We start from the raw sequence: 135,930 nt of genomic DNA, 5'->3' as shown, positions 1-135,930 counted from the left end.
TGCTTAAAACAGGCTGCACATTTCAAATATTTTTCTTCAATCATGAAAGTTAGATTCAAAGTCTGATAGAAACTAGTTCATCCTGTCAAAAGTTTGGTATTTCTGTTCCATATGATTACGTAAATACAAATCGGAGAGATGACAGAGTTCATTCCTGTCACAGTACAACACTGTTGGCAAGACTTGAAGAACCAGGTTTGGGACAATGTATCATGGAGAAAATTTATCCTTGCCATTGCTGAGAGTCAGCATCAACTTGGTGGCACCTAATTAAAAGCAAGAATAAGGCAGTAATTCAATACTGTAGCTGAGGATAATACAAACACATACAAAAGGGCTGTTTGAGTTTAGTTCCATCAATCTCTTGAAGCCCAATAGGCTACCATAGGTTTGTGGTCAGGATAAAATGAAGGGAAATTCATACGTTTTGTAATTTTAATTTCTCAAGAGAAAAGACTGGATAGAAAGAATAAATAAATTATGCCAGTACTCTCCTCCTCCTCCTTTCCTAGTATCACGGTGGGACTTGCTGGCTCTGACGCAGTTCCTGAACCTGGTTTCCAAGCACTAAGGTGATTGCGACATAGATCACACATGTCACTAAACCATTATATGGTTTTTGTTGGTTTTTGGCTTAGGATGTTGTGCAGTCATCAGCCTCTTACAATATATTCAATAAAGAATACACCATGATGAGTTGAGGTGATGCAGGAACCAGGCTTAGGGATTACTGAGATTTGAAGCAGACACTGAAAATGATTCATCTAGCTAACACATCTCAGGATTTTTCATCCTTTGTGTATTATTGCAGCTGGTAGCATCTCCCGCATTCTGTCACCAAGACAGATAGACCGAAAGAGAGAGAGGAGAGAGAAACTGAGAACTAACCTGTTGCCCTCTCAGTATGTTTGGTCTGACTGGAATTTCTGGGAATTATCATCCCAATCCATCAAGAAGGCCCTAATTAGAGAAATTTTTGGGAATCTTAGGAGTTCTCAATAAGACAAAATTGTTGTACCGCATTAAGTGCTTGAAGTACTGATTAAACGCCCTGCGTGCTCTCTCATTATGTGCCTCCTTATTACTGCGTTTAAAATTATGATCCACTGATTTTGCCTTCAGAATTTGCTTCAGCTCTGCTTTTCTTTTGCAGCACCTTATCTGCAAAGGACACTAAATCAAACCAATTGATGTTCTCCTCAAGCCACCCCCCCCACTCCCAGCATCCTTCCAGTGCTGCTGTTTTGCTTTTGGTAGAAGCTCTAACATTAATTTTCTTCTTCTCTTCCAGAGTTCCCGCTGGGGTCCCATCCCCCATTCTTGAACAAGTCAGTGAATTATAGCACTCCTGGCCAAAAATTTCTGCAGGGCATGCAGGAAGTAGAATCCTTTTTTTTTTTTTTTTGCCTTTTCCTTTTTCTCTAGTAGGGGGCCATAGGGATGTTAGGACTGGCCCCTCCCCTCCCCTCCCCACCACCTCCCCTCCCCTCCCCACCACCTCCCCCTCACAGCCAGCTGTAGCATAGAGTAATTTAAAACCAACTTGCTATAATAGCTGCCATATGCGTGAGGTTTCTCCATTCATCTCCCCTTTCTCAGGGTGTGAGTCATCCAATTCCAAGCTAAAGATGACACAAAATAAAGATTTTCTGAAAATAATAGTAAATAGCCAGGATTTTTCTCTTAAGAAGGATGGCAAATGTAACCTGACTGAAGGAGGGTAGAACATTATCTAGATGGATAGGGGGAAAATATCAAGTTCCTAGGCATGTCAGCATCAGAATCTGAGGATTTAGAAAACAGCAGTTCTTATGTAAATGTTGGAAGAATCAATATCTAGCTCTCAATCTGTGTTTTTTTTAGTCTCTTGGTATTAGTTAGAGCAGGAATAAGCCAGTATTCTAGGTTCAGATCAGTGGTGGGTTGCCCCCGGCTTCAGACTGGTTCGCAAGAACTGGTAGTAAAACTGGCGGGAGGCCCCGCCCACCACCCCGGATGTCATCATCGGTGATCTGTGCATGCGCAGAAGCAAGGTGCGCACGCGATCCCGTTGCAAACCGGTAGTAAAGGTAAGTAGAACCCACCCCTGGTTCAGATATGGTTAGTATAAATAGGTTTTGTGAGTTTTTTAAAAAAAATCATTTTTCCTTGGGTTTTGGAGCTAAGCCCAAACCCAGCAAGTTACATCACTTTATGTTATGTATAAATTTTGCAGTTAGCAGTATGGTATACAGTTGCTCCCTCAATAATCGTCTTATAGAAACAGTTAAATCAGCAGTTCAAAATCACTGTAATTCATTGTGATGATATTTCTGCAAGAGAATTTTCAAGTTTCCATGGTCATATCCTCTACTTGATGGTAGAGACATTTACCCTGCTATGACTTATTTCATAGAAGACCTTCCAGTCAGTAGTGTTTGAGTGATTAATTGATAGACAATCTGTGACTACTTTCCCACTAGATGGCGCTCCGGGTGGCTTACAATAACAACCATAAGCGCATGTGTAAAAAAAAATACTACTAAAAGCATCATCAACAAATCAACCTAGACCAGCCTTTCCTAATCAGAACTCTTTAAAATAAATCTAATCTAATCTATCCAGAGAATAATAGATAAGGGAAGGTTGCTACAAATGGTCCTTATTCCCAGTCAGTGGAAAACAAAGTGTCGCGGAAACAGTACAAACAGGATCTCCAATTTATAATTCAATTATAATAAACTATACCTTATCTATAAATTGGAGGTGCCATTTGCATTTTTACCCAGCATTTTTTCCACTGCTTGCACTGTTTGTCAAGGCTTATGAGAAGTGCAAGGAGGAGGAGAAGGAGGAGGGTTAAGCTATAAAATTGTCTTCCTTTAGTTTAGTACCATCCACATGTGAAACACTTCAGTGCCACCCCTTGCCTGCTCTGCTTTTGTCTCAGTCCCTTTAACAGCTAATGTAAAATACTGGTTAGAGCCTTTAACATCTACCAGGCTTCCTACTGCCATTTTTTTTCAAAAGGGGGGAAAAAAAACCCTGATATTTTGCAAAGCAAGGTTGTAGGCTCCCAATGCTCTGCCCAGGGAAGGGAAAACAATAAGCAGGCATCAGAATGTCTCCTGGAGGGAAGCATTAAGAAGGAATTGTGTATAATCTATAAAATTCCAACTTTCCCATACCGGGAGTCGAACCCGGGCCGCCTGGGTGAAAACCAGGAATCCTAACCACTAGACCATATGGGAGAGTCTTTTGATAAACTGTGTGACTCTGTGCTTTGTAGTTGGCTTGGTCTCTCAAAACTAGAGGGACCAGATATTTGAATAAGGAAAGGAAGATGTCAACTATTGGAAAGGACAGGGGAGGGGGGAAGACAACACACTGATTGCTTAGCTTTCTTAGTGTTTATGACAAAAAATTACAGCCAAAAACATGTACATAGGCTTACATTTATATGAAATTACTTTTTCCAACATCAGTAAGATTAGTTTTTCAGTTGCAGTATTTTTCCACCTAATCTTTATTTTCGAGAACCTACATTAGCAATAATAGAGAGTCAACAATGGCATAATTTTCAAATTTCACCATACGATGAGTCATGTGATCGAAGCCGATTGCTGGAATCGGGAAATAAGGTAAATTTAGTTTGTTGAATCTGTCACTGGATGAAGAAAAAAGACGAAGCAGACAATGTACAGGATCACAGAACATGAAAATGTGAACGGCAAGTTTATTTATTTATTTATTTATTATTGCGATTTATATGCCGTCTTTCTCCCTGGGGACTCAAGGCGGCTTACAAAATGACAAATTCCAATACAAATCACAATGAAATAAAATTAAAATCAGCAACCCTATTAAAAACAGTTTAAAATTATGACAGTGTACCCCCAAACGGATCAGTTGAGTTGACGAAAGAGCCACGTCTTCAGCTCGCGACCAAAGGAAAGAAGGTCGGCAGCTGTCCTGAGCTCAGTGGGCAATCCATTCCAGAGGGTCGGGGCTCCCACAGAGAATGCTCTCCTCCTGGGGGCCATCAGCTGACATTGTTTGGCCGACGGCACCCTGAGGAGGCCGACTCTGTGAGAGTGCACAGGATGGTGGGGGAGCGGCTGGAGATGGTCCTGCAAGTATCCCGGGCCTAAGCCATGAAGAGCTTTATAGGTGAGCACCAGCACCTTGAAATGTATCCGGAGCGCTACCAGCAGCCAGTGCAGCTCACGCAGGAGAGGTGTTACACGGGAGTATCTAGACGCCCCCGTAACTACCCACGCGGCTGCGTTCTGGACTAGCTGGAGCCTCCGGAAGCATCCCAAGGGCAGCCCCATGTAGAGGGTGTTACAGTAGTCCAACCTAGAGGTAACGAGGGCGTGAGTGACCGTGGCGAGGGCATCCCGGTCTAGAAAAGGGCGCAACTGGCGCACAAGACGCACCTATGCGAAGGCCCCCCTGGTTACGGCAGTCAGATGGTCCTCTAAGGACAGCCGAGAATCCAGGAGGACACTCAAGTTGCGGACCCTATCGGAGGGAGCGACAATTTCTGAAAACAGCCCAAAATAAAACAAAATTTAAAAAGACATTTAAAAAGCTGGACAATATTTGATTTTAAGACTGTTGTCCTCCTTTTGCGGGATGTCTGGTAACCTTATCTATGACACCTTTTGTAAATGGATAAGTTCCCTGTAGCCATTGTTTGCAAATGGCTTAATATGGTCTCCAAATTCCTATCTAGCCAAAAAGCTTAAGGGTATTTTTACTGAACAGGTAGTCCTCGATTTATGACCACAAATGAGCCCAAAATTTCTTTTGCTAAGTGAGACAGTCATGAAGTGAGTTTTGCCCCATTTTACGACCTTTCTTGCCATAGTTGTTAAATGAATCACTGCAGTTGTTAAATTAGCAACATGGTTGTTAAATGAATCTGACTTCCCCATTGACTTTGCTCATCAGAAGGTGGCAAAAGGGGATCACAGCAGTGGTGGGTTTCAAAAATTTTTACTACTGGTTCTGTGGGCGTGGCTTGGGCGTGGCATGGTAGGCGTGGCAGGGGAAGGATACTATAAAATCTCCATTCTCACACCACTCCAAGGGAAGGATACTGTAAAATCTCCATTCCCTCCCCAATCCAGGGGAAGGTTACTGCAAAATCCCCATTTCCTCCCGATCAGCTGGGACTTGAGAGGCAGACAATAGATGGGGGTGGGGCCAGTCAAAATTTTTACTACCGGTTCTCCGAACTACTCAAAATTTCTGCTACCGGTTCTCCAGAACTGGTCAGAACCTGCTGAAACCCACCTCTGGATCACATGACCTTGGGATATTGCAACCGTCCTAAAAATGAATCAGTTGCTAAGTGTCTGAATTTTGATCATGTGATCACAAGGATGCTGCAATAGTTGTAAGTGGGAAAAATGATTGTAAGTCGCTTTTTTCAGTGTCATAACTTTAAACGGTCACTAAGCAAATAGTTGTAGAGGATTACCTGTACTTTTACAGAGATATGGGAAATTTAAGTTCAAATTTTTGATCTATCTCTAATAGCTTTTAGCTCTTATCTATCTTACAAGCTGATTCTGAGGATAATAGAAGGAACAGAGAGACCAATGGACGTTGTTTTAAGCTCCTAGAAAACATGTGAGATTTGATTGTAATCAATAGGCACCAGAGCTTCTAGGAGGAACTAGACTAGTCTGGGGAGATTTGCGTCCTCTGGGGAATCTTATATTTATTGAAGCGAGAGGTTATGAGTTAAGGGCTGGTGAAATGAAAAAAATTCTGCATGTCATCTAGTAAGACTAATATAATTTAGGTCACAGGCACAATGTGAATGTTCATTTTCATTCCCCTTGTTTCTTTTGATCTTGGCTTACTTTTTTGGCACCTAAGATAATGCTTAGTTTACCTCAACAAGCGTTGACCTCGATGCCTTCCTGCTGCGGCCAAGGAGCAAGGCAAACATCCATAACAATATTCAGTCTCCAGAGCGTCGCAGGCTATTATTTTGCCCAAACTTGCTACTATCTTAAAACCGTAGAGATCATGAGCCTCCTTATTTGTTTGTTTGTTTATATATTATATATTGAGCAACTTATCTTACTAATTTAGTATTGGGGGGGGGGAAGCAAGCTGTAAACTAAGTAAACCAATAAATGCTTACAGTATCATAGAACAAAGGAAAAGCATGAATGAAAAGCTAAATCTTCAGCAAAAATAATCAGTGGTGGGATTCAACCGGTATAACAACTGGTTCGCTGAGCGTGCGCTTCACACATGCATGGTTAATTTCCAAACCGGTCTAAAATTTACCTTCGACTGCAGCCCCAGTGAGTAAAACAGCTGAGACAGCAATCCGCTCTGCCGCGCCTATCAGCTGGGCTTCAAAAAAAGAAAATAAAGGCCAGTATAGCACAGAGGCGGGCGGGCGGGCCCACATGATTGTCGAAGCGAACCAGTTCCCTCTCAGCTGATCGTCGGAGCAACCAGCTCGCCTGAACCGGTCCAATTAGGCTGAATCCCACCCCAGAAAATAACATGGTAACACATAATAAAGCCATTATGATGAAGAACGATCACAACAACATCCCATACAATACATATTGGCAAATACATTCACCCATTTTATTGGAAAGTATAAGCACAAAGGTGTTCTTCAACCACCACTATGAGATGTGGTGCAGAGATTTTCGTCTGGCCAAAGGCAGGGTGTTCCTGACAGGATGGGACAATACTGGAACAGCTTGGTTTCTGTTTTGTTTTGTATGGTATAGTTCTATGGTCACAGATGAGGATTCTGAAGATTAACAAATGATTTCTATTTCAAGTGAATATGTTTTACAAACATACCATTATGACTACGTTGTAACGCTATGTAGATCTGACCTTGACAATGGAGATGGGATAAATGAACTCTTGAGGTGGAGTTTGAGCAAAGATTACTTAGTACCGGGAAAGAAAGAAAAAAGAATGAGAAAGAATTTCAAAATAACCCCACCTTAATTTTGTTTTGGCATAATGTGATAGGGAAAGAAAAAACTCTTGACAGACTTTCTTCTGCTACAATGCTCTAAAACAACAAAGAACACCCAAAAGTGTCTGCTGACTCTGTTTCTTGACCTCACCTACTTTTATAAACAGGCAATCATTGAGCAAACAAAGCATGTGGAGTTTCACAGATGATGCAACTATTTTTTTTGCCATATTGAATGAAACGAAACTGTATAGTACTGGTTTGACCAGAATGATTGTATATAAAATAAGTCAAGAGTTATCTGGGTATTCCAATAGATGTGAAGGTAGGCACTTTTGACCATATGGAAAGTACAACATAACAAACACGGGCTGGTGACTCAATCATCACAATGGCAGGATCTTAGCTTGTTAGAATCGCTTTCCAGAACCGCTGTTACAGGGCATTAAAACTTGCTAATATGAATGTGCTTCTGCATTTGAGAACAGTCATTTGATTTAAATGTTTTGGGCAGTCTAATAAAGATGGCTTGACTACTCAAAAATACAGTCCTAGATAGTCCAATCTGACTTTCCAGTTGGATCAATTGCACACCGTGTTCATTGCTTGATCATCCATCATGTTTCTTTTTGTGTTTCAGCATTGACAGTTTGCAGAATATGACGCCACTGATAAATTCTCTCCTGTGTAGACTTTGTAGGAGGAGAGCTCTGCAAAAATTGCAGGAACCTGGTAGCACCTTTTTCAACTGAGAAATTTTATTCAGGTTTTATGAGATGCGGCTCACTTCATCAGATGCATGGAGCAGCTAGAATGATACAGGATTTAAATTGAGGTGGAGCAGGGGTACATTGAGGGGAGGATAGGTTGAATATACGGACAACTGTACTAGTGATCTAAGGAAAGGCAGTCTTTCATCAGGGGTGGGTTCTAAATTTTTTTTACTACTGGTTCTGTGGGCGTGGCTTATTTTGTGGGCGTGGCTTGGAGGTCATGTGACTAGGTGGGCGTGGCTAGCTGGTCAGAGTCATTTCTGGAAGGTCCTTGCACTTACGACCAGTCCTCGCACTTACGACCCGACTCATTTGTTTTCTTTTAACACTGATCAGCTGTAGGACGGCCCTTTGAAGCCCCGCGGCAAGAGTTTAAACAGTTTTTTCCCCTCTAGTCATCAGCTGGGACTCAGGAGGCAGCAATAGATTGGGGGTGGGACCAAATAAAAGGTAAGAATAACATGGGGGGGAGTGGGGGAGTGGGGGGGTGGGAGGGCAGGGTGGAGAACCGGTTCGGTGACGTCATATCGTCACCGCTACCGGCTCGACCGGACCGAACTGGGAGGAACCCACCACTGTCTTTCATGTATTTAATCCCAAACTGAAATATTTTGTATGTTAATTAACAATTGGTGCTAAAATCTCTTGTCTCCTTTTCTTAGTGGATCTGCACTCTAGTTGAGAAGAGAAGTCCATTCTCTGCACTGTTTTCTGTTGTCAAACTATTTAATGGATTTCCCTCTCCCCTTCATTGTTTACATTACTGGTGAGGAGACAGTTATGATGTTAAGTAGCTACTTATGGTATTTGGAAGGCTATACAGTAATCATATTTAGCTAAAATTGGGAGACTTAGGGGAGAGTTAACATTTTCTGAAAAATGAAAATAGTAATAGCAGTTAGACTTATATACTACTTTACAGCCCTCTCTAAGCGGTTTACAGAGACAGCATTTTGCCCCCAATAATCTGGGTCCTGATTTTATCGACCTCAGAAGGATGGAAGGCTGAATCATTCTCGAGCTTTGGCAGAATCGAATGCTGGCAGTCAGCAGCCTGCAATAGCTCATTCTAACCACTGTGCCACAATGGCTTATAAAATGAAAACAAAAAATTGGAAACTTTACCCCTGATAATTTTAGCTTTACCTGTACTGAAAAACAGAATGTGATGGTCTTGAACTTTTGCAGTTTTACTACTTCTTACAATTAACTATGAAGATTTTGGGATATTCTGCAAATAATTGACTGGAATTGTAATCTACACACATTTAGTTTGAAGATCATCATTCTAGTCGATCATGTATATAAACCTAACTTGCAGTTGAAAAGTAAGATTAGATTGCATCAAAATGTGATCATCTCTAAGGATTCTGTAAATTTTAAAAAGTAACCATGAATTCTTGCTATAGTAATTGGGATTTGTTTGAATAGACCCTGTTCTCCACTCTGGATTGCTGATTGTATGCACATCTTTCTAAGAGTTAATCCTTCTTGTTTCACTGGAACTTGAGGTGCATTTTGAAGAGCTGTTTTGTTTTTCTTCTTCTTGAGGGCCGTGTTTACCTCCTTCTCCAAAACTCATTCAAATTCATAAAGCACAGCTTGTTTTCACCTCTTGAATAATTCCTGTAGCTCTTTGTCTACAGGATATACTCTTGAAGATTTTGTGACAGGTTTATAAGAATATGAAAAATTGCCCTGTTGGGTCAAGTTGATTTCCTACTGCCTTTGGGCGTTTAAGAAGATGGTTTGTTCAGTTCTGGCTTAGTATGTTGGGTAAACTCTGCAGTTTGTAAGCTGTGGTATAATATGGCTTTAACACAACTAATTTCTGTATAAGCAATGATAAGCAGATGGAGACCGAGCTAATACACTTTCAAGCTGTCTTCCCAAACCTTGTACACTGCAGATACATTGGCCTATAATTGCCAGCAGGGTCACAGTTTATCACATCGGCAAGTCAGAAGTTTAGTGACAAAAAGGTTCTGTAAACTGCAGTAGATTATTGCAATGTCTCACAATCAGCCAGAGAGTTAGATTGGAAGTGGCATTTTTATCTACCTATTGAGTCCTTCCCAAGGATCTGGGCTAGGCAGAGGTTGTTGTTTAATAGTGTTAAAAGCATTGTTACAGGATGCAAGTTGTTCCAAGTAAAACTATCTTTTGCAATTGATTGATGATGATTTTGTCAGTGCCAGTGGCGTTCAATTACTGCTCCAGATGTTTTGAATTTGCACCCAAAATGTCTTTTACTATTGGTGTTATCTTTGTTTTCTTTTGTCCCAGTTATTCTCCTTCTATTTGCAGGTTTTTTAATTTTGTGATTTTCTTCAGTTCTTTTAATTATTATATACACAACAATGTGAAATCACAACGGCCAGTTTTTTAGCTAGTTTTGGCTTTCATTCACATTGAGTTCTCCCCAAGAACCTAGGACTGTGATGGCGAACCAATGGCACGAATGCCAGAGGTGGCACGCAGCGCCTTCTCTATGGGCATGCGAGCTGTCGCCCCAGTTCAGCTCCACTGTGTGCCTCCCGCCAGCCAGCTGGTCTTCGGGTCTCTGCTGCGCATGCGAGGTGGGCAGGTCATGTGCAGGGGGCTGTGCTTGCATGCAGGGGACACATGCATGGGGCACGTGCACATGCGCGGGGCCCACATATGCATTGGTGGGGGGTGTGATGCATGCACGGGGGCCCAACATGCATTACATTTTGGGGGTTTGGGCAGGTGCGCACATGCTTAGGCACTCGGTTCAGAAAAGGTTAGCCATCACTGACCTAGGGTGTCATAAAGTATTGGGGTATATATGTGCGGATCCAACCAGTGTGGTATGGCCTTTTGCAATTGACATGGACATTTTGTCAAAGAGCAGATTATCCAGGTTCTAGGTCCAAGGTTTTTTTGTATGCTACCCAGTGTGCCAATAATCACGGTGACCACCACAGCCAGTTTTTGCCATAATATTTCAGCTTTGATTTCAGAGCTTGATACTTTGTGATCTTCTGCAATTCTTCATCTTCTATTTGACTATTTTCTGGTATTGCCAGATCACTTACTCACACTTCCTTTTTTTCAACCACAGCTAAATCTGATGTGTTAGGCACCAAGGCTTTATCAATTTGCATTCGGAAATACCACAGTATTGTAACCTGCTCATTTTCAACTACTTTTAAGCTATATGTTTCCACCAATTTTTCCTTATAGACACAAGAACATTTTTAGCTGATAACTCCAGTGAATCATTTTGGCAACTGTCATTGTTTATAATCAGTTTATGCAATCTCCTTGCACAGGCTGAGTGTATGAGCTACTGTTTTTTCTCTCCTTTGCACAATATGCACTTTGAATCATTTGATGATTTTTCAATTTTGGCCTTGATTGCATTAGTTCATATAACTTCCTTTTGGGCAACCAAAATCAAGCTTTCAGTTTCTTTCTGCTTTTAATGTTTCACTGGTAAATCATTGCCAAGTTTTGTTTATCTACTTTCCTCTCAATCTTTTGTAGAAATTGACCATCTATTTTTTTCTTGGTAGTTTTCTATTCATGTTTTTATTGCATTATTTTGATATTCATGTTTTGTTTCTTGTACATACAATAAGCTCCCATTTTTAACGTGCATCAGTGCTTGTTCTTGACTTTTACATAATCAGCCAATGTTTTTCTTGTTTGATAGTTTGTTTAACTTGAAGTACACCTCTGTCTTCAATTCTGTAGGGTAGGTATAATCTATCAACACCACTATAAGGATGCAATGCACATTGAATAGTTATCAATTTTCTTTTTTTCAGTCCAGTTCAGTTTACATCCAGTTTACATCCAGATTAATAATCCCAGCAATGTATCGTGTAGCAGATATGACTCAGGTATTGATGGCTTTGGTGGTGTTTCCACCATTCAATTTTGGCTTTAGCAATTTTCTCACTTTTTGGATATATTATTTATTAATCATATTTTAACCTGGCCATGCTTGATATTATCCAACTGTCAATGCTCAGATACATATAGAAGTCATATCTGCCAGGGTTCTAGTCTCCCTTTGTGGAATACAGAATAACTATTAATTCATTGATTTATAGATTTATATGGCAAGAGCCTTTTCTGGAAAAATTTAAAACACACCAAAGCATTTTCTTACATAGATTTTGACAACACAGTTTTTCAACAACCTGTTAAAAATGTTTCAGAATTATTCTCACTATAACTCTGGCTACCCAGATCTGTTGTCTCTGGCCAAAATCAGATATTGTCAATGTCAACCAAAAATTACTTTTGGCCAGTCACTGTTCGGTTTTAGTGAATTAATCCTAATTCATAAAGTCTTCTATTAAGTAGTCCTGTTTAAGATGAGACATGGAACTTATCTATCTATATATCTATGGAACTCCATACAGTGAGCATTGATTGGCATTGAGAGGCCATTTTCCCTTGCATTGGCTTGAGTGTGAGATGTCTAAATTTATGTCTCCTCTGGGGAGATATGAGCCATACCATCTCAATCCATTGAGAACATACAAATTCTTTGCACTAAGATATACATTCCCAGAGGCTCTTTTTTCTCTTTTTGTTGTCTATATTTCTAGAGGCTTTTTGACATTCTGAATGGAATGTTTTATCTTGTCAGCTGTTAAGAAGACACTTTTCATTTCAAAGGAGATTATTGTGTTTTGGCCCTAAATGACTACAGGCGTGGCCACATCACCTTTCTTCTGTGAGCCAAATCTGATCCCAATTATCTGGAAAAATTATATGGTTCTGTTTTGTCTACTTTTTGGGGGGGAAACCCTCTTTAGTTAGTTGCACCTAACTTGTAGGATTTTCTGCATTGTGGTATACTGAAAAAGAACTAAAATATTCCTTGGTGTGTATAGGTGATATTTGTCAGATTTTGATTTAGGATGTTTTTGTGAACTAGTCATCTAAGAATTCTGAGGTGCATTATGCTCTTAGAAGCACATTATATACATCATGTGCAAAAGTGGCAAATAGAACAGACTTCTTTAAAAATGAAAAACAGTCCAGGGAAATTAATTCTGAATGAATGAATGGTAGAAATGTAGAGGTTTTCAACTGTTCCCCTATAATAGATTGTTTTCCGATTCCAAATTACCTCCATCATCTCTGCCTTGTGGGTATCTGGCACAGGGAGCGATCATTTGTAAAAATTGTTCGGAATTAGTTAAAGGTTGTATAGATTGAGGAGTCAATAGTAACTCCTCTCACAAAAACAAGTCCATAATCAACCCTCAATAAAAGGGAGTCTGTGTCTGAGAAATAACCAGGAACTTGTCTTATCATCAAGTCAATAAGAGGCCTCCTGAAAGCCTTGCAGCTGGAGAAATCTTGATTGGAACTCCAGCTGAGTTAAATGTGCTGACCTCTGGTGGAATTAGAACTCAGTGCAATCCCACTGAGCCCAGTGCTGCTTTAGTGACCAGCTGAGCTATCGGTGAATTTGTAACACAAAAGCAGGCGCCTCCGATCTGCAGGGAGGCAGGGGGAAATAAGGCCCCATGTCTGTGGTTGTGTGCCCTTTGTCCTATTTTGACCTGCTCTTCACCAAATAGCAACTGGCATAATTCTTACAAACAGTAGGAAACAACGTGACCCACAGATTTCTTAAATATATCACGTTAGGGACAAACTGTGTGTGATGTTTTTGCAGGGTGTGTTTTTAATATTTAATGTTGATTTAAAAAATGCAAATTGCCTCAGTTTACAAGGCTGAAAATTCATGAGGAGACTGTTTTCTCACTCAGCTTCTGATAATCAGGTGGTTTGAAGTGTCATCTAAATTCTTTTTTAATCTAGGCTTCCAGCCAACATCCTCCCCACACATACCCCCATAGGTGTCATGCTTCAGAGAAAGTCACAGCCCACATGCTCTCTTCCGGTTACTCTTGTTATGCTTATAAATTGATTGCAGAGGCGCATAAGAGGAGGAAACCTCTCCAGTACATTAGTAGTACTGAAATGATCAAGCCATGACAGAAAAGGAAGCCTTTAAACTACACAGAAATGCAAAAAAAGAAACACCTCAAAGCAATTGCCACTTTTGCACCTGCATCCAGACATTGCACACATTTACATAGAGCTTATGGCATGTGTTTTTTTGGGGGACAATCACACTGGATTCTGCAGGATCAAGGTGAAACCAAATCTCATCTAATTTATAATACATTAGGTAACAAGGAATCAAAAAATGAAAGCCAAAAGCCTGAATTGCTACGTGAAACCAGGACAAAAGTAGCTTGGATATTTTGCATTCAGCAAGCAAGGAGAACAACAAGAACATATAACATTTCTTCCTTATAGCATATAATAATAGAGGGGGGAACCACCTCATCCAGTACTTGAGAGTTCAGAAAACATAGTTGAGCATTTTAAAGCTTGGCAGGAGGTGACCACGTGAGCAAGAAGTTTTTCAATTACCTTAATGGCCAGGCTGGGAAATATTGTACTTGGAAAGCTGTGCAAGATGGGACAGGATGGACAAGCTTGAAAGTAGGCTCTTCCATCAGTGACACAGTTGGATCCAGGAAAACCTGCATCTATATACATGCTTCTTCAAGGAGAGGGCAAATCCATTGTGACACTTTCTGAATTTCTAGTAATGCCCCCAAAGAGTCTGGTAAATTGAATGCATGGCTTTTGTTTCCCTCCCAAAAACTCTCCTTTGTAAGGCCATTTATGTAGATAGATAGAACCAGCAGATTCAAGACTGTACCATTATAATTTCATGCTATAATCTGAGGACGTTGAGTTCAGCTTTGGAGAATTTGGTTTGTTGGCTCTAGCCAAGACACCCAAGATGGAGGTTTGCCATCGATTGAGGAACAAGCCAGTCTCTTGAAAGAGGTTTGCTTTCACTTATCTCTTGCATTTTAAAAAGCCAAGGTCAAATGTTCAGAAGAAGAAATGAAGTGAAAAAGGGAGAAAAAAAGAGCTGTCTTTAGACAGCCAAACAATAGCTCTGGATCTCTCTCCAATCATATTCTCTGCAATGATCAGGTTATAAAACTTGTATTCAAAAACCTAATATATAGCTAATTAGCAAAGCTGACTGTATTGATTTAAACTGAAATTCTCTCTGTGATGTCTTCCCTTGGGTTCAATCAATTTTTATTGAATTGTTAATTGTTATATGTGAAAATATGTATATGTTTCATAATCAGTGGAAGGAAGGGCCTTTTTACAGTTCAGCATTATTATTTTGGAATGAACAGAGAAGACTGTAAATAAATATTTTTTGAAGAATATCTGTGGTTGATATGTGGGATTTCAAAGTAATTGGCTTGCTGCTAGCAGTTGCTGGATTGTTTTGTTTTGTTTCTGTCTTGTATCCTAGCAGTTGGGTAGTAGGATATCTTCATACAATAGTTAGGGGAATATGCAAATGAGCTTAAAGTCAAAGCCCATCTGTATATACTATTAACTAGGTTATGAAAATGCTCCTTTTACCATTTCTGCAGAACATGTCCTCATAATGCAGCCTTTCCTTCATACCTAGCCTATGGAGGCAACTTAAATTCATTCCTATATGTTCCAGTTTTAAGGTTGCATTTTCCTTCTTCTCTGAATGCAAATCTTAGCATAGGAACAATTTATTGGAACATAAGAATAGAGCCACGGTGGCTCAGTGATCAGAATGCATTACTACAGGCTGATTCTGCTCCCCCCTAGGAATTCGATCCTGACCAGTTCAAGGTTGACTTAGCCTTCCATCTTTCTGAAGTCAGTAAAATGAGAACCCAGATTATTGGGAGTAATATGCTGATGTTGCAAACTGCCTAGAGAATGCTGTAAAGCACTATGAGGTGATACATAAATCTAAGTGCTATTGCTATTGCTATTATGATACCCGGTCAAGGTCTTGGTGATAGACTGGCATTGGCTGAGTTCCTTATAGTTGGTTGAGCTGTTAAAGGAGACAGCTCCATTTTGACTATTCTAAGACAATTGTGCATATTCCATGGGTTATTTCTAGGTGCTGCCAACTGTGGCCACTCCAATATTGCTATCCCTCAGCAGTGCTTATTTATGTGGGATATTGGGAATTGGTTGAAATTAACAGATTTCTGTCAGATCCCCTTTCAAACTCAAGTGACATCAATGAACCTCTTTATCAATTTTTTGGAAAAAACTGTGTCCAAACTTCTGACAGTTTGATAGGCTGGAAGTGTAATGTTATGTAGGAAAGATCTTGGAAGACAAAGGGAAGAACCACAGCAGGGGCATGGAGGGATGAAGACAGTTTAAAACACAAAGGAAATGGGGCATAGCAAGCATATCAGAAGGGACCCTCTCTATTTCTTTGGACTGTAAAGGAAATGGAGTAGAAATGTACCTTCAGACTTGCAAGATTTTATCAATGTAACCTTACAATCAGAATTAGTTCATCTTGGTTTGCTTCCTGTCTCGACTATCTTGCAAGGCTGACAAGAGGTTAATCAGGAGATCAGGGAGGGAGGGAGGGAGGAAGGAAGGGAATTCTGATGCTGCTTGCGAGCTTTGCACAAAGAAACTCAATGGGGAAGTTGGTAGGAAATCGAAATTCACTCCTACACCCCACTGCTTTTTTTGGCCCACCCACGTTAGAATAGAATAACAGAGTTGGAAGGGACCTTGGAGGTCTTCTAGTCCAACCCCCTGCTTAGGCAGGAAACCCTACACCACTTCAGACAAATGGTTATCCAACATCTTCTTAAAAATTTCCAGTGTTGGAGCATTCATAACTTCTGGAGGCAAGTTGTTCCACTGATTAATTGTTCTGTCAGGAAATTTCTCCTTAGTTCTAAGTTGCTTCTCTCCTTGATTAGTTTCCACCTATTGCTTCTTGTCCTGCCCTCAGGTGCTTTGGAGAATAGTTGGACTCCTCCTTCTTTGTGGCAACATTAATTCAGTTTCTCTGTTTAGGTACGGAAATATTTTTGAAACAATGACACAATGGGGCATGGGTTATCTAATAAAAGATAATCATCAGATCTTACCATCAATTTGGCCAAAATGTCTGACAACCCCTTGACTACTCAGCAGGGGAGTTCCTAGTTCTTCTAGCCAGAACGTCTCCCTTCAGAGACCAGCTGTAGGAAAGCTGAAGTTTAGCAAGGAGTATCATTGGTCAGTTGAGTAATCAGTATTAGTTCCACATCAGAGAAGTGGCTGAATGTAGTGAATGCCCGGACAGTAATAAAAAGTGTGAATTAGCTCAGATGTGTGTCTTACTAAGACAACTGAAGCTTTGATAACAGCAGGAGCTGGCTAGAAATGTTTTTATGTTAAATGTGCTTGAGGATCTTGCCCAATAACTCCATAGACAGATGTTCATTAGATCAATTATCTTTTATTGATTAAGCATCTTATCATTACAGGTACAAGTCTGGAACTGCTGCAGGACCGCATGGCGGGCCCTTAAGTACCCCCCTGGGCGTGGCTAAGGTAAGGAGGGGTTATTGGGTTAGGGTGGACCTTGGGGGCTGGCTTGTCCAGCCCCCCTGCCTCTAGTTCTGAGCCAGAGGCAAGGCATTTATTCATGACAAAACCCCCTCTAAATGCCTGGCCGAGGTGCTCTTGTGTGGTGCATACCTGAGGTGCCTTTTTCAGGAGGACACCTAATTTTGATGTGAGGTACATGTGCTGTTTATTTTGCAAAGGCTTCGTTAGGATGTCCGCTGTTTGCTCTTCTGTGTCGCAATGTATAACTTTTATGAATCCTATGCTCGCGAACTGTCTAACGTGTTTATATTTTATGTCGATATGCCTCGACCTTTGACCCACTGCTTCAGCCTTAGATATTTCCATCGCTGCCTTATTGTCCTCATGCATAATGATGGGGTAGTTCGGTTCGGCCCATATGTCAGTGAGCAGGTCATCAAACCAGACTAGGTTGTTGGCGGCTTTGGACAGACAAATATACTCAGCCTCAGTGGTGGATGTGGCCACCAGGTCCTGTTTGCCTGTGTACCAATGGACTGGGCTGTTGTTTAAAAAGAATACGTAACCCGAAGTGCTCTTTCTGCACTTCACATCCCCAGCCCAGTCAGCGTCTGCATAGCACGTGAGTGTGGGTGTCGTGATATTCTCGGGCTCTAGTGATAGGCAAGCCTCGGAGGTTTGCTTTAAGTACCTCAATATCCTTTTGATGGCTTCCCAGTGGTACACGGTAGGCTTACCCACGTGTCGTGACAGCAAGTTGACCGGTAGGGCGATGTCTGGCCTGGTCCAGTTAGCGATGTACAGTAGGGAGCCTATGGTGGATCTGTATAATGTGTTGTCCTTAAACGCCTCGGCCTCATTATACATGTCCTTTAAGAAATCTGGTTGCATTGGTGTGTCACACCCCTTGGCGCTTGCCATGTTGCATTTGTGTATCAGTTCCAAAATTTTGTCCTTCTGTGACAATTGGAAACCTTTGCTTGTTTTTGTGATTTGCACCCCCAGGTATTTATCTACCTTACCTAATATCTTCAGTGTAAAATGTTTCCCCAGCTCATTTGCGAATTTATTACATTTGTTAGGTTGATCACCGATATACAATATATCGTCTACGTATATCAAAACGTATTCGATTGAACTGTCTGACTTCTTGGTGAAGAAGCAGTTATCAGCCGAGGTGGCTGAGAATCCCATGGACCTCAATGTTTTGGATAGGCACTCGTACCAACGCTTGCCAGATTGTTTGAGTCCATACAAGCTTCGGTTCAGGATCCAGGTTTCTCCTTTCCTGGTGTTCTGGCTAGGTGGCGCTCTTACGTATATCTCTTTATCGAGTTCAGCGTGCAGGTAAGCGGTCTGCACGTCGAATTGGTGCACTTCTAACCCCAGTAGTGACGCAATCACCAGCGCACACTTCACGCTCTCAGCCCTGACTGTGGGTGAGTATGTTTCCGTGTAATCATCAGGGTATTTCTGGGCAAACCCCTGTGCCACCAGCCTTGCTTTGTAGAGCGCTCTGTTTCCCTCTAGTGTTTTAACTTTGTAGACCCACCTAGTGCCTATGGTTGTCTTCCCTATTGGGACTTTAGATGGAGTGTATACATTTAGTTCCCTCAGGCTGTCCATTTCCCTTTCCATGGCCTGTTCCCACTTCTCTCTCTCCCTATCCGGTAACTTTAGTACGTCCTCATATGTGTTGGGGGTTAGTTGATTAGTGTGGAGAGATAGCACGTAGTCTCCTAACCTTTCTGGCTTCTTGCCCCTGTTTACCCTGACTGGCCTGTCGGGGGGTGTCTCTGTGTCATGCATATATCTAGCTTCTCTCTCGGTGAGTGAGTCCACTTTGATGCATGGGTGGTTTTCCTTCCATCCCTTCACTGTTATTTCCTGTCCTTTGGGTTTGCTCTTTCCCTGTTCTGCGTCCCTTCCTGCTTGGTTCTTTATTCCCCTTTGGTCATCCCTTGGTCCGTCCTTGCTAAGGGACACCTCGTTGAGGTGTATCTTGGACCAGTTGGCGTTTTCGTGAAAGACAGCTGTTCGTGATATCACGAAGTTATTGTTGCTGTCTATGAACCTGTATCCCTTCGTTCCTGGTTCATATCCCATGAACCTCAGCCTTCTGGACACCCTGTCCCCCTTGTGCCTTAGTTGTTTGGGGATGTGCACATCTGCTGTGACCCCGAATATGTGTAAGTGTGACACCTGTGGTTTCCTTTGGTACATTAACTCGTATGGAGTTTTATTCAGTACGCTGGACCATAGCCTGTTCAAAGTATAATTCGAATAAATGAGTGCTTCGGACCAGAAATGCTGCCCTAGGCCGGCATCCTCTAGCGCGCACCTCATCATGGTTTGTAGTGTTCCGTTTTTTCGTTCCGCCACTCCATTCTGGAAGGCCGAAAACGGAGAAGACGTGTAATGGACCATCCCGCGTGCCTTTAGCCATTGCGAGAAGTCGCTTGATAAAAACTCTGACCCCCGGTCTGTCATTATTTGCCTGATTTTGGTATTATGTTGTGTTTCTACCCTTGCATAGAATTCCTTAAATTTTTGGAATACCTCATTCTTGCGTTTTAGTGTGTACACGAAGCCATAGCGGCTGAAATCATCCACTATGGTCAGGAAGTACCTCTTCCTGTACTTAATGGAGGGCCTTAGTGGTCCCACTAGGTCCATATGCACTAGTTGAAAGATCGAATTGGTTGTGCGCACTGATTTTTTTGGTCTTGGTTTGGTTTTTAGTTTGGAGCTCTTACAAATAGAGCACTCGAGATAGTTCTCACAATTCTTTATTTTTATACCTTCAGAGCATTCCAACATTTTCTGTACCACAGGGAAGCTAATGTGTCCTAGCTTCCTGTGCAGCAGGTGGGCGCAGTTGTCGTGCATCAGCTTTCCTATCGCTGGTTTCCCCTCCCTGGGTGTCCCCTGCTTACTGGGGCCATTAGTGGTGTGTGCGTGCATGACCCCCTCTACTTCCCCATTCGTGTTGTCTGGGTCATTGGGTCTAACCTCTCGGTGATTGTTTACCTCTGGCTGTTTGTCTCTGGCTGGGTGGAAGAATGGTAATTCTCCACTGACTACTACTTTCCCTATCTTTTTACCCCCTCTGGTTACCTGTGCCTTTCCTTCTTTGAAAATCACCTCGACATCGTTATCCTTGCTCAATTTTAGGGTGGCAAGGATGTTATATGGTATATTTGGTACTAATAGTACTCCCTTTATTACACCTATCCCTGGCACGTATGCGTTACCTTTGCCTGTTACTTGTACGTTGTTCTGGTTGGCCACTTTTATTACAAAGCTCTCTCCTGTAAAAGAGGTTAGTAAGTTGCGGTCATGTGTGGTATGGTTAGTGGCCCCTGAGTCCAGCAGCCATGTGCCTTCCTCCCTGTCCTGACCTATGTGTCGTTCCTGATCTCCTATGCCATACAGTGATCCAGAGTGGCTCTCCCTGGAGCTGTCTCTGTGATCTCTCCTGTCCCTGGGGCTAGGGGAATCCCTGCGCCTGTATCTGACCTCTGGTGAGCGTCCGCTGGTATGTCTTGCTCTTTGCTCTGGTCTGTCCCTTCTATGTGCCCTGTCCCCTGCGTTTCTAGGACAGTCCCTTTTGTAGTGGTTTCTTGACCCACATATATAGCATTCTGTGTGGCTGTGGTTCTTATCCTGTGGCTCAACCTTCCTGCTGGGTCTTTGCTCCCTGCGGCTTAGTGAGCGGTCCTTTCTGATGCTATCCTCAGCTATAAGTTTGCTTGTTAGTAAATCCAGTGAGAGCCTCCCTGTCCCTAGGTTGTCTATCTGTGTAATGAAGGTGTCCCAACTGGGGTCTAGGGAATTTACTATGATGCTTATCATGGTCCTCTCACTTATGACCTCCCCCCTTTGTGTCAGCTGGGCCCTGGTGTTGTTTAGAGATAACAGATGCTCGCTCATTGGGGTCCCTGCCTTAAGTTTGGTGGCATAAAACTCTCTGGATAGCCTGGTGGTGCTGGCTACGCTTTGGCAGTAGAATAGTTTGTGCATTCTCTGTATTATCTCTAGGGCCGTCAGGTGGTGACTAATGCTGGGGTAAATGCTGGGGGTAATGCTGGCAATGACAATACAGTATGCTTTGTGGTGAATGCAATCTAGTTCAAAAGTCCAGGGTTTTTCTGGGGGGTCTGTAACCATGGACAATAGGTCTTCCTTTAGCAGGGTGGCCTGGAGCTGTTGGTTCCAGTCCAGGAAATTCTCCCCATCTAGTTTTAGTTTGGGAAAGTCACTTGGTAAATTCCCTGAATTGTAAGTTAGATTACTTACATTATGTCGCTGTCCATGGTTCCTTACATAAGGATACTCACAATAAGGCAGAGGAACGACTGTGGCGAGTCTGAACTGACTTGTCTCTATGTGCTTGCGTCGGTGTAGCTCTATGTCTTGTTCCGTTTCTCTTGCAGGGGCGTGCTGCGCATGCGCGAAGTTCATTTCTCCCCAGTCGCCGTGGAGTGAGGAGCTCGTCCATGCTGCTCCCGGGTGGAGGCCCCAATCCTCCGGATGGGCCTTCAGTTCCTTTGCGGTCGGCCTCGCTTGCTCGGGATCGTCGCGGATCGCCGTCTGGAGCCTTGGGAAGCGGTGAGGATCGTCGGTGGATGTTGGAAGTCCCGTTGGAGTCGCGAGCGGTTCCGGATGGCCCGGTCTCGTGCGGATGTCGTCTGTGAGTGTCGGGCCGATCCCCCTGCCCGCCGATGGCCTTGTGGTCCATGGATCTGGTCCCGGTCGCCGGTCCGGTGAGTAGTCCCATCGCCCTTGGTGTCCCCTCTTTGTGGGTAGGCTCTTCAGGGGATTTGGGTGGCCCTGGGTCCATGCGATGGCGGTCATTTCCCCGGGGTGGGCGTCGGTGCCGGCCCCCTTCGTGCTAGGGTACCCCTTGCGTTTTGGCCTGGCACCGGTGTGCGTAGTCGGTATTTTCACCTTGTCCCCTAGGGCCGCAGCGATTAGCTCGACGGCCTTATTGACTTCGGGCTCGGTAGGTGAGTCAGTAGGTTTCGGCTTGGGGTTTTTTTGTCTTTTTCGGTAGTTTTGATCGGTTGTTTTTGGGTAGGCCCCGATTCCCGCCATTGGATTTGAATCCCGGGAGTCCATTGGTGGGTGGTCGGCCATCTTTGATGACGCTGCCTCCCAAGATGGCCGCCGCGGAAAGGGCGCGAAGTCTCCTTCGGCCTTTTCGGAGGGTTTTTTGTGGGGGAAATCTTCCCTTACCGGATCTTCGTCGCTGTAATCGGATTCGTCTTCATCTTCCTCACTCGCTGCTTCGCAGCCTTTGATCAGGCTTCGGAGTTCCGCGATGAGGTCGGTGTTGCTTTGTGACGAATCTATCAGCTCCAGGAGTTTTCCTTTTAGGTCGTGCATCTCTTCTTTAGAGGTTTCATGCTTCGTCCACCCCTCGTTGCTTCTGGCCGGGGTGGATGGGTGTTGGAGTAGGCCGCTCGTCTGTGGTGCCTCTCCTTGCGTGGTTTCGGGTTGGGCAGATCGTTCTGCCATCTTCTTGGTGAATGCTCTGGTGTTCACCCTATCTGTCGTGGTCCTTTGCATGCTGTGGAGTATTAGGATTGGGCTATCCAACCATCCTCTGCTACCATATTGTTAAATGTGCTTGAGGATCTTGCCCAATAACTCCATAGACAGATGTTCATTAGATCAATTATCTTTTATTGATTAAGCATCTTATCATTACAGGTACAAGTCTGGAACTGCTGCAGGACCGCATGGCGGGCCCTTAAGTACCCCCCTGGGCGTGGCTAAGGTAAGGAGGGGTTATTGGGTTAGGGTGGACCTTGGGGGCTGGCTTGTCCAGCCCCCCTGCCTCTAGTTCTGAGCCAGAGGCAAGGCATTTATTCATGACATTTTAGGTATGACGTTTTAATTTACTATAAGCCATTTCAAGTTTATAGAAAATGGAAAAGGATAATATTAAACAAAACGCTTTTTCTTCAAGTGATCCAAATTACTGGAAGAATTCAGTTAACAACTACAACTCCTCTAAAGTAACAACAACAACAGAGAAGTCATTGATCCCAGACAACTGGAAACACAACTTATGCAATACTCTGGTATTGAGTAGGAAAAACGGTGGCATTCTTGTGGGTGATGCCAACTTTTATCAAACATTTCCGAAAAGATGGCAATAATGTCTCTTTGCAAAGCAGGCCATTTTTCTCTCAGGGCAAATTTTACTTGATAAGCCAGACAAATTACACCCAATGTTAAACCAGATCAACAAATCAAACACAGAACTACCTGAAAGGCATTGTTGAATACCCTGGGTTGGCAATTGTTCTGTCATTTCTGCCCCAGATTCAGAAAACGCCCTTGGCTGACTCTTGCTTTAGTGAAAACAAGCAGAGAACATGCCAAGAAGCAGATTTGGAACAGATCAAGCTCAACATCATTCTCAACCAGCTGTTTGTGGTCACCCCCTGCTCTATCATTTATTTTAAAAAAAGAACTTGCAAAGCTGCAATTCTGGCTTTGCTTAGACAGCAGGTTTTAGATTGTTAGCAACAAGAGCCCTGGAGATGGGCTAGCTTCATTGACTACAAATGCAAATGAATGTACCTTTCTCTGTACACGGCTGATTAATGAATCCAGGTTGTTGTTGATTTGTTTCTTACTACCAAGCAGTAGAGAATGTTGTTTGTCACAGAGAAAGGTAGAATTGCTCAGAAAAAAGAAGAAGAAAAGTAGAGCAGATGATTTGCAAGTAGAATTAAAGTTTTCTCAAAAGAGCCAATCTATTCATTTTTAATGTTCATTTCAATGTTCCCTCCAAAAGGGGAGATGGAGGAAAAGCTATATACAAAGAGGTGACAAACTCAGTATGATAGATGAGACACTTTTGCAAATTCATTATATATAAGTTGGGATTGTAAGAATCCAATAAATGTCACTAAAGGGGTTTCTGAATTTGGTTACAGATAGCTAAAGAGCATAATCTAGTGAGGCATAAATCACAGATTGTTGGGCCAGCATTGAATGAAAACTCTTGAGTAGGTTGACTGGTGAATCAAGTCATTCGTAGACCATTGACAGTGTTCAGAAGTTCTTCTATTTGAAAATTTTTATTAAGTTATAGAGTATTATAAAATACAAAATACAAAAGTAGATAGAAGAACAATGGGGGGAGGGGGAAGTGAAGTGAGGAAAGATGGGGGGGGAGAAAAAGAAGCATTGATTTCCTACTCTCTCTGTTACAGTAAAATAAGGCATTAACATCAAATCACCGCCTTTTGCTTTTCCATAGTAGTATGAACAAGTCATTTCTATAAGGATCTATCAGTCTAATTGGTAAAACCCAAAGTCAAACTTACATTCTTTTCCACATCAAGCACGAAGTTCAGAAGCGGTTTCCATGTGGAAACAAAAGTACTTATGTTCTTTTCTTTAATCAAAGTAGTTTTTCCATTTCTGCCAATCAACTTCTGCAAACCAGTTCTTCTATATAAGGAATACAATTTCAACGCAGATCTACTGGATTTACAATTTGCGGCATTGTTCCACACACTGAAAATAATTTTTAAAACCACAGTTATATAAAAGGTTTGGATGGAAGCTGTAATTTTTACAGATCAATTATTGGGTGATAATAATGAGTTTTTCAACATTTCCTATGTTGGATAAATATCATTTGTCAATTGCCACCAATTTGTAGTGTTTACAACATCTGCCGATATCTTGATTTAGATCAACATTTTCAGTTCAGAGATACTTAAAATTATTAGAAATGATTACAATTACTTTTGAAAACAAAAAAAGCCCACAATTAATCTTGTTATTGATCATTGTTTGATATGTAAATTTTAAACACTAAATGGAATAAGAAATTGGAAATCACCATTTTGTCAAAAAAAAAAAAAAGGAACCATCAATGTCTTTCAAAACATTCAATTTAGACCATGCAAGAAAACATCAGACTTATTGGCCAATTGAATTTGTAGGGAAAGCAACAAGTAAATCATCATATTCTTAGAGAAGCAATGAAAACAGCACTTCATTAAAACTACTTTTTGCAATGTGTAAAATTGTTATATTCGAAGAAATCATTACATATATTAATCTGACTTTGAGACAGGGTGCAATATACTTGATATCTATAAAAAAAACCTATGCACCTGTACATGGAAATTGATTGCAGGTGAATAGAAGTAGATTCTCTATGCCATTCTTATTCTAAAAGATTTATCCTTCCATGCTGGAAAAATAAATTTACGACCCCAGTTACTCAGTGGATTAAAGACCGGATGTTACTTAGACATATGAGAAAATTGCTTGCAGACATACTTTTTGTTTTGAAGTTTATGATGAAATATGGTAATTCTTTATCAAAACAGTTACCTGAAACTTTAGATGCACATATACAGTACACGAATGAGAAGCATGTACGTTTGTTTGTGTGTGTGTGCGTTTTATGCTTTGCTTTTTCTTCTATTTTTTCTTCTTCTATTTTTATTTTTATTATTATTTATTCAATTTATATACCGCCCTTCTCCTATTGGACTCAGGGCGGTCCACAGCCAAGGATAAAAAACATACCAATACAAAATTTAAAATCAATTAAAAGAATTATACAGCTTTGGCCCACAATTTAAAACAATCCAATTAAAACCCAATTTACAGTTAAAAAGCTAAAAAACTAAAAAGAGCTAAAAAAAGGGTGGGGGGGTTTCACGCCAGCCCTGCTTGATGGAAAAGTTTTTAGGGCACGGGGAAAGGCCCGGAGATCTGGTATCCTTCGTATCTCCGGGGGCAAATCATTCCAGAGGGCAGGTGCTGCCACAGAGAAGGCCCTCCTCCTGGGGGTCGCCAGCCAACATTGCCTGGCTGACGGCACCCTGAGGAGTCCCTCTCTGTGGGAGCGTACTGGTCGGTGGGAGGCTATCGACGGTAGAAGGCGGTCTCACAAATACACAGGTCTGATGCCATGGAGCGCTTTAAAGGTGGTAACCAACACCTTGAAGTGCCTTGATAGTACAGTGGTTTAATGCACCCTGTTATTAACACAGCTGCCTGCAATTTCTGCTGGTTCGAATCTCTCCAAGGCTCAAGGTTGACTCAGCCTTCCATCCTTTCTAAGGTAGGTGAAATGAGGACCCAGTTTGTGGGGGCAATAAGCTGACTTTGTATAAAATATACAAAAGAATGAAGGCTATTGCTTAACGAATTGTAAGCCGCCCTGAGTCTCCGGAGAAGGGCGGCATATAAATCAAATTAAAAACAAAAACAAAAACCGGAAGACAACTGGAAGCCAATGCAGCTCATGCAGGAGAGGCATCACATGGGAGCGCCTTCTTGCTCCCATAATCCCCTGCGTGGCCGCATTCTGCACCAGTTGGAGCCTCCGGGTGCTCCTCAAGGGGGGCCCCATGTAGAGAGCATTGCAGTAGTCCAGGCGGGAAGTGACGAGCGCCTGAGTGACTGTGCGTAAGGAGTCCCGATCCAGAAAGGGCCGCAACTGGCAAATCAGGCGGACCTGATGAAAAGCCCCCCTGGCCACCGCCATCATATGCTCTTCCAAAGACAGCCGTATATCCAGGAGGACGCCCAAGTTGCGAGCCCTCTCTGTGGGGGCCAATGATTCACCCCCAATAGCCAGCGTTGGCACCAGCTGTCTATATCGGGACGCCGGAAGCCACAGCCACTCAGTCTTGGAAGGGTTGAGTCGAAGCCTGTTATTCCCCATCCAGATCTGCACGGCCTCCAGGCACCGGGACATCACTTCAAGGACATCGTTGGGATGGCCTGGAGTGGAGATGTACAGCTGCGTATTATCAGCGTACTGATGGAACTCCACCCCAAAGCCACGGATCTCACCCAGCGGCTTCACATAAATGTTTAACAGAAGGGGCGAGAGGACCGACCCTTGCGGCACCCCACAAACGAGGCGCCTCGGGGTTGACCTCTGCCCCCCTGCCAACACCGACTGCGACCGGTCAGAGAGATAGGAGGAGAGCCACTGCAAAATGGTGCCCCCCACTCCCAACCCCTCCATTTCATTGAATAAAGACTAAAATGAAATGAAATGAAACTAAACAGTTTGAAGGATGGAAGAGAAAGAATGAGAGCAAAACAGGTATAAAGGGAGGTAAAGAGAGAACAAGCTGACATCAGGAGCAAAGGTAGAAGTCAAACATGCAAATTTGCTATTACTGCCTCTCTGAGAGCAATAAGGAACTGCTGGTTTTAAACACACCCACCGAGAACCAGTCTGCTGTATCAGTTCAGGTTTTGGATCAAAATCTAGTCCAGAGGTCTTCAAACTTGGCAGCTTTAAGACTTGTGGACTTCAACTCCCAGCTGGCTGGAGAATTCTGGGAGTTGAAGTCCACAAGTTTTAAAGCTGCCAAGTTTGAAGACCTCTGATCTAGCCCATCCTTTGGGCCAATGACACTCTCTGCCCAATCTACCTCACGGAACCATTGTTGGGAAAAAGAAGGAGAGGAAACACTGCTTTGAGCTGCTGTTACCTGTGATTAATTACCTGTGTTTGGGGATTATGTGTGTGGGACCTGGTCTTTGGGTGTCAAGTAAATTTCGTTGTATGTGTATACTGTGTATACACATACAATGACAATAATGTATTATTAATGTAATGAATAAATAATCAATATAACAATAGCAATAGCACTTAAACTTATAAATATACCGCTTCACAGTGCTTTACAACCCTCTCTAAGCGGTTTACAGTGTCAGCTTATTGCCCCCAACAATCTTGGTCCTCATTTAATTGACCTCGGAAGGATGGAAGGCTAAGTCAATCTTGAGCCTAGTGAGATTTGAACTGCCAAATTGCACGCAGCCAGCAGGCAGTAGAAATAGCCTGCAGTACTACATTCTAATCACTGTGCCAATAATATACAGGTTATCCTTGACTTACAACTACAATTGGGATCACAAGTTTGGTTGTTAAGTAATTTTATGACCATTTTTACTATGGTCATTAAGCAAATCATCATGGTTACTAAATGAATACATGAATTACATTGTCATTAAGCAATCCAGCTTCCCCAATTTACTCTGCTTGTCCGAAGCTGATAAGGAAGGTCGCAAATTGTGATCGTGTTGACTGCAAGGCACGCTGTAATCGTAAATGTCAGCCAGTTGCCAGACACCTGAATTGTGATTATGTGATCGCAGGGGTGGTATAATGGTTGTTACTTCAAGATTGGGTGATAAATCAAACCATTGTTAAACAAATTGTCGTTAAAGTCAAGGATTACTTGTACAAGATTCCTTCTGCCTTGTATGCCACACAGGTTTTTTTCCCTGAATTGAGCCTCACTGTATTTGTTTAATATCTTATTATGTAATTCACCCTTGGAGAGTTTGTATTTAATTGAAGGGTGGCATCTAACTGCTGTAATTACACTCTTACACGCTTGTAGGAGGAGATGAGAACCAATACATAATGAAACAAGGAAACTGGGAAGAAAAATACCTCAGTGGAGATGACAGCAATTCTCACAGTACTGTCTTATGTCTAAGTATATTTATCCGTGTTGTATGGCTAGTATTATTAACTTTCCCATCTTCTTTACTACACACTTATTGGTATCATTATATTATTATTACTCTGTTGTTTTGCATGTACATTGAGAGCTGCTGTACTGGAGACAAATTACTGGTGTGTCTAATCACACTTGGCCAAATAAAGCTCTCCTCTCCTCTCCTCTCCTCTCCTCTCCTCTCCTCTCCTCTCCTCTCCTCTCCAAAAAGTGTTATCAAACTATCTCTTCCCTTTTCCAGGTTGAAAACTTCACATTTCAATTCGAGACAACACAAGTTCAGTGCAAATTCAACACTAGTATGTTTTATGAGTGGTAGCCCCAGTGTTGAACTCTTACTGCAATTGTTAAGTGATTATTTTGGAGTAACTCTGTCAATAAAATCATGGTCTACTCTACAAACTCTTCTACTCGATTTTCAGGCAGGGCTGTACTTCTCAAGAAATTCCAAAATCTTACCTTTGGACATGAATTTCATTTTCCAAGGAATATTCCAGTCTCTGGCTATGATAATTAAGCCTGACACCTAGAGAACTTTATTTTTAATTTAAAAAGCCAAACAAAAATACAAAAATAACTGATCTTCAGAACGTCAAAGTGTTCTGTTTCTGTAGGATCCAGCCATTTTCTGCACATTAATTTTCCAAATCAGGGGTGGTTGATAGTATTCTGGATGAAATAGGTCATGTGAAGGCTGGACTGCTAAATGTTAATCTTACATTCGCACATCTGGCTAGCAGAAGACCAGCAAAGCTTGTCTGTTTCTTTTTACTCCACAAACTATAAGCATTCCACATCTTCTAACTGGTCAATACAAAAGCATTAGATAACTGAAAAAGTGTTTAACGAGTTATTCACATTACAGAATGCATTCAACAAACATGCACTGTAAGTTGATGATAGCATCTTGTAAGAACACCAGATCTTCAAACGGTTCATTCCTAAATGATGTCTTCTGAAATGGTGCAAAAGTGGTGGTTGTCTCAACATTTCCTCCACATCTTCTTGTAGCTGCACTGCATGTTGCTGGGTGATTATGATTCCCCCATCGCCTGTATTATCCATAAAGAAACATCTCCCAAAACAAGATAGAAAATTAAAATTGTATTGGAGGCACTGTGGGTCATTAGAATAATGGGAAACCTATGGAACCAGCACTTTTCATTTTGCATTATTTATCCAGCAGCAATAATTGACTTTTTTATCTGGTGAGAATTCTCAGCCATACTAGTTGCCGCTTCCACAACTGTAGTACATTCCAGTCTTAGAGCAAAAACGTGTTTATGACTATGAATTGATAACCACTCCTTGGAACTTACTTTTTAAAGCCAGATATATTCCACCAACTTTTTAGTCCATCCTTACCTCTGTTCTATATGGCCCTTAGGCTTCCCATTATTTCTGGCTACAAGCCTATGCTAAAAAAGAGGCCTGGGGACCTTCATGGGCCATTGCTTCTAAAGCCTTGTTCTTTAGAAGATAACTTTGAAGCTAGAGTGGATGTCCTGGTTGACTGGAACCAGGAACATCTGGACATCCTCGTGTTTTGTCAGGAGCAGAACAGTATTTATGCTTTTGCTCTTCAGCAGAAGGTCCCCAACAAACTTTTTTCTTTCCAGACATTAAGCAGAAAGGCCTCTTAAATGACTTTTTCAGACACTGCAGGCATCTGACATTAAACCTGATAGAGAAGTGGAGGGAAAGCTGCTTTTCCAAGACATAATTCTTGCCAAAAGGGGGAAAAAAGCATGTGGAGTCTGGTTCCTCCAATTGTTTCCTTTCTTGCCTCATGAAATAAGAAGCCTCCAACTCACTGGGCCTCAGCCAAATCCTAAATGATTTGGAACATTACGGGGCTGCACAAATTTGTTTGGAGAAGGCAATTTCTGTCTATTTTTTGTTTTTACTGACTATAGGAAATCTTTCTTGGTAGAAAAGATCTGGGCTTTTGCAAACTTTACCTCAAGATGACTTCTGTCTCTGACATATTATTTAGAGTCAAATCTTCTCCTTTCAACTTGCCCGACACTAGATGAACAAAAATGCAATGAATACATTAAATTATACTCCAGGATACAAACAGAGAGAGTAGAAACCTCTATCTTGGAAGATATTATTGGCTCTATCATGGCAGTCTTCTTTTTTGAGACAGGTGTCCAGCTATATTTTCTGACCTTCAATGGGGAAATAGCAGGGAGGAGGCAATATATGCAAAGATACTAGCAGAAAACCATCTCGGTCTTTCTAGGAAATTGTACATCACAATTCTGATTTTTTTCCCTTTCATCTATCCATTCGGAACCCGATATTAAACTTTTAAAAAACAATTTATATATTTAACACATGTATATGGCTGCCTGCCCCATGTCACATACATGATTGGGTGGCTGACAAACTGTTGAAACAATTTTTGTCTAGCTCAGATGCAACTTCCTAAGGATAAGGAGAGTACTAGTAATAGAATGCTAAAAATGTTACTTCAGATTTTGTGAATTGGAACAAAAATCTCTGAACTGCAAATCTGTCAAGAATAACAGATTGGGACTTGGCACTCTGATGCATTGGCTTTAACTCCTTGCTCCCCGGCTATGGCCCCAACAACAAAATCAACCTTTCCAAAAAAGAGGAATTGGTCAGGAAAGAATTATTACTTAAACGATTGCTGGGCCTTTGCATCTCCTAACCACAGCACAAATATCTTTTGGCAACATGGTTCTTTGGTGTCCTAATGATCTAATGTTTACCTCATCTCCAACTAATGGGAGGCTTAAATTGTGGAATACCAGTGTTAAAGTTGTATTTTCTTTCTTTTTCCAATGGTGTCCCAAAGCCACTTCAAACTATTTAAATGCTATTAGTTTTGTTACACATTATCTTGGAGAAAAGCCAGTGCCTGTGGTGATTTAAAATGGATAAATGGAGGCAATGGAAGCAAGTACAGATCTGTAATAGGGATAGCACATATCATGCTTCTATAGTTTTCTGACAATCCATCTCAGCAGAGATGCAAGGTTATATGATGATTTATGGAGACAGATCCATGTTTGTTCTATTTGAAGTGAGAAACTGCCTAGATCAGCATCCCCTAAATTGGTTTGAATGGAGCCAAAAGATCTGTTGAAGTACAATTTCCAGCATCCCTTTATTATCAAACATGATAGGGTTTGATGATACTATTACCAAACATGATAGGGGTGATGGTGACTGCATTTTGAAAGCAAAACAACTTCCTTGCCAAATAAAATAAATTAGAGAAGTCTATACTGAATTTTCTCTTTGATCTGCTAGTTATCCCTACAAAAAATCCACACTCCATGAATCAACCAATGCCCTACGTTCAGTGACAACTCTTTTGAGCATGGGATAAGGAAGGTTTTTATCAGATGTTCTTGAGTGGCTCCACATTCAGATGAAAGAAACAAATGCAAATGAAAGTAACAAAAGTGGAGAACCAGATCCAGAGAGCTGCTTACAGTGTGTTGTTAAGATCTGGACCTTGAACAGCAACAGAAGGCTTCTTGCCAGAAATATTTGTTTGGATGTGGTCATAAACGAAGTATTATTTTGTAGAATAAATATATCAAGGCCAATGGGGAGCACTCCTTGAAATATAATAAGGAAGGAAGGTAGGTAAATTTGAATCTACAAATTACAGGGTTTTAACAAGCCTTAGAAAATGTTTACCATGTTGGTTCTCTGAGGGTAATGCATAAAATCTGTGAACCTTGGGTACCTCTATTGATTATTTAATGTTTTAACATTCTCTGTTATCAGCCCTTCAAAGTAGGCAAAGGCATGAAGAAAGCTTGGCAGAAGAGGTTTCTGAAACGCTCTTCATTGTTATAGAATAGAATTACAGAATCTTGAAAGCCTCTCAGTTTTTCTCTGCTACATCTTATACCAAACAAAATCAAGGCAGGATTATTTTGAGTTTCTTTCAAATGCTGGCCTCTTTTTCTGGATGGAGTGGTCTTTTCTGAAAGTCCTCCTTTTATTATTTGCTCATTCCTTTCCCATTCCCATTGCCAGATCCCTATTTCATCACATCTAAATGGCAGGGTTTTTTTTTGACATACAGGTATCAATTTTATTCAAATTCTGCCTCCCTTTGCTTAGGCAATGAATTTATTTTTTATTCCACCTTTATTATTTTTATAAATAACTCAAAGCAGTAAACGTACCTAATACTCCTTCCTCTTCCTATTTTCCCCACAACAACCATCTTGTGAGGTGGGTTAAGAGAGAGGGATTGGCCCAAACTCATCCAGCTGCCTTTCGTGGCTAAGGTGAGACTAGAGCTCAGTCTCCTGATTTCTAGCCTGATGCCTTTTTGTTTGTTTCACTGCATCTTAAACAATACAAACACACTTTCCTGGTATTTTGATCAGTTTTAGCAAAGGCATTGTCCAATTTGCTTTGTACATCTTCTGTTCCTAAAGTACCCTGGAAAATAACTAGAAATGGGTGGTAGTACTGCACCAACTTCAGATTTTGGGAAAGCCATCTGCTCATCAATGAGCAGATACATTAAAATTCTGAATATAACCATATTGTGAGGATTCCTGTACAGCTAAATTTGGGATTTTAACTGTTCAGAGACTACAAGTTATTTCAGATTAGATCAGTGGTGGGTTGCCCCCGATTCGGACGGTTCGCAAGAACCGGTAGTAAAACCAGCGGGAGGCCCCGCCCACCACCCCGGATGTTATCATCGGCAATCTGCATATGCGCAGAAGCTTCTGCACATTACGCAGAAGCAAGGCACATGCGGGATCCCATTGCGAACCAGTAGTAAAGGTAAGTAGAACCCATACCTGGATTAGATATAATGTCAGCTGTAGCTACAGGCAATAGTAATTCTTGGAATATAATAAATGAATGCTGTATCTTCTGTCCAGCCACATATACAGATGAGCTTGCTGACATTTTCTTTTGAAACAGGATAAAAATGGTTTACCTGATAACATCTTGTCTTCTGCATGTTTATTAAAAGCTTTGCCTCAGTTATTCTATAACAACAAATGGCTGCAATGATGGTTAGCCTTAAACAGAGAGACTGCTGTATTGTGTTACAGAAATCCCACCTGTTGCTTTAAACATTGATTTAAAGACACAGTGGGCTGTACAAGATGTGGCTTCCAATCTACAAGTAAGTGAATGTTGCTTCTACTTCCAGTCAGTTGATGGTGCGGCTGAGTCTTTTAATTGTACTGGATCCCAGCTTCCTTCTGTTGTGATGGCAAGGATGCTGCCAACTGGTTGGCAGGAATCACCTTGGGGTTAGGGGAGAATTCAGTTTGTTTCCCCTAAGGATCGAAATCATATCTGGCGATGCCCAAGTTCTTCAGCAAATGTGTTCCAACACTCTCTAGTTAAAACATGTAATAGAAAGTTGGGAAATTACAAAATGCATACTTTCTACCTAAATTGGATTATTTTCTCCATGCCAAAGAAGACTAATGTTTTGCTCATTGCAGAAAGGCTGCTTCATTGCCAGACAGAATGAATAATCGCAAACAGAAGAGGTCCCTGGAGTATCTTTAACATACTTTTTTCCAGTGTGTATCCAATCTCTGTATAATAGGGAGGCCTACCAAGGCAGAGAAAATGACTACAAAGGGAGCTTAAGCCTTTCAGAAATTAAGCACTAGAGAGATGGAGAAATGTAAACAAAAATGGAAGAATTACCTTTAAAAGCAACAAAGTGCTTCTTACCTTGAAAGAAAAGCCAAGTGCTGATTATACTTGATTATACACTAACATGGCTTCTGTTTTTCAATTTTTTAAGATGCTTTCCTATCTACTGCATATGATACAGGCTCCAATTACACTGATTAGGAAAGGAAAGCTTTCCAAGGCTATATGACAGCTTCTGTAAGTTTCTTTAAAGTATACAGTGACACTAATCTTTTTAAAAGATAGATGAAATTGGCAGTTTGTGCACTGTGCAGTAAAGGAACAAACTACAATAGATGCTATTCTTCCCTTCCAGCTAAGTTTGAATGAGAAAGAAGCCAGGAGTGAATATTGATTGGAAATTCAAATAGACAACAAAGCTGAAAGGAGGCAGACTGCTCAAACTATGACTCCAAATACCTACTGAATCTCTTTTTCATATCGATGAGACTGGCAGTGCTACAGCTGTGGCTGTATAATCAACATGTTTGTCCTTGAAACACAGAGATGGGTAGCAAAAACTTGTTCTCTAAAAAAGCAGAGGAACTGGGGAAGGCAATAGAAGCAGATTTTAAAAGTGCCACCAAGCTATTCTCGTAGAGCAGCAATCTTTTGCAAACAAGGTTTTCTGGCAGATAGTGTTACACAGTTAGACATTCACTTTCTCATCTCTAGTAGTGCCCCAAAGATGTCTCTCATTCAAATGAACAACTGGGAAAGTTCTAATTTTGCTTTAGGGAAAATTGCTGGTGCTCAGAAGAATATATTGAAATTTGGAACAAAGTAGCCTGTAGTATACAGAAAGGTGTATATCCCTAAAACAAGTCTAAATATATATCTTATTTTTTAAAAAAACCAAAGAAGGTCATGTCTAGGGGGAAAGAATGAAAACAGAACCGTTAGCCTTCCATTTTGGGACTAAAGCCCCTAGGCCAGGGGTGGGCAAATGTGGCTCTTTTACAACCTGTGAACTTCAACTCCCAGAATTCCTGAGCCAGCTTGGCTGTCTCAGGAATTCTGGGGGTTGAAGTCCACAGGTTGTAAAAGAGCCCACCCCTGCCCTAGGCCAATCTAAGACTGATGTATAAGATTGGATCTGTCAATATCACATTCCTCTTTCAAAGCAAACAACAAACTGCCCAGCTTTCTGAGGGCCCAGTTTAACTCTTCTGGTCTTCCCTACAATTCACACAATACAACTCAGAGAGACTGACCAGAGGAAAATATACAAAGTTCTCACTTCTTCAGCTGGCAATGCAGGAAGTAAGAGCATTTTGGTTCTCATCCACAGAGGATCAGCCTTTCTACAGCACACCTCCTTTATTGAAAGGAGAAATGGATCCAGGTGAAAGGCTACTCAGGTAGTTTTAGCAGGACAGGATGCTATGGGAACAGGCACTAATTCTTTGTGAATCATGGAGGGACCAACAACCAATCAGAACTTGCCATGTGTCAGCCAGTCATTGGACCTGCTGATTAGAAACCATTCTTACTCATCCAGGTGGGCACAAAAAATACTGTAAAGCATGATCTCCAGTGTAGCACAAATGACTAAATGGCCTAGGGAGGAGGGTAAAGAATTTTGAGGCACAGGTAGGGATTACTTTTGGTTGAAGCAAAAGTCTAGTAAGAGGGAAAAAAAACCTTCCCTGATTTTCAAGTCAAATCAGGGAAGAGTTAGGCCAATTTTAATAAACTAAGAGAAATAATAAGGAAGTTGCCATTAGCAAGAAGGTAACAATGAATGAAAAAAATGTAACAAATGGCTAAGAAAAAGCAGAAGAATTCTTTGCCTCTGTCTTCGCAGAGTGATTTGAAGCTAAAAATGAATACAATAGAAGAGGATACAGGTCAGTAAGGGTGTAATAAAGGAACCTTTAGCTATTCTAAATTATTTTAAGCACCAAGGTCCTGATGAACTACATCCTAGAATTCTGATAGAATTGTCAGAAAACTGTCAGGATCCCTGTCAATTATCTTTGAAGACTCCAGGAAAACTGGGGAGATATCAGATGAGTAGAAAAGAGCAAATATAATCCCTCTCTTCAGGAAAGAAAAAAAAAAAAGGAGCCCAATAATTATCAACCACGGAGTTGAACACAACATCCTAGAAAGATGTTAGAACATGTAATAAAGTTGGCCATATGTTAGAACTTTTGAAGACAATTCTAAGATTGCTAAGAGCCAGTCTGTCAAAAATAAATCATGTAAGGCAAATTTTATCTCCTTCTTTGACAGGTAACTACTCTGATGTACAAGAGGAATGCTGTGGAAACAATCTACTTTGATTTCAGCAAAGCTTTTGACAAGGTTCCACATCTCACTATTCTCACTATCAAGCTTCAAAAATATAGTCGGCATACAATAAGGTAGGTCCACAAACTGGCTGGTTAATCACATTAGTCACATTCAAAGAATCACTGTAAATGGTGTGACATCCTCTTGGAGAACCACATCGATCGAGAGGTCTGACCATTATACAGGACAACAAAACAACATCAAGTCTAATCTGGACTAACTGGAAGACTGATCTGGGAGGATCAAGATGTACTTTAATGGGGGAAAATGTAATGTCATGCATTTAGGGCACTTTGAAAAAATGTATTAGGCATATCCAGATACTTGTATCACTTTTGCTGCTCTCCTCTGAACCCCCGTCTAACCTGTCCCTTTACCGAGTTTTGAAGTCCAGCTTTCACACTGCAATAGCAAGAGCAGGGAGGCAACATCTCCTTGAAATTGAGGGAAGTCACCCCTCCTAGAAGAATGATATATTTTGAGAAATATTTAAAAAGGCAGAATATTATATTTCCCCTAAAAGATAAATTGAAATCTTAAGGGAGACAGAAACTCAGCCCCAGCTCCCTGCCCCCAGCAGTTCTTTGGTGCCCATGAAGAAAGACTGGGCCATCTTATCTACAAGACAAAAGACTTTCAGCTCCAGGGCAATGGGATTAAGACATGACCCTCCAGGACATAATAGGGTCATCTAGCAACAGAGCTCACCATGTGGCACAATCTCCTAAGAACATTGCATCACCCAGCAAACTTTAACCAAGCCTGGGAGCTCAGACAAATATGACCCCATAGGAATCTGATAACAGCCAATAAAATACATGTTCTTGCACAGGAACAGTAAATTCAAGTTCAAAGCCCAAGAGAAGGTATAAAAAACCCCCACTCTCAACTCCATGTGGTCAGCTGCACTAAGACCATGTGCTTGGTGGTTCTGTTCACCATTAAACCCTCTTTCCAATCAGCCTCCATGTTTTCAGTGTCTTTCTCCCAGCTTGGAACTGAACCAGATAGATATTTCTTCCAACAAAATGTAATGGCAGCTTAGATCACACAGTTAAGCATGTGATGCCTGAATGTTACTTCTGCAGCAGTGGTGGGTTGTCCCTGGTCCGGTCCAGTTCTATAGAACCAGTAGTAAAACCGGCAGGAGGCTCCGCCCACCAGCCACAACATCATGGGTGATCTGCGCATGCACGTGTGCTCCCATTGCAAACTGGTAGTAAAGGTAAGTAGAACCCACCCCTGTTCTGCATTGATATTTGCCATCTGCAAATAACAGTACTCCTCTTGATAAAAACTGTAGCAGGAGAAAGCTAAGACCATGTGCAGTGAGGGTCCAGCAGTAGTAATTTATGATCATCTGGGGAAAGGAGCATAAACTTACTCTGTGTCTCGATCTGCAGCCCCAGCTGAAAGTAGTCTAAATATCTTTTGTTTTAATGCTTGAAATAAAACACATCTCTGTAGAACTGCATGGGCTCTGGTCCACGGCTGTTTCTTTCAGACCCCAGGCTGCAAGGTTGGGCTAAATGTTTTTGTTTTGCCTAATAGTCAGTGGGAGGAAGCAAATACTTGTCTATTCTCCCCCATCCCATACAAGTTAGGAAAGCTGGGTTGCGGGTTCGTGACCCTGACATAAGAAATATGTTAGTTTACTTATCTGAGATTCTGCCATTTCTTCAAAAAAACAGGATGGAACTTAAAGAAACCTAACACCAATGGTATTTGAAATTCCCAGCAGCAGAACTCCGCCTGCTGGGAAGTTAGCTGGGATGCTGGTGAAGACTGATTCTGAATTATTTGTGCATAACATGCACTCATCGTACCAGAGGAGAATCTTAGTATTGTTTAAATATACATAATGCTAACGACAACACAATCTGCATAAACTTCACAGTCATACACTTTTCTTTCAGCAGAGGAAGGAAATGCATATGTTATTTGGGTTAAATATTACTTGGGGGTTTGTATGCCAGGAATAGAGAGCTGGATCTGTGTACAAGGACAATATTCTTGATATATTCAAGAATGCACAACAGGAAATCAGAAGAGTGGGGTGGTGGCAAATGAGCAACACTAAATATTAATTTATCAGAAGGGTAGGAAATGAAAAAAATGAGCAACCACGTGACCTTTCCTTTATTTCTTTCCAGATAATCATCCATTTATAATGGCTAAGAAGACATTTGTAACATTTTTTTCTGACTAGGTTTTAAAGCCAGCGAATATGATACCTTATTTGCCCCAAAATAAGACATCCCCTGATAATAAGCCCAATCGGGCTTTTGAGCACATGGCAATAAGGCCAAACACTTATTTCAGGGTTCAAAAAAATATAAAACAGGGTCTTATTTTCGGGGAAACACGGTATATTTATTTATTTATTTAGAAAATTTATATGGCCACCCATGTTAAACAAATAACTCTGGGTGGGTAACAAGTAGTCCATAGGGGAATATATATATATATATATATATATATATATATATATATATATATATATATATATATATATATATATATATATATATATATAATAAAAACCCTTGTAAAAAAATAAAAAGCACAATTTTTTTAAAAAAAAATCATAATGCAATACCAAGGCTTATATTGGTCATATAACAAACTCACAAAACACACACATTGGGCTCCTCTAACATCTTGGCCCCAACATATGGGGCAGGAGCCAGGTCTTCATAGCCTTCTTAAAGTCCAAGATAGCCATCGCTATCTCTGGGGAAAGAACTTTCCCATCAGACAGGTGCCACCACAGCTGACCTGAGAAATTCTAATACAGAAATCTCTAACTGTATCCCATCCTCTGGCTTTACAGGTTTTAGACTCTAAAACTTAGAGTATTGGTGAGTCATCTACACTTATTAAATGACTCATTGGCCTCCAATTGTGACTTTGTCTTGATGTGCTCTATGAACTTAGTGATTTTAATCCTAGGATGTTGTGGCTTTTTCAACCAATCATGTTTAAGAACAATGTGTGAACCAAATGAATGTGTTAAATTCAAACTTATGGTCAACCAAGTGCTAACAGATTCCTCAGTATTCTGGTATTTCTTAATTTGTATATTTGGCTGCTGTATCTACCAATAGACAAAATAATATATGCCCATTTAGAGGTGCTGTTATGCACATTTAGTTTTGCGGGTATATGTTGACAGAGACTGAAGACACACTGGGAGAAAACAAATGCTTTGAACAATGCTTCCCACATTGACTTTGGAGTCTCATGAGGGGTGGGGGGTTGACAGAAAGCCCCAAGGGCCCCGGGGGGAGAGCAATCAGTCTTCTGATTCTTTGGAAAACCTTCTGCCCCTCCCACAAGAGACTTTGCTGTTAAACAAGTCCGGCTCCAGTGGGGATAGGTCATGACCGTAGATGGTGGCAATGAGTTCTGGCCAAACAAAACCTTGGAGAATGATCTCTTTGAACTGTGTTTTGCAGCATTTTATGGAAATAGGTGGAGGTGATCCATTAACTAAAACAAAATTGCTTAACGCATTGTAAGCCGCCCTGAGTCTCCGGAGAAGGGCGGCATATAAATCAAATTTAAAAAAAAAATTGATTTGCTTTTGCTGGGATGGTTGGTCTCAATATCTCCTAGAACTGAAATGGCAAACCTATGCCATGTGTGCCAGAAGTGGCATGCAGAACCATCTCTCTGGGCATGCGAACCATTGCCCGTTGTTCTTCTGGGTTCCGGCACACCGGCCAGCTGGTCTTCACATGTGCAGGAGGGCCAGAAACTGGAAGAGCAGCTGCCTGGTGCGCATGCGCACGCTGGGAAGATGATCTTCTGGTTTCTGGTGCACACATGCATGCCAGCCACCTGGTCTTCCGGTTTCTGGCGTGCATGCATGTACAAAGACCAACTGGCCAGTGCTCATGGGCCGGAACCCAGAGGAGAAAGGGGAGCAGAGCTGCCAGCCAGGAGAGGCGGGCCAGGGCTTCTCTCGCTCCCCGCCCGAGCATGCTTCTTGCAGGGCCCCAGCCCTCCAGCCTGTGGCACCAATGCATGTCCGTGGTCTGGAGCACCTGGCTGGCTAAGGTGCATGGGGCAGCAGGGCAGTGTTTGCTGGCCGGGCATACGTCCACCCCACCCGCTACTCCTGCCACCGGTAGGGGTGAGGGGGCAGCAGTGGTTCTCGCACTGCTGCTTCTGGCCAGGATGCTGGAACAGCCAGGAGGAGGAGGAGGAGGAGGAGGAGGAGGAGGAGACACCAGCAGAGGAGAGGCTGTGGGGGCCCGCCAGTCGCTCCTGCCCTTCGCCCTGCGGCTGCTGCTCTTATGGTGCAGTGGGGCTGCAGAGGAGCTGAGTCTGCGTGTGAGGAACATCTGTCTGGTGCCGGGGTAAGAGGCACGGTGGCCGGGAAGCAGTCACACTCTCTTAGCAAAAATGGCGGGGTGGGTGTGTGGGCTGTGCTGGCTTATTCTTGGTAGCAGGCTGGGAGGTGATTCATCCTGGCCAGAGTTATGGCGAAGTTCTCCCACCTGCTGGCTCCCCAACTCGAGCCCCGGGAACACCGAGCCCCCTTCCCTCCGAGACCAGGAAGGGGCTCTGGCTTTCCAGGGGAGGTAGGCAGCATTCCCCACCCAACTTTCTCTCCCTGTCCAGGGCTGTGGAACCAGGTTGTTGGTGAGGATGTCCCACAACCCTGACAGGGACCAGGGGGGAGGGCAGGGGGGCAGGCAGGGAGGCACGAGGTCTCCCGAAAGACCAGGCAGAGCCGGCTCATGCGCTCTGGACAGCTGGTCTTCACGCACGCATGTGCGCCAGAAACCGGAAGACCAAAATAATTCTATAAAATCTTGACCCATATGTAGATTTAAAAAGAGAAAAAAAAATCTATCACTTATCTAGTAGACTAGAGTAAAAAAACACTAAACTAGATAAAAATGTTTTGTTTATATCTCATTGTCCATTTTTCTGTTAACTTAAAAACCATATTCAGACATGAAGAAAAAAACCTTACATAAAAATAATCAAGTTTTTTGTAATTATTTTCCTTACCCATAATCCAATTTGGATGAATACACAAATCTTAATTAAACAGTCTTTTAGAATATTTATGGATCTAGAGGAATCGGCAAACACATGCACACTGTGTCCACTGTTTATAGGCCCAAGTAACAATGAGATTAAAAGAAAATGTAGAAGCAGCTGGGATACCATCTCACAGCTAATAAGAATTATTTATGGAAGATGTATAAACAAATAAGGAAAAAATGTGTTTCCAATGTAAATTATGCAAAATAGTACAGAGGAAGAGGGTGTCACTGAAGAAATGGGGTTTTATATGTAGTTTCAAGAAAAAAATTTAAATTTACAACAAAAATGAAAAAAATACAAGAGAAAATCTATGTGGTGTCTGTAAAAGACCAAGTGCTCTTAAACTGATAGCAGAAAAAAACTGACATTCGCACAGACTTCAAATAAAAATTGATCATAGCTCAAACCACAGAGATAGAACGTATATGATAAATTTCTAGTCTTTTTAAAGTTGTACTCTTCCCTAAAGAAGTTGCAGTGAAACATTGTAAAATATACAACAAGAAGATTTATCAATGGCAAAAAGAACTTGAAGAGGGAGACACTTGAATTGAATAATAGTTGAAAAACACTGTGTTGCCTGACAGAACAACCCTTAAGTCAATAAAAAGTCTCTACTCAAAAGCCCAGCCAAAGGAGGGGAAGGAATCTAGAGATTTTTGACAAATTGACTTTTTGAAACTCTCAAGAAAACAAACAAACAACAAAAAGTTAAATATTTGTTCCTTCTAGTTAATACCTGTTCAGGATAAATAAACTGTCAGAACCAACCCCAGTCTGTGAGAGGAGAGGCTGCCTGTAAATTAAATAGTATTTGAGTTGCTGGTGCCCAGTCCCTTTAAGACCTCTCCCCAGCTAGTCCAATGATATATAAGTATACATGTTGAACAGAAAAGCAACAGAATGATGTTGGAATAAACATGTTAGAGTATGAATGAACCAAAGCAGTTTTGTTTGTTTAAAGTAACATGCCTTTAGAAATACAACAAAATAAGTAATAAGAGCCCTACTTAAGGAAATCATTTCTGAATAATGAAATTTTGCAAACTAAAATCTAATCCAATAACAACCCACATTTTGTGGCTAAAATTGTAAGTTTTAAGAATAAAGTCAAAATTGTATTTGTTCTGTTACCTTTTTTTTTTTTGCAGTCAAGTAGAAAGAGCTAAAGAGCCCATTAAAATCACTTAACTAAAATAACTCAAGAACCCTACTTAATTACTTGCAGACACAGCCACTTGCACAATTGCATGTAAAGACACTCTAAGCAAAAGATTGGGGGGAGAGTCCTTTGAGACCTGTGTGAGAAGCCATACCTTATAGTGCAAATGCCTGCTGTCCTCAACTAGAAGGATTAATACAGTACCTGTTGCAGCTTTCTGCTGCTTTACCTTCTCCTTCCAAAGATGTCCAAACACCAACCAGTAGGATTGGACCAACCCGTTCATCCACACAGAAATGAGTTCTGCTAAAATCCTGGAATGATGAATCTCTTCAGTTGAAGTAGAAAAGACCCTCCCAGCTTTTCCTGACCTTTATCTCTCTCAAGTTCTGTAGAGTCAACTCCTAAGTTCATCATACATATGAAAAAGAGCGTTCTACTCCTAGAAAAAGTCACCACGTGAAAGGCAGAACTACTTGAAAGACTAAAGACTCTGTTTAGATGACTACCTCTAGAAGAAAAAATTCTTCATACTTTCACGAGTCAAGAAAGCAAGCCGCCACCACCTAGGAAGTTTTCTCCACAATGATACTCATAGACAATTGCTTGTTAAACAAACTTTTCTCCTAAGGAGTAATCCAAGTGCCCCCCCCACCATAAATGACACAATTACCTGGAGCAGGTTACTCAGATCCATCTCAGACCAAAATTGTGGTACCTGTTTTCCTGCTATAGCCAACTGAAGCCTGACTCAGATCAACCATACACCTACGACAGGGGTGAAATCTAAAAAATTTTGCTACTGGTTCTGTGGGTGTGGCTTAATTAGTGGGCAGGGCTTGGTAAGATGACTGGGAGGGTGTGGCTTGGTAAGGTGGGCGTGGCCAAGTCAATGTCACTTCTTTGCCCTTTTTTAACCTACAAAACACAACACAACACAACTGGCTCACCCACAATATAAAAGTAACTGTGCTAGAGCCAAAATGCCCCCTGCAACAAGCAGGAACCTCACACAGCCACAAAAAGCTGGTTTGGACCGGCTCAGGTGAGTAGATAGCGATGGCAGCGGGCAGTTCAGAGAACCGGTAGTAAATGCCCTGCCCCCCATGCCCAGCTGAGCCGCTGGGCATTTTCCTTTTAAATGGTTCTGATGAGCCAAGCTCTGATGATCCCAGCTGAGTTGCCTCCTAATCAGGCAACTCAGCTGGGATCATCAGAGCCATTTAAAAGAAAAAAAGTTTTTTCTTTTAAATGGTTCTGACGATCCAAGCTCTGACGATCCCAGCTGAGTTGCCTGCTAATCGGTAGCAAAAATCCCTCCCCCTCCCCCCCTCAGCTTGCTTACCTTAGCTGCTGGTCTCAATGCCTTGTTGTAATCCCTGCAATCCATTGCATCAGCAAGCAACTGAATCTCCCTGCCTGCAATCAGGCAGGGAGTTGTGGACTTCAACTCCCAGAATTCCTCAACCAGCAAAGAAAAGCTGGCTGAGGAATTCTGGGAGTTGAAGTCTACAAATCTTAAAGTTGCCAAGGTTGGAGACCCCTGTTCTATTGGGTAAGTTTTTTTCCCCTTTGGGAGCTTTAAAAAAAATAGTTAATTGAGGTCTTTTTTTACACCTAGCCATTTAAAGTTTAGGAAGTTTTAAATTTAGCTGCTTTTATATAAAAATAAAAATAAATTAAAATAAAATAATATTTGTGCAGCTTTCTGAGATTTAGTGTGTTTCTGTAGTGTCTCACTCTAACTACACAAACACACAAAATCTCACAAAGCTATGTGTGGAATTTTGTGTGTGTAAAGTGTGAAAGTTGTTTTTTTGGGCTTTTTGTGGCTGTGTGAGGTTCCTGCTTGTTGCAGGGACCATTTTGGCTCTAGCACAGCTGCTTTTATATTGTGGGTGAGCCTGTTGTGTTGTGTTGTGTTGTGTTGTATAGGTTCAAAAAGGGCAAAGAAGTGACATTGACTTGGCCACGCCCATCTGACCAACAAGCCACGCCCTCCCAGTCACCTTACCACCAAGCCCCGCCCACTAATTAAGCCCCGCCCACAGAACCAGTAGCAAAAATTTTTAGATTTCACCTCTGCTATATACATAGATGTAGGATACAAGAAAGAGAGAATACCCCTAGGATGAAATTTCCCAAGTGACTCATTAATGAGGTTTGATACTTACTGAAGTATCTCAGAAGTGTCAAAAAGTAGGGAGTGAAGGCCTGGGATCCCAAACATCATCTCTGGGATCCCAAACGTCATCTGTTCAAACATCCTCTTTTTAAACTTCATCTTTAAAAACACCCATTTTACAGAAGCCTCTGTTTTTCTGTCCACACCGCTCTTGCTTCATTGTACCCTGTCTGCACAGAAGCATAAAACAGAAAACTGCAAAATGCTTTGCTAAACCAAAGCAAGAAATTATATTTACCTCTGCAGGATGCAGTTAGAACAGTAGCTAGAAGCTTGTTGCAAGAAGACCCTTTGCTGGAAAAGTAAGGCAATGTGATATTTATTAGCTTGGGCTGGGAGGCAGGCAGTGGTCTAGTAGTATAGGTCATGCTAAAAATAGCCGAACAGCATCACCTGTACATGTGCTATTCCAACCTGAACACCATTACTTGTACACATGCTGTTTTAATGATGGTAAGAAATTTGTAGCCAATCATTGTATTGCTGTTTTGAAATTTCTGCATCTGAAATTCAGAAATAAAGTGACAAATTTCCACTTTCCTTGACTCTGAATGATTGATTAATCTTCGTGCCTGATAAACAAACCCCAGATTGACTCTTAACCATCATCCTCACTTAGCGATTGTTGAAAGTCATGACAGACACCTCCTCCAGGTACTTACTACCCCGTTTTGAAATTATGGTTGCTATAGCACCCCTGCAGTCGTTTGCCCTTACAGCTGACTGCACGGATGCTGTAGCAGCCTCTCCACCTCCACTCCCCCCTGTATCCTTCCCCGCTGGTGCCCCACAGGCCTGCATCCTACTCACCTGTCATCCATCACCCATTTGCCTTTTAAAGATCTCCAAACCTCATGTTTGGCACAGAGGGCAGGCCATTTATCCCTGAACTATGTGGCTGCCTCCTGGAAGTAGCTGCCATTTTCAGCACGTCCAAAATTCCTTGTGGTCCTGCTGAAATGGCAGCCACTTCCAGGAGGCAGCCACACGGCTCAGGAATGAATTGCTGCATTCTGCTTCCCTAATGCAAGCTGCGCAGCACTGGAAAGCTCCAGAGTTTTCCTCAGTGCTGTGTAAGCCACTTTAAGGCAGAAAAAGTGACTGCTATTTTCAGCATGGCCACTATTCCTTGCCTTTACCCAGTGGTGGAATTCAAATTTTTTTACTACTGGTTCTGTGGGCGTGGCTTGGTGGGCTTGGTGTGGCTTGGTGGGTGTGGCTTGGTGGGCGTGGCAGGGGAAGGATACTGCAAAATCTCCATTCCCTCCCCACTCTGGGGCTAGCCAGAGGTGGTATTTGCCGGTTCTCCAAACTACTCAAAATTTCTGCTACCGGTTCTCCAGAACCTGTCAGAACCTGCTGAATTTCACCCCTGCCTTTACCCCAAAATGGCGTCTGCTTCTGGAAGAAGGGACGGACTGCTCTGCTCTACTTCCTCAAGGCAGTTTGCGCAGCACTGAGAAAATCACCAGAGCTGCAGAGAACTTCCATAGGTACATGCACAAATGGGGATAGGATGGAGGAGGCCCAAGCCCTGTGTGGGCCCAATGGGAGGGTGAAAAGGCCAGAGGGGACCTAGTAGGAGGAAAGCAGGGAAGTGGAGACCAGGGTATCTCTGCAGGTGGGGGAAGCCTTGGGAGACCAGGTCAGTTGGACCTGGGCTTGTGCTCCCAGGGCCTCCCCCACAGAAGGCATCCTACGCTCTGCTTAATCACCCACACGTTAAAAACGACTGCATCAGGGAGTGGGTGGCGATCATTAAGCAAGGCCATCTTGCTTAATGACTATCAGCACTTGCAACTGTAATGGACAGACTCCATTATGGTGTGGGTTGAAGATTACCTATTCTGCCTGCAGATTTTTCCAATCCTTTCTGAATTGATAATCAGGTGGTTCCCCCTTCATTTGCAAAAAGAGCAACAAACACATTTATAATGGTTTCCCGACAACTTGCACACATTCTGAACATGTGTTAATTGGCATGCACTGATACACATTTGCCTAGTGATTTGCAAAATATTATTTAGACTAGGTTGTTACAGGATGGTCATAAGAAAAAATTGATTCTTGGAACTATTAACGGACTTATTGAGAAGCTTCAAAAGCCATTAGTTCATCAGAGGAAGACTTCACTATTGCAGGGCAAATTCTATGAATGGGGCATTTGAGCATCTCTACGAGAGAAGTTTGCCAGCAAAATTACATAGGTACATACGTATTTCAGTGCATATACATAGAATCAGAAGTTTCTATTAGTGGCAGATGCCCCATAATGATCAGGCAGACATCTGTTATTGATATGGGAGCTAAGGCCGCCATGGCTTCCTCAATCTGTCCTCTTACCAACTCTTACAATTTTCATACAGTGTTGTAAACATTATACCTAAACATTATGTTTAGGTATAAACGGTTTGTGGTTTGTAAACCATGATTTTGGCCTTAGCATCATGTGTAAACCAAGCATTAGAGCTTCCTAATCAAATCAAGATTAAAACACACCAGAGTATTTAATGCACTGTGTGAACTCAACCAATTATGCTCAACCAATTTTGTTATACAAAAAGTGAGAAGAGATGGTTGATGGAATTTAAGAAATATATGTAGAGGGAAGTTGCCTGTAAAAATTCATGCCTAATGTCCTACTGGCAACTCTACACAAAGAGAACCTTATAGGTGTTAACATGTTCATAAGAAAATATTCCAGCAACGTCACATCAACCATCTACCTGCCCTGGCCCATCTCCTTATCCAGGCAGCCTCTACAAGAAACATACATTGCCTTCTTATATACACTCATTCATACTTTCCTCCTAATATTAGTTCTCAGTAGAGAACTACTACACTGTTTAGCCAATACTATTTTTAGACCATTCTGTACAAATGGATAATAAAAAGCGCAGATACATACAATTAATACAGAACTCAGCTTCCCAAAAATAAATTTCATTTTTTAAAACAAGTACTGTACATTTCCAGGATTGATAATGGATAAACATGTTGTTGCTCAGAAGCTAGAGAAATGACATTTCAAGATTTTGAAAGGGGGGAGGGGGGTTTGGTTTGCACAATTTACATAGAATTTATCTTTCTTTAGTGATCATTTTGATAACTTTAAACTTTCTGGATATACTGTATGCCGTTTTTCTGATAGTAATCGGATCAAAATTTCCATCATGTGGTTTCAACACAGTCACATTATCCTTGTCAAACATAAGCCTGAATGCTCATACCATGTATTAACATACTATACAATATGGCCACTGGGAACAGGCATACCAGTTATTTCCAAGGCTCTGTCCATTTCTGCAAAATTCCCACCACTTTCCCTAGGAATGTTTTGCTGCTCCACAGTGCCTTTGCAGTAATACTCCCTGTTTCAAAGCCTGCTTCACAGGGTTTACAGTTTCTAGTATCTCAGCTGCTCAGTTCTACTTCACCCCTTTCTTCGGGAACAGTCATATAAATACCTCCTTCCTCTTAGACTTAGCCAGGGCTGCTTTGTTTGCTCTCCAAATACACTAGAGAGCCCTGATGTTTTGAGATGTATGCATTTCAGAATATCTCCAAGAATTGAGATTTTAGTCCTTTGTCCAGTTCATTTCCCAAGCAATATTTTAGCTTGGGATTCAGTCTTATTTTCTACCAGTGCATCCAGAGGCTTTTCCTGGAGAGCTGCCCCAAGCTGAGCTTGATAATAATCTTCTGTTCCATTTTGAGCCTGCAGCTTGGAAACAATCCTAGCAGTTTCTGGTGTGATTGAAAAATGTTTACGCTTTCCAGAGATATCAGGTGAGGCACTGCGTCTACTTGGACTTGTCTCCAACCGGCTACTGATTGCCTCTGAATTAGACAAAACAGCAGCCAGCAGGGGCAGACTGGAAACTTTGGGGATAATGGTACGAGGATGTTTTACTGGCATCCGGTTGAAGCGTCCTCTGGATTGCGGGTTGAGAGTAACTTCTGGATCAAGTATAAAGTCTTGCAGTTCTGTGTCATTTGTTCTGTTCAGCTCTGAATGGGAAGAAAAAAGCATTTGATAAAGAATGAGGAAAGGCAATTTGTTCCATGTATCACCCAGCAGACCATGAGTTTAAAGGCACATAGTGTTTTTCTAAAAGCAATGAAAGATTAGCTGGATTCTTTGAGGAAGCACTTTACTGTCTAACCTTCACACATTTTGACTGGTATAAGATAATACAGATCTCTTACAATCAGGGCAGCAGCAGGTTTTTTGCATATGCCACAAACTCTGTTATAGGTATTTCATAAAAGGACCAAATCCATCAACCATCTATGTTTTATAGCCTTTTTATTTTTTTATTGATGTATCTGCATCTCAGACTCATATATCATTTAATGCTATTTACTATCCTAAAATGTAAGAGACTAGCTGAACCTGCCCCAAAGTTCCATCCTCAACATCTTCCTTTACATAATAGTTAATCAGACACTTCTGGAAAACATGCAATGGTTTTACTTTGAAGAATGTCAGATAGAAAGAATCAGGACTATTAGAAAAGTTGCAGTATAGAACAGGGGTCCCCAACCTTTTGGACCTCAGGGACCACTAAATTCATAATTTTAAATCCCGCAGACCACTAATATGATCTGCCTAATGACCAGCTGGTGGGCGTAGCTAGATGGGCATGTGACTGGGTGGGCATGGCCAAATCGATGTCACTCGTGTCGAGGGGCACCTCGCAGGCCTCTACCTGCCCCTCCCCTCCCAGCCACTCCTCGCCTGCCCACCTGGGCTCCTTAGGACCCCAACAGGAAGCAGTTGTTGGTGCTAAGCAGCCACCATGAGAAAGAGTTGGCAAAACAGCTCAGTTCAGATTGGATCTGGCTGAGAAGGAGGCTCAGCAGAAGCACCTCACTGAGGACTATGAGCGTAGGCTTTCCAAGCAGAAGGAAGACCTACGGGAGTGCAAGGCCAGGTACCGGCACCTGCAGGCTCAGCGGGCTGAGATAGTCAGCCAATTCTAGGCCATGATGCAGTCCACTGGAACAAGGCCCTCTGGCTCTTCACCACCAGCGGCACTTCCCTCCAGCCTTTGTTCAAAGCCCCACACCAGGAGACTGAAGCAGACCCTGAGTCAGAATTTCGGCCCCCTTTCCACCCGCACAAAAAGACCCTGAAGGGTGAGACTCTGCAGCAACACAAACATTCATTGCACGTATCCAGCCCAGGGGCCGTAGTTTGAAGACCCCTGATTTAGTGCAATATATAAAATGAAAATAATTTTTCTGCGGACCACCAAAATTTTCTCATGGACCACCAGTGGTTCACAGACCACCAATTGGTGACCACCGGTATAGAAGATTTATTCAAGCTGATACACAAGAATCTGGTCAACTGAATTGTTGCCAGATAAAAATCAACAGAATTCAGGAAGGATTGGACTTCGATCACTTGTGGGAACACAAGGACTCTAAACTGATGATGCACTTAACTCTGCCTCCTAGCTCCACCTGCTTTTCTCCTACAAAGAATTTGGGGGGGCTATAGTTGGTGGAAACATGAAAATCCATGGCCTTACCTACATAGAATTGTTTTAAATTAAACCAAATCAGCTTGCAACCAGGTATGTAAATATGATCATTTTCCATTTTGTACCTATACATGATTTTCATATAACATAGTTTAAATCTTTATAAATTTCAGCATTAAGATATTCCGTGCTGTGCATCCTTTAGGAGAATGCTGTCACTTTTCAAAACTGTCTTGGACTGGGGAAGACAAAGTCATCCTAATTAACTCAGTTTAGATGGCATAATTAATTAGAATTTCAGAACTGCCTTATGCTGCCGTTTCTCATTCTGAAGAACATGGTATTTTAGATAATTAATCATTTGGGGTAGAATGAAGATTTCTCAACATTATATTTTTTTAAAAAAATGGTTTGCTATAGAAGAAAAATTACCTACGGGGTTGACAGTTTGCTCCATGGTGTCTTTCCGCTTGACCTCAGTGAAGGAACTGTCCTCACTTCCACAATCATCTTCACCCAAACATAGCTTGGAGGCAGAGCTCTGTTTGGAAAAAAAAATATTGCTATGAATCTGGTTGAGTTCCTCCACCAATTTTACCTAATTGCAGCAAGAAAGCTGTGTGAGAGTTTAGTAGGGTGATATATTTTTTTTATTTATTTTATTAGTCATATTTCTATGCCGCCCACTCTCTGAGGACTCTGGGCGGCTTACACCAAAGACAGTATACTAATTAGCATATTGCACCCAACAATCCGGGTTCTTATTTTACCCACCTTGGAAGGATGGAAGGCTGAGTCAACCCTGAGGCAATGAGATTTGATCTGCTGAACTAGCAGTCAGCTGAAGTAGCTGTAGTTCTGCACTCTAACCACTGCGCCACCTTGGCTCATTGGACATTTTTATTTTCTAAAATAAATTCTGTGCTACTTTTTGAAAAAAAATTAGTGTTATAGGTTTTCTAAAGAGAAACATCCCTTGTATTTCAAATTTTTATTTTTATTTATGATAATAATTTTAACGGTACCCTGAAATATCAAAATAAAGATGTACTTTGAGAAAACAAAAATGGCAGACTATCCACTCAACCCTTTAGTTCTGCTAACACTGAGAATCTACAGTATATTTTAGAATTTAGAATAACAGAATTGGAAGGGACCTTGGAGGTCTTCTAGTCCAATGCCCTGCTCAGGCAGGAAACCCTGTACCATTTCAGACAACTGGTTGTCCAATCTCTTCTTAAAAACTTCCAATGTTGGTGAATTCACAACTTCTGGAGGCAAGTTTTTCCCCTGGTTAATTGATCTGTCAGGAAATTTCTTCTTAGTTCTAGGTTGCTTCACTTACATATTTGAATGTCATATTTGGTGTAATGGTTATGGGGTTAGATCAGGGACTTAGCCAAGGAAACTCATTCTTACTCCAACCTAGGTTACAGGATTATTGTCTGGGTAAAATGAAGTGCAATTCCTATATAGGTTCCCTTTATTTCCTCTAACTATGATATTACTAATACTAATAACAACAGCTGATTATTATTATTCTTAAATTATGCAGCCTTTTATAGCCTCTTTGGAATATATCACAGAGGGCCACCTTAGAGAGACACGCATGGAATGGCTGGCTGTGTGCGTTAGGCAGAATGAAAAAAGTGGCAGTGTTTTAAAAAATATGTATATAGCCCTGCTCCATCTTATAAGAAACCCATGATGGCTCCCAATGAAAAATTAAAACAAGATAAATACCACGTCAAAACTATAAAAGCCAATCACATTGAAAACAAAAAGTTGGTGCCAAGATATGCAATCACCTTATCCCAGTACTTGGGGAGAAAGCCAGATCTTCAGTGTTTTAGAGAAGGCTAAGAGGGCATGGGCCTCTTGAGCTTCAGGGGACAGAGTGTCCCATAGGGCAGGGGCTGCCATAGAAAATGCATACTTTCTAGCTCCTATCAAATGACAAAATCTAAAGGAAGGGACTAGGAACATGCCCACCCTATCTGATCTGGTAGGATGGGTAAATGTTCTTAGGGAAAGGTGGCCCCTAAGTAATGTGGCCCTATGTCATACAGGACTTTAAAGATGCTTTGAATTACTCCTGGAAAGAAACTGGAAGTCAGTACAGCTCAAGCAACAGAGGCAGTGGTGGGTTGCCCCCAGTTCGGACCGGTTCGCAAGAACCGGTAGTAAAACCGGTGGGAGGCCCCGCCTACCACCCCTGATGTCGTCATTGGTGATCTGTGCATACGCAGAAGCATATTTTGTGGGCATGGCTTGATCGTCATGTAACAATTATTTAGGATTTAGCAGAGGTACTGGTCTACCAGGCTTTTAACTGCTTGCAGAGCTGTACTGATCTACTCATGTATTTTTGCAGGCACTGGTCTACCCGTTTATTTTGGCAGGCACTGATCTACTCATGTATTTTGGCAGGCACTGATCTACTCATGTATTTTTGCAGGCACCAGTCTACTCATTTGTTTTCTTTTAACACTGATCAGCTGTAGGGCGGCCCTTTGAAGCCCCACGGCAAGAGTTTAAACAGTTTTTTTTCCTCTAGCCATCAGCTGGGACTCAGGAGGCAGCAACAGACTGGGGGTGGGGCCAAATAAAAGGTAAGAATAACGCAGGGGGTGGGTGGGGGGGGGCGGAGGGGCCAGAAACTGTTTGGTTATGTCATATCATCACCGCTACCAGCTTGGGAGAACTGGGCTGAACCAGGAGGAACCCACCACTGGTGCAAACCCAGAGGCACCCATTACCATGCGTGCTGCTATGTTCTGGACCAGTTGAAGTTTCCAGGTGGTCTTGAAGGGCAGTCCCATTAGGAGTGCATTGCAGTAATTCAAACAGGAGATGACCAAGGCATGGGTAATCATGTGCAAGACCTTCTGGTCCAGAAAGAGGTGCAATTGTCATACTGGACCAATCTGGGCAAAGAGCAGGAGCTGTGAGTCCAGGAGATCCCAAATTGCACACCAGCTCCGTCTGGGGGAGTGCCAGCCCGTCCAAAGTCAGATGAAATATCATCTGGACCCAGAGGACTAAAAGCCCATAGCCACCAAGGTTGGGTAGCTTGAATCCACTTTTCCATTTATCTCAGTCTATTGCTCAAAGAGGCTCATTTATTTCACTTAAGGCCAGGCCATCCCTGATTCCTACCTCTAAAGATGCATTGGAAAGTCTTTGATTGCTTGAAAGAACTTCATTAGTATTTGCCTGTTTCAAAGAGTTTTCACAGTCACAAAGTCCAGCTGAAGGCAGGTCATCCATCCCAAATATCTTTTCATAGTTCAGGATAAGAAATTCAACCAGCTGGGACTGGTATCCTGAATCCACCAGGCATGACATGGACACATCATTATTACAGGGAGGGCGGATCAGAGTAGGGCCAAAGATGATGCCCAGGTTGTTGGGGGACATCTTGTTCTCCTGATATCTTTCAGCCACCCTTGAAAAGAAAAATACAGGGTTAGAAAAGGTTAGAAAGTTTGGGCACAATAGTTTTTCATGAATGGAGAACATAATGGCGTGTAGATTCTAAACTGTGTTTCCAGCTGGTTTTGCAGTTGCCATGCCAGTCACTTACCAGAGATCTTATCCCAAAGTGTGTGTCTGTATGTATACATACACACATATACACATACATACATATACACATACAAACACACGCACACCTTCTTACTTACACATTAACTAATACTCATTTTACAACTTTACATCAATAATTGTGCAGGGGCAGAAATTATCAGAAATAAAATGTAGCAACATAAACAACAACCAATACAGTATCTTTGCAAATTGTCATCTTGAAGGAAGAATGTTTCCCCTATATAATAAATAAGGAACAACTCACTTCATCGTATCAGTGTGAAAACAATTGTGCTAACATATAGTTGTGGAGTCTCTTCTTTCCTCCTGGTTCTTGCTATGTATTTCAGCAATCCCGTCCTCTATTCTACAAACGTCTTCTTCATACCAGGAGTTTATACCAGACTATGAGAACTTTCACCATGGTTTTTGTGTAACTCCAGAATCAATTCTGTGTTCCCTTGCTATTATCTGCATCGGGCAGTTAAATCCATTAATTTCTACCTCTGTTGTAATGTATCCAAAATAACAACAACAAAAAAATTGTTTTGTTTTGTTTTCAATTATGACTAGGTCATATCCTCAGAAAAGCTCATGTTTTGATGTGGTCTTCATCTTGTCCTGAATGATCATGTCATTTTTCGCTGTACTGCAAATCTTTCTCCATATTCCAAGGGCAGTCTCAAAACATCAAAAATCTGTTAGGTTTTATCACTTTAGAGGAAAATTAGGTGATCGACAATAACTGGGAACAGACCCAAAGGTGCTTTTTCAAGAGGCAACTGAAGTTTCTTGTTTTACTTTGAAGACGTTTCACTTCTCATCCAAGAAGCTTCTTCAGAGCTGAAGAAGCTTCTTGGATGAGAAGCGAAACATCTTCAAAGAAAAACACGAAAGTCCTGTTGCCTCTTGAAAAAGCACCTTTGGGACAACCATGATCTGGATGACTGAGAATCTCCATAGACAACTGGGAGCAGAGATGAGAGAGAGGCAGCATGTGGACTGGCAAAAGGGACAGCAAATTTCATGCTAATTTAGTTTTCTGAAGACTCAAAGATGGGTGGATGTCACTGTAATTCAAAGCTCTTGCACACACAGAAACATCACCGTGTTTTCCTCTCACTCCTGAGATTTCTGTCTAACCCTGAAAATAGTTCTTTGATTGCACCTTTGCAGCAAGACAGGCAAATTGCTGGCTGCACACAATAGAATACACATTATCTTCTTGCAACTCTTGGTTGTTTTGGGCTGGATAGAAACAGCATGTGCAGCCGGAAGGAAAATGGCTTCTAACATTTCCCTCTGCTTTCTTGGTTTTGCACCTTCCAGAAAAATTGCTTCTTTCAAAAGACTGCCAAGAATCCATCATGGGTTGCGGTGTCCCAGTTTCAAAGCATTCTGTCCCAAAGGCAAGCCTACTGCCATTTCTATTGTCACTGACGACACTTCATACTCTCTCCCACCTTCTCCTCTTCTGCCGTGGCAAGTTGTCACAGGAGGAGGCAGAACATTCCAGAAGTATGCACACATACAGGGATACATAGTTGAAATATGATGTCCAAGTAATCAGCATTCTTCTTCCTTTGTGAATTCCAAATCTATTGCCAGCCTGAGTTGGAAACTCATACACAGGGAAATATCAACATCCAGGAAGCCTCTCTTCCTTGACATCTACACTGTCCCATTTCTGAAGCTTTCTTCCCAAAGAAAGCATTCCATTTATGCAAGTCTACCCGTTTGCTAACTTTCCTTTTTTACAAGGGAATTAAAGCAGGGGTGAAATCCAGCAGGTTCTGAGAGGTTCTGGAGAACCGATAGCAGGCATTTTGAGTAGTTCGGAGAACCAGCAAATACCACCTCTGGCTGGCCCCAGAGTGGGGTGGGAATGGGGATTTTGCAATATCCTTCCCCCAGAAGTGGGGAGGGAATGGGGTTTTTGCAGTATCCTTCCCCTGCCACGCCCACCAAGCCACATCCTGCCCACCAAGCCATGCCCACAGAACCGGTAGTAAAAAAAATTGGATTTCATCACTGAATTAAAGTATAGTATTCTTCCAGTTCTTAGGCACAGACGTAGCCTTCATACAATTTGCACAATTAATTACGTTAATATTTTAATATCTCTCAAATATACTATCTAAACCTAGATAGCCAGTTTGGTCTAGCAGTTAAGGTACCAGGCTAGAAACCAGGAGACTGTGAGTTGTAGTTTCACTTTAGGCCTGAAAGCTGGCTGGTTGATTTTGGGCCAACCCTTCTCTCTCAGCCCACCTCACCTCACTGGGTGGTTGTGGAAAATAGGAGGAGGAAGGAATATTAGTTATGTCCATTCCCTTAAGTTATTTATAAAATGTGGGATAAAAATATCTAAAGAAAAAATACCTGCTGCTATTTTCATTATTCTCAAAATATTTCTGACTTTCCTTTCTAATTTTTTTCCTGGACACTAACATAATATTTATTGCAGTCCCACCCTATGACATTTCATTATCCTTCTTTGCAGCAACGTATTATTAAATATCTAAAAGATTCCGGTTTCAATTTCATTGAAAATAATTCCATTGTTTTTATTCTTAATTCCATTCGCCATGCTAGAGGCTTCTTAAGCTGTTTTTCTCCACTTCCAAACCAACTTTATGTTTCTATCAAAACTGCATTGCATTTTGTGTTCCTCTTCTAATTTTAACCATTCCTTGCTCTGTTTGTTTTAAGCTACTTGTCTCCTGTGCAGAGACCAGCTAAAAATGAAACTGGCTTAAGAAATTGTTTTCCATTTCTTCAGTTTTGGAAATGATGCTGCCAGGTGTCCTGTCCTGTCCAGCCCTGATTGATAGATTCCCCTAGTTCTTTACTCTTCTCACCCGTGCTAGGGAAACAACCACTGGGCATTTTCTTTCTTTGGGTGGGTTTGAGAATGTGGATTTTCATTGATAGACATTTGTATTAGCCCCTTAGTTGATTTCCCTTTGTATTCAGAATCTTCCAGTGGTGGGTTGCTACTAGTTCGCACTGGATCGGGTGAACCGGTATCGGCGGGAGGCTCCGCCCACCCATCCGGACGCTTCTGCGTATGCACAGAAGCACTGCGTGCACACACGCACTAGCAAACCGGTAGTGATGGGATTTGGAACCTGCCCCTGGAACCTTCCCATTTAGCACATCCAGCTGTCGACCAGTGGGGAGGAAAAAGGAAAAGAGAAAGGAAAAGTGTATTTTTTATCATTCTTCCTATGACTCCAACTAAAGGGGAAACTGGCAGGACAAAAATGCAGTGTGTAGGAAGAAATATCCTTCTGGGTTCAGCTCCAAGTGGGGAAAAAAGACACTGGAAACACGGAGACTGCTTGGAAAGATGGTTTAATGGTGGACAGGATCACATAGTTTGACTTCCTGAACAGAAAAAGGGCCGAGATACAGCGAGTCCCCAGGTTTTATGCTTTCTCTGGCTTTGAACTTCCTGGGGCCCAGAAAGAGTATCCTGATTGGTTGTCAGACTCCCAGGGGGTGGAGGTCTTAGCTAGCCTTGCCGGCTGATGTAATCTTCCCAAGTGCCATGTGGTGAGTTTCTGTCCTCGATGGGTCCCATTGTGTTAGTTTCTGTTGCTATTGTGTTGCAGATGATGGTCCATTGACAAAGATTGAGTTTCTGCCTCTGTCCCATTGACAAAAAGGGGGGAGGCAGGAAGGTGGGAGCTGCTTTGTCTTTAAAACATGCTTCTCCATTTCTCATGCAAGGAAACATAATATTCTGCCTTTTTAATATTTCTTAAAATATTTCATTCTTCCAGGAAAGGGGTGGGTGCTAACTTTCTACAAGTGTTTCACCCATTTATGACAGCAAAGTCCCTTCAAAAGGAAGTGGATAGCCTAGCAGCCAAGAACAAAGGGCTTGGTGCAATGACTGACTAAAGAAGAGGAGGCAATACCACTACAATAGAAGATTAGGTGGAAATTGCCAATTAGAGGTTGAAAGTGAACTCATGCATTCTTATACTTGTAAAAGAGTTTAAATACTTTCTACAGGATGTCTTCCTTTTATTCTTACTTCTGCAGCAATCATGCTTAAGCATTTTTTTCACCCTTAATCTCTTTCACCTCATCATTCTATCAAATGTCCTTTTTCATACTTTCCATTAATGTAATTTCATATACTTCTGTACCACTTAAAATAATGTTTTTTGCTCTGTTCCAAGTCACTGCCCCATTCTCTTAACTTACATTCATTTTTAAAAAAGGGTATGATTAGAATTCACTGATAAAAGTTACAGTCAATTTGCTGGCAATAAAAATGATATCCAGATCAGATTAATTTAACAGAGCTAATTTGCCCTACATGACAAAAGCTGCATATTCAATGCTATTTCTTTCATTACCTGTACAGATGAGCAATAAGATGCCTTATAGTATTATAATTTGTTGCTGGTAATTTGCTCAGCAAATCCTTGGTGGTCTTGATGGGATCTGTCTCAGAATTATCCCCACTTTTCTGCAAATTTCTTGAGAAAGCCATGAAATCTTCATAAAGTTTAAACGGAAGCACAGGGCTGGAAAGCTGTAGCAAAAAAAATGCAAAATATGCATCATAATATTTTACTGGTGCAGATTTCTTGGGTTTAAATTTGATCACAAGTATTACTGGATCCTGCCATGTTATCCCAGTTTCAGAGAATAGTTCTATCTCAGTTTCTCACATCACATACATATTTCAAAACAAGTGTTCAAATTTTGAGAATGTCAGATAAACTGAGCTGTTGAACTTTAATGATCCCCATTAAGGAAGATGTGCCCATACCATGAGCTATCTCCTATGCAGCAATGGAATTCTGTGCATTTCAGAAAATTCTAGAATTTTACATCTTTCCTTTATGAACTCAGAACTCCTGTTACGCACATGTACAAAATGAGGAGGAACAGCTAACCTTTACAAAGAAAATAATAATAATAAAAAAATCTAGACAGGTTACAGCATAACTGAGCTGAAATAAACAATATGAAATTTAACAGTGGGCTGAAATACAGTAAATATAATGAAAATTAACAGGGTGAAATGTAAAGTCTACATGTGGGAAGAAGAAATGAAACATATAAGAATCAAAATGGGAGACGTAATTTGATGGTACTACTAGTAGTCCTTGACTTACAAATTGAACCCAAAATTTATGTTAAGTGAGAAATTTGTTAAGTGAGTTTAGCCCCATTTTACGACTTTTCTTGACACAGTTGTTAAGTGAATCACTGCAGTTGTTAAGTTAGTAACATGGTTGTTAAGTGAATCTGGCTTCCCCGTTGACTTTGCTTGTCAGAAGGTCACAAAAGGGGATTGCATGACCCCAAGACACTGCAACCATCATAAATATGAATCAGTTGCCAAACATCTGAATTTTGATCACGCGAACATGGGGATGCTGCAAAGGTCATAATGTGAAAAACGGTCATTAAGTCACATTTTTCAGTGCTGTTGTAACTTTGAACAGTCACTAAACAAACTGTTATAAGTCGAGGAGTACCTGTACATGTCAAAAGAAACTGAATGTTCTAGTTAGTCACCAGTAGAACATGAAACAACAGTATGATGCAGCTGCTAAAAAATTGAATCAAATTTGAGGATATATTTTTGTGAGCTGCACAGATTTGTGCACTCAAATGGACAGCTATATAGATACTGTAAATGTATGAACATGTCCAGATCACAGGAGGTTATTGTCCCACTTTACTCTGCCTTAGCCAGGTCCACATGGAATGAGTTCAGAGAATGGCTACCAAAATGGTAAGAAACCAAGTCCTATCCAAAATGGTTAAAGGAACAGAGTGTGTTTAATCTGCAGAAGAGAACACTGAGGAGCGAATCCTAAGCAGACATCTTACAGTGCAGTGAATGGACTTTGTTCTCTGGAGGCCAAGATCAGAACCTTATTTTTGAAAATATCTTGTAAAATGAGAATGGAAGTAGAAAGTAGTAAGTAGTTGCCAATGAAGATCCTTCTCTGATGCAAACCACATAAGAGATTGTGCTTTTAAAAAACCAAGGACAATAAGAATAGATGCAAAAATATAAGAGCACATCTGGAAAATAGTAGGCAAACTGCAATTTATATGATGTCTATAAGTCAATCAATCAGTCAATCAAATTAGCCATAGACCAGCATATACGAGTCTGTTAGATTGTGAAAGCTGGGGGCAATGCAAGATGTTTATTATAAGGGAAGGAATAACTGTGAGCTGTCTTTTAATATCAATGTGTTTCTGGAAAAATGTTCCTTGCGAACTCCCACAGCTAAAGAGACACATCTCAGAAAACCACTTTCAGCTGTAGGGAAATGGGGTGCTAAGGATGCTCTCCGTTTTCATTCCTTACCTCCTTAAGGAAATGTTTAAGGACTCCAGTGATGTCATGGGGTGAGTGTTCTGACAGCTCCACCAACCTTCGCCCATTCTCAAAGGCTTGGCACAATCTCTCCATGCGTGCTTTCGCCCCACTAATGCGGTATATTCCCTGCATTGAGGAGAGGCAAAGGGAGACCAAATCAGAGGAAGCCAGTTTGATGAACAACACATATAGATAGGTGCCCAAATGACAACCAGAACATCGATCTGATTCAGAAATGCTAAGATGCAGGTGGAGGAGAGACTGAAATGCTAGAACACCGAACTCTAGTTAATTTAGTATAGAAAATATACTTCTGCCAGCTCAGAAACCTGGAGATATATTTTGTTCAGTCTGAAATTCAGAGCTAACAGCAGGATGAAAAACCAGCATGTAACAATAACAATACATGTAAGGATCCTGAAATTACAATATATGTAAAATTCTGATCTATATGCAGACAAAGGTATAGTCAGACATGTTTGCTCCAGCTGTTAAACAGCTTGCCATTCTCATTTATGAAGAATTGTATGCTTCCACAGAAGTGGACTAATATAAAGCATGCATAGGTGACTTAATTAATTCCATCTTTGTATTAGGAATGGGAATGAAAATTTTGTTCCTGCTCTTACCTTGAAACAGGAATAAAACTTGGAATGTATGCATAGAAGAATGAGTTACCTGAACTCCCAAGGCACGAGCTTCTATCTCTGATGTACATTTCATCACAATAAATGGCACCTCCTCTGGGAAATCCCTTGGCACATCGCTGAAGTCAATTCCAAATAGCGATGCCCGGGCTGGCAGTTTTTGATGACCACAATTGATAAGAAGAGTCTCCAGACATTTTTTATGGCAGGTCAATAGGCACTGTGAAAAAAATCCCCAAAGTATTGGATCAGTCTTATCAAATAGCTATTTCTTAAACCACACTATTTTGAGCTTTTGTAATAGGCCACCATTTTGTGCACTTATGTAACACATTTTCTTGCTTTACTATATAGAAACATGAAGTCTATTCCTCCCAGTACTGAACTTAGATGTCTGAAGAGGTGGATCAAAAATTCAAATTGATGCTTAATGTCTGCTGAGTTTTTAGTACTTTCAATGAACACAGAACAAAAATTGGACCTCTTCAAAATTCTAGCCTACTTGTCTATTTTTCATAACGGGCCAAAGCAGTGGTGGGTTCCTCCCGGTTCGGTCCGGTTCGGCCGAGCAGTGACGATATGATGTCACCGAACCGGTTCTCCCCCGCCCCACCCTCCCACCCACCCACGTTATTCTTACCTTTTATTTGGTCCCACCCCCAATCTATTGCTGCCTCCTGAGTCCCAGCTGATGACTAGAGGGATAAAAAACTGTTTAAACTCTTGCCGTGGGGCTTCAAAAGGCCGTCGTACAGCTGATCAGTGTTAAAAGCAAACAAATGAGTCTGGTCGTAAGTGCAAGGACTGGCCGTAAGTGCGAGGACCTTCCAGAAATGACTCTGACCAGCTAGCCACGCCCATCTAGTCACATGACCTCCAAGCCACACCCACAAAATAAGCCACACCCACAGAACCGGTAGTAAAAAAATTTAGAACCCACCCCTGGGCCAAAGATATGTTAACTAATTCAAATTATGTCATTCAGGAACATACTGATTGAAACTAAAGCTTCAAGTTTTTTCAGCTCTTACTATGCTTCAATAATATAAATATAATGTTTCAAAAATGTATTGTATCTTACAGAATTGAAAATTCTCCCAGATTACTTACTACTCTTGACAATCTCTGCAATCATCTTGAATGACCACAGCTTAAACACTGGATCTGCAGAGATGCTTGTCATAAGGCCAGAAATGAACAAACAACAAACCATGATCCAGACCTGATCCCAATTGGAATGGGACTGGCCTCCTTTATTCCTGCACCCACCAGGCACATTACAAGTCAGAACACATAGTGAATCTTTCCTATGCCTGTTATTCTTACATTTCCAAGATATGTAACTACTAGAGGGTTAATATGGGTTGGGGATATGATTTCATGCTTAGCGGATTGCATCTCACGGCAGGGTATTGAATTAATTTAATAGATTTAGATGTATACCTATTTATTTAAAAGTTAGCTTTCTTGTGCTTACCTCCATATATGTAAGTGTACCATTGAAGCCTAAATAGCAATTACTTTCACACCTTTTTTTGACTACCAATGTTTTTATCATATGTTGCACTGATGAGAGTGGGAGGCTGTTTGACCATTTTGCAGCAAAACAATTTCCTTTATGTTCACTTACTTCTTCACATTCGATACCATTGACCATGAAGTTCTCACACTCTCTGCATTTTGAAGGGCCCCTCAGTTTTCTCAGCCGATGAGTCTGAGCAGCACTTGACAGGATTATTTTTTTAAACTGATAATGGGACAAGCCATTTTCAGATGCAACATCATTTAGATCTGAAAAGAGGATGAGGTCCATTATTCTCTATTAGATGTGATCATTTCCCCCCTAAAGAACAATGAATATTTGTTGAAAAGCAACATACAGATAAAAAAAACCCTGATGAAAAATGAATATGGAAATATTTAAGATATGTCCCAAACTCAAAGTCAGAGGAATTCCAAAATCACAAGACAGATTTTGAACGAGGAAGCACACAACACAATAAAGTAAATTGCAAATAGGTTCAACATAATATTAAAACAGATTAAATCAAATTAAAATATCTCACCTCCACTAGTAAATAAGAGAAATCCTGCCCATGGTCAAATATGTGATGTGACTCCTTCCATTTTGTACTTACTAGGTCAAATGTTAAAGTGCAAACCCCGACCACTACAACTTTCCTATTTTGTGATCTAAAAATGTAGCATACATACTCCAAGAAAAAATATTCTTTCAATAATTCAGCTTCCCAAAGGGGAGGGGTTGTTTCATGGCTGAATCTCCCAGTGGATAAAATAAAATATTAGATATGGTAGAGAAGTGTTACATCCTACAATGTTCACAAGAGCAATCTCCAAATACAGTGTGAAAAATCACACAATTGAAAACCTGTCAAGCAACAGTAGTAATTAATTTGTTTAGATTTACAATTATGTCAATTACTTTCATAGTGGATTGGGGAACCCCAGGGGAAAAAAAGGATAGGCAGTGATAGATGTGGGAGGAAATATTTCCTCACTGGTTCTTAGATGATGATATATTATGATTGATTAGAAATTCTAGCTAGAGGAAATAAAAGATCAAGCACTACACTGTGAATGACAGTTGATATCAGAGTATGAAGTCAATAATGGTTAGTGCCCAGAAGAAAAAGGAAAAGAAGATGATCTGAAAGTTGAAAGGTCAGAACGGACAACAGCGCGACATCTAGCATAGCCTGACCACAGGAAGAAGAGTGATAAAAAGGGAAGATCTTCTAGGGGAATAAAATTCCAGAGGTACTTTGACAGGAAAGTTTGAGGCAGTTGATTTCAAAAAGCTGTAAGTCTTTAAAAGAGGGACAATGGAAAGCTCCAAGTAGTGTTATTGGTAATTAAAAACATTCATGTGTGGTATAATTGTGTAAAGTGGGAACCCCAACATGAAGAATCCTTGGCATGTTTTCATTAAAAACCAAGAAAATACGGAGTATGCATTTGTAAGTTGTGGAGCTCTCTAACTATAGTCCTTTTCTCATCTCTTTTTCCTTTCCCAGGCTATGAAGAGTTCTGATTTTCTTCTTATTCTGTAAAACCATAGAATTCTTTTGCTTCTCACCATTGTCATAGGCTTGTATCAAATCTTTGTCTTCACAGTCTTCTGAAGAGGATACTGTTCCAGTGGATGAAGCTTTCAGCAACTTCTTGTGGCCTGAATATCAAATAAATAATCTTTTAAACAATCATGGAAGCTGCTTAAAATAACCCCAAACAGTTAAATTTGACAGCACACTGAGTTCTGCAAAATTAATTTGTTATGTGAAAAAACATAATGTACTTTCCTAAAGCTAGCATTCATGAAAGATTCATTTTTTTATTGTCAATATAATGCAACTCAAGAATCTCCAAACTGTGGAGACATGCCATTTTAACTATCAAATCAGTTCAGACATATTCAACTGTTTAAACTGACTGCCATTTTAAAAAATAAGTTTGAAAATAATAAGGACCAACTGTTGTCTGAGCCCCAGCCTTCCAGAATTGATAGGCAGGTCTGAAATTTTAAGACATTTATTGTAGATAATTTCTCGTAGGAATGGGGATTCTGCAATACCACAATAGCTGTCACAGTGGCTAGGAACAGCTATTTAAAAAAAAAAAAAATCACCAAAGAGCAAACTGGTTTGGAAGCTTCCTGTCCCACCCCAATTTTCTATACCTCTGAAGCTATAACTTGTTTTATTTGCACAGATAGGCACATTTTCAAGCAACCACAAGAGGTAGTCCCCTGACCCTTTTTATTTTTTGAAATGTTCACAGGGCCCATGAGGGACCTCAAAATAACTCTGATAATAAAGATGATGCAAAGGCTGCCCCTTTGTTTTACAGTTGGTCAGTTTCTAATTTCTTTTCTTTTTTTTAATTAAAACATTATTTTTAAAAGGTCAGGACCTTTCTACCAGTACCCTAATACCCACCACATCAGGAACACCAAGTTTATTATAATTTAATTTGCTGCAATCGACATATTTTGTTTTATCACCTGATAACAAGACTTACATCTGTGATTTGATTAGATATAGGCTATGGCTGGGTTCACACATCAGAGAAGCATACTCATAATAATCATGATTACAATAACAATCATGATACATAATGATACCTAATACACAATTTCATAAAGTCCTAATTAAACAAACCACATTATGGCTGCGTGAATACAGCTGCCTAATAGTTCATTCACAGCCCTTCTCCAGCATTCTGGCATTACATTTCCAAAATTTGGTAGCAGCATCTCGGACCACCTGGGAGGATAAGAGGACTCACTAAAGTGGAAACTGGAGCAGGGTTTCAATTCCAGTGGTTTAAAATCCTCACAAGCAGGTTGAAAAAAATCAGCTCTGCCACTTTCTGTGACATCATAAACTCTTCTGGTGACTTTGTATGAAGCCATCCAGCCATTGGTGCAGCAACATTCCCACAAAAGTTCATAATTCTGATCTCTGACTCAGTACAATGCACAAATTCAGTCATTAGTATTGCAGAATTGAAATCTAAGCTCAGGTACAATTTCTGGTTTCTCCTCTCTTTCACTTTAGGATAGCTCCCCCTCTCCCTCTAGTTTTCTGATTAGGTAAACAATTCATCTAGCTGCAACAAGAAGTGTGTCATGTGTCCCTAGATCAGGAATCTCCAAACTTGGCGACTTTAAGACTTGTGGACTTCAACTCCCAGAATTCCCCAGCCAGCCATACTGTCAAGTGTGGGGACCCTTGCCCTAGCCTAGATCATTCACAGGGCTTCCAATACAGAACTGGTATATTCTTTCGCATTAATTTCATGATCTCAGGGCATTTAAAATGATACTGCCACTATATTTTTTTTTAAAAAAAATTCTTTTGTAGGATAAATTTGACTCAAGATGCCTAAAATGATTTTTGTCAGCTTTAATAGAGAAACAAAATTGCAATTTAAAATGTATTTTTAAAAAACAGGATTTATATATATTCATTTAAAAGACAATCGCGTTCTATCTTCAAAATGTCCTATCTATTAAAAAGCAGTATCTGACGAAAACAAGGCTATAGATTAGGAAAAAATGCCACAGTCTGTTTGCAATGTAACTAATTTATAAAGTTTTCAGCTAATATTTTAATAAAGCTTCCCTGTCCCATCTCTTCTTTATGAACTTACTTAATTTTCTAGGCAAAAAGGGAATATATCTTCTCACCTGGGCTAGATGTGGGTGAATCCAAGCACTGGCATTCAGTGCTCCCTCCCAAGCTCTCTGTGTCACTGTAGAAAGATTGGTTGGCACCTGGCAATGGAAGGAAGATGGTTTTGTATATAACTAAAGCTTTCTAGTAAAATATGAGAAGTGGGTTGAGTGGCAAAATATTGGCTCTTGGAAAATGGAGAGGCCTTTGATAATGCAGAAATCTGATCTGAGCAAAAGCAATAACATTTGCCTCAGTTACTGAAGGAGTTATGTGGGGTTATTCTTTTGTTGAGATGTGCTTGCTTTTCCCCCTTTCACTCTCCACTCAAGAACTACACATTAAAGTTACAGTCTTAAACTGCAAAGAAATCCAATCACGGATGGTAGCAAGGATACCCCCAATTTTTTAAAAAAATTCTTTAATCCTGCCTCCTGTGCTTGGAGTGATCACTAGAGTTCTCATTCCAAGCACAAATGACCAGGCTCAAATTAATCTACTTTAGTCAGATTATTCAAAGGTCTAGTTCTCTAAAGAAGGTTCAGTGCTGGGAAGGATGGAAGGAAAGAGAAGAAGAGAATGTCCATCAATAAGGTGGATAAACTCAGTTGCAGTGGTGATGGGTGCACCATTAGAAGACCTGATAAAGCAAGTTAGGGACACACTATGATGGAGAAATATATGTGGTCGTCAGGAGTCGACAATGATTTGATGGCACATCATTCAAGTACAGGTAGTCTTCGACTTACAACCACAACTGAGCCCAAAATTTCTGTTGTGAAGTGAGACATTGGTTAAGTGAGTTTAGCCCCATTTTACGACCTTTCTTGCTACAGTTGTTAAATGAATCGCTGCAGTTATTAGGTTAGTAACATGGTTGTTAAGTGAATCTGGCTTCTCCAGATTGCTTGCCAGAATGTTGCAAAAGGTGATCACATGACCCTGGGACCCTGTAATTGTCCTAAATATGAGTCAGTTGCTGAGTGTCTAAATTTTGATCACGTGGCCATGGGGATGCCACAATGGTTGTTAAGTATGAAAAATTGTCGTGTCACTTTTTTTAGTGCCTTTGTAACTTTGAATGGTCACAAAATGAACTGTTGTAAATTGAGGACTACCTGCAGGGAAGTAATTTTTTGTAACCAGATCTAGACATCATATCTTGATCTAGCCAGACCATGGCAAGGATTATAAAATGACACCAGAGAAGAAGGTAGAAGTGTATTGTAATGGAATTGCCTGTACTTTGCTCACTGCTTGAGGAAGATGGCTTTCCAAAAGTGTCTTCTGATGAGTTGTTGAGGTCAGCAGCTGATGAATAAATTCGAGAACAAGGTGCAATATTTTTTCTTCTACCAGAAGAAGGTGACCTGAAAAAGCAAAGGCCCATCAACTACTATCAACTAGTAGTTGACTACTATTTCCCCAAAAAACTAGTAGTAGTCAACTATTTCCCCAAAAAACAGTTACAGGTAATTGCTTATTAGTAGACATTTGGTTCCAAAAAAGTTTCACAAATGATTGTTGTCTTAAAGAACATTGCCACACCCTAGTACACACTTGTGTTAACAGTAATAGTTAATGATACCCCCAAATTAAATTAAAAACTCAGCAAAAAGCAGAGAAATATTCTAAGTGCATTTTCCAAGAGGCAACTGGACATTCCAAGTACAGTAAGATACATAAATTATATGTTAAATTCCTCATTTGGATCCAGTATTTGCCTCATGCATTTTTTTTCTTTAATCCCACCAATCTTTGCTTTAAAACTGAATATTTTTCTTTCTCACACTTCAATATATGGTGTTACACAATCACTAATCATTTTGTTTAAAACAACATTCAACAAAACCAGAAACTTTATATAACAAAGAATAGTTAGATGCAGTACGAAGTGAATTTTCCTTCATCAAAATTGCTTTGTCTCTTTCTATTGGAATCCTGGAGGTCTATGCATGTGGTTGCTAGTCGTCAACCTGTCCTGATACCTCATAATAAATCAATAATCAGTTGTGACTATAGTGCAACATTCATGAAAGGAAGGAAGCCTCCTCCCTCAACAGCCATACTATTTTGATGCAAAATGGCATCCAGAGCCCCAGATGAAGCCCAAATGTTCTTTGTGCTTGTTTTATTTTAAACACAATACATTTACAAAGGAGGAATAATCATGCCTAGAGGCTTCTATGCACAGCTTTGACTATGTGTCTTAATGCTCACTCTACAGGGGGAATTATATGGAGGGGAAGGGAGTGGTGGGTTGAGAAAGAAGATGGTTCTGTGATAGTTATCTCAATGGGGCTGCACCAGAAGAGAGCACTAAAAGTAACTTACAGCCTGCCAGAGATTTGTGTACTGCAGCATTTCAAGAGAAGTTAATTTCAGGCAAAAAGATTTCTTTTCTTCCTTCCTTTCCGATGGAATGAATGTGCCTATCTTTAAATTAATCCCAGATGTCAGGAATTATACAAAAGTAAATAAGCTCAACCTTTTCATTAAATGGATGATTGTAAATTTTATTGAGGGGAATGTGTGAGGGGGGTTGTTGGTTTGTTTTATTTCCAATGAAATAGTTTTAAATGTCTGTCATTTGATATGTAAATTAAAATGCAATGCTTCAAATTAAGTGGCAAATCTATTTTTGTCTCAAATGAATAAATGGTTTTATCTGTAGGTATCATACAAGTTCACTATAGGTATCACGACATCCTAAAACTTGAGAATCACTAGTGTAGTATGCATGGTTATGTTAAGAATTTATAGTCGTTTTTAATATTACATGGTTTTGATCCTTCAAAGTATTGCACTGGAATCATGCTGGCTTAAGAGGCAGGTAATCTGGGAAGAATGCTTTTTTTTCCCCTTCAAGGTTTTATTACTGGGACAGCATTTCTTAGGGATTGGCCTTCCTGTCTCTTATTGAGACTGGCACTAATTAAGAACTTTCCTCACAAGTTGTTTACAAAGCCCCTTGAATAACCTGCCACCTCCAGTGCCATCCCCTTTTCCCACAATGCTGGCCTTCTCTCATCCCAAGAGTGATTTATGTAACTTTATCTTGCTGATTCTGCTACTGTAAAACACAAAGGACAGTGAACAAAGTCAGAACAATTCATCATTATTCCAGCAGCATTTTCCCTTGTCAAAACAAGGGATGCTGGTGAGGAAAGGCTCAAGTGCAATTCTTCCACTGTCATGTCCTGTGACTGTAGAAGCAGACAGTTGGTAGTTCTTCCCAATGACTTTTTCCCCGAAGTTGCACCCTTATTCCATGAATTCATCTACTGATGAATCATTTTTCAGAGCCCAATTATACAAACTCTCTCTCCCCCCCCCCCAACTATGGCATTTCCATCTACCAAACTTTCCTTCAAACATCCAATTCTTCCCAGATCCTTTGAAAGGACAATAACTACTCCAATTTACATTCTTTGTCCAGATAATTTGTTTTACTATAAATATAATTTTCCCTCTAGAAAAATATCTGAAGTTCAAATTATACTATATAGCACAGAGGACTCAAATCAAACATCTATCTTTCAGGGTTAACTTTAGTACAAGCCTATAATAATCCCACAGAGGTGTTTCATCCTTCAAATAGGACACTTGCTCAGAAAAAAAAAAAATCAAACATGTACTCTGTAGTGCTGTGGGTCTCTCAAAAATTATAGTTAAGAAAAAGAATATTTGGCTCATTAGAAACAGGTGGGATAGATTTGGACTCTTCTGATTTTCAAAAGATTTTTTGGAGACTTCCTTGTGGAGGAAAAACAGAATAACCGAGTTGGGAGGGACCTTGGAGGTCTTCTAGTCCAACCCCCTGCTCAAGCAGGAAACCTTATACCATTCCAGACAAAAGGTTGTTCAATCTCTTCTTAAAAACCTCCAGTATTGGAGCACCCACAACTTCTGGAGGCAAATCATTCCACTGATTAACAGTTCTACTATCAGGAAAGTTGTCCTTGGTTCTAAGTTGGTTCTCTCCTTGATTAGTTTCCATCCATTGCTTCTTGTTTTGTCTTCAATGCTTGTTATTCATTCCCTTGCTTTCCATTTTGTGATGGTTGGAGGAGAGATTTATAACTTCAGGACCTTCTCTTTCTCTCTCTTTCTCCCTCTTTCCTCAGCATGCTGTTCACAATTCCTATCTCTAGGTATTATTTAAAATGTCTTTTCTGCCCCCTGCTGGAAATAGTGCCACATCTTGGTGACCTAGCATTTTTTAAGAATTTACCATAGCTCTTATTTAGATGGAAGCTTTACATTAGTGCATCAGTTTTCAGTCGGACAGTTGAGCTCACCAATGGGATCAAGTATAGTGTAAGGGTGTGAGGGAGTGGCAAACCATTATGGCATTATCACCACATGAATATATGATCAAGACTTTAAGAAGCTTCTTCTAAAATGTGTATGTTGATCAAAGAACTGGGTCTAAAAAGGTTAAGTACAAGAAATAATTGATGCTATTACTAAAATAACTTGGAAGACTTTTTGTTTCTTGTCTCCTGAAAACACTTAATCTGAACTTTCAATATGCCAGTCACTGATAGAGATTACCATCAAAGGAATCCTGCAATATGCATGTTTCGTATGCTAAAACTATAGGCATTTGGGATGGGAAGCCTGTAGCTCTTGGACGTTGTGGAACCTGTAATTTCTAGCATTCTTCACAACTGGCTACAGTGGATAGGACTGCTGAGAGCTACAGTATAATTCATCAACATCTGGAGAGACACATGTTTTCCCATGGCTGCAAATCTTCAGGGCCATGTAATAAGAAATTTTGATCAGGCTGATAAGAGGATGGGAATGTCCATGGATGGATGGGTCAGAGGACAGAAGAAAAAGGGCTATGCTTCCTTACCTGTGCCCTGCTGGTACAAATTCTTCAAATCTGTACACCTCAATGGGAAGCTCTTTTTTTGGCAGTTTTTGAATAAATTCCAGATATTTTTCGCCAATCTTGTAGGGCTTGCAGAATTCAGTCAAGTTCTGGTATCCTACAGGGATCCGTTCTGCTTGAGCTTGCTGGAGCTTGAACATCCTCAAGGACACCTGAAGATATAAAATACAAAATGAATACATTTCCTTGAATTAAGAATTATTGTTCAAATTTGTAGAACCTGTTACAATATTTCCCTACTTACCTTTCAGTAGTAAGAGTCTGAAAATTCAACCAGTCTCCGTTATGAGTGCATTAAATTGACTTAAATAGGCTATTCTGTTCACCCCTATTTAATAACTGTTGAAGTGAGAGAACCTTCCCATTTCTCACCCTGTCTTTGACAAATGAAGTTGGGAAGTGAAGGAGGAAATCAAGAGAAACATCTAATCATAAATCATAAAAACTTACCCTCACCAGCATTTCATCTCCTTGATACATTAGCTTGCGAATGTGAGAGATAATTCTCTCTCTGACTTTTTTCAGTTCGAGACGACGATTGTTGGATTCAGAAACACAGCTTCTATATGTGACTTCTGATTCCTGAACCTGTGTGCATGAAATAAAAACTGATGAAAGCAATGGAAAAGCTGACTTGGTTATACCAATAGTTGAAGTAATTCACAGTGGGGATGTCAGTAAGAACTGATATGGATGCTAGTTATGCACCCAAAATAAGAAGCTTCTATATTGTATAATTTATTTTAGGGAATCAACTGAAAAACCATTTGTGCAATTCATTCTGACATAAAATAAAATTTGCAGTATTTGTGGCAGTTTTCCTGCCTTTGAGTACTTTCTGTCTTATTTCTGAATAGAAAACACTACAGTAGGACTAATCCACTCTGGCATTAAGAATCCCTGTCCTCCGTTTCTTCAAAGATTTGATGATTCACCTCAGTTGTTTCCAGGACTTAGTTACTAGTCTCCATTATCATTACATTCTAATAGCTTCTTCAAGATCATCATAGTGCTTGTTCCTTCAGTCTAAACCATAGGACCAGGGTCAGCAGAATCATATTCTTCCTCAGTGCAGACAAGCATTATATTCCTTACCTGAAGGGGAACAATTTTAGCTCCCAGGAACAAATTTGGATTTGGGAATCACCTGCTAAAAAGTCATTTCCATAACCACCATATTGCTCTTTTCAATCTGTTCATTTCCTCACTATATTCCTCCAGTTTGGGACTATGGAATTGCAGCAAATATATTGAGCCAGAGTCCAAATCTTCTCACTGGTGGACAGCTGAGCAATTGTCCCTTGAACAATTAATCCCAGTGTCTGCAACTATTGCTAAATCATCATCTCCTTCTATTATAAATATAAATCTGTCCCATATGCTTTGGAATTAACAGGCCAAGATAAGATGCAAGATACTGAAAATTAACTTCTAAAGCTTTACTGGTGGCAACAAAGACTGTTACATGTTCCTACATCCACCTCCAATTCAACTATAATTGACTCTTCTCAGGGCACTTATAGAATTAAAGGGTTGGAAGAGACCTGGGAGATCTAGTCCAACCCCCTTGCCATGGGCAGGAATCCTCACAAGCAAATGGCTATTTAGCATTTTTTAAAAACTTCAAATCATGGAGGACTCATGACTCCAAGGAAGCAGGCCGTTCCACTGTTTAATAGCTTTCTCCATCAAGAAATTCTTCTTTATTTCAAGTTTGGTTCTTCTTCTGTAAGGCTTCCACCCAATGCTACTTTTGCTACCCATGGGTGCTATGGAGAATAAATTCACACCCACTTCCTGGGACAGACCTTCAGGTTTTTGGAGACTGCAACCATCTCTCCACTAGACTTCTCTTCTTTAAGAAAAACATACCCAGTTCCTTCAATCACTCTTCATTGGATTTAACCTCCAAGCCACATACTATTCTCATTGTTGTTCTCTACATTCTTTTTAGTCTCTCTCCTTCTTATATTGTAATAACTAGAACTGGACCCAGTATTCTCAGTAGGGTTTGACCAGTGTAGCACAAAATGGAACTATCACTTATGATTGTGACAGCATGCCTCTGTGGATGCAGTCCAAGATTACATTGGCTCTCCTGGCAACTGCAGTACACTGCTGATTGATGCTTAATCTGGATCTACCAGGACACTCAGATCTTTCTCACAAATGTTACAGGTAATCTCCTCGTCTGACCACTTGTTCAGCAACCATTCAAAGTTGCAATAGCATTGAACATATGGACCGCTCCTTCAAGGTCCAGTTGTCCAGCCATCACAGATTGCAATTTGGGTGCTTTACAGCCAGATAACACTTGCGACATTCCATGGTCACATGATCACCATTTGCAATCTTCTTTGACAACTTCTCCCAGGCCAAATCAATGCGGTAGCTGGGAGGGAAGATCACAAGTTGCTCTAGTAATTCCCTCCCTCCTCTAAGAGCAACATTTTTTTTCAGTTGCATGAAATCTGCTCAACTTTCATTCTGTGCTATACAAGACCTGCACAGTATTCTTAAAGACAATTAACATAGTTGTGATGGGCTGTATGCTAAAATAAAGCCAGGTCATGACACACACTTGAAAGTAAATCAGGAAGCCTGTAATTGCAGAGTATGTCTGGCAAGAACAAAGAATATTTATCTACAGGAAATATGCATGTGTAAATCTTGTAACAATTCTGGGTAGAATTAGAAAACTGATAAAAATAACAACAGTTAGACAATTTGCAGGCCTCAGCTAAAAATTAGGAATACAGATGGCCTGCAGCCAATTAAATGTGTATTAGATAACTCCTGGGGCATTCATTAGCCAAGGCTTAGGAATAGGGACAGCTAGAGACCAATAGAACAAATTGTAGAATTATTACTAAAATGTTTATTAGATGATATTTCTTATTATCTCACATTGTCCCGCCTTCTCTCTTAGCGAAAATTTATAATGTTTTCTTAATCCTTTGTTCTAGCTTCTTGGCATTTTGGCCAGGAGCCCTTTTCCTTGGAGTACTCTAATAAAAAGCAAACAGAAAACTTGCATCTCGTATCTGGCGTCCATCATTGGCTTCGGCACCAGGCTCAGACCCAAATTGGGGAAAATAATCGGGGGGGGGGATATTTTGTGTGATTTAATGAGCCAGCTCCATTACTAATAATATGAAATATTCTCTATGAGTTAGTAATCTTCTCAGATGCTTTGGGGGAAATTCAATGATCAATCTCCTCATATCATGCCATAATCAACAGTGTCTTTTCTTCTTCACCTAAGCCACTTCCTTTTGTCACCATTCATGATCTTGCCAAGATCTGCTTCCTTGGCAGTCTTGGCAACCTTGACAACTTGATTTGTTCCACATTACACCTCATTCAGGGAACTATCACTGGTTTTTAAGCCACACAAGTTTATTGTCCCTCCATTAGAGAAAAGTCTAGAATCCAGAGTTTGATTCCTTCCAACTTTCCTTTGATCACATACATTTCCCCCAGCATCCAAAAAAACATCAACAAGAAAAATGTTCACCACAAAGTAAATGATGTGCTAGCTAAACAAACAAACAGCTTGATCTCACATAATGTGGATTTCATTGTTTTCTACTGGATTAAAAGCAGCATGTTCTCTTTCTTGAAAGTATACCTTGTGAGCAATTCAGTGCTTTGTCTACCATTTATTTATTTAACTATTCTAATAGCTCATCCAACGCAAAAGACTCTGAGCAGGTTACAACACATTCACATTATAAAAACAACAATAAAAAGAAAATCAATGTTGCTAAAAACAACTGTAATTGGAAAGTAATCCTAAAATGGGTGCCAATAAAACTTGAGCTGGGGTTTGAAAACCCAGTAAAATAAAAAACTGATTTAAAAAGGAGCTTTACAGACCTCTAGGAATGAAGAGAAATGTTTGCTATCAAAGGATTAGAAAGGGCTCTATAGAGGCCCCAAATCCATTTGAATTCCCAAATGGCCATTCACAATTACTAATTAAGTGGCCAGTTCCTTTCACATCAATTTTAACAGGTTCATAAGTGGGGAGAAACTTCAGTGAAGGAGGCAAAATACTGCTCTGATAGTATCTATGGAGACTTTCAGTCATCCAGGTCATGGTTGTCTCAAAGGTGCTTTTTCAAAACACAACTGGACTATGTTTTTTCCTTTTCTAGAAGAAGATATTTCACTTCTCATCCAAGAGGTTTCATCTGTTCTGAACCAATGAAACCTCCTGGATGAGAAGCAAAACATTTTCTTCCTCAATGAAAAAACAGTCCAGTTGCCTTTTGAAAAAGCACCTTTCAGACTACTGGCCTGACAAAACTGTGGCAGGTCAAATGACTTGAGCAGTATCTGCGGAAGTCAAGAATCAGAACAATTAATGGTATGACTCTTTATGTTCAGGAGCTGTCATTTTTTATTTCATCTCAAAAATCACTTCTGATGAGTTAACAAACTTTTACTACATGCCACTTTCCCATATCTGTACCTGTGGCATCCAGATAAATATGTGGTCAGCAATAGCAAAAGTCCATAGCAAGCTTACAAAAAACTGTAATTCATTTCTGTGTCTTCCCCATACATTTCTATATCATTTCCTTGCTGTCACGAGGACCTGAATTCTCAAACTCAACAGAGACCAGATTGAAGAGGCAAAGCATTTAACTTTTAAGTCCCAAGACCAATACCTTTGACTGAGCCTCATCTCGATAACGCCGCCGTTTTTCCAATTGCTTGTTTCCACTACTTGTGATAGCCTGGAACTCTTCTTCTGCTTTGGCACTTTGCACTTTGGCTTTTTCCAAATCCTCACAGCGCTGGAGGTAATGGAGGCGAGATTTGCGCATCGAAGACAAGGAATCATTCTGCAATTAGAGGAGGCAAACTGTTGTTGGGCAGTAGCTCTACTGTAGGCTTTGTTTTTTAATGGCTTTTTGAATGTATTTGTATTATTTGTATTACAGGTAGTCTTACAGCAGTTCATTTAGTGACCATTCAAAGTTACAATGCCACTGAAAAAAGTGACATGATTGTTTTTTCACATTTACGACCATTGCAGCATACCCATGGTTCCCATCCAGTTTTATGTCACATGGCCATCTGCAGCTGGCATAAATTTCTCCAAAAAAAACCTAAAGGGTAGTCTTTCCCAGCACTCAGTAATAATGTTAATAATAAATGCCCTAAGTTATTCTATTTTTTGAGGCTTAAAGAGTAATTCTTGTAGCACAGGGGTGCTTAGATCTGGCCTGCGGGGCCACCCTGGACACAGTGGGGGACTGGCCCACGGTGCCTCTGCCAGGGAAAACGGAGCTCGGGGGGGGGTGTCACACATGAGACATGAGTGACATCGAGCTGGCCACGCCCACCATAGCCTTCTGATAACCCTGATGCAGCCCTCAATGAAATCAAGTTTGAAGCCCCTTTTGTAGCAAGATCCAGTCTGGTTCTGGTGACCGACCCAGATTGGATCCTGCAACAATATCCTGGGACACGTGCATTCACCTTCATTAGTCACTAATTTTTGTAGCCCAACCTTCCAAATGCAGCTTAAAAATAATCACAATCCTGAATTGCTTTTAAATGATGATGGAGCACCAGATTTTGCTATGTTGTCAGAGATGGAGGTTGTTTATCTATCTCTGTACTTACTTTCAAAGCATTACAGAATCTTAACCAGCTATGATACATGTGCTCACACAGGACGACAACTGAATATTTTGACATCTAGAAATCACAAGCGACTTCTTTGCAAGATACAGATAATCCTTGACTTACGACGGTTCATTTAGTGACTGTTCAAAGTTACAACAGCACGAAAAAAGTGACTTATGACTGTTTTTCACTCATGACCATTGCAGCATCTCCATAGTCACATGATCAAAATTCAAATGCTTGGCAACTGACTCATATTTATGACTGTTACATGATCACCTTTAGAGACCTTCTGACAAGCAAAGTCAATGGGAAGCCAGATTCACTTAACAACCGTATTACTAACTTAACCACTGCAGTGATTCACTTAACAACTGTGACAAGAAAGATCATAAAATGGGGCAAAACTCGCTTAAGAAATGCCTCACTTATCAATAGAAATTTGGGGCTCAATTATGGTCATAAGTCAAGGACTACCTGTATTCTAAGTGGACTTCAAAATACAAATGAGTTTGTTAAAAAAGAGTAGTTTCCTCATTTTGGGCGTCATACCTGATTCAGCCTCCCAATGTCAATCTATGCTTGATCCTTTTTCATTTTTAAAATCATGTTTAATATTTTTAGAAACCATAAATTTGCAGATCTTGACAAACCCATACAAGAGAATTGCAGTTTAGCAAACAAAAAACTAAAACAAGTATCTAAATCAACTTTTGTCAATCATGTAAGTTTCTTTACATTAGCTGTCATAACCTAGATATGAACATTGATGTAAAAGCCATATTCTAACCTAGATTTGGAAAGTTCATTTTGGCATCAGCCACTTACACTTGCCATGGATGGATAAGTAGAATTTGGTAGTTTATCATCTATGTGTTTTCATCTATACCTTCATAAGTAGAAGGAAAAGTAAAATTTATTTATGAAGTAATGTTCCTGAGAACAGACTCCTTGGAAAAATAATAGAGCACTTTCTTTCAATGTGAAGATCTGGTCTACTCAGGTTATAAGAAATATGATTTAGCATGCAAGACATTGATGTGATCCTTTGTCCATTCTTCTCCATCCTGGTACTTTCTAGGATAAAAACTCCCAGTCTCCCTAAAGAAGGTTTTCCTAATCTATCTCCCAACCTGAACTTCCAGTGTCCAGAAATTTATTTAAAATCCTGAATGTATAGCAGCATTTATAGCACTTTCACACCTTTGGCCCATGCATATCCGTCAAAAGACCAACCCTGATTGCAACCTCATCCCCTCATCTGTTCTTACCATCCTTTTCTGTTCTTTCTGCCACTGATCTTTGAATTCCTTCCGCCATTTCTCAATTTCATTCCTTTTGGCCCAAAGAGGCTACAACAGAAAGAGGACCGTTAGGGGGTAGATAGCAGGAGAGAATGTAGTATTAAGCAGGAATTAAAAAACAAAACAAAACACCACCATATGCTGAATTAACATGGGTGCTTGAAGAAAATTGATCAAACCAATGCCCTCAGTTTTAACATTACATTTCTATTTCCCAGCCCCATCTTCTTCAAATGCAGTTGTTCCAGCCACAATCTCTTTAGGAGCAAGATTCTAGTCTCATAGACTCAAGGGGCATTTGAAATTGTTGCTCTTGCATAGGGGTGCTTTTATCTAAATCAGAAAAATGATGTACCTCATAATATTCTTTCATATGCAACGTTCCAGCTGTTTCAATGGCTACGTTCCCTGCCTTTATGTCATGCTCCATGACCATGGTATAGAGGCCCTGGAGAGGCATACCATTCTGGGGAGACAAAAGTATCGATTAACATGCTAGAACAGTCACGTTCTAGCTGACAGGAGGTAGTCATTCCCAGCTTCTCTGTCAGATCCAGCATTCAAAGTAATAACACACATCCCTTTTCATTTTTTATAGTATAGTGCTTTCATTCTGCACTCAATGCCATTGCCACAGTACCAGGCTTCACACCTGGGATTAGTATAGATTAGAATTCATATTGGAGACAAGAACGAAGACACACACACACACACACACACACACACACACACACACACACAATAGCTACTTCTCACTGCAGTACAAAGGTGAAAGGAACATGTACACATTCTCAATAGTTTAAACTTGAGGCTTTTGATCCTTGGCATGAGTCTTGGGTAATGTTGTGGCCTGCCAGCAGCCTGCGGAACTGGCAGCAGAGCGATGAGGCTGAGGAAGAACATGGGCCAATCCTGGAGGCTGGGGAAGGCCCAGATGAGGGGTCTGCATCAGAGGCAAAGATGGGGCCAAGGCCATTGGGGAGTGAGGTGCGGACTCCAGAGCCTCCAGAGGAACAGGAGGAGCCTGTTCCTAATGCATGCATGAGAAGAGCTGTCAGAAGGCAAGAGCAGCTCAAGCAAAGAGGACAACTCGGGAGTAGGGCCAAGAGATTATTGGCCCCTCCCATAAGGCTTAAAACAGGCCAGCAATGGCGTTTGGGCTTTGTTGGAAAACAACGTTGGTAGCTTCGTCTTCTTCGTCTACGTCTTGTATTTATTTTTGTATCTGTGACTTCTGAACGTTTGCCTAGAAAGGCCTTTAGCAGTTTGCCTAATTGGACCAAGATTTGCGATAGGACTGAGGAATTTGTGTTGGGAGGAATTTGCTTTAATTTAGTTGAACGACGCTGGGAATGAAGTAATTCTCAGCTGTTCGAATAAAGTTTGTTTGTTTTTTCACTGACTGATTTTCCTACTACTTACTTGGGCCTGGGTCACAAGAGGTAGTTGAGGCATGTTTCCATAGCAGTCTTTTGTTAGCCTGGGAAACTCACTAGGCCAGAGTTCTCCAACTTTTCTGGCTTTGCGGACTGGCGGGAGGGAGGAGAGTGGATGGTTCTGCGTGAGCAGCAGGCAAGCACAAATGTGTGCACAGATCCATTTGCACAAGCGGTGCGCATGCATACCCGCCATTCATGCAAATAGAGTGTGTGTGCATGCGCTCTCCCGCTGCTTCGGGCAGTCCAGTTTTGAACAGCTCATGGTTCAGTAGAGAGCCATGGCCTGGGCATTGGGGACCCCTGCATTAGACTCAGTGCTTATGCATAAAACATAGCTTATTCTGATATCTTAATATGCGGAACAAGAATATCTTGATTAAAATTTCTGTGTATCACTAACACTGGTGCTTCCAAGAGATTGAATTTCTTTTGTTAAGACTACCAACCACATAACAATGGTTGACAGCAACTGCCATATAACGAAGTAAACCTGACAGTATGAAGTTTTATGAAACCTGGACCACTTCCAAACTACCCAATGTTTGTAAAGTCGAGGAGTATTGATCTCTTTGGGAAACTGTGATAGAACATGGTTGAATGTTACTTAGCTTTCTTAGTTTCATGAGTTAAACTCTTACTGTTAAATGTAAATAATACTTAAAACATCATTGGTATAAGGATTTTGCTTTATCAAGAGCACATACATTTATTTAAAATATTTCATCCAATGTTTTGGTCACATGTTGTCTTTTTATGAGGGTAAAGTGTGTTTTGCCCCAACAACTACAATGGGACATTTTAATGCATGCTATTTCAGTGGTGGGTTGCCCCCGGTTCAGACCGGTTCTATAGAACCAGTAGTATAACCAGTGGGAGGCTCCGCCCACCGACCCAACGTCATCAGAACACTTCTGCGCATGCAGAAGCTTCTGCACATGAGCAGAATAGTGCGACCCTGTTGCGAACCGGTAGTAAAGGTAAGTAGAACCCACCCCTGTGCTATTTCTATATAAATGTTGCCTATGCTTCTGTGATTAGGGATAAATTCATTGTTAAGATTGTTATTAAAGTGGAGCCTGAAAATGAGATGTCTACATTCTTGCCCATAAATATAAAGGATGATTTAAAAAGAAAATGTTTGTGTTTGCGTACAAACTCTATGACATTTGCACGAAAGTAACTTGATATGGATTGCAAAATGAACACACAGAAGACAAAACCTGGAACCATTACCTGAGAAAAAACGATATTTCTTCCAGCTTCGGCTATCTTCAGAATGTTCTTTGCAAATTCAATTTCTGCAAATAACCAACACATGAGGGGATTGAATCTCCATCAGAAATCCATGATAAGAGCAGGAAGCTTATTTCTGCTGAGCTGGATAAAACCTCAAAATTTTGGAAATCTTTGTGGCTAAGTTTGTAAGTAGTGCACCCACTCTAATGCAAAATTCTGCTTCCTTAATCTCATGATGGCCTGGGGGACAGTCCCATTACTGAAGAAATCTGGAATTATATTATCTGAATAGGTAATCTATGAGGGGAAGAATGACGGGGTCAAAGTCATCTGCCAAGTTTCTATAAAGCATAGATGTTGACAAAAAAAATATACTTACCATAAGTAATACGTTTGTCTATCCAGTTCAAGAGCTCCTTGATGTATTTGCACCACATTTTGGCATACCTTAGGGCTGCTTCTACACCACCTTCACATTTGATCAGCATCTCATCAGCTTCTTCAACTGAGAAAATTAACAGGTTGATTTTAGAACAGAGCCAATGAAATCAGTATTTTCATTAACAAAGGGCTGGCCTATTAACAGTTTCAGAATTTCTTATTGCCCAAACAGAAAACCTGTGCCCTTCTAGCTGTTGCTGAACTATAACTTGCAAATCTCTCACCATTACATATATTGGCTGAAGCTGTTTACTGCAGTTCAGCAGTCTCTGGAAGGCCAAAGATCTCACAATCTGTGTAAGTTTCTTGTGTCAGGGATATTCAAGACAAACATATTTGAATCCTAGACATGAACGCAGAACTACTCTGGGTAGATTCACACACTGAAGCAAGCCTTCATATGGTTTACATGATTTAGCATCTGTGAACACATTTGTTATGGTTTGTAAACTAGTTTATGTCTTAATACACTGTGTAAACCCAGACAATGCTTTTATGGAAAACTGTAAGCCTTCTGGGGTTAACTGTAAGCTTTCTATAGCAACCTTTCTCTGCCCTCATTTTCCTCAGAGACTCATTACTTCCCCTTTCCATCTTTGTAATTTCTTCTATTTTACATGGTCAATGTGACAATACACCTCCATCCTTTTCCACTGCTTGATCTTGCTTTCCTCTCCATCAATCCTTTTATTTCTAGAAGCCTTGTTATCTTCTGCACAGGCCTCCTGATCTGTATAAATTATAACTGCCATCAATTCACCGCTCCAAAATACAGTTTCTTCCTGCCTTTCAATCTGGCTTTCTAGCTGAAAAATCTTGTCTGAACCTAATATGTGACTGAAACAGAGACAATTCATAATGAAAGCCTCCTTTGCAAACACTCTTCTTGGCCCTGATCAGAAGTTCTAATTTGGTCCCCAACTTGGTGCTTTGGGGAGATATATAAGACTACACTTTTAGTAACCACAGAAAAAAACAGAATTATCCTAATGTAAATAATTTATTTACAAATCATATTCACAAAAGCTGCCCAACTCATAACAACTCTGGACGAGCAGGCTGCCATTTTGTAGTAGGCTATTGGTAAAAATAGTATACAGCTTTATTTTTTAAATGACAATCAAGATACTTTATAATTTCTTTGACAACATCTTTAGTCATCAAACTAAGACCTGTTGCTGATCAGACTAAAGCTTCGATTACTCCAGTCTCTAGCTTTCCAAAATAGTTAGTCAATATGTGACCTGGAATCCAAATATAGGATTTGAGGGCAATGGACTGTAACACTTTTATTCCACCATCTTCATTGCAAAGTACTAGCAAAAACCAATACATGGTTTTTGAAATGAAATCATGGAAATCAAAATTCATGCCAAATATTTCAATTAAATTCTTCCATAGATACCTGACATATTTCCTGGATCTGCTGCTTCCAAATTTCTTTCATATTTACAGAAAAGTTCATCTGTCTGCAAAATAAAAATATGTTGATTTTTTATAGCAAGAAAGGTCCCAAATGAAACACACTTTCGATAGACGATATGACTGAGTATGTATTAATTAGATAAATAAATAAAATGATATTCTTCCCATCTAATCCCAATCAAATTAGTCACATAAATCTCCCATTTTATATTTTAGGCATTTTATGGAATTCTGGATAATAACTAATTTTTCCTGCTTAATTAATCATATTCCCAAAGTTTGAATATATGAGCGAGTCATGTTATTACAGGCCAAATGCCAACTCAGTATATCAATATGAAAACACTATTCCAGATGTGCAATTTATAAATTATTCTGCTTCTCCTTCCGACCAACTTGGATGATGTTTTTTAAAATAACTGACCCAATCTTGATCAGTCATTGATAGAATTCCAGGGAGAAGATTTTCGTATCCTAGGTGGAGGGTGAAAAATACTTAACTTTTGTGACTTATTAGTCCGAAAGCATTTTATGGGCTTTTAAAGTTAAAAAAAAGCAAATCAACATATTTTAAATAAAATGAATCTGTATGTACTAGCCACCAATGAGGATGATACATTTTGAAGTACCCCATGTTATCAGCCTTCCCATTTGACAGCCCTTCTATGCATTTTGTTCATTGTCTGAAAATATGCTTAACGTATTTGCTTGGTCCATGCACTTGGAAATCCACAGGTGCTTGGATTGCATTCAGCCAATCACTGCTCAGTCTGAGCAAGCTAACGGCTGAGCAGAAAATGATGACCAACTAGAGCTCTTTTTGTTTTATGGTTGACTACAGGTAGTCCTCGACTTACGACCACAATTGAGCCCAAAATTTCTGTTGCTAAGTAAGACATTTGTTAAGTGAGTTTTGCCCATTTCACAACTTTTCTTGCCACAGATGTTAAGCGAATCACTGCAGTTGATAAATTAGTAATCGTTAAATGAATTGTAATCGTTAAAGTAATTGTTAAATGAATCTGGCTTCCCTATTGACTTTGCTTGTCAGAATGTCACAAAAGATGATCATGTGCTCCTGGGACACTGCAACTATCATAAATATTAATTAGTTGTCAAGCATCTGAATGTAAATCACATGACCAAAGGGAAGCTGCAATGGTCATAAGTGTGAAAAATGGTCATAAATCACTTTTTTTCAGTTGTAATTTTGAACGATCACTAAATGAACTGTTACAAGTTGAGGACTACCTGTACTCACAAGCACAGGAATGAACTCACTGGACCAGGGGTGTCAAACTTGGCAGCCCATGGGCCGGATGCGTCACATGCAGGCCACGCCCATCCCAGCTCTGTGAATGGGAAAAATGTTGCAAAATGTCATGTGACGGCAACTTGACGCAGCAAGTATGACACCCGTGCACCTGTGCACTAGACTAATTCAAAAGCAATTTGAAAAAAAAGAGGGAAAGTGTATCTGACCATTTCTAATTCTACAAATAAGAAAGCTACTGAGGTTACATATGTGTTCCATCCCTTAGGTACTGGTAGAAAAAAAAAGAAAGGAAGTCATATGATCATTCATAATTTAGGATCTGAATCTTTTCTGATTGCTAGCAAAATCAAAACGTCATGATATAAATGAGAAAGAAAGAAAGAAAGAAAGAAAGAAAGAAAGAAAGAAAGAAAGAAGGAAGGAAAAGAGAAAGAGAGGGAGGGAAAGAGGGAGGAAGGAAAAACAGAGAGAGACAGACATGCAAAAATACTATGCAGTGCCCAACTTTTCCATCTTCTATCAACTAAGGACTCCCAAGAGCAGTTGAATACTTCCAGATTTCATCACTTCAATACATAAATACATGTGACACAGTCCTATTAGCATATTGTTAATATTATTAGTCAGAATTAAGATAACTTTTATTTCTACCTGTACTATTTCAGGCTGTGGGTTGGAAGATTCATTCGTGTTGTCATCAGCATCATCACTAAACATTTCAATTGCCCTAGAAATTGGAAAAAATCAATAGGACAAATTACTTAAAAGGCAAAATGCACTGTTCTTCATTAGTACAAAACAGCACTGAATGGCTCATACCATTGTGCAAAGCTGGGAGACAGAATTGAGCCCTAATATAGGACAGCAAGTCCTTCTCTACTTATTATTATATTTATTATCATCTAGGATTCTTTTCATCTCAATTCACCTCAGCCACAGCACCATATATGTTACCGTTGAGGCTTTTCTGTAGGACATCATGTTTTGCAATGGATAGCGAGCCTCTGAACATATATTGACACAACTCATTCCAGTTCAGGTACCTCTTTGCTTGTGGGAATTAGGTTTAGCTTGAGCAGTTTGGTTTGGACTTTCATTTTCTTTTTCCAGCTTGTCTTAGGGATGTAGTCCTGATGGTGGTTGTCAGCATTTCAGTGTGTTTGGGGAACATGGTTTGTTCCAGTTGGTTCTTCAGGTTATCTAGGCAACGTTGGTATTTATTTAATCAGAGGTGAGCATTCATGATCATTCTCCTCCTCCTCCTCCGCCTCAACTATGACATAGATGATGCTAATCAGTTATTCTTGGTAGCCTTAGAAGCAGCATTTTCTAAGGGCTTTCCATAGAGACCCAAGAAAACATAAGGCATACAATTGTACCACAAACCAGAATAATACAGAATCTGAACCAACTCAAAGCAGAGGACAGAACCTAAAGCTATCATTATCCTCCCAGCAGAAAAAAGCCACACTACAGGTATCCTCATTTGCGATCTTATTCAGGAGGGGGGAGCGGACCTGGCAGGTATTACGGAGACCTGGTTGGGCCATGAGGGGGGGGGGTTTCCCCTCGTGGATATGTGCCCACCAGGTTTCTGAGCATTCCATCAGCCGAGAGCTCAGGGCAGGGGCGGGGGGGTGGCGGTTATTATAAAGGAAAGTCTTGATCCGAGGGAGACCACTGTTCCACAGATAGCCGGATGTGAGTCCCTTTTTGTGAAGTGGGGTCGTGGAGTACAGATGGGCTTGTTGATCACGTACCTGGCTCCTTGCCGCGTGGCAATGGCCCTGCTCGAGCTGCTCAACGTCATAGCTGAGGTGGCGGTTGGTACCCCCAGACTTCTAGTCATGGGGGATTTCAACCTGCCATCTGTCGACGAAACGTCTGAGGTGGCTCGAGAGTTCATGGCTTCCATGACGGCCATGGACCTTACTCAGTTAATTCATGACCCCACTCACATGGGTGGACACACTCTGGACTTAGTTTTTGTCTCTGGTCAGTGGTCAAGTGGCCTTGATACAGGGGATATAGTCATCGAACCCTTGTCATGGTCTGACCACTCGCTCCTTCGACTGGACTTTCTAACCGCTGCACCCCGCCGCAGGGAGGCGGGACCGACCAGGTGGTTCCGCCCCAGGCACCTGATGGACCCTGATAGGTTCCAGATGGAGCTTGGGCCATTTTCTGAGACTCTGACTCATGACTCGGCTGAGGACCTGGTGGCCGCCTGGGATAATGCGGCTGCCGGGGCCTTGGACCGTGTCGTGCCTTTGCGGCCTCTGACCCGGCACCGAACTCACCTAGCTCCTTGGTTCTCCGAGGAGCTCAGGGAGATGAAGCGCCGAAAAGATGCCTGGAGAGTAGTTGGAGGACCAGCCACTCCAAATCCGACCGAACACTGGTGAGGTCTCATATTAAGACCTACCTAGTGGCGATAAAAGCAGCGAAATCTAGCTATTTTGCCGCTCTTATCGCGTCATCAGATAATCGCCCGGCCGCCCTGTTTAGGGTGACCCGCTCCCTCCTCCATCTGGAAGCGCGGGATGACCCCTTGCAGGGCCGAGCTGAGGAATTTGTGCAGTATCTGTATGACAAAATCGCTCAGATTCGGGAAGGGCTGGCCTCTGACTGGGTATGTCCGGACGGGATGACTGAGGCAGGTCTTGAGAGTGTTATCTGGGGGGAGTTCGATCCTGTGGCTCCCGAGGACATGGACAGGGTCCTGGGACAGCTGAACGCGACCACATGTTTATTGGACCCGTGTCCCTCCTGGTTGGTACTGGCTTCCCAGGAGGTGACACGAGGCTGGCTCCAGAAGATTGTTAACGCTTCTTTGAGTGAGGGGGTCCTGCCGGCTGCTTTGAAAGAAGCGGTTGTGAGGCCCCTCCTCAAGAAGCCCTCTCTGGATCCGGCTGTTTTGGCTAACTATCGTCCAGTCTCCAACCTTCGCTTCATTGCGAAGGTTGTTGAGAGTGTGGTAGCGCAACAGCTTCCCCGGTACCTGGATGAAGCTGTCTATCTAGACCCGCTCCAATCCGGCTTCCGGCCTGGGCACAGCACGGAAACGGCATTGGTCGCGTTGGTGGATGATCTCTGGAGGGCTCGGGATAGGGGTTGCTCCTCTATCCTGGTCCTGTTAGACCTCCCGGTTGGCGGGGTTGGGGGTAGGGGGCACCGTTCTGCGGTGGTTCTCCTCCTACCTCTCTGACCGGTCGCAATCTGTGTTGACGGGGGAGCAGCGGTCGACCCCGAGGCACCTTGCTTGTGGGGTGCCACAAGGGTTGGTCCTCTCGCCCCTTCTGTTCAACATTTATGTAAAGCCGCTGGGTGAGATCATCCGTGGCTTCGGGGTGGAGTTCCATCAGTACGCTGATGACACCCAGCTGTACATCTCCACCCCAGGCCACCCCAACGATGCCCTTGAAGTGATGTCCCAGTGCCTGGAGGCCGTGCGGGCCTGGATGGGGAGAAACAGGCTCCGACTCAACCCCTCCAAGACCGAGTGGCTGTGGCTTCCAGAGTCCCGATATAGCCAGCTGATGCCATCACTGGCTATTGGGGTCGAATCACTCGCCCCCACGGAGAGGGCTCGTAACTTGGGCGTCCTCCTGGATGCACGGCTGTCTTTAGAAGACCATTTGACGGCTGTGGCCAGGGGGGCTTTTTATCAGGTTCGCCTGATACGCCAGTTGCGTCCCTTTCTAGATCGGGACTCTCTACGCACAGTCACTCAGGCACTAGTCACTTCCCACCTGGACTACTGCAACGCTGTCTACATGGGGCTCCTCCTGGGGTGCACCCGGAGGCTCCAGCTGGTCCAGAACGCGGCCGCGCGGGGGATTATGGGGGCGACGAGGCGCTCCCATGTGACACCTCTCCTGCGCGAGCTGCCCTGGCTCCCGGTGGTCTTCCGGGTGCGCTTCAAGGTGTTGGTGACCACCTTTAAAGCGCTCCATGGCTTAGGGCCGGGGTACTTATGAGACCGCCTTCTGCCACCAATAGCCTCCCACCGGCCAGTACGCTCGCACAGAGTGAGCACTCTTTATATCCATAAACCTGGAACTATTGAAAAATTTATGGCAACAGTACTACACACACACACACCACCTAACCAAATACACTAAGATCCAACTACTTAAAATGATAAGACCTCACCAATCTCTGCCTCACTATTTTCAGTTTCCTGGACAAATATACCAGCAAATGAACACCAGTGTGATTACCATTCTTAGGATATACAACAGTAACTGTATGAATCTGGTATATGGATGACACTTTTGTTATAATAAAAAGACAGGAACAACCAGAGAAGACATCTTCTTCAAAGGAATAACATTCATAATGGAAGAAGAAAACAGCACGCTACCCTTTCCAAGTATTCTTATCAGCAGAGGAAACAGCAGCAAACAAAAGTCTATTGTAAAACTACTCATACCAACCAAGTGCTCCACTACAAAACTAACAACCTAACCTTCCACAAGAGGAGCTGTATAAGAACATTATTCAGACGAGCACAAACACAATCCAGAACACCAGAAAAAGGAAACATACTGTCTATACAACATCTTCCAACAAAATGGATACCCACGCAACTTTTTTAAAAGTTCCTGACTACTCAACTCACTACAGTACATCAACACTGTATGAAAAATATGTCACTACCATACATCAAAAACATCTCAAAAACGATCAGTTATAACCACATGGCATCACCATAGCTTACAAATCAACTAAAACCCTCCAAAACATCTTCAGTAAACCAAACATCCAGTAGCCAAAGAAGAAAAACAGGAGGCATCTACAACATATCCCTGATATCCGTGCTTTCCGCCGTGCCCTCAAAACCCTGATGTTCCAACAAGCGGGGCTAAACATATGAACATGTGAATGTTTTTAAAATGTTATCTAATTTTAGGTTCTATTTAATTGGGCCAAACTATGTTATAATAATAATTTTAATTAGCAATTTTATGATGTTTGTGTATCTATATTTTTCTTGACTGTACTCCGCCTTGAGTCCTACGGGAGAAAGGCGGTATAGAAATATAATAAATAAATAAATAAACAAACAAACAAACAAACATGCAGTGTAAGGGCCATAAAAGTCACTACATAGGACAAACAGGCCTAAGATTAGCAGAGTACACCCATGAACACCAACTAGCAGCCAGAAGACACAATGAAGACTTCTTAATTTCACAACATATGGACAGATTTAACCAGTTTCATTTGGAAAACTATAAGCATCTAACACCAAGCTGAATTCAAAAATTCAAGGTAATTCTTTGAAGCTTGGCATTCAGGCAAATCAGCCATTAATAGACACAAAGGGACAAACAACATTTACACAGCATTCAAAAGTGTTAATAATAATACAACCAATAAAAAAAGCTAACCCCGCCCCCAAAGACCAGAATACCTTTTTTTGTCAGCAATCAATACCCAGATAAGCAGAGATTAACATCAGGATTAACACCAGACAAACAAACAAGCAGTAAACAGCAGCCTAATCAAGGAACTAGTTTGAGTTCCTCAAACTCTCAAACCAGACAGCCAGTTTGATGTAGTGGTTAAGAGCTCAGGCTAGAAATTGGAAGACTGTGAATTCTAGTCCTACTTTAGGCACAAAGCCACTTTTATGACTTTGGGCCAGTCACTTCGTCTCGAGCATAGGAAGGAGGCAATGGCAAATCACTTCTGAAAAACCATGCCATTCTGCAAGAATCAGACACAATTCAATGGCAGTAAGAAAAATAACAAATCTTAAGAATGCAATAAGCTCAAAGCTGTATCCAGAAGGTTTACAGCACTTTCTCATTGCCCTCCCTTTGATCGGAGCAAGCAAAGCAGGGATGAAATGCTACCGGTTCGGGCCGGTTTGCCTGAACCGGTAGTAAAAAATGCTACCAGAGTAGTGGATCAACATTTCTGGAGGGGAGTGAGGTTTTTACTGTGTACCTAATGTGTGCATTTTTATTTTTAGTGGATGCCTAATATGCACCTGCACAGCTGTAAATAAACATATGATTTATTTCAAACCTGCAGAACTAGACAAATATGCATTCATTTACCTTAAAAGTAATAAAACAGAAAATGTCTTATATCACCATCCACTCTTCCAAATGAAATTATTTGACAATGGCTTACATTTGTTCTAACTATAGATTTACATGCAAATTTTGGGGGAAGGTTGTTGAGAAGGTGGTTGCGCAGCAGCTCCAGAGGTTTCTGGATGAAACTGATTATCTCAACCCCTACCAATCAAGATTCAGGCCTGGATTTGGGACAGAAATGGCATTGGTAGCACTTTTGGATGATCTCTGACAGGAGGGGATGGGGCTAGTGCATCCATCCTTGCTCTACTTGACCTCTGTGCAACTTCAGTACCATCGACCATGGTATTCTCCTGGGGCGGCTTTGGGGAATGGGAGTGGGAGGCCTTGTGCTAACCTGCTTCACTTCCTTCCTCTGCGGCTGCTCTCAATCACTGTTGATAGGAGGGGAGAGATCCAGCCCTCGCCCACTGTTTTACGGGGTTCCGCAGGCCTCAGTATTCTCTCTGCTTCTGTTCAACATTTATATGGATGAGATCATCCGTCACCATGGACTGAGCTATCACCAATATGCTGATGATACTGTTGTGACCTAGGCTTCCTGAGTCATTAAAACACACAAGTAGTCCCAAAAACCTCTTTTATTGCAACAGCTATGAATTACGTTCATTCACAGCTGAGTCCCAATTAGTTGCAAAAAGTCCTTTGGGAGAAGTCCTTTGGGATAATCACCAACCTTTATCTCCCTTGACAAGCTGCCAAAGACCTAGTTGGCAAAGCCACACGGAGTCCAGAATCAAACAGAGATGCCAACTGGGAACAGAATTAACAACATTGCTTTCCTGCAAAGGGCCCATGTGCCTTTGCTCCTCTTTTAAGCCTTATGGGAGGAGCCAATCATCTCCAGGCCTTACTCCCGAGTCATCCTTTTTGTTTTAACTGTTCTTGCCTTCTGGCAGCTCTGCACATGTGCACTAGGAACAGGCTTCTCCTGTACCTCTGCCTCTCTGATATCCGACTCTGGAGGCTCCGGAGTCTGCACATAACTCCCAGATGGCCCTGGCAGCCTGGCCCCATCTCTGTTTCCAACACAGAGCCCTTGTCCGAGCCTTCCCCAGCCCCCCGGACTGATCCATGTTCCTCCCCAGCCTCCTCACTGTCTGACTCTGCTGCCAGCTCCGCAGGCTGCTGGCGGACCACAACAGATACTCAGTTATATGTCTCAGCCCCTGGTGAGTTAAGTGATGCCATGTCCTCCCTCTTGCAGTGCCTAGAGGCTGTTAGGGGCTGGATGGGAAACAACGGGTTGAAACTAAACCCTTGCAAGACCGAATGGCTCTGGGTTTGGGGTTTGTTGGCTCAGGGAGAATTGCCACCTTTGGTCTTGGATGGGGTGGCACTACCCCAAACAGACCCTATGTGTAATCTAGGGGTTTTCCTGGACTCATGACTCCTGCTCAAAGAGCAGGTGGCAGTTGTGGCCAGGAGGGCCTTTGCGCAACTGCGGGTTGTGTGCCAGTTATGCCCTTTCCTGGACCAACAGTCCCTACTCACAGTCACTCATGCTCTAGTCACTTCTCGTCTTGACTATTGCAATGCGCTTTACATGGGGTTGGGGAACCCAGAGTGGGATGGAACCCATTAAATGGCTCATGTGATCTGCTGTCGCTGGGGCGGGGGGTAGGAGGTAGGGGGTGATTTTGTTATATTGTACTATATTAATTTATTTGATTCTTTTTGTTAGTTTTTATTGTTTTAAATGTGGTTTTATATTCTGAAAGCTGCCTTGAGTTGCCATGGGCGAATAGGCAGCAATATAAATTCAATAAATAAATAAATTCAATAAATACATACATACATACATACATACATACATACATACATACATACATACAATACATGGTCTTTAAGTAAGAAATTGCCATTCATTGGTGTCTACAAAATAAAATCAGGCTTTTCAACTAGCTGTTGATCTAGGCTGTGTGATGATAATGGCAATTGGAGTCCTAATATCTATACATCACAGTTTAGGGAAGGACACATTAGACTTTGGTGACATCTATAGAATAATAGGCAACAAGCAAAGATTATGAGTAACTCTTACATTTGTGAGCCACCACAAACTCTGTCCCAGTGGAGAACAGATCAGGGTGAAAAGGACTATGATCTAACATATTGTACAACCTTTCATTCTCATGAAAACTACAGTAGTACTTACAGTACTACTGTACTGTAGTTTGTTTGTTCTTCTGTCCAAAACAAACAATACAGGAATTCAAAATGCTAGGCAGGTGTATGCATGCCCCAAAGAAGTATATAACAATAGTAACAACAACAACAAAAAGTATGCCACCAACTCAAATGACTTTAATTTATTAGTATACTTAAAATCAAGTTCGGGATTCAACATCAGACTTTTTTCAACTGAAGGCAACAGATTTCTTCTCTGCAAAGAGTCATGTCCTAACACTCAGTGTGTGTGTGTGAGTCTTGATGCAACCTTCAGATTGAAACACTTCTTGAGGTCAAGGAAACAAGTATCATTTCCTTGCAGAAGCCAGTCCCAATAGTAAATAACTATTAGAAAGTGCTTCAGCCCACCTCTACTAAATCATGAATTGCCAGACATTTAAATTATGCTTAACAGTTTGCTCTTTACATAAATTTTAGTTTATTTACATCAGAAGAATGGCAGCAGAATAGTTCAATGGTATAAAATATTTTGTTCCTTAAACATTGGACGTGCAATATAGCACCAAGCACCTCTAACATCACCTTCAATTCCAACATTTCTGTCTCTGTATCCTTGAAAAATATATTCTGTGTATGTAAATTCAGAAAATTATGGTAGTGTCAGTTCTACAGCACAGTCCTAATCTGTAGTGCTTGATTTTTTAGTAGCCGCTACCCACAGAGATGAGTGTTGACTCATGGCCTGGATTTTTCAGGTTACAAGAACTTATCTTCCCACCATCACATACCACATTCACAACAGCATTAAGAAATGTCTTTAGTGCATGCTGAGGACAACAAAGACACAAAATACGCACGCATTTCCAATTGAAATTTCAAGGGCATCCAAACTTCGGAAAATCTCACTGTAGCGTTTTTTGTTTTCAGTTCCTTTTACTTGGCTGTTCAGATCTGAAAAAACAAATAAGAATTTTTTTTTTTAAATTCAGCAAGTTCAAGCAATAGGTTATTTAGCACAGTATATGGAGTTCCACTGATGCAATGGAACTTCCTGTTACTCAGCTCTCCTTCCTGCTGCATTCCTTCAAACACCCTAAACCAATTTCAAAATGTCACCCACATGCTCCAGAACAGATTTGTGGAGTATGCAGCATGCAGAGTTTGGAAGGAGAAGAAATTCAAACTACTGGCAAATGTTATGACACCAGGGGATGGATGCAAGAAGATTCCCAAGGTGGATGGATGCAAGAAGATGGCTTAATCATACATCAAATATCATGGACATGGTGGCCATGAAAAACTGCACTAAGGCCTCACTTTCTTTTTAAACAAAAAGTTGTTGAAATTGATTTGAAAGCTTAATATTGGTTGTCCTCCAAACCCTACGAATGGGCTTAGTGAAAAATCCAATTGGAAATAAAGATGGAAACCATATTTACTGTACATAGCTACTTGTACAATCAACTCTATTCTGATTGTTCCACTCAATCAGAATAGAGCTGGAAGGGACTTTGGAGATCTTTTAGTCCAACCCCTTGCTGGACCAGGAGACCCTATACCATTTCAGATAGGTAGCTGTCCGGTCTTTTCTTAAAAACTCTACTCAGAATAAAGAAGACCAGTGTGAAAGAAGGTGGTATAAAAGAAGGCCCTGGCTAGGAGTGGCACATGGTATGGCACATGGTGCAGTGGGGCCAGCTGAGAGCAGCGGGCAGGCGGGCAGCCAAATTAGCAGAGATGGAAGAAACATAGCTGGATTGGGGAAGTGGAGGTAATCCCTCACTTTCCAAGAATGGCCTGATCCAGGTTGATCCTTGCCTAATGACTGAATGGGATTTGTTCAATGATAGCAACTGGGATTGCTGGAACTTCTGTTACTAATTTGAGTGGTCATATGACATTTCTGTTAATGACTGTGTTGCTCAGCAATGAAGTTGCCAATCCCAATTAGGATTGTTAAACCGGGATTACCTGTACTCCAGAGTAATATGATTCTATAATAGGTAATACTTGTACACAGTAATACTACAATGGATAGGGAGGAGCCACATCTGGCTCAATCCTACAAAGAATGGATAGTTCTGGATGTTAGGGCCACCTAGATGTAGGGATATTTCATCTTTTGGACCTTGGATGGGGTAGCACTCAAGAATGGTGTGCAATCTAGAATCTTTTTGGACTCACAGCACCTGCTTGGTAGACAGGTAGCAATTATGATGAGGAAGACTTTTGCATAATTTCATTTGGGGCACCAACTGCACCCTTTCTTAGATTGGGAAGCCCTTCAGACAATTACTTGTGATCAGTTCAATTACTGCAATGGACTTGACTTGGAACTGCCCTTTGAAGACCATCCAGAACCTCCACCTAATCTAGAATGCAGGGGTGGAGGCAGCGATAAACATAACTCAGAATGCCCACATGACATCTTGACTTCATGAGCTGTACTGGTTGCCAGTTTGCTTCTGGGTAAGATTCAAGGTGCTGGTTATGACCTATTTCCTGTAGTGTACACCCAACCAGTTGGTTCCAACAGAGCCGGGGCTCTCTGGATTGATTAAGCAATGCCACCTACAGTATCTGGACCCTGGAAACATGCCTTCTCTGTCACAGTGTCTGTCCTATGGAATGGAATGCTCTGAAGGCATTCTGGATGACCTTAAAGACTTGGTTCTTCTCTCAGGCATTGGTTGAGAGGCTCCCAGACTTCAATCACCCCAGGCTAGGGTGGTTGGAAACTCTTGTTGGTATTTGACATGTTTGTGTTGTTGACTAGATTTTTGGTATGTTATTAACATTATGTGTTCTTTTTGATTTATAATGTTGTTTTGCTTTCATGCTGTGAGCCAGCCAGAATCAACTGGAGTCAGGAGAATATAATAATATCTGCAAGAAATACCACTTGCCTGCAAGCAAGAACTGGTGAGACCACAAAATAGACAAAGTAATAGAAAATGAAGAAGCTAAAGTGCTCTGGGACTTTAAAATTCAAACAGATAAGTATCTTTTCTTATCTTTGACAAGAAGAGCTAAAAAAAAAGTCTGGATAATGGACATTGCAATACCTGAGATAGCAGGAGAGAAGAAAAAAAAAACTAGAGAAAATCAGAAAATATATGGTTTTACAAACAATAGAGTGACTGTGGTAAAAGAAAACAAAGATAGTACCAACAGCAATAGGTAGCCTTGAGTGCAATCCCAAAACATCTGGAGCACCACTTAAACACCATTAACATTGATAAAGTTGCCATCAGTCAATTGTAAAAGGCAGTGGAACAGCTTACATCCTGCAATGTTACCTTTAATATTATTGTTACAACATCTGCCATCCCAAGGCATTGGGAAGGACTCGATAGGTGGACAAAAAAAGCCAAAACTAGGCTAAACATCTGGCTGACTGTATGACCAACCATAATAATCCAAAAATATCAACTGATATTCAGGCTACTTTTGAATTTGCACGTGCACAACATTTGTACCATACCAGAGTAAGCTTTGACAGATGACTAAACCTGCCAATCTAACCAGCTATCAAAACTAAGCTTGCCTCCCAGCCCCTCCCATGTTAAGGAGAATGATGACTTGATGTCTTCCACCTCTTAATGACATTTGGTGGAAGGAAAGAGGCACAAAATTGGGGGAAATGATCCATCCGTCTTTATCCTTAATGAGCCCTATAAAATAAGGACAGAAATAGTTGCTGGTACTGTGCCTGTGGCAGGCTAAGTCTCACCACTGAGAACAGGATATTTTGTGCTGTTGGCTGGTTGACAAATTTTTAACTTGATCATGAGGAACAACCTGTAATGTCACCAAATTCAGTCCTCTGAACTGAATGCTTATGCAACTCTAAAAATAAGTTTTCATAAAAGAAAAAAAATAACCTGAATATAAAGTTATAAAATAGACTTCATTGCTTAATACTGTTAATAAACTACCTAATTAACGTACAAACAATGGACATACTGACTAGAAATTCAGGAAGCTGAAGCCCAATGCCAAGATGGAGAAGGGACTACAAATGAGGAAACATGAATGCTGAAGTTTAGAAATATAAAATTTAAGAGAATAGCCACACATTTATAACTTGTAAGATGTGAGAAGACAAAGGCAGATAGGGTAGGCCTGGTGGGGCTCAGCATTCAGCCTGGTAAGGTCATAAAACAACTGCTTTAAAAATGTCCTGTGTTTTAGAAAGAAGCCTACAGGTCAAAAGCCCGCAATTGCTTCTCTTTAAATGATGTAAATTGTTACAATAGAATAGAACTTCCCCTGGTAACTATAAATAGATATTTTTCTTAAGGTTGATACAGCAAAAGATAAAGATTGATGTTAATAACATACGGTAATATTTCCCCACATGCAGCAGATTTTAGAGGGAATGAGATATCATATTGTGCACAGCAAAAGGACTAGCAGTGTGAGGCAGCAGCCAAAAAAGTTAATACAATTCTTGGTTGTATAATAAACAGAGGCGTAGAATCGAAATAACGTGAAGTATTAGTACCATCTTGAAAAGCCTTAGTAAGACCACACCTGGAATACTGCATCCAGTTTTGGTCACCACATTACAAAAAAGATGTTGAGAGCTTGGAAAAAGAGAAGAGCAACTAGGACGATTAAAGGCCTGGACACAAAAACATATGAAGAATAGTTGCTTGATTTGGGTATGGCCAGTCTAAAGAAAAGAAGGACTAGGGGTGAGATGATAGCCGTGTTCCAATATTTGAGGGGCTGCCACAAAGAAAAGGGGGTCAACTTATTTTCCAAAGCACAAGAAAGCAACACAAGAAGTAATGGATGGAAACTAATGAAGGAGAGAAGCAACCTAGAAGGAAAAACTTCCTGACAGTGAGGACAATTCACTAGTGGAACAGCTTGCCTTCAGAAGTTGTAAGTGCTTCATCCCCAGAGGTTTTTAAGAAAAGATTGGGCAGCCACCTATCTGAAATGGTATAGGGCCGTGATGGCGAACCTATGGCACACGTGCCACAGGTGGCACATGAAGCCATATCTGTGGGCACACAAGCATTGCCCTAGCTCAGCTCCAGCATGCATGGATGTGCTGGCCAGTTGATTTTCAGGTCTTCCAGGCCCACCGGAAGTCAGGAAACAGACTGTTTCTGGCCTCCAGAGGGCCTCCGGGGAGGGGTGGAGAAGGCCGTTTTTGCCCTCCCCAGGCTCCAAGAAAGCCTCTGGAGCCTGAGGAGGGTGAAAAACAGGCCTACCGGGCCCATTGATAACCTTTTTGTCATTGCGTGCCAAAAGCAGGGGGAGCGCGCATGCATGGAGGTGGGGAGACATTAAATGGTGTGGGCATGCCGGTGCGCGACCGCCCCCCGCTCCCCCCGCTTTTGGCACGTGATGGCAAAAAGATTAGCCATCACTGGTATAGGGTCTCCTGCTTGAGCAGGGGTTTGGATTAGAAGACCTCCAAGGTCCCTTCCAAGTTGGAGGGGTCTCTCCAACTCTATTCTGATTTACTGATAGTTAAGTATAAAATATAAAGCCCTGTTCTCCTTTTATTTTGTCCTTCTAGAACAAGTGCAGTCTAAGTTTTTAGAGCAGCGTTGCTATTTTATTTATGTATTTACCTAACTCCAATGGACTCTGAATGCATCTTTTGGCTGGTGGTGGGCATGACTAAAATGAAGGTCAGCTGTATCTGAATCTTTGATATAGAAATCTGAAGTTACTGGGAAGGTATCAGTTGTTTTAACCTTGGAGTGGCTCAAATTATTTAGTGGCTCCTATAGGATACCTTTCCCAGTTAGGAACATTGAACCACAGAAAAACTTTTATACTGACAAGGTAGCAGATACTACCATCTGCTGTATTGGAGGTCAACATTGCCCAGAAGAAGTAGAAACCCAGAAATATATCATCCTCCATTGTCCATTCTATAGACCAATAAGGGATAGACTTATTTTTCCTTGAGTAGTAGAAAACCTGATAGACCTGACTTGGCTTATGCCCCACTTCTATTAAAGGATGATAGTCCCTGCATCAGGGCTAATATTGCAACATCCAGCACAAGTGCTTTCAAACTTCAATAGGTGTGTACTGAGCACGGGACTAGTTTGAATGCATTGATTTTATGCCTGCACATTTCTTTTATTACTGCCCTGATTTTAACTTTATTCCTTTTTAATTTTAATAGAGCCCACCCAATTCTGCATGCTTTTTAATGCTTTTTATTTTTTAGCTTGAGGTTAATGCAGGGGTCTGGCATTTTTAGGGCATTTTAGGAAGACACATCATTTCCTATATGAAAGTGAAGTCTCTTTACACGTAACAGGTTTTTCAGTAAATACAGATTGGGTTTGCAAAAAAGAAAAAGAAACAAAAAAAAAAAAGGCCTTGCTGAATCATAAAAAGCTACATGATGTTCCATCCAACATATCTGTATTTACTTGAATCTTAAAACCACGCTAAATATTGATTAAATAATATATTGTAAAAATATCTGTTGCATGAAACAAAAATCTGCCAATTACAAGTACAGCAGGCAACCTGCTGATTAGAGAAATCTATTCCTGTTTAAATAGGGGACTGTTTTGAAGACAGAAATAATCCTTGTGGCCCTGGCTGGTAACTGTAATGCTCTCCTGGACTTCACAGTAATTTTCAATGTCAATGAATGCGACATTCTTTAGGATCATCTACTTAAGGCAGTTCCATGTAGTTCTACAAGAATCTGTTCTACTTCTTGTTTAAGCGTGTAGCAAAAATCTATTTTCAACTGATATATGAAATCAGTGTGGGACTTCATCTATGTGCAGATGACACTCAGCTCTGATACTTCTCATTTCCATGCATGGGGTGAGGAGAATGAGGAGCTCTTAAACTCCTTTGAGAAGTGTAGATTTCAGCATGGGTTGGAGGGCTCCTTCACTCTTCCAGCTCTTCTTTAATCATCTCTCATGTCTACTTTTTATGAGATGCAAGCATGCCACAAATTCTTTTCTGCTAGCATTTTTTGCTTTTTGTGTAGGTTCAAGTTCTCAGACAGAACAACAGTGCAGGGGAAATTTTCAGTATGATATGCATATGTGTGTTTGGGAGAGTGGGCTGAGTAAACCAAGATTTGATCTAAATGTAGATTTAAGGCAAAATTTAAGGCAAAATTCTGAGGAACCTGCCTCACAGTTACTGTAAGCAGATACTTCCCAAACTTTGGTAAATTACCCAAAATTGGGGCAAAATTTGTGTTTTTGAGGGAAGGGGGGATAACAACACACAAACCCATTACCCAATCACAACAGAGACTTTTAAACTGACTTGAAGTATTTTACCTACAATGGATAATAAAGATACTCCAATAAGTGATTTTGGGTAATGAAGAGAAAAAAAAATGGGAAGCATTGCTGTCAGGCTCCTGAGTGATCTCAAAACAACAAGCTGGCCAGACTTTGTTACTTTGTTTTTATGTCAGTAGTCAGAGGAGCAAAGAGGGAAAGCCAGTAGTCTCCTCCTTCTCCTCCTCCTTTCTATTAGAAATAAACAAGATCTACAAAACATTCAAAAGAGACAATCAAAAAGCCAAAAAGGAAAACAAAAAGATCACAACACCTCAACAGCAATCATCTCTCATATCTACTTTTTATGAGATGCTCAGATCAACACTCAGATGAATAGAGATTATCACCAAAATGAACATTAGTCCAACAACCAAGAAGCAAACAATATGCCAATCAAGGAATAACCAAGTCAGTCAAACAAACAGTAAACCACAACCCAGTCAAGGAGCAACTAAGGGAGAATCGGAAGCATCGTGGCGATATTGGCTGGGAAATAGCGAAGTTCCGATGGGCTTCGCGAAAACCCAACCAGACAAACTGCTGTCGGGGGGTCTTTGGACCAGAACCGTCTTGGAGGGATGGGGGAGAGAGAGAGGCATCTCAAAAGATCAAAGAGGAGCAGGCAAACTCCTCGGAAGGTCGGAGACAGCTCTTTGACCCGATGGTGGGGAAGGCGGCCATTATGTCCGCTACAAGCTGGGGCAACCGGATTAAGATGTGAGCAGGAGTGGAGAATGAACAGAGTATTGTTACCGGGTGAGTAATTGGCCAACTCACAGGTAAGAAGAAAAAACTTTTTAAAGCTTGAAAGAAGTCCCAATGACTAATTAGCAGCTAATTGGCACTCAGGAATTTAAGCGAAGGAACAAAAGGAATTTAAAAACTAAAACTAAAGCCTTAAAAGGAACCTTTCACTGGGATTTAAAACTGGATTTGGATGATATTAAAATAAGACAAGATAAAAGGAGATAGAGAAGTATTCTTTAAACAACAAAAGGATTTAATTCGGAGAAGAGGAAATAATCATTTTTGTGGATTTACAAAGGGATATTTTGTGGCTGCAGGATTTGTGAATTGGAGAGAGACATCTGCTGATGGAAAGAAAGTATCGTACTAAACTTATTTATATCATGGTGAGAAAATTCTGGAAGTACTGTACAATGTTTTGTTTATATAACTAGAATGTGATTGCAAGAGGAGCGGGGAGAACAAAGACTAAAATTGGAATGGCTCAAAGGAACGTTTGAATTAGACACTATCTGGAAAGATAAAAAAGAAAAAAGAGACACTACATGGACTTTGAATATGAATTACTGTATATGTAAAGGAATAATAAACTTAAAAATGTTAAATTGATAACATGGAGAATTGGGAAGGAAATAAATGAAAATAAAGATACAGATTATTACACTGGGATTAACAGTGACAGAATAAAAATGATGATTACACTGGATTAACAGTGACAGAATAAAAAAGATAATTACACTGGGATTAAGAGTGACAGAATAAAAAAGATGATTACAGTGGGATTAACAGTGACAGAATAAAAAAGTTGATTACACTGGGATTAATAGTGACAGAATAAAATGATTATACTGGGATTAACAGTCATAAAATAAAAAAAGATGATCACACTGGGATTAATAGTGATAGAATAAAAATAGATGGGGGAATACGTCTCAAAAAGGAAGACAAGAGGAAGAAATAGGGAAGAAAAAGGAGGAGAAGAAGGCAGGGGAATGGGAGAAAGGGAGGAAAGTGTCAAGAAAAAAAAAAAGGAGCACCCAAGACCGCTCCCAGTAACAGTGACAGGACCCCTAGTAGCACTTACCTAGTTTGATCATGAAAGGTCTGCAAGAGAACAACGAAGCTCAGAGAGCACCGAGGATCCCACACATATATATATCATTCGCATCCTTACTTCATATTATATACATTTGTGTGGCTGCCTACAAAAAGGGTATTTGTGATTTCTATGAGGTGGAGTTGAAAATGTGCCAAGTCGTCTATTTCTTTGAAGCTCAGGATTTCTCCCCATTTCTCCTCTGTTGGTAGCAGGTGGGCTTTGAATGGCTTCAGAGTTTGAAGTGGGACTAGCATAATGTGGCAGGACCAGACATTTTCCAGAATGACCAATAGCTCCATGGAAGTAAGATATACTTGTAGAGATGATAAATGTATATGTACACCTTATCTCTATCCTGCCTCAATTGCCTTTGATCACAGGGTGAATAAACTGCCTGATAAAGCAGGAAGAGCTGAGAACAAGAAAAGGCTTATTTTGGCAGTAGATTTAGTGCCCTTTCGCAATTGCAGAACCTTACATCCCTAGTCAAAATAAGTCTGTCAAATACTTGATCAGTTGGATAGAAATTTTTCAGTACAGTAATGGGAGAGTTCAAATCCCCTGCTCTGAGATTCTTTCCTTATCAGCTGCCAACAGGCTGTTCAGCAGGCTTCAGGGAACTCCTGCTATGGGGGCAGCAAATAGTGTGCCCTGCATTTTTCCCTGGAGGAAAAAAAGAAAGAATGGTGTAGAAGAGACTTCCAAGAACCCAGGATGATGATGTGGCTGTATTAGCTTAAGTTGCCACTAGGCATTTAGTTGTCACTGCTCCCTACAGATCACCTGACTTAATGCTGCCAGAATAGTTGGTGAAATGTGTCCGATTTTGCCCACCTTGACAATGCTACAGCTTTTCTGCCAGCTTGGGGGAGAGGGGAACAAGGGATAATCGGCAGAGAGGAGGATTAGGGGGACACTCTAAGAGATGGGCATGGAAAGGGTGGAAAAATCAAGATTGGATATATTATTCCCAAGAAAGACTGAAAATACTAAGAAGGACAATTAGGAATGAGAAAATAAACGAGGGAGAAAGATTAAAGGGTGTGCTGAATGGAGAATGGGAGGAACTAAAAAGCAAGACCAAAAGTGGCAAAAGTCCAATGTCTTTCTCAATCTGGTATCTTTAAAATATTTTGGGATTGTTGTTTATTTGTAAATGGAGCATAGCAAATTTCTTTCCTTTTTGTAGTGCAGCTTTGGCTGCCACTCAATGGTTAAGACATGATATAACATTCCATGGGCTCACTTATGATATCGATGTCATGCAATCAATATGAAGATGACAACATAACCTAGATTGTTTGATCTGTCAAATATCTTGGTCTATCTTTATTTTTATGCTACTCTGTTTTATTCTCCTTATCTTAGTCTTCACAGTTTTAAATCTACAATAAGTAGAATTTTCATGGTGTTAACGTATGTCTTTGTGTTAACAATCTTTCATAACTTCGTTTTTGTTCCTCAGATTCTTATTCTAAAATATATAGCCATGCTTTATTTTAACTGTAGTTTGTTGATCAACCTATCATCACATAGTTCACACATCATACTAAACCATAAACCCAGAATCAAACAAACTATCATGATGTGTGACTTTGACTGAACTCTGACTTACTTATGCGGGCAAACAAAAGTGGAAGCCTGTAGCTGTAGAATTTAGAAAATTTTACTAGTCATGTGCTTATGATATTAACAGAGCAAAATCTTCATGTTTTCCTTTCCTCTGCCCCAGAAACAGGATGTGGTTGTCTTAAAAGGGTTGCTTCATCAAACAGCAATGGGAAACTTGTTCATTGGATAGAAGAAAAACCAGCACTTCTCTGAGACCTTCTGACCCAACTAAATGTTATCTTTTCTTTGCCTTCCTACAGAACTATGGGGATTGTCAGAATAAATGTTAATTGGAAGAAAAAAAGAGGGTTGTCTTTAATATCATCACAAAATTGGTTCTTACAATAGAACATAGAAAAACAGGGCTGGAAGAGATCTTGGAGGTCTTCTAATCCAACCCCTTGGTTGAGCAGGAGACTTTATGCCATTTCAGACAAATGGCTGTCCAATCTCTTCTTAAAAACCTTCAGTGATGGAGCATCCACAACTTCCGGAGGCAAGCCATTCCACCAATTAATTGTTCTCACTGTCAGGAAACTTCTCCTTAGTTCTAGATTGGTTCTCTCTTTAATGATTTTCCACCTGTTACTTCTTTTGCCAAGTCTTGGACAGCTTTGAAAGATTGTTTGCCTTTTCTTGTGACCATGAAAGGTTGGCCAAATTGATTCCAATTGATTCTTTACTTATTTTGGAAATGAATAGTTTTGTGAATAATGGACTTATTACAAATCCTATTTGTTATTTGATTGCTGTGAGCCACCCAGACTCATTGACAGTTGGGTAGCATAGACATGTATTTATTTAAGGTTTTCCCAAATTACATCCTCAGGCTTTCATATTGTTTACTTTTAAGTATGAGGACATATTAAATGGAAAATAAGGAAGCTGAAATACTATGATACAAAATGCTGTTCTTTGTATCAAGTTTTGTACTTGAACAGTATTGTTGCAGAAATATAAGTTACATGAGCTATCAAGCTAGTTTACAACATAGGCAGTATTTTATTTCCAAAGAAAGACAGGTTCTCTTACCAAGAAAAGTTGAGTCCTTAATGTTTAATTCAGTGTTTCCTTTATGTATTTCAATATACCACTTGTCTATACTTTGAGAGGAAGTGCCTGCATTCTGAAATTACTCTTTATTCTTAATCTCTTGTAACCTCCTCCTTATCTCTTGTAAATCTCTGTCACACATACACACAGGATTTACTCTCATCTGTACCTGCTATACAGGTAATCCTTGATTTATGATCATAACAGAGCTGGTCCATTATGGTCATATGTCATAGTGGTCATAAAACAGGTCACAACCGATCTAATTTTACAATCTTATTTTGCAGCAGTCATTAAGCAAACCCATTGTTTGCTTTGGGACATTTTTGTCAAAAACAAAGTAAATGCTGATTTTGGACAAAAACGTCATAAATTGTGTTCATTATAGCCACAGGATGGGCAAATGACTCTAAATGCAGGCCAGTTGCTGAATGCCTGAAATGTGGTCATATGATTGTCGATTGTAACTTTGGAACTGAATTGTAAAAATCTTTGGGGTAACTTCGAACAGTCACAAGGCAACTGGTCATAAATCAAGGATTACCTGTATGCATTTTCAAGCAACTCAAACCATAGTATATCCACAGTCTTTCATCCCTTTCACTTTGTCCATACTACTAGTACATATCTAACCTGGCTCAGCATTCATATTTCCTTTTTATTTGTCTTTAAACATGATTGTGTATCCGCTGATTTCCAATATAGAATATTTGATGAGGAAATTGAATGAGTTTGGGGCCTTGACAGGTTTCAAAATAAACAAACAGAAAACAACAATGCTGATCAAGAATATGTCTTCTCAGGATAGTGATATATTGAACAAAAAGTCAGGTTTTAGGGTTGAGAAAAAGGTGAAATACTTAAGGCTTATGATTTCCAAGTTTCATTTTTGCCAAATCCCCATATTATGCATCATTTTTGAAGTTAAAACAAGGATTACAGATAATCTTGATGGAATATCATGAAATAGAGCAATTTAGCTGTTATTTGTTATTGCTTTCCATCCTATGCTTAGACAAATTTCTATTAGTGAATTGTCAAAAATTGTTTTATTTTTAAAGAATACTTCTAATGTTTGCATAGAAATTAATACCTAAACATCTTGGTCTGATGGTTATTCCATTTCGTATATCATGATCTATATAGGAAATCTACATTCATTTACATATGGAAGGATTTTCACTCATATACGACCTATATAAATAGGGAAGTATTGCTATGTACTATTTTCTGAGCATTCATTTGTTTGCCAGTGTCAACATGATTCTGAATGTGTCAGAACTGGAAGTAAAGTGCTAATGAAGGAAAGATGCTGATTTTTTTTAGAACTTTCTGATATTTCCTGTGAAGTGAGGTAAGAGGGGGAAGAAGAGGAAGTAGAACTTCTGCCTTCTTGCCAAGCACGAATTAAATGTAAAAACATACATTCAGAAAAGGCTATGGTCTGTTTTACTCAGGCGTATGTTTTTATGTAGTTCAATGCTGGTCTGAACTAAGATCAATAATTGTATAATACATTAGTTGAACATTGTATGAATGAATCTAGAATCTTGGTCACACAATGTGCTAAAATATGGCTTGCATAACCAGATATCTATGATTGTATAATTCAAGTCAATTTAATCAAACCATAATCTGTAATTTACCAATTACAACAACCCAGTGCTAAACCACAATATGACATCTTTGGTCTTGAATAACTGTATTCATGAAATCAAGCCAATGGGAGTTATAAATATGCTTATGGTAGAATGATCTGAAGACCCAACTCATCTAACATAGAAAGCAAAGTATGACCTTTTTCTTATTTTTCCATTCATTTCCACATCACGTTTGTTTCAATGTAACATCTACATTTTACAAATATACAATAATTGAATCCAAAGTTCAGTTCCCCCATTTGTCTATTGGAATAGGGCAGGGGTCTCCAAACCTGGCATCTTTAAAACTTGTGAACTTCAACTCCCAGAATTCCTCAACCAGCCAGCCATAGTGGCTGGGAAATTCTCGAGTTGAAGTCCACAAGTCTTAAAGTTTTCAAGTTTGGAGAACCCTGGAATAGGGGGAGGATAGGTCATCAAAACTGACATGTTTTAAATAAATAAAAAATAAAGAACATTTTGAAGATGGGTCATTTGATATTTTGCCTCAAATAGCTTAACATCAAGAAATTTCAAATTAGTCTTGATTTGCACCACTAATTAAAAACAAAAACCAGTTGTTTCCGATATAGTATTTGGGCATCTTCATCCATCAAATACTTGATATGATAAATATGAAATACCTTGAATTTAACAAAGTATAAAACAATAATACCCAAAATGCATTGGCTTACATCCAAAGGTTACTTTTCTACACTTGCTCATATATCTAATCATATACCTAATCTAATATACAGTAAATAAAATATTTATTTGAAAGATTACTGTATCTGAAAGATTATTTTGCAATTAAAACAATCTCTACTAAACAAAAAAATAATAATCGAAAAATAGTCTACCAACATCATATTTTCAGTGAATGTAAGATAGCCACCCATTTTAAAGGCAAACTCTTTGGGTCTTTGGTCTCAATCACATCTTAGAGCCATACCTGTGTCCTTTTCTGCCATAATTGTAGAATATATTTCCTTCTGACTCAGGTATAGCTCATAGTTGGCTGGGGTATTCTGGGAGTTGAAGTCCACACATCTTAAAGTTGCCAAATTTGAGAAACACTGCTTCTAGAGCTTAGAAATAAGTTGTTTCTCATAAGGGAAACTCTTGCTTCAGCCCACTTCCTAATCCTCAGTTATACACCCCACCCAGCCATAACTGGTAAATTGCCATGTTGCCATAGTATTCTCAGATTGAGCTTCCTAAATAGAGCAAAGGAGCATGCTTTTTACTTCTCCCAAAGAAAAATATACGCTGTTAGGTGATGTCTATTTTTTCATTTTCCCACTGATTAGTTGGGAAATGCTGATTGGCTTAAGTTCTCAGTGGCTGTGATGAAGACAATCAGCCTGTTGAGAAACTGGTTAATAAGGTTTAAAGAGTGGCAATGGCGAGTATGTGGAATTTCTCTAGATTTCTTCTTGTGTACATGCAGCATCTCCACTCTCATGATCCATTTTCATCGTTAAAATTTTCTGCTGCATCCAACAATACAGTCATCCTTTTTCATTTGAGAATTGCGGTGAAAGGGCCGTCACAGAAAATAGTCATCACAATTATCTATTTGTAATTTGTTAATTAATAGTTTAAATATTACAAATATTTACAATTACAAATAGATCAGTTGTAATGATATCATTTTCTTTTTCTTCCAGTCTTTTCACAGGTACTTTATTTTCACATGCACACGGCAAAGGGCCACCTCTCAGGATTTCAAAAGTAAGATTTAAAAGTAAAAATTCCTCAAATCAGCTGGAGGGCAACCGTTGGCAAAGAACTGAGTATGACTTTTTTTTCCCTCCTAAATTATTTCTTGCTTCTTACAAGCTCCTCTTCAGAAGACACATTTGCTAGAGGCACAAAATATATAGCAGGATTAGCATGTGGAACAATATTTGTAGAGCAAGCATTCCATCCAGTATGCAGGCATGTATATCATTCAGCTAGGCAAAAAAATAAAAAGGCCAGGAAATAAGAACTTCCAAAAATTGTAATTGTGAACATGGCTGACAGAGGATGAAGATGAAGAAGAGGATGAAGGATAACACTTCATCAGTTGTTAAATGCTTTCTCCTAAAACTTCTATTGTAAGGCCATAACTGAACCAAATTTATAGAAATTTTAAACAAGTGTTTAAAAATCCCCATGTCACACTGCAGCATATTTTTTTAACAGAAATGTATAAAAATATAATTTCAAATATTAAAATGTGTGAGAGAATACTTAACAATCTACTTTTTAAAAAGTTATTGATCCTAAATAAAATATGCTCTTTTTAAAATCTTAAGTACATTTTAACCATCACCTTCATTTAGAACACATCTTTAAAATACAGCAATGATTTCTGAAGTGACTGATATGAAGTGATTGATATGAAGGCTAGAGAGGGATACACATACATACACACACATATCCCTTTCTAGCCTTGATTGTGGTAGTTGCACTGAATCAAGTTTTATTTTCAGGGATCAGAGACCTCAAAGCAATCCTTTGTTGCCCTAACCTAAAAACTTCAAGGGTTTTGAACCCTCTGCAATGACTTGCTGTATGCTGAAAAAAGGCTTCAGAGTCCTTGCATAAAAAGGTTGCTTTACCTACCAGAAGATTTAGGCTCTGCCATGATGAAATCCTCAGCAGGACCCCCAGGTTTGGACCCCAGCACAAATCCTTCGATACCTCAGGAGCCACTAATTTTGATAGGCAGCCCCATGGACACTGCATACTTTGCAGAGTTTCTGAGCTCACAGCCACTGAAACTTCACTGCTTCCTGCTGACTACATTTCCGTACAAAGAAACTTACTCCTTCTTTCATTTGCATATTTTTCAGTTTACAAATAAGAGCCCCAACCTCTGGTAATAAACCTAATGCATGAAGTCTGCCTTTAGCCTATGCAGATCGCTGCTCTTACTTTCTATTAAGAAAACAACCATCTGAAAACTATACTATAAAACAGAGTTATACTGTTCTGCATTTTATTCCTTTCATGGCATTAGAACTGGGACAGAGACAAGGCATACATTGTTGTGATATCAAAACTGTGGATCTGTTTTACACAGAAGTTCTAATCATACTTTATCCGCTTTGAAATAATTTTTGAAGACCATTTTAATCAGGCAGGCACTTATCCCATGTTTGTTTGTTTTTTGTTTTAGATTAGTCTATAGCTGTCCTTCTTCTTAGTTACTATGCTGCACCATGTCTTTACCAAACCTGCAAATGTCTTGGCAAAAGATGGTTCAATGAGAGAGGCCGCATTAACCACATTGAAAAGCAAAGCAAAGAAATAAAACCATATCCAGCCCCTGAAGCCAGAAGATATACATTGGCTCTGCCCTTGCAGATAACATGGCCCAATCAAATGGAGTTATGTTATCCATAAAAGTGATGTCTAGTTTTCAATTGCCAAAGATTCTCCACCTCTTTCCTTTTGAATTCCAACATGAGGGATGTTGGGTAACAAAATACAAGAAAAAAAGTTCAAGGCAAATTTGCAAATAAGAGGGTGATGATGATAAGGATCATCCTACAAATGATTATTTCAGCTTAAGGTGATCTTATTCGAGGGCATTAGAGACAAACCAGGATGCTGTTTGTTTGATTTTGATTTTGCGCACTACGTGGACTTAACCCCGTGATTTAAAACTATAGTTTAGTCTGTTATATGAACCCAACCAATTATTGTTTATTCAACAAACCATGGTTTAAAAATTGCTTAGCACAGTATGTGAATCCAGTCATTGAATCTGCAAGGTGAATTTAGATATTTCAATTTACAAAGTAACAATAGGAACAAAGAATCTTTTACCACTAAAGATATAATTTATCTAAATATTGATCTTTCTTAAGAATTTAAGCTTATTTCATCTGGCATTCCTTACAACAGTCGTAAAGACTAGCAAGCATAATGAGATGGAGAGCAGTCTACCTTTCATGCACCATTGCTGCACACTTTTTGTGCTGCAGTAACTTCCGCTCAGACAAGTTATTTTATTATGCGGGGGGGGGGGAGTTTACATCCTGGGCTTATTTTAAGAAGGCAGCCTCCAGTCTCTGGGAAAGCCAAAATAAGAACAGTGATTTACTAGTAATGATTTCTTCAAATTAGGGACTGTCCCTGGTAAGAACAGTTGGAAAATATTAACATTCACCCTCATGCAAGTAAAACTATACTTTTAAAAAAATACTCAAATTTAATGCCAAGTCTTCTGCTTCTGAGTGTCATCGATGTAATGATCAGAAATTTAGGCAAACTCCTGAAGACCGTGTGTGTGTGTGTGTGTGTGTGTGTGTGTGTGCGCGCGCGCTATGGTCCATGGGGTTGCGAAGAGTCAGACACAACTTAGCAACTGAACAATAACTTGTGCCTCTGTGGTGCAACAGCAGAAATTGCTCAGAACTTTCAACATTTGTTGAAGTCATGACAGCTGCTGTAATGTTATTTTACAGACTTTAAAAATGTTCCCAAAGTATTCTGTGTAATAATCTGCCCTCTGGGATAATACTGAGGATTTCGGTTTAGAATCTCCCACAACAAGCTATTACCGTATATATTACACTCTGAAGAGCTGACTGTCTTCAGTGAAATGTGTTTTATTTATTTTTTTTGATCAATTACCTGTTTTTAATTTTTGTTAGCCACCCTGAGTCACATGATTGAGAGGGCAGATGTCTGCCTGCCAGTTCATCCAGCCATCCGTCCGTCTTCCATTCAGTCGTGTCCAATTCTCAGAGACCATCTGGACAAGCAGGGTTGGGTGTTTTTTTTTTTTTTTGGTTTTTGTTCAGAAGTGTTTGCCATTGCCGTAAGAGAAAATGACTAGCCCAAGGTCACATAGCTGGATTAGAAGAACTGTTAACTGAATGACAAGTGAGTCAGGAGGAGGAAATAAGCTCTTGAGCTTCTACTTCTGCATTCTTGAAGCCACAAAAAATATCTCAGGAACCATCTTTCCCAGTCTTACTTGCCAACATTTCAAACTCTCTTAACCCAAAGTTAGTATGGCACTCTCAAACCTCTGCCTAATTTTAAAAACTTTCTATAAGCAACTGGTTAAAAGGGATGGTTTGTTTGTTTTTTTCCTGACAGGAGCTATCTAACTTTTTTTGGCCACCAGTTGGCAAGAAATAAGTGAAGGGCAGAAGGAAATAGTACAGAGCAGCAGTCCTCTATCTTTCCAGACTGGTGGCCTGGGCTGGCCCGGCATGTGAGTGATAGGCGCATGTGCGCTCTCCACTTGCACAAATAGAGCTTCGTGAGCGGAAGGCGCTTGCGTTCGTGTGCGAAGCTCCATTTGCCTCTGTTCGCACGAGTAGAACTTAGCGCGCGAGCCCAAACAGCCTCCGCTCGCGCGAATGGAGCTTCGAGTACATGCGCGCGCTTGCCTGCAGCTCGCGCGATTGGAGCTTCAGACGCGCGCGCTTGCCCATTTCTCCCACCGCTCGGTTTCGAACAGGCAATGGCCCGGGGGTTGGGGACTCCCGGTATAGAGAAAGAGATGACATCTAAAACATCTTTTTAAAATCCCACTGCAGGCTTTGGTCCCATGCACTGCCAGCATATAAATCCCAACAGGTTGTTCAGAAAGAATCCTGCCCAGTGCCCACCATAAAAAACGGGGAAGGTGGGGTGACTTCTAAACTATTATATACAACCACATTGGGGAAAAGTCTGATTAGTTGATTACAACAATGATTACTCAAGTCATCAAATAATCTCATTTAGGATAAAAAAAAACCCTGTTACCTATGTTTTATAAAACAGATAAACTGACACAAGTAGGATAGGACTCTGAAGGCTAATCAAAATCCATCCTTGACCTATTTACATCAAAAACTATGTTCATCGGGATGGTGATGAAATCCGGAAATGGGGATTTTACAGTATCCTTCCCCTGCCACGCCCACCAAGCTACGCCCACCAAGCCACATCCACAGAACCGGTAGTAAAAAATTTTGAAACCCACCACTGGTTAAAATCTATATGTAATTATTGAGCTCTCTTTTGTTTTATTGCTAGTTGCCTTGAATACCCTATGAATAGAAAAGCAGAATTGAAATTCTGTTGAATCGGTTGAACTGACAAACAAGAGAATACTTTTATATGTATTTATTATTTAAATACATTTATTTAAATATTATTTATTATACTATGCTGAAAATTAGTTCTGGGGTCTCTGAGAATAAAAAAGGATCAAGAGCTACATTCATTCCTCAGAGAAAGTAATGTTGCCTATCAGGGGTGGGTTCTAACTTTTTTTACTACCGTTTCTGTGGGCGTGGCTTATTTTGTGGGCGTGGCTTGATGGTCATGTGACAATTCTTTAGGATTTAGCAGAGGTACTAGTCTACCAGGCTTTTAACTGCTTGCAGACCTGTACCAGTTTACCCATTTATTTTTGCAGGCACTGGTCTACTCATGTATTTTTGCAGGCACTGGTCTACCCATTTATTTTTGCAGGCACCGGTCTACTCATTTGTTTTTGGAGGCACCGGTCTACCACCAAACTGCCTTTTACCACTGATCAGCTGTAGGGTGGCCCTTTGAAGGCCCAGGGCAAGAGTTTAAACAGTTTTTTTCCTTATAGCTCATCAGCTGGGACTCAGGAGGCAGCAATAGATTGGGGGTGGGGCCAAATAAAAAGTATGAATAACGCGGGGGGTGGGGGGGCGGGGGGAGGTGGGGGTAGAACCGGTTCGGTGATGTCATATTGTCACCGCTACCGGCTCGGCAGAACCGGGCGGAACCGGGAGGAACCCACCACTGTTGCCTATCCTATCTCAGAAAGCCCCTACACAGTCAGAAAATATACCATTGCTTCATCAAAAATGTCTGGAAGCAGTTTTGGAGTCACCAAACTACTTCTTTGGAGGCAATCCTCAGAGAACAAAGGGAGAAAAGATTTGTTAATATGTGGCTAATGTTCAAAAGATAGCGAAGAAACTTTTATGACCCCAGTTGTTTTGTTTAATGTACATTTCATTTAAATAGTGACTTGGATATCATCTTTAATACAGAGATTTAAGAGTAGAGGTCCCACTTCTATGACATGGGTTTCCAGAACTTTCTACTAAAAACTGGTGCTCATTGTGGAAAGTAAAGTCTAGAGTGACATCACAATAACAAGATTTCCTTCCAGGATTCTACATTGGCTTAAAAGTTCTAGTCCTTCTGGGCATCTCTTGGTTGAACTTTGGTTACAGATTGATAATGCATTGATTGTATCTGGGCTGCCTCTGATATATCTCTGGGTCTCTGGTTGCTCAGTGGTTTCTTCCATAAAGTCTTGGCAATCCATTTTCCAAAGAAACAAAGGTATGTTCCCTCCTGTTTACTATGTACGTGTAACAATGCTTTCAACTGTGCTTATTAAATAATAAAGTTATATGTTTCTGTTTTTTCTGACTGCCTCCTTTCTTTTCTTTTTTTTATTAAAAGTTTTTTATTAAGCAAACATTAAAAGCATTGGACACAGTGTGACCATCCCGGTCTTGTCATATCCATCCATATTTTTAACATAACAAATATAATTACTATTTAACATACATTACTATTTTGTTCTTATATTATGTCCTCATTTACGTATTTGTCTAAATATCCAGTATCCATTTTACAAACCCTAATTCTTTTTTGTTCCAACTCTTTTTCTCCTTTCCAACCATTGGTACACTTTGTTCCAAATTTTATAGTATTCAGTCTCGTCCTTGTTTTTGAGTTCTAGTGTCTGACAACCTCCCTTCATGCACTTTGGTTCCCAAATATGAAACCCTATTGGTTTACATCATTAATATTTTACTGAGGTTGTGATCATATATAAAATCATATGGGTTGTTAACTTGTTAATCCCTATACACGGATTTAATATTTAATATGAAATATTAAAACTCATTTAAATGGCTACCAACTCATTCTCGAACCAATAAAAAACTATACTGGCCTAAAATGCTTTGTTCTCATTGCCAATTTCTATCTTGCCACAGGCATACTGCCATTAAATATAGAGCTTGTTAAGGAAAGAGATGGGTGGATACCCTCAAAGGTGTTTTCCTCAAACCAAAACCCATCAGCATGGGAAAACATACTGCAGCCACTGTCTTTAATGTAGGATAGACCAGGGACCCAGAAGAAGATGACTTTTGATATCTGGCTTTGATCCAACTAACAGGAGAAAATCTTGCGATGGGGAAGGGGAAAGAGTGGGATGAAAGAGCTCCTCTGTTGTATCGTACAGTCATCACCTGTTAGCGTGGCTAATTTTACTTGTACTTAAAAATAACTTGACAAGCATGCAGGAAGGTTGTACAATGTAGCAGGAATCCTGCTGCCCTGTACAATCCTTGCGCTTCTGTAATCTCTCGGATGCAAAGTATAGTTGAACTAAGAGTTGAACCTTCTGGCTCACACCATCCCCACCTTGGCCTCTCAGTTCTTTGGGCTGCTTTTGAACCCAGGAAGAATTCTGAGCCTATATTCAAAAACAGCCAGGATAACAATTGCATGGTGTGAGTTTAGAAGACTGCGTGCCATGAAGTGCCAAAGAAAATGAGAGTTCTCTCCTTCCTTCTTCACTGCATAGATTTTCTGCAGCTGTGGTTGATCATCTACTGTTTGAGCTGACCCAGATCTCCAAACCAGAATGAGCTTGGAAACAGTCCAGTTTGAAAAACCCTGTCTGTCCCATTCCCATAACAGAAGTGTCCTTGAGAGCAGGGCCCAGGGAATGAGGAAGTCCACCCCAATCTAAAGATGCCGATAGGTGTCAGATTGGTTCATTTAACAGAGCCACCAATAAAGTGGTTGGTGAAACACATCAGAGTGTATCCACAGCAAAGCAACTGAACTTGTTGCCTGCTTATTTTAACCCCTGAATGCATATGGTCCAGGTGTGAGGTAATGCAGTATCATGAAGACATGGCAGAAAAAAGAGACTGCTTAGTTGTCTATGGGGACAGGCTCTCAGTGACCAAGCCCAAATGAAGTGATCTTGAAGTAATCATGCTCTTCTCAGCCTATTACTGTATCTGAGAGAGAAATGAGGCTGTGAAACTACTCCTGTTACTTCATGCTCCTTGCACAAAGAGATGGATATAAATATAATATAAAGTATCTGAGTAGAGACAAGTGTCACCTCTTATAATAGGCTGCACACTCTCTTCTGTATGGTGATGCAAAGTACTGGGCACAATGTTCTAGCTCCATTATTTGTTTATTTGTTTTTCACATTTAACTTCCCATCTCCCTCAGAGGAGGTAGATTATAGTCTTAATAGTATTTTCTGAAACAAGGCTTCCTCGCCTAATGCTGCATGTACTTCCTAGTTGGTGGAATGTAAGCAACAGTATCTTGGCTTGCAGGATGGTTTCTTGATTAGATATCCTTGCTTGCATAGAACAGCATTAGTATGTTTGAGATAAAACTGGCCTGGGATTGGCTAAAATGTATCCAAATTGACCAGTAATGTGCCCTTACATTCAGCAGGAAATGCTGCATGCAACACAATGCAATTAAAGCTGGCAAGCTAGTCTATTCCTTCTCTATCTTACTTTTTTAAAAAAAGCATTACATGAAAACTGCGTCCACGCGGGGGATTATGGGAGCGACTGGGCGCTCCCATGTGACTCCTCTCCTGCGCGAGCTGCATTGGCTTCTGGTGGACTTCCGGGTGCGCTTCAAGGTGTTGGTGATCACCTTTAAAGCGCTCCATGGCTTAGGGCCAGGGTACTTACGGGACCGCCTTCTGCCACCAATAGCCTCCCACCGGCCAGTTCGCTCCCACAGAGAGGGCCTCCTCAGGGTGCTGTCGGCTAGACAATGCCGGCTGGCGACCCCCAGGAGGAGAGCCTTCTCTGTGGTGGCACCTACCCTTTGGAACAATCTACCCCCAGAGATACGAGTGATCTCTGACCTCCAGACTTTTCCTTGGGCCCTAAAAACTCATCTCTTTCAGTTAGCCGGTCTCTCTTGATTTTATGATTTTATGGTTGGTTTTAAATCTTGATATGGATTTTAAATTGATAAATTTTAAACTATGGGCCAAATTTAATTATTTTAAATCTATTTTTAATCGTACTTTATGTATAAATGTTTTTATTTTGGCTGTTCACCGCCCTGAGTCCGAAAGGAGAAGGGCAGTATAGAAATTCGAATAATAAATAAATAAATAAATAAAACTCTGATTGACTAAAGCCACAATAGGCAGCAGAACTGAAGGACCATCCAGTAGCATTTCCTTTTCCTTTTTTCTTATGGAGTGCCTTTTACTTATTTTTCCCATCTCATTTCCTGCAGTTTGCATAACTTTACCTATTCCCAAACTGCCACAGCCAACTCACCGCGGCCAACTTGCTGTGGCCAACTCACCACAGGACCTCTCACACAGCCAACTTGCCATGGGACAGCTCGATATGGGACAAGACTTACACTAATATCAAAGAAATGGTGGAATAGCATCATTAAAGAAAGGTTGCAAAAGGAGGGACAAAATGAAATGTGAATGGCAAAAATTAAAATAAATTTTAAATTATTTTAATTAAATTGAATTGTTGAATTATCCTGCAGTGAGTTGCCTCAGGCAAGTTGGGCAAGGCAAGTTGGCCACAAATGAGTTCACCATGGTGAAAAGCATGATGGCATGTATGTGGTATAGACAGACTCCCAGAATTAGCCATCCTGGCACAGGCTGAGAAGGATAATAGTCTAATACATCTGAAGAGAACTTGATTCAAGTAAAGATGATCTTAATGTTTGTTGTCATTATTGTTAATGAAGCTCTGAAAGAATCTGAGCTTAGAAACTTACCATTCACACATGTGATAAGAGAGGCTATGTCTGCTTGGATGGTGCAAGCATTTAAAACTGGATACTTGCTGAGAAAGCAGGAGACAGACTGGAGCAATTCAGTCAATTTAATTTCAGCAGGGCCTGAAAGCATGCCTCCTGTAATAATAATCATAATAATGATTAAATCACCATCACTTTTATTTTGTGCCTTTGAGTCACTGTTGACGCCTGTAACTGCCTGGACTGGTCCCAACAGTTTCCTTGGCTACATTTTCAGAAGTGGTTGGCCCTTAGCTTCTTCCTAGGTCAGGAAAATGTAGGTCAGTCCATTGATTTTGTGCTTAAGGCAGAATTAGAATTTATAATCTCTTGGTTTCTAGCCTAGTGCTCCAGACACTATATCTAAATGACTGTCAATAATAACAATATAGAATATTAATAATTTGGCAGAGTGTGTATGCATTATTTCTTGCAATTCTCAAGCCACTATTTTTTGGGATGAGAGTAGATAGAATATTGTGTTCTGTGCCTCAGATCCTATGAATGTGTTTAAAACAACACATTATCGTAACAAATGCTCATTTCTAATTATGTGTTTGCCAAGACAACATAAGGAAGCATTGAAAGATGAATTTGTAGAAGGAAATTATCAAGTTGGAAGAGTGGAACCTCCACTGATTCCTACAGATATTTACTTGTGCTTTGTCTGGTTAAAGCCAATTTATCTCCTGCCAGGCCATGTTTGAAGCCTTGTTGGGAGATACACTGAATGAAAATGGTATCTGTTTATTTCTGACAGGGAATAATATGTCTAGTGAAGTATTTAACACCCCTTTGCCATCTAAATTATAATATAATTTTGTATCACAATTAAGTGCCCAAGTACAGCTTAAAATATGGAATTGTTCACCTCATGTCTTCTAAATAAATTGCTTTACCCCTAATGAAATTATATCACAATATAGGGATCTGAACTTCTACCATTTAAGGCAAGGATTGATAACTTCGTAACTTCTGAATTCTTGGACTTCAGTATCCATCAGTTTCCGCTTGTCAAAAGATTGATGGTTTTAATGGAAAGCTTCTGGAGAGCACTAATTTATCTCTCCCTGATTTAAGATACTATCTTATTTTGTAACGAAGGATGAATGATATCCTGTATTGTCTGTATTTGTGTTTTACACATATTGTATTGCACATATAAATGATACTTGCTGATATGCCATTTCACATAATTTTCACTGGATCCATTTTTTGCATTGTCACTAACTATTTTTGACAGAACCACTGAAGAAATACTTATTTTCCTCCTGGTTCTTTAACTTAGCTTCTTCTTGACATTTGCTAGGATTAAAACTAAACTGTCAGTGAAATAATGTACTATGAAAGTTCATTTTTGTTGTTATTTAAAATACTACTGTGCAGTTTACATTGCCAATTAAAAAGAGATGGGTTATTAGATCATTGGATCAGAAGGTAAGAACAGACCGGATGTAAATATAGTTTAGGGGAGATGCTGAAAAAAAATCTGATCAGGAGCAGTTCTTGGTTCCTGGGCGCCATCTGGTGATCCTTTCTCACATGCCTCATTCATGATTTTTTTTCAGTCTCAGAGCAATCTACAAAACTCAAAAAGCTCCTGGCCATTAGGCAAGCTGCAGGATGAAGTTGCTTCTCCTTTAGCATTAGCAGAAAGAAATGGCTTTTAGCTAAAGCAGAAAACTGTCGTGCCAAGTGCAGTTTTGTGCTGGGTTTATGTGTGTTTCAGCCCTCATCTGTATCCTCATTTAGTCTTGGGAAATTATATTTAACTTCCCTAGTTTACTATTCTACCAAAGAGAGTTTTTTAAAAAAAAAAATAAAAAAATTCTGGCTCTCTGCCTGAAACAACCTTTTACAACCTTTTATTTTATGTTGTAAAATAAGCATCCAGCCATGGTGGCCATTTTGAGAATGTGACTCTTCTAACATTATGATGTTGATGTCTGAAACTCCTGCTTTGTAGCAGTACTATTATAGGCAGGGTCCAAGGGACAGGAAAAATGGCAAAACAAAGTTTCTTTTTGTTCAATTATTTAGCAAACCAAGGAAGTTTCCACTAACTGGACCCCTGATAAACATGCTTTGGGAAGATTCTTCGGTCATGGAGCGATGTATAAGTCTAAGTGCTATTGCTATCATTGTGACTAAAACAGAGGGGTTGAAATCCAGAAAAGGATTTGTTAAACTGATTTCCAGCCTATTTATCATGAAAAACAAGGACTTGAAGGCTTCAGTATGGAGCCTTCAAGTCCTTAAGGCCAGGTAGAAACTCCTCCCTTAATGGAAGTTGCTACTGTACACTTACTCCACCCTCCATCTCCACCTTTCGATACTTGTGGCTTTATCTGCTACTAGAGGCTTGTAATTATTGTTGTGGGGATGACAGGAAGAGGAAGGAGTATCAGGTATCTTCACTGCCTTGTGTTATGAAATAATTATTTTATAATAATTAATAAAAGTATTAAAGGTGGGATCAAATAAGATAAATAAATAGTGGTTGGAGGTGTGTGGCTCCTTGCCTATTATAGAACTAACTCAACAGACGGGCAAGGTTGTGAATGAGAATGTATAATTAAGGGGGAAAAAACAGGCAGCTGCTCCACACCTTTTTATGTTCACACTTCCTTATGTGTGTGTGTAAAGGGAAAGTCAACAAGTCTAGATTGCCAGTCCTAGCTGCAATAATCTAATGTCTGGGGAGAATCAACTACTCATCCCATATAAACCTAAAACCATGTCTGCTTGTGCCTCACCAATTAGAACTGGTGCCTCTTATTCTTTGATATGTAAACCCGCTGCTAGTAAAGAATTCATATTATTCTGTCAAAAAAGAAAAAAAAAAGAAAAATATTCTCTTTTATATGAAAACAGTATTTCCATGAGGGAAAAATCAAGGAAATGCCAACATAGGTTGCAAATACTGTAGATCCTCTGTTCCCTCAAGGAATGATAGGATTATATCACAGCTATTTATAACATGGCACCCCATAGCTGTTACTGGTATCTTATGAGTATCACCTTGTTGATAGTATTTTATGATTTATGAGTGTATCTTATGATTTATGATTTATCACTTTGTTGCTTATATATATATACCGGGAGCTTATGCACCGGAGACAAATTCCTTGGGTGTCCAATCACACTTGGCCAATAAAGAATATTCCACTCCATTCCATTCCATATTGTCCATAACCTCAAGAATAACATATCTGAAGTCTACCATCTCGTGGGAACCTTGACTGATTTGAAAAACCTGGAAGCACCATGAGGACTTGCTGAAACAGCCCAAAGATGAACTACAAATGGCAAATTAAGGATCAGATTTAAGATGGCTCATAAACATGTGGGTATTTCAACCATTCGATTAAAGGTTTAACTTTCTGTAGCTGCCATGTAATTTTGGATGCCCCTAATTATACTGCTTTGTTAAAGTGAGCAGTTCTATGCAGAATTGTGCAACAACTTACTGATTAATACCATACAACTATTGTATTACAGATCCACACTGCCCTCCACATCAACTTTAAATTTTCAGAGGAGATACAGAATTCTGCATCAATCCACCTTTATCCCACCTTTTAGCCAAGAATCCCTCCAAAATGCCTTGGAAAACAATTGAGAGGGGGGGGGGGGAAGGGAGAGAAGCACTACTTTAGGAAGGGGGAAGAAGAAAAAAAGCAAGGTCAGAAAAATCTTCACAATATTTTTGTTTATTACAGAGATACAAAAATATCTGAAATATAAAAATCTGTAAAAATATGAAAGGGTATTATTGTTGCATTCATAGACTAGTAATTTAGAGAATAGTGCAATTGGAGTTTTAAAATTAATTGGCTACAGCCAATACAAAATTAAGCACATTTAAGCCCATGGATTTCATTCGGCTTGTGGTCATTAAGTGTTCACCTCTTAACCTCATTCGGTTTTAATGGGATAACTTAAGAGTCTTTATTTAGCCCAGAAACAAGATGGGGCCAGCTATATATGTAAAACAATTAATTACATATAATTACAGACAAATGACTCCTAAATCGACATCTTTCCTGCATTTTAACAAATATATTAAAGCTTCTGAGTTAATATTATATTATACTAAAACATATATTGCTTACAAGGGTGGTAGCTACACTGCTAGTTTTGGGGAATAATAATGTACAAGCTTTTTTGCAATTTTATGTAAACAATCTACTCAGGCAATGGGACTTAAGTTATCCACCACCTCTCAGAAAGTTGCAAGATTAAAAGATTTACAATTTGCATTCAGATATATAAGAGAGAGAGAGGGAGAGAGAGATGGAGGGAGGGAGGGAGAGAGAGAGAGGGAGAGGGAGGGAGGGAGGGAGGGAGGGAGAGAGAGAGAGAGAGAGAGAGAGAGAGAGAGACTGACTAATGGTTCAAACAAAATACAGAATTTGAAATAAGCGATTAAACTGGCATCCTACATCACAGGGTTTTCATGGGTAATAGTCTCCTCTGATCTCCTAGAGCAAGGGTGTCAAACTTGATTTCATTGAGGGCTGCATCAGGGTTGTGCTTCACCTCGGAAGTGGGAGGGGGGGTGGCAGCTGGCCAAGGTGGGCATGGCCAGCTTGACATCACTTGTGTTGGGGGTGCCTGTTGAGGCCCAAGCACTCTGCCAGCGAAAACGGGCTGCCGAACTCTGCACCCTGCGGGCTGGATCCGGGCCCTGGGCCTTGAGTTTGACACCCCTGTCCTAGAGGATGTTTAATTACATTTGTTTAATAAATAATAGAATAATAGAAATCTTTCCCTCAGTGATAAGATTGGCCTCAGTTTGTTTCTTCTCTAAAAGGCCTTGAAGCCATGATTTTGTCTGCAAGCTTGGAGACTCCATTTAGACCCAATTAAATGGCTTGTCTGATTTTGCTGTTGCTACCATGTGCATTTTTAGTTGTAGATTTTTAATATTGCACCCCACCCAGAGCCACTGTGTATGAGTTGGGCGGCTAAATAAATTTGCTTAATTATAAGTAATGCAGAAGATGAAATTGACAAAATACACACCAGCAAATAAAAAAATTCCAGTACTTACCATCTTGCTGTAAAAGTTCCCGGAAACACTGGAATTTTTTATCTATGTCTCGTAGATTCTTGGTGACTTGAAGGAGCCTGTTAGAGCAGAACTTACTACCACCCAGGCCTTCTGCAGTGACCCAAATATCACTCAGGAGTTCTGTATTATTGGCTAAGGATTGAATATCCAGTGCTGATAGCTTGCCATTGCAAGGGTACCTGAAGTCATTGGGATCCATCCTCGGACCCCGGTTAGAGATTATATTCCCCACTTTTGTTCCTCAGTGCTAGCAAATTCTGTATTCTGTTCTTTACCAGGATAATCTACCAGCTCCAGAATCTAATGCAGCACATGAACCCAATTATTTCTCAAGCCTCCAGGTCTTTATGCTTTTCCTTGGTGCATTATTCTCAGTTTCCAGAAAAATATTCCTGTACTTTTATAAAAATCTAACAATTCCTCTGACAAGTCAGAGTCCGTTAAGGGCAGCTGAAAAATCTTCATCGTTCAAGTGAAGTTCAGGAGGGCAGCGATCTAAACAGTTCAAGGAACAGATGTCCTCAATCTCTCAGCATTAAAAGAAGACGAACGTGATGGTTTCCATTAAAATGTCCGGCTTGACAGTTTTGTGAAATACAATCCCAGCTCAAAAGCAAGCCTTGCATTTTCTGTAGAGAGAAAAATATGTTTCCTCGAAAAAGAGAGGAAATGGTTCTTTACAGAGTTTCCCCAAAAGGTTATTGAACAAAAGTGTTTCTAGAATGTGACATTAATTCTGAAGAAGGTTGCCTCACCTTTCCCAAAAAGCGAATCTCTTGCTCACTTTCTCTTTGAAATGTTGTACCTTTAGAAATCAGAATGTGTCCAGCTGCAACCTGCCATTCTTACTCTCAATTTCATGTGAAAACTAGATGCGGAAATGCCAGGACACGTCCCTTATCTGTGGAGAATGGGTGAGCCATTTGGGTTACACACACAAGAATGACAGCCGATGCAGCTTTTCCACATTCCTTTTGCAGGAGTGATGAAATCAGAGGCTTCTTCCCACAGTATCTTTGTACTACGTGAAAGAAAGACAATGTTCCTCCTTTACTCTTTCTTATTAACCACTTCCTACCTGCATCCCTAGGAAACATTTTCAGGGTGTGGTTCCAAGGCCACAGATGGAAGGATAAACGAAAGTCACAATTGAATGAGAGAAGACCTGCCTGCATTTTTGAATTTGTCCTTGCAAGCTAAAGTGCAGAAATTTAGTGTAAGAGAAAAAAAAAGGGAATAGTTAAAAAACTAAATTATGAACAAGGGAAGTCTCCCTTGTTCTTTGCATCCTTCCAGTACCACAAATAATGAAAGCTTTTTCTAACACAATACTCTGAAGGATGGTGAGAACTGAAGTTCCAAATACAGTAGAACCTCTGGTCACGAACACTTCTGACCACAAACAAATTGGGTTCCAACCAAAAAGTTCACTTTTTTTTTCCGCAGCCGATTTCCCCTTCTGCACCATTTTTTTTGTAAGCACCAAACTTCCAAAATTAGGTTTGGGTCACAACCATATCGGTTTGTGACCAAAGTTATGGAACAAATTATAGTCGTGATCAGAGGTTCTACTGTACCTGGAAGCCACCATGATCAGGAAAGTGGCACTAAGTATCTTATGACTGCCCCCCCCTTCAAAATGGAGATAATATTTATTGCAAGGTAGAGATGGACAACTCAGGTATGTCTTTCTACATACAATGAATATTTGTGCATGTGTATTATCTGAAACTGCACACATTTTGTGGCCTGATCTGACAGCTGACATGGCCCTCAGAACTAATAAGATTACCTGTCCCTACCTTGCAGGGCTGTTGCAAGACTACAACAATATTTACTGAGATAGAGAAGCTCTTTCAACTAAAAGCCAACTGTTTCCCAATATTAAAATTCTGCATATTTAATTACGATGCTGTATCCCTTTCTGTAAAGGATACCATATGCAGGTTGAGGTTGAGACTTCTCAGAGAATGGGAGCTGGGCTAAGAGCACATGGTCAATTCATTGTTTGAAGTTAAATCCAGATTACAGCTTTCTAAAGCTAAACACAGTGCCATATGTGCTCAATTTCCAAGATTAAGATGCTATTCAAATTCAGGAACAGAAGTCTTTCATTTGTAAATAATCCAACCAAGACCAAAAATATTTTTATAAAAAAAGAAATCAAAAAGATTTGTAACTAGCCTGGGAAAAGATTAAAACAAAATTAAAAAGCCTAGCTTGTTCTTGCTCTTGGAACAGATGTCCAGTATGGAAAAACCAACAGGTAAAATTTTTCCCCCTTTCTTTACAATATTAAATTTAAAAGAAAAGAGGAGGCTAGCATCAATTTCAACAGGTTTTAGATTGTTTCAGTAACACGTGCTTTAAGTTAGGAAGATACAGTAATATTTAAGAATGCATGAAATAATACTGTATTAGGTCTAAGAAAGAAAATGTTTTGACAATTGCATGAAAATATATCACGATAAAAAGATCTACAAGAAATTAGGCAACATTCCTTTTTAAAATTCTATTTAATTAAACAACAGGGTTACTATACACTCATGTTGCAGACAACAACAGAACCCATACTAATTAGAAATAATCACTGTAGCAAGTTACAGAAAATAATGCTTGTAGGTTTTCATAATGGTGATGATGATGTATTATCCATAATTCTTGATACTTCAATAGATCTCAATTATTAGGAAAACAGCTAGAAAAAAAATTATTTATTAGCTTAGCAGTACTATGAATCTCAGATCAAAATATAGCAATAAGAGGACAAACCCAAATTTCCTACAACTGGGTGATTATAACTAATTCTGGTGGTATGCTCTCAAATGATTAGTTATATGTTCTCAAAGGAATCTGATAAAAATATGTGTTATGTGTCAAATGTGCCACTTATTAAATTTCTTTGAAGTAACAATTCTCATTCATTATTCCATAGGTCACAAAACTAATATTATCTATGTTTCTTTTTTCACTTCTGCTTGTTAAGAAACAATAATATACTATTTTTACTTCTCCAGTCCAAATTCTGTCTACCCCTGCTTCTGGATAGTTTCTATTTTCAGATAAAGTAAAATGCATAGTCAGTCTCTAAAAGCAAGAGTTAGCTTTTCATTGATTGAAATATAGCATTGCTATGCTATGGGTGATGGTCAGGGGTGAAATCCAGCAGGTTCTGGAGAACCAGTAGCGGAAATTTTGAGTAGTTCAGAGAACCAGCAAATACCACTTCAGGCTGGCCTCAGAGTGGGGTGGGAATGGAGATTTTGCAATATCCTTCCCCCAGGAGTGGGAAGGGAATGGGGATTTTGCAGTATCCTTCCCCTCCCATGCCCACCAAGCCACATCCACCAAGCCACACCACGCCCACCAAGCCACGCCCACAGAACCGGTAGTAAAAAAAAATTGGATTTCACCACTGGTGATGGTACTATAGAATTAAAATTTTCTGCCTTCATCAGGTCCCTAAGAAAGGATGTTTGCAGTTAGGAGAGTTATTTGCAAGTTGAGAGTGACCAATGAATGACTGAAAGAAAAAGTGGGAAAGTCCTTCTTTTTTAAAAAAAGGGTAATAGAGAAAATTGTAAAGAAGGGATGGTATTAGATCATCAATAAGGCTTCGTGTATTTGGATTTATTTTTTAAAAAACATCTTTATATGCTTGACTATACTGCCCATTGCAGGGCTAGTCCCTTAAGCAGCAAGGCAAGCAATTAAAGTTTAGAGTCACTTCAAACTTGAGACTTTAAAACAGACAGAGCTTTCCTGGTTCAGCCAGGAAGAAAAACTTTCTCTCCTGCTAAAAGAGTTGGTGGCAGCTTGCCCAAGAAGAACTGCTTACTAGGAAGAATATCACCTGAGGAACTCTGAGCCTGCCAAGGGAATAGTTTGATGCCAAAAAATCAAAAGAAATGCTGAGAGTTGGTGACAAAGGGTCCCCCCCCCCCTCCCAATATAATTAAATGAGCTGTTGCAGACAACAAAATGCTGGTGGATTCTCTCAAAAGGGAGATCTGCTCGGAAAATATTTTATGATAAAGTATGCAAACAAAGCTATTTTTACTTTTATTTGTGTGGTTTCTGTTGTTATTTCAGGAAAAAAAGCTCCGTGCAGCCCCGATGGTCTCCTAGAGCTAGGCATGCTTGTAAGATCAGTGTATTTGGAAGAAGTGATTTAGATCTGAGGCAAGTGCGAGCACAGCACTTCTGCTGTTCATTAAAACATCTACTCATTTCAGACTTCTGCCTAAGCCCTAAAGCATAAAAAAAAAGTTGTAGCTTCTTTAAGGGTCACTGTGTCTTTAAATATTTCACCCTTTCAAATAGACAAGATTTTTTTTTCCAGGCTCATCAGAAAGTCTGAAAAAAAAGAGAGATTGTGTGGTTTTTTTGAGGTCTGAAGCTCTTCCAAATTATTTTCAAAGTGTTCACAGCCCTTTTGAGTACCTTGAATGCATAATGACATATGTTCATTCCAGGTTCCAATTACAATAAACACTATATAGATATCTAAGAATTTCATAGCTGCATATTCTTTTAGAAAATTTTTTTTTTAGATTTTCAAATCTCAAAATACATCCACAATTAACAATTTCTGTGTCCAACCACAGTGTGGTTGTAGATATCTAATGTTCATAGGTGATGGTTTGGGAACACTCACATTCACCAACCTGAAGTTCCAAGAAGAAACATCTCATCAGGAGACTTCACCCTTATCACCACCTTTGCTTCTTGTTTTTCTTTTGTTCTTAACCAGTTTGTACTTGAACCGCCGAATGGGATCAGTGATACTTCTCAAGGTCACATCCTCAGAGTCCTGAGATAAAAGGAAGTTCCTATCCACCAAATCAGCTGCCTCTTGCCAGTTCTTGAAGCAATCTGTGCCTTGCTCTTTGATTTCTTCCACAGCATTGGGAGCAATGACTTCACCATTTGGTTTCAAAACTACCACCACAGGGGGATGGGTCACTGAAAATCTTAATGTCAGCTCCCTAGGAATGTTGCAGAAAGAAAGAATAAGTTTCGAAAGTTCTGAGCTGGAACATGTGGAGAATATATTGAGATTTTCGTAGGAGGAAAGCTGAAAGAGGTATCAGGGACCTAAAACTCTTAGTTTTTTTACAATTATTCATTTGTTTGTATAGTTATACTCAGATACAACAATTGGACATTATCATCAATATATACAAGTCCCAAACATGTGTTGTCAATTTATTAAGAAGAGGTTTTCCACTTGCAAAAGCAGGGGGGGGGGGGGGGTTGGGCAAGGAAAGTCTTTATTAGTAGTCTAACAAAGACATCCTGGTTCTTTCGTCTTTTTTTTTTTCTGTTCTGAAAATAAATGAATTTAGAGAGATTAAAAATGATTATTGCTCCCAGTCTGGGGGTAGGACCTTCTTTAGGTCTCTTCACATTTTCCTTGCCATGTTACCTTTACCAGACTGTATTTTTAACAATGCACTCTGATAATCTCTCCAAATTTAGCATGGATAAGGGTCCAGCTCACCCTTGGATCCTTCCCTAAAGCATTTATCTGTAAACTTCTTTCCCCTTCCCCAATAACAGGTTGGATCTCTTACTTAGCCCTGTGATGACATCATATAATTAATCTTCCTGCTTCTAGCAACAATATAGAGAAGAGACAGGGAAATGCAAAATATGCTATTACTATATTATGGCCCAGATAACTCAGCACAGAGATCCTGTTTTCAGCAATAGGCTGTCTGTTCCTACTATCCCTGTTGTAAGGATTAAATCCTGCTTTAGCAAGAGTGAAAAGAAAACATTCAGATTAGCAGTTGGAGAGATCCAGCATGAAGCTCTTGATTAAGCAACAGCTAGGCTCCAGCTGAGCAATGTTGTGTAACAAAGGAGCAACAGGTAGAGAGAGATGTCACCCCGTCCTTATGCGTCATTATTATTTATTTAATTATTTAATTATATTTGTATACCGCCCTTCTCCCGAGGGACTCAGGGCGGTGAACAGCCATGGTAAAAACAATGTACAACAAAAATTAAAAGCTTATTAAAATAATTCAATCAATCGGCCAAATTTAAACCATCCAACTAAGATCATTTTAAAACCCTTATCAAAACCCAATTTAAAAAACCTTTATCCTGTCAGTCCAGCTTGCTGGAATAATAGGGTCTTCAGAGCGCGACGGAAGGCACGGAGGTCGGGGATCCTTCGTATGTCCGGGAGCAGTTCATTCCATAGGGCCAGGGCCCCCACAGAGAAGGCTCTCCCCCTGGGGGTCACCAGCCTACACTGTTTGGCTGACGGCACCCTGAGGAGGCCCTCTCTGTGGGAGCGTATTGGTCGGTGGGAGGCAATCGGTGGCAGAATGCGGTCCTGTAGATAACTAGGTCCTAAGCCATGGAGCACTTTAAAAGTGGTAACCAACACCTTGAAGCGCACCCGGAAGACCACTGGGAGCCAGTGCAGCTCGCGCAAGATGGGTGTTACATGGGAGCGACGAGTCGCCCCCATTATTACTCGCGCGGCTGCATTCTGGACCAGCTGGAGCCTCCAAGTGCTCCTCAAGGGGAGCTCCATGTAGAGAGCATTACAATAGTCCAGCTGGGAAGTCCAAGATTATAGCCAGGATCCAGAATAGGGTTGCTTCTCAAGGTTGCTTAATGAACTTCTTCACCAACATCTCTGAGCTTATCTCTATCTACCTACTTATGGAACTTTTCATGGCAAACAGATATAAAAACCAACCATACAGATCCAATAAACAAATTGGGTTGAAGCCCCTAAAAAGCACAATATCAGCTCTTCAGATAAACGACATCCACATCAGAACGCCAGAAACTTCCCAAGCCCTGTGCCTGGGAGAAGATCCAGTTTTGGATAGCTTCTGGAAAGCCAGCAGAATCAAGGCTATCTATATTTAAGGAAAGGGAGGCTTTTCCACAAGTTGGGCACCATGACAAAGTTGGCATACTTCTTGTGGTGCACTAGGTTGCTCTGCTCCATTGATGGCAGCCAGAGTATGCCCACTCTGCTTGATCTACTGGGATGATCAGAAACCATCAAGGATAGGTGGTCTAGCAAGTAATTTGGCCCCATTCCAAGCAGAGCTTAAAGGTGGCAACCTTTAATTGTACCCAATGGAAGCCCAATGGAAGCCACTGCAGCTCATGTAGCAGCAATGTTATGCTGTGCCCAATACTGCAAGTAACACTGCATTCTGGATCAACTGAAGCTTGCAAATGCTCTTCAATTATAGCTCCATGTAGAGCATATTACAATAGTTCACTTGGAAGGTGATCAAGGCATGAGTTACCATGAGCAGTGGCTTCCAGTTTAGGAATGAGTACAATTGACTCACAAGATGTAATTGTGCAAAGGTGCCCTAGATAATGCCACCACCTGCACCTCAGGCAGGAGTTATGAATCTAGGACAACTCACAGATTATGTACCAACCACTGAATGTAGTGTTACCCCATTCAGAGTTAATGATCAAATTCACTAAATACTTAGGACCCTAAAACCCACAGCTATGGAGTCTTGTCAGGGTTCAGCTGAGGCTGGTTCTTCCCAATCCAGGCCCACACAGCCTCCAAGTACTGAGAAAGCAACTTGCAACATCGTTTGGAAGCCCAGAGCAGAGATAAAGCTCAACTTTCCTAACCCTGGGCTGAAAGATGACATAATATTAGTTTTCATGTTAAATAGGAGGAGGAAAGAGCTCTGTGGCACACCATGAAGCAAAAACCTAGGAATGGAACCTCCCACACACCCAACAACTGGAACCATTCTCAGAGGAAGGAGAACTACCAAAGTCAGGTGGACTCCCTCTCTCCCACAAGGAAGCATTCAAAATTATTTGGGCCCAACTGCTTGTGATCTCTTGCAAAGTCTTAACCAATCAGGAAAGATTTGCGCCTAATAGGTAACAGAACTCATAGTCCCAGGGCCATGATCATTCTCTTGGGTGTCACTGAATCAAACTCAAAGAGTAGGTGTAGTCATGGCTAAGAAGGCTTTTGCACAGCTTTGTGTTGTGTGCCAGTTGCACCCTTTTGTGGATTGTTAGGCTGTACTCACTATCACTCATGCCCTAGCCAGCTCCAGAATGGATTACTGTAATGCACTTGACATGGGGCTGGCCTTGAAGAACATGTAGAAACTTCAGCTGGCACAGAATGTTGTAATCCCTGCACTCTGGAACATTACCCCCCCCCCCCAGAGAATAATATAACCAGAGGTGAGGTTAGTCCCACCTCTGCGAAAAGCGGGACATTTGCGAAAAACGGGATACACAGTGGGTATGGGAGGCCCACAGAGTGCTCCTGGGGGCCGGGGAGGGCAAAAACTTTTTTTTTCTTGTTTACTTCTTCGAAATCTTGGTGCGTCTTATACTCCGGTGTGTCTTATAGTCTGAAAAATATGAAACTTTGCTGCCTGCTTAGCTTGAACAGAAGAGTGGATATTGTTTTAAAAAAAAGATGGCTACTGGAGTCAGAAGGACATGATGTGAAATTTGGGTGGCATAGATATCTCTGGTATGACAAAGCTAAGATTAATGTAGATTTAAGAAATCATTATCTTAGGCAGGTCACTCTTAGTGTATGGAATAAATATACACCTAGTTTGTGCTCGACAACATCTTTGTGGCTTTCACCATAAGAAACATAGATGAGAAATGATAAGAAAATATAAATGGTTACTTCATCATCATGTACAGTGATGTCAAGGGGATTGCAAAACAAAATCACGAGAAGATTTGATAATGGAAGGATATACCTGACAATGGTTTTCTTAAGGTACAATTATCAGGAAGGTTTGAAGTGAATAAAAGATTGTATAGTTCTGAACAAAGTAAGATTGAGTTTGAAATAGAATTGTGTACTAAGGATGAACATATTATTGCTAAATATATATATATATACTTTTGCAGAAATATGAGAGAGAAGAATAAGTGAAAGAATGTATGATAAAATGGACTTAAACATTGACTATAACATATAAATGGATCGATGGAAAATAAGTGGTTCAAAGGATTTAAATTTACATCATGTTCTAGCCTTAAAAGGGTTTTTTATAAAATCCATTGTTAACTAGAAACTAGAAACCCTGTTTTTATATATGACAAATGCAACAAGACTATTACATGCATAAAAGTGGAAATGTTCTAGACTACACACAATGGAGGAATGGTTGGTGAAAATGATGGAATTTGCAGATGGCTACCTTAGTTTTCTTGATCAGAGAAAAGACAATATCTATATTTATGACTGACTAGAAACTATTTGTAGACTTTTTGGATGAAACAGAAGAAATGCACGTATAGTTTATAGTTAGTTTGTAGACTTGTAAATGAGAAAAAAATAGATAAGAGAAAAAAGAAACCTTTTTTATATCGTAAAGTAAGAGATACATTTGCAATTATACTTGTATTTGTTGCAAAGGAAATAAAAATCTTTTCTATTTCTTTTTGTTTTTTCATTCTGCATTTTTCTTTGTTTTCTTTATCCTGTCTTGGTTTGTATTAGTTTCTGTGTTTTCCTAAAAACTTTTAATAAAATTTGTTTTAAAAAAGACTAACTATTGTGTGCTTATATCCCCAAATGCTGCTGGTATATCTACAATTATTGGATAGTTATCAATCAACTACGCACATTAAATATGCTTAATTCATCTAAAGCAGGTTCACATCACAATTTGTTGACTAACAAACAACTGACATAATGCTAATTATAAAATATAGATTATAGATTATAAAGGTTGAAGCAAAACCCAGCGAAGCCATATTGTGGCTTAATATGCCTGTGAGCCCAGCCTCAGTTCTGGCATTTTCTTAACTAAATTCTCAGATCCTTACTTTTTGAACTCATCCTGGAAAGGTAAAAACAGCCATCGCTTTGGCATTTTCTTCAGAAACTTGTCTTGCTTTTCCTCTGTGTTGTCCAGTGACACATAGATGAGAACTAGTTGAGATGCTCGCTCCATATAAAACTCATCTGTGAGTTTCACAAAAAATTCTTTCAGGATGGGTGCAAACTCTTGGCATCGAGGACATTCACCAGAGCCAAAATAGAGGAGCATTACTTTGTTCTCTAATGTTCGGGTGAGCTCCCGTTCCAGCTCCAGCTCATCATTGTCCTTGTTGTTCACAACAAGGCTCTTGTGGAAGAAAAGGGCAGCCATGGCCACAAGAGGGCTACAACGTTTAAAGAATCATTTTTAGGCTCTGCCCCAGATTAGCACTGAAAAGAAAAAAGGGAGACAACATTTGTCAATTATTTTCCCCATCATTTATTTAACAACTTAACTGTATATCCTGCACTAAAGGCTCAGGAAGTACAATGATAAACCCAAAAACCAATAGTGTACACTAATCAGTGACATGCCTTTTCACTGTCAACAGGCTTTATTGTCTGTGTGGGGTGGGATGGGGACACAAAACAGCAGCCAGCCCCTCTGCACAGGAAGGCAGCATTGTCTTTAAATAAAAAAATTGTCTGGTCATCAGAAAGAAAGAAACAAGGCATCATAGAAGAAAAAAAAATAACCCAACCTCTCCTGCTCTGCTAATCTTCTACTTGTGCAACGGTTAAAAAGAAACATGGCAGTTTGTTCTATCACCTTGGCAATCTGCTGTTTTGTTCAGCTAAAGAGATAGAGGGGCTTCATTTCTCCAAAATTTAATCCCAAAAGAAAGTACAGTGAAAAGGGCACTAAAACCCAGATTCAAATCTCGGCACAGCTCTATGGAGGTCTCTTTTTCTTGCTGCCTAGCACTAACAATAATTAAAATGATTGTGTCAGGAAAAGTAAATCATTATAAATGTCCCTATGAAAAGCTATTCTATGAGAGTAACTACTAGAGAGAATGGTTTGGCTGGTACTATGGTATTCAGGCAGGCTGTTGAAAATCATTAGGTCTCGTCAATAGGAGAAACAAATATCTACATCTTAAAATAGAATATTTATTAAACATGCCAGGTGTAACGAAACCTTGCTGTTTCTGCAAAAATTAACAAGGCATTCCTGCTTTAATTCAGTTTGATTTTGTCTCACCTCAAAGCCACCTCATTGTCGAGAAGGTAGTAAGCTGTTATTTTTGGGTCTTCAGACCACTGGGAAGATCCAGTCTAAAAGGCAGTAATTTTGTTCCCATACTTTAATTCATGGCTGGTGCTAATAACCTATCTTACTGAATCTACTTCCCCATCTATTAATAGAAGAAATAGCCAGTACTTTAATCTTCTTACAGTAGCTATTTGGAAAGAATATGACCAATGAATTTGCTTATCATAAATCTCTTTATCATGCTAACAGATTATGGGTGAATGACTCATACTATTGCACCTTTCATTAGCATTTTTATTCTTAATGCTGGCAACCTGTTGCACAATTGAATCAATTCATCAATTTAAAACATTAATTTTTTTCCTTTACATAAAAAGCAACTAGCATTCATTAAGAGCTGTTTTTAAAAACGTTAGCAATATAAAATCAGGCTAAGAGATGAAATAGCATATAAAACCGCAAAATCAAGAAATAAAAAATATAAACTCTGTCAGACTCACATAAACAGCTTATATTTGTGGTCCCTGATAATAATAAGAAAATTATGTTTTAACAAATCCAGAAGAACATCAAAAAGAAAAGGAAATGTTCCCATTCCATTGTGCAAGATAACGGAGAGAAGAATCTGGGGTGCGGTGGTTTAATATTAATTATATTATAATTAATTATAATATTATATTATATATTATGCAAGTTGCCTAGATTTATAGCTGTGATTGAAGCAGCAGATAAGCTTAAACAAACAAATATTTCTCTTTCTAAACAATTTACCTTTATATATGAGATACCTAAAATAGCATCCAATAATTATTATTTTAATTGATAGGCTCAAGCAAGAAAATAGATATTTAGGTTGCAAGCCCACCAGGGAGTTGGGCCTTAAATCTGACTGCTACTGTGATGCAGCATTATTACTGCATAATTTTGTAGGATTGACCTTGATGGAAGTAATATCAGATCCAAAATGCAATATGTGTTTGCTATTCAGAAGTGTCCATGGGAATGGGGTGGGGAGAATGAGGGGCAAAGCATCATGTTCCCATCCTTACCCCTTTGCGTATGTGTTCAATGACAGTGGTGGGGCCTGGATTGTGTGCTATACCTGCCATCTTGCAACTTTTGACCCATGCTGCAGACTTTGTTCTTCATATCTAACATAAAAAGAGGCAAAGACAAAGTTTAAATATCGTGCTATGCCACATTATGGGTTTGGCTTAGCATCTTATGTGAATCTAGCTATTATGATTTGTTCAACATCTTGTTGAAACTTTGTTACATTAATTTAATAAATATTTATTTATCAAATTTATATGGCTGCCCATCTCTCCCAAAGTGATTCTGACTGGCATACAAGAGAACCAACAATTAAAACAGTCTTTCCAAAAGCTGCTGGTTGTTATCTGTAAACCTTCATGGCATAGATCCTGGTTACTTGAGGGACCACCTATTTCCTGACTATTCAAACCGACATGGTTAGTGTACTCCGGGTTCCTGTGATTAAACAATGTCATATATTGTTCCCAAAGGTGCTTTTTCAAGAGGCAACTGGACTTTCTGGTCTTTCTTTGAAGATGTTTTCACTTCTTATCCAAGAAGCCTGAGCTGAAGAAGCTTCTTGGATGAGAAGCAAAACGTCTTCAAAGAAAAACCAGAAAGTCCAGTTGCCTCTTGAAAAAAAGCACCTTTGGGACAACCATAACCTGGATGACTGAGAAACTCTATAGACAAATGTCATGTATTCAAACCCTAGCAGCATGCCTTCTCTTTTAACAGTTCCTGCCCCGAGATTCAGATGGCTCCCACTTTGCTATTGTTTAGAACAGTTGTGAAAACTTGGCTCTTCGTCCAAATCTTTGATGAGGGGAAGTAAGACCCTCTCACTTTGTCAAGCTTGCCATGTTTTATCTTATATCTTTTATTGATTTCCTTGTTTGATTTTTGTGAGCTGCCCAGAGTTGTTTAGAGTCAGGCAAAATAGAAGTGTAATATGTTGTTGTTGATGATACCCATGCCTGACATATCCCAATAGAATGACACTGGTCATGTGGTACCTCCTGGAGAGCAATGTAACTGAAAACACCACACAGGATATATACACTGTGTAAAAATAGAAAATCAACCCCCTGCCCCAAGAGAGTTACCATATAAGTCATATAAAACCCTGTACTTGGGAACATGACATAAAAATGAGGGAATTTATTTTTAAATTTCCTTGACTGTGTTAAACAGTGGAGATTATCACAATCAGCAAATTATGGCTAGCAGTTACTTTTTTTGTTAACAGTCCTGGACTACAAAGAGGACAGTGTAGTTCTTTGTGAAGTTAATAATGTAAGACTGGGAAAAGTTTTGCCCTAACAAATCATGAATCCTGAAACAATAAATACTAATAGGAATTAGGAGTATTTTTGAAGTGAACTAGAGTAAAGGTTACTGGAATGTCATCAATTCTTTGCATTCTAACTGAAAACAAAATAACCTGAACATTGTGTTCTTTCAAAGTTTTGCAATTGTTCTGGTAAAAAAAATATTGCTGCAAATATGCTGTCACAGAAATATGCACATTCTCTTGAAAATAAATGCCCCTTCAAAATAGTCTTTATTTCGAAGACTTGTTCAAAGTGCAGGTCGTCACAAGTATTTCAAATTACAATGAATTATAGTAGCCACAGTATTGGTAGTATGTTTATGTATTATGGCAACTGAGGAAAAACAGTCTGTGGCCCATGGACGTAAAATGGGTCTATAATAATCTGTTTCTAATGCTATACACTCCAAGCTCAGAAAAAAAAACCCCCGTAAATATACTTTTTTTTTTTAATATCAAATTTATATGCCACCCTTCTCCCGTAGAATTTGGGGCGGCTCACAGAATAGAAACAACATAACAATAAAATAGTGCTAAAACAAGCCAATTTAAAATCCCCAGACAATTAAAACCTCGTGGCAGATCAGGGAATTTGCTGAAAAAGCCATGTCTTCAGGTCAGCGCGGAAAGTGCGGAGGTCGGGGGCCGTCCGGAGCCCGGTGGGTAATCCATTCCAGAGGGTCAGTGCGACCACAGAGAACGCCCTCATCCTGGGGGCTACCAGCTAACATTGTCTGGCTGACGGCACTCGGAGGAGGGCAGTCCTATGTGAGCGCACTGGGTGATGGGAGGCCGGTAGGAGGTGGTCCTGCAGGTGCCCCGGGTCCATGCCATGAAGGGCTTTATAGGTAAGTACCAGCACCTTGAAGCGG

General features: G+C 40.4%; 2 protein-coding genes, 3 long non-coding RNA genes and 1 other non-coding gene across 14 annotated transcripts; 1 reads left to right on the top strand and 5 right to left on the bottom strand.

The window, feature by feature from the left end:
- Positions 1-3,158: 3,158 nt before the first annotated feature.
- On the bottom strand, positions 3,159-3,230 carry TRNAE-UUC (transfer RNA glutamic acid (anticodon UUC)). Its single transcript has one exon. It is a non-coding gene; the product is annotated as a tRNA-Glu (tRNA).
- A 20,527-nt stretch (positions 3,231-23,757) lies between these two features.
- Positions 23,758-33,708, bottom strand: LOC148115306 (uncharacterized). The gene is made up of 3 exons (XR_015732369.1): positions 33,658-33,708; positions 30,662-30,728; positions 23,758-24,702 (listed from the first exon to the last, which is right to left on the bottom strand). It is a non-coding gene; the product is annotated as an uncharacterized LOC148115306 (long non-coding RNA).
- A 172-nt stretch (positions 33,709-33,880) lies between these two features.
- Positions 33,881-35,746, bottom strand: LOC148115305 (uncharacterized). Its single transcript, XR_015732368.1, has 2 exons — positions 35,617-35,746; positions 33,881-34,068 (listed from the first exon to the last, which is right to left on the bottom strand). It is a non-coding gene; the product is annotated as an uncharacterized LOC148115305 (long non-coding RNA).
- A 918-nt stretch (positions 35,747-36,664) lies between these two features.
- LOC117666604 (uncharacterized) lies at positions 36,665-64,403 on the top strand. Its single transcript, XR_015732371.1, has 2 exons — positions 36,665-36,745; positions 64,315-64,403. It is a non-coding gene; the product is annotated as an uncharacterized LOC117666604 (long non-coding RNA).
- Positions 48,010-122,595, bottom strand: GMIP (GEM interacting protein). 9 transcript variants are annotated; one of them, XM_034419367.3, is made up of 22 exons: positions 121,628-122,592; positions 116,551-116,688; positions 93,145-93,238; positions 84,693-84,768; positions 82,746-82,809; positions 81,279-81,404; positions 80,897-80,961; positions 78,580-78,690; positions 78,192-78,272; positions 75,954-76,130; positions 71,728-71,865; positions 71,239-71,429; positions 67,620-67,744; positions 66,389-66,475; positions 64,277-64,369; positions 62,810-62,970; positions 61,211-61,399; positions 60,521-60,658; positions 58,539-58,717; positions 53,737-54,025; positions 51,010-51,118; positions 48,010-49,096 (listed from the first exon to the last, which is right to left on the bottom strand). In XM_034419367.3, exons 1-22 carry the CDS (start codon positions 121,845-121,847, stop codon positions 48,681-48,683), a joined length of 3,267 nt encoding a protein of 1,088 aa, XP_034275258.2. In that variant the 5' UTR covers positions 121,848-122,592; the 3' UTR covers positions 48,010-48,680. The 9 variants fall into 9 exon arrangements, with proteins under 9 accessions (XP_034275258.2, XP_034275264.2, XP_034275259.2 ...); XM_034419373.2 differs by having other exon boundaries at positions 51,014-51,118; XM_034419368.3 differs by having other exon boundaries at positions 67,629-67,744.
- A 3,674-nt stretch (positions 122,596-126,269) lies between these two features.
- Positions 126,270-132,783, bottom strand: NXNL1 (nucleoredoxin like 1). The gene is made up of 3 exons (XM_034419375.3): positions 132,679-132,783; positions 131,480-131,864; positions 126,270-126,636 (listed from the first exon to the last, which is right to left on the bottom strand). Exons 2-3 carry the CDS (start codon positions 131,803-131,805, stop codon positions 126,342-126,344), a joined length of 621 nt encoding a protein of 206 aa, XP_034275266.2. The 5' UTR covers positions 131,806-131,864; positions 132,679-132,783; the 3' UTR covers positions 126,270-126,341.
- Positions 132,784-135,930: the final 3,147 nt, after the last annotated feature.

Source organism: Pantherophis guttatus, chromosome 2 (genome assembly GCF_059756535.1).
Source record: "Pantherophis guttatus breed Tessera chromosome 2, ASM5975653v1, whole genome shotgun sequence".
Lineage (NCBI taxonomy): Eukaryota > Metazoa > Chordata > Lepidosauria > Squamata > Colubridae > Pantherophis > Pantherophis guttatus.
This window is presented reverse-complemented; position numbering and strand designations above follow the sequence as displayed.

What these genes read in the sequence shown, in the direction of transcription:
- GMIP (XM_034419367.3), bottom strand. Translation starts at nt 121,847, where the DNA reads ATGGATCCCAATGACTTCAGGTACCCTTGCAATGGCAAGCTATCAGCA. An exon ending in GAGATGAGGCTCAGTCAAAG is followed by an intron (nt 71,866 to 75,953) that starts GTATTGGTCTTG and finishes TCATGCACACAG; the next exon opens with GTTCAGGAATCAGAAGTCAC. An exon ending in GATACAAGCCTATGACAATG is followed by an intron (nt 62,971 to 64,276) that starts GTGAGAAGCAAA and finishes TCCTCTTTTCAG; the next exon opens with ATCTAAATGATGTTGCATCT.
- NXNL1 (XM_034419375.3), bottom strand. Translation starts at nt 131,805, where the DNA reads ATGGCTGCCCTTTTCTTCCACAAGAGCCTTGTTGTGAACAACAAGGAC. An exon ending in TTCCAGGATGAGTTCAAAAA is followed by an intron (nt 126,637 to 131,479) that starts GTAAGGATCTGA and finishes CAACATTCCTAG; the next exon opens with GGAGCTGACATTAAGATTTT.